Source organism: Phyllobates terribilis, unplaced genomic scaffold (genome assembly GCF_046119375.1).
Source record: "Phyllobates terribilis strain yellow unplaced genomic scaffold, ASM4611937v1 Scaffold_12__6_contigs__length_324123572, whole genome shotgun sequence".
Lineage (NCBI taxonomy): Eukaryota > Metazoa > Chordata > Amphibia > Anura > Dendrobatidae > Phyllobates > Phyllobates terribilis.
In genome coordinates, this window is record NW_027362772.1 from 176,888,381 (window position 1) to 177,032,559 (window position 144,179).

Here is a 144,179-nt window from a genome sequence, read left to right on the forward strand (position 1 = left end):
GGACATTTCCTGTTATTTGAGGGGAGTCCCTTGCTTGATTCTCATCTATTTGCCAAAGAAAACAGCACCTACAAAACATCTCTAGAAGACGCAATACAATCTGTTTAATACAAATGCAGTCCATTGATGTCAATAGGTGAAAATCTTTAAATGTTCCTTGTGATGACTCTGCAGTAGTGAGGAGCGAGCATGCTCATTTAACGCTTTCGCCGAGTACTCTTGGGTGCTTTCGTGTATCTTTGGCATGCTCGTTTATTAAGTTGCCTGCATGATTTATGACTGATAGTCAGCCTCAACAAGTGAGGATTCCCTAACAAACAGGCAATCTCTGCATGTGGTGAAGCTGACTAACAGCCATAAATCATGCAGACGCCCGGAACTTGAACTTAATATACGAGCTTCAAAGAAAAAACCTGAAGGTGTGAACTGGAACATAAATTGATGTGCATGCAAAATGTAAATGCATGTTCACACAAGGCCATTAAACAGAGAAAAACCAAAGACAAGAAAAATACCCAAATAATTAAAAGTAAATATATAAAAATCGCACAGTGCAAAAATAATAATAATAAATAATAAAGGGTATTTAGTTAACATAATTTTGATCAAAATAATGTAAAAGCTGTCCCGCCACTTCACGGCATCCCTTGTGGGACAGTCCTAACTCTAATATTAAAAACCTTACCATTTGTCAAGTGACATACATATGGACAAGGGCAGAGAGACTGGATCCCTGGTGCAAGCATAAAACCGAGGCAGGATCAGAGTCCCAGCCCAGACAAAGGGCGGCCACACCCTTTTATATGCACTAAAGCATACTAACTGCAAAGAAAAAACCTGAAGGTGTGAACTGGAACATAAATTGATGTGCATGCAAAATGTAAATGCATGTTCACACAAGGCCATTAAACAGAGAAAAACCAAAGACAAGAAAAATACCCAAATAATTAAAAGTAAATATATAAAAATCGCACAGTGCAAAAATAATAATAATAAATAATAAAGGGTATTTAGTTAACATAATTTTGATCAAAATAATGTAAAAGCTGATTAATGGCCTTGTGTGAACATGCATTTACATTTTGAATGCACATCAATTTATGTTCCAGTTCACACCTTCAGGTTTTTTCTTTGCAGTTAGTATGCTTTAGTGCATATAAAAGGGTGTGGCCGCCCTTTGTCTGGGCTGGGACGCTGATCCTGCCTCGGTTTTATGCTTGCACCAGGGATCCAGTCTCTCTGCCCTTGTCCATATGAATGTCACTTGACAAATGGTAAGGTTTTTAATATTGGAGTTAGGACTGTCCCACAAGGGATGCCGTGAAATGGCGGGACAGCTTTTACATTATTTTGATCAAAATTATGTTAACTAAATACCCTTTATTATTTATTATTATTATTTTTGCACTGTGTGATTTTTATATATTTACTTTTAATTATTTGGGTATTTTTCTTGTCTTTGGTTTTTCTTAATATACGAGCTTGCCGAAGATACTAGGTAAGCACCCGAGCGAGCTCGGCGAAAGGGTTAAACGAGCACGCTCACTCATCACTACCCTGCAGTTAAAGTTAAAGGGGTTGCCCGCTACTGAATGAAAACATTTGTGTCAAAATGTGGTGAAACTTTGATGTCAGTATCACATGTGCATTTCAGACTTGTTATACTATGTTCCTCTGCTCTTTTAGCTTTTGTTTATTAAGTATATTTATAGTCTATTGATGCCTGAGGTAGAAAAATCTGAAATTAGACATACTGGTAATTGGGTTTCTAGGAATCTTCCACGACAGCACCTTAGGAGGTTCACTCTCTGCCCTAATAGGGACAGAGAACTTATAGAGATGAAATAGTCCCTCCCATTTTCCTATCCACAGTATTTTTCCGATGCCAAAGCAACAACTAACATATGCACAAAGAAACTATTTGATGTTCGCAGAAATCTTTTGTGAAAGCACAAATTCAGGACATTTAAGATTTGCCTCAAGGACCCCAGGAATACTGCCAAAGTGCCAACGATAAGAATTGGTTTTGCTAAGCCCCATCACTTTTCGTTTTCGATTTGATATTGCCACCAATAGAGTGGAACCCCAACTGATCAGTAACAGAAGTGAAGCTGTACAATTTCTTGAAAGAAAATGCTAATGTCAGAAATGGGATTCGAACCCACGCCTACAGGAGAGACTGTGAACTAAACGCAGCGCTTTGGACCGCACAACCATCCTGAATTCTTCTGCCTTTAGTAATTTAACTCTTTCTAAGCTAAGCAGTAGAAAGTTGAGCATTACTTGTGATGAAAGGAAATATACCATGATTTCTTTTATTTTAATATTGATTTGTAACCTATTAGTTACAGCTAATTTTGAGCTTCATGACCAAGCACCGTTTTTTAAACCTGACATGTATCACTTTATGTGGCAATAACACTGGAATGCTTAACATATCCCCATGATTCTGATAGTTTTATTTTGTAACACATTGTACTTTATATTAATGGTAAATTTAGGTCAATATATATTTAGTTTTTCTTGTGAAAATATCTAAAGTTGCACAATTTCATTGAAATGCGGTGATGCCCCATAAGTCTTCAGAAACTACTGTTTGGTCACACAGCAGGGCTTTGAAAGTAAGAGCGCTATTTGGGTTTTGGGAATGCAGATTTTGCAAGAATATTTTGAGGGTGACATGTGCTTAGTTCCAAAAGTACCAAAACAGCAGAAACCCCTCCAAAGTGATCCCATTTTATAAATTACTCCTCACAATGAATTCATCAACACCGGCAATTACTATTTTTGTCCAACAGGTGTTTTCACTGTGCAACATCCAGAATTGCAAATAAGCCAGTTTAGTGCCCAGCTTGCGCTTATGGAGACAAGCACCCCATACATTTTAAGTGGGCTCTCCTCGCTAGAGAAAAGCCAAATCTGTGGATTCTTTGACTTACCATTAACGTGGAAACCCCTATTTTTAGAATGAAAGATGACGGTCTTGAGTTGGGGCTTGTGTTTTTTGCCTTCCTGGCTTTTTCCCCAGACAGCTTTGTTCCTGGCATATTTTTGAAGCATATTTGTCTCAGTAATGCCACAGCGATTCATAGTCAAACATAAATGGCTGAAATCATTCAGCTAGTGTCTGATACATGCTGCCCGTATTAGCAATCAGGTTTCCTTTAAATCCTCACACAGCTAAGTCAAACTAAAATAAAACAAAGTGATGATGTCCAGAATGAAGGAAAAATTACAAAAAATATTATTTTCCTCAAAAGTTAAAAGTGTTCAGTTCTCAAGTTTCTATCATTTTATTTCCTGTAGATAGTTATAATGATCAAGACTTTTACATTCTCTGTAAACAGTCAGTCCATATGCTTTGTTTATTTTCTGCTTAAAATTTAATGGGTGAAGAAAAAAACTTTTGCTGAAGCCCAGGATTGACCCAGGGACCTTTAGATCTTCAGTCTAACGTTCTCCCAACAGAGCTATTTCGGCAGGACACATTTAGATTTAGGAATGTTCAACACACTGTAGATGTCACAACTGGATGCATTTATTTTTACTTTGACTTGTTTTTGCAAGATTATCTATATTTGAAAGTACCGCTATTTTGCGCACATATTTAAGAACTTACATTAATTCTTTGTGAATGAATAGAAAAAAACAGCAATTCTGCATTTTTTTTACATTTTCAAATTTACTCAATTTGCCAGGGTAATTCTGACTGTGTCTCTGTAGGACAGGTTATGATTGAGTATAAAACACAATTTGTAAGCATAATGTTGCATCAAGCTTTATTTTTTCTTAGGTGCAAACAATTGGAGTGAGGAAAGGAGATGCAAATTTAGAGAAAATATTCTACTGATTGTTAATGTTGAAAGTGAAAACATTTGTCCCAAAATGTGGTGAAACTTTGATGTCAGTATCACATCCGCATTTCAGACTTGTTAAACTATGTTCATCTGCTCTTTTAGCTTTTGTTTATTAAGTATATTTATAGTCTATTGATGAATGAGGTAGAAAAATCTGAATTCAGACTTACTGGTAATTCGGTTTCTAGGAATCTTCGACGACAGCACCTTAGGAGGTTCACTCTCTGCCCTAATAGGGACAGAGAACGCATAGAGATGAAATAGTCCCTCCCATTTTCCTATCCACAGTATTTTTCCGATGCCAAAGCAACAATTAACATATGCACAAAGAAACTATTTGATGTTCCCAGAAGTCTTTTGTGAAAGCACAAATTCAGGACATTAAAGATTTGTCTCAAGGACCCCCAGGAATACTGCCAAAGAGCCAACATTGTGAATTGGTTTTGCTAAACCCCCCATCACTTTTAGTTTTCGATTTGAGATTGCCACCAATAGAGCGGAACCCCAAATGATCAGTAACAGGAGTGAAGCTGAACAATTTCTTGAAAGAAAATGCTAATGTCAGAAGTTGGATTCAAACCCACTCCTCCAGAAGAGGTTGTGACCTGAACGCAGCGCCTTAGACAGCTCAGTCATCCTGACTTCTCCTGGCTTTTGTAATTTAACTCTTTCTAAGCTAAGCAGTAGAAAGATGAGCATTACTTGTGATGAAAGGAAATATACCATGATTTCATTTATTTTAATATTGATTTGTAACCTATTAGTTACAGCCAATTTTGAGCTTCATGACCACTCACTGTTTTTTAATTCTGACATGTATCACTTTATGTGGTAATAGCACTGGAATGCTTAACATATCCCCGTGATTCTGATAGTGTTATTTTGTAACACATTGTACTTTATATTAATGGTAAGTTTAGGTCAATATATATTTAGTTTTTCTTGTGAAAATATCTAAAGTTGCACAATTTCATTGAAATGCGGTGATGCCCCATATGTCTTCAGAAACTACTGTTTGGTCAAACAGCAGGGCTTTGAAAGTAAGAGCGCTATTTGGGTTTTGGGAATGCAGATTTCGCAAGAATATTTTGAGGGTGACATTTGCGGAGTTCCAAAAGTAACAAAACAGCAGAAACCGCTCCAAAGTGATCCCATTTTATAAATTACTCCTCACAATGAATTCATCAACACCGGCAATTACTATTTTTGTCCAACAGGTGTTTTCACTCTGCAACATCCAGAATTGCAAATAAGCCAGTTTAGTGCCCAGCTTGCGCGTATGGAGACAAGCACCCCATACATTTTAAGTGGGCTCTCCTCGCTAGAGAAATGACAAATCTGTGGATTCTTTGTCTTATCATTAACGTGGAAACCCCTTTTTTTAGAATGAAAGATGATGGTCCTGGGTTGGGGCTTGTGTTTTTTTGCCTTCCTGGCTTTTTCCCCAAACAGCTTTGTTCCTGGCATATTTTTGAAACATATTTGTCTCAGTAATGCCACAGCGATTCATAATCACACATAAATGGCTGAAATCATTCAGCTAGTGTCTGATACTTGCCGCCCGTATTAGCTATCAGGTTTCCTTTAAATCCTCATACAGCTAAGTCAAACTAAAATAAAACAAAGTGGTGACATCCAGAATGAAGGAAAAATTACAAAAAATATTATTTTCCTCAAAAGTTAAAAGTGTTCAGTTCTCAAGTTTCTATCATTTTATTTCCTGAAGAAAGTTATAATGATTAGCACTTTTACATTCTCTGTAAACAGTCAGTCCATAAGCTTTGTTTATTTTCTGCTTAAAATTTAATGGGTGAAGAAAAAAAACTTTTGCCGAAACGCGGGATCTTTAGATCTTCAGTCTAACGCTCTCCCAACTGAGCTATTTTGGCACGACACATTTAGATTCAGGAATGTTCAACACACTGTAGATGTCACAACTGGATGTATTTATTTTTACTTTGACTTGTTTTTGCAAGATTATCTATATTTGAAAGTCCCGCTATTTTGCGTACATATTTAAGAACTTACATTAATTCTTTGTTAATGAATAGAAAAAAACAGCAATTCTGCATTTTTTTTACATTTTGGAATTTACTCAATTCGCCAGGGTAATTCTGACTGTGTTTCTGTAGGACAGGTGATGATTGAGCATAAAACACAATTTGTAAGCATAATGTTGCATCAAGCTTTATTTTCTTCTTAGGTGCAAACAATTGGAGTGAAGAAAGGAGATGCAAATTTAGAGAAAATATTCTACTGATTGTTAATGTTGAAAGTGAAAACATTTGTCCCAAAATGTGGTGAAACTTTGATGTCAGTATCACATGCGCATTTCAGACTTGTTAAACTATGTTCATCTGCTCTTTTAGCTTTTGTTTATTAAGTATATTTATAGTCTATTGATGCCTGAGGTAAAAAAATCTGAAATTAGACTTACTGGTAATTCGGTTTCTAGGAATCTTCCACAACAGCACCTTAGGAGGTTCACTCTCGGCCCTAATAGGGACAGAGAACACATAGAGATGAAATATTCCCTCCCATTTTCCTATCCACAGTATTTTTCCGATGCCAAAGCAACAACTAACATATGCACAAAGAAACTATTTGATGTTCCCAGAAGTCTTCTGTGAAAGCACAAATTCAGGACATTTAAGATTTGCCTCAAGGACCCCCAGGAATACGTTGAGAATTGGTTTTGCTAAGCCCCATCATTTTTAGTTTTCGATTTGAGATTGCCACCAATAGAGCGGACCCCCAACTAATCAGTAACAGGAGTGAAGCTGTACAATTTCTTGAAAGAAAATGTTAATGTCAGAAGTGGGACTCGAACCCACGCCTCCAGGAGAAAATGCAACCTGAACACCGGTAGACCACTCAGCCATCCTGACTTCTTCTGGCTTTTGTAATTTAACTCTTTCTAAGCTAAGCAGTAGAAAGATGAGCATTACTTGTGATGAAAGGAAATATACCATGATTTCTTTTATTTCAATATTGATTTGTAACCGATTAGTTACAGCCAATTTTGAGCTTCATGACCAAGCACCGTTTTTTAAATCTGATATGCATCACTTTATGTGACAATAACACTGGAATGCTTAACATATCCCCGTGATTCTGATAGGGTTATTTTGTAACACATTGTACTTTATATTAATGGTAAATTTAGGTCAATATATTTAGTTTTTCTTGTGAAAATATCTAAAGTTGCACAATTTCATTGAATTGTGGTGATGCCCTATATGTCTTCAGAAACTACTGTTTGGTCACACAGCAGGGCTTTGAAAGTAAGAGCGCTATTTGGGTTTTGGGAATGCAGATTTTGCAAGAATATTTTGAGGGTGACATTTGCGGAGTTCCAAAAGTACCAAAACAGCAGAAACCTCTCCAAAGTGATCCCATTTTATAAATTACTCCTCAGAATGAATTCATCAACACTGGCAATTATTATTTTTGTCCAACAGGTGTTTTCACTCTGCAACATCCAGAATTGCAAATAAGACAGTTTAGTGCCCAGCTTGCGCTTATGGAGACAAGCACCCCATACATTTTAAGTGGGCTCTCTTTGCTAGAGAAATGCCAAATCTGTGGATTCTTTGACTTACCATTAACGTGGAAACGCCTATTTTTAGAATGAAAGATGACGGTCTTGAGTTGGGGCTTGTGTTTTTTGATTTCCTGGCTTTTTCCCCAAACAGCTTTGTTCCTGGCATATTTTTGAAGCATATTTGTCTCAGTAATGCCACAGCGATTCATAGTCAAACATAAATGGCTGAAATCATACAGCTAGTCTCTGATACATGCTGCCCGTATTAGCTATCAGGTTTCCTTTAAATCCTCATACAGCTAAGTCAAACTAAAATAAAACAAAGTGATGATGTCCAGAATGAAGGAAAAATTACAAAAAATATTATTTTCCTCAAAAGTTAAAAGTGTTCAGTTCTCAAGTTTCTATCATTTAATTTCTTGTAGATAGTTATAATGATTAGGACTTTTACATTCTCTGTAAACAGTCAGTCCATATGCTTTGTTTATTTTCTGCTTAAAATTTAATGGGTGCAGAAAAAAACTTTTGCCGAAACCCGGGACCTTTAGATCTTCAGTCTAACGCTCTCCCAACTGAGCTATTTTGGCAGGACATGTTTAGATTCAGGAATGTTCAACACACTGTAAATGTCACAAGTGGATGCATTTATATTTACTTTGACTTGTTTTTGCAAGATTATCTATATTTGAAAGTACCGCTATTTTGCGCACATATTTAAGAACTTACATTAATTCTTTGTGAATGAATAGAAAAAACAGCAATTCTGCATTTTTTTTACATTTTCAAATTTACTCAATTCGCCAGGGTAATTCTGACTGTGTCTTTGTAGGACAGGTGATGATTGAGCATAAAACAAAATTTGTAAGCATAAAGTTGCATCAAGCTTTATTTTTTCTTAGGTGCAAACAATTGGAGTGAAGAAAGGAGATGCAAATTTAGAGGAAATATTCTACTGATTGTTAATGTTGAAATTGAAAACATTTGTCCCAAAATGTGGTGAAACTTTGATGTCAGTATTACATCCGCATTTCAGACTTGTTAAACTATGTTCAACTGCTCTTTTAGCTTTTGTTTATTAAGTATATTTATAGTCTATTGATGCCTGAGGTAGAAAAATCTGAAATCAGACTTACTGGTAATTCGGTTTCTAGGAATCTTCGATGACAGCACCTTAGGAGGTTCACTCTCTGCCCTAATAAAGACAGAGAACGCATAGAGATGAAATAGTCCCTCCCATTTTCCTATCCACAGTATTTTTCCAATGCCAAAGCAACAACTAACATATGCACAAAGAAACTATTTGATGTTCCCAGAAGTCTTTTGTGAAAGAAAAAATTCAGGACATTTAAGATTTACCTCAAGGACCCACAGGAATACTGCCAAAGTGCGAACTTTGTGAATTGGATTTGCTAAGCCCCCCATCACTTTTAGTTTTCGATTTGAGATTGCCACCAATAGAGCGGAACCCCAACTGATCAGTAACAGGAGTGAAGCTGTACAATTTCTTGAAAGAAAATACTAATGTCAGAAGTGGGATTTGAACCCACATCTTAAGGAGAAACTGTGAATTGAACGCAGCGCCCTAGACCGCTCGGCCATCCTGACTTCTTCTGGCTTTTGTAATTTAACTCTTTCTAAGCTAAGCAGTAGAAAGATGAGCATTACTTGTGATGAAAGGAAATATACCATGATCTATTTTATTTTAATATTGATTTGTAACCTATTAGTTACAGCCAATTTTGAGCTTCATGACCAAGCACCGTTTTTTAAATCTGACATGTATCACTTTATGTGGCAATAACACTGGAATGCTTAACATATCCCCGTGATTCTGATAGTGTTATTTTGTAACACATTGTACTTTATATTAATGGTAAATTCAGGTCAATATATATTTAGTTTTTCTTGTGAAAATATCTAAAGTTGCACAATTTCATTGAAATGCGGTGATGCCCCATATGTCTTCAGAAACTACTGTTTGGTCACACAGCAGGGCTTTGAAAGTAAGAGCGCTATTTGGGTTTTGGGAATGCAGATTTTGCAAGAATATTTTGAGGGTGACATTTGCGTAGTTCCAAAAGTACCAAAACAGCAGAAACCCCTCCAAAGTGATCCCATTTTATAAATTACTCCTCACAATGAATTCATCAACACCGGCAATTACTATTTTTGTCCAACAGGTGTTTTCACTCTGCAACATCCAGAATTCCAAATAAGCCAGTTTAGTGCCCAGCTTGCGCTTATGGAGACTAGCACCCCATACATTTTAAGTGGGCTCTCCTCGCTAGAGAAATGCCAAATATGTGGATACATTGTCTTACCATTAACGTGGAAACCCCTATTTTTAGAATGAAAGATGACGGTCCTGAGTTGGGGCTTGTGTTTTTTGCCTTCCTGGCTTTTTCCCCAAACAGCTTTGTTCCTGGCATATTTTTGAAGCATATTTGTCTCAGTAATGCCACAGTGATTCATAGTCAAACATAAATGGCTGAAATCATTCAGCTAGTGTCTGATACATGCTGCCCGTATTAGCTATCAGGTTTCCTTTAAATCCTCATACAGCTAAGTCAAACTAAAATAAAACAAAGTGATGACATCCAAAATGAAGGAAAAATTACAAAAAATATTATTTTCCTCAAAAGTTAAAAGTGTTCAGTTCTCAAGTTTCTATCATTTTATTTCCTGTAGATAGATATAATGATTAGGACTTTTACAATCTCTGTAAACAGTCAGTCCATATGCTTTGTTTATTTTCTGCTTAAAATTTAATGGGTGAAGAAAAAAACTTTTGCCAAAACCCGGGATTGAACCAGGGACCTTTAGATCTTCAGTCTAACTCTCTCGAAAACTGAGCTATTTCGGCAGGACACATTAAGATTCAGGTATGTTCAACACACTGTAGATGTCACAACTGGATATATTTATTTTTACTTTGACTTATTTTTGCAAGATTATCTATATTTGAAAGTCCCGCTATTTTGCGTACATATTTAAGAACTTACATTAATTCTTTGTGAATGAATAGAAAAAAACAGCAATTCTGCATTTTCTTTACATTTTCAAATTTACTCAATTCGCCAGGGTAATTCTGACTGTGTCTCTGTAGGACAGATGATGATTGAGCATAAAACACAATTTGTAAGCATAATGTTGCATCAAGCTTTATTTTTTCTTAGGTGCAAACAATTGGAGTGATGAAAGAAGATGCAAATTTAGAGAAAATATTCTACTGATTGTTAATGTTGAAAGTGAAAACATTTGTCCCAAAATGTGGTGAAATTTTGATGTCAGTATCACATGCGCATTTCAGACTTGATAAACTATGTTCATCTGCTCTTTTAGCTTTTGTTTATTAAGTATATTTATAGTCTATTGATGCCTGAGATAGAAACATCTGAAATTAGACTTACTGGTAATTCGGTTTCTAGGAATCTTCCACGACAGCACCTTAGGAGTAGTGTTGAGCCACCCCCGTAGTGTTCGAGTTCGGTTCGGTTCGTCGAACACCCGTGTGTTCGCCGAACTGTTCATCGAACTGTTCGTCGAACACCTTCGAACACCGTTAAAACCAATGGCAGGCAAACAAAAACACATAGAAACACATAGAAAACACGTTCAAAGGTGTTCAAAAACTGACAAACTGCTCAGAAGACACAACTAACACATGGAAAAGTGACAAGTACATATAGTCATGCGAAAAGAAAAGAGGTGGAGGAGTAAAAGGAGGGGGAGACACAGATATAGGCATGTCATGCCCTTCTAAAATCCAAAAAGTGAGAAGCCGACACGTTCAGTCCGCTCCTGCCCGTGCCACCTCCGTGTCGCCGGGTTTGTGCCAGAGCCGCGGTGAACCCTGACGGCCAGCCCCCCTCTCCCAATGCTGGTGCCTGTCCGCTGGTGGGTCGATCGAGCCCCCCTGTGGTGGAGGCAGCTCTAAGCTTTTTAATTTAAATTGTCTCTCTAATTTGAATGAATACACTTTAAATCCATTTACAAGGATCTATTGGAGGGCAAGTCTCATGCCAGCAGCCCCGTAATTCCAGCTCCAGTAGCGTCCACTAAAGCTGCTGCAGTTAAAAAGCTTTTGTAAGGATCGAGCTCGGCTGTCCACCGCAAGGCATCCTACTGCCAGTCCCAGCCCCTATGCCTTGGGGTGCCTCCTGATGCTCTTCACTGAGTATCCCGTGGTCCCGAAGCATTTCCTTTGAAAAAATTAAGTGTTCAAACTACAGGTGGTGTAGCTTCCTTAACAGCCGGGATAATCCGCTGACTAGCAGACACTGCTACTAGGCAAAAAGTATTTCCTGGGCTAGATGCAGTTAAAAATTTGTAATTAGATACTCTCGTTGGATGCTGAGAAAGCATTCCATATAGTCTTCTGGCACGCCATATATGATTCTCTTAAAAAGCTTGAGGTAGGGGTCTAGGGGACCCTTTTATAGCCAAAATCACGGCCCTGTATCACAATACGTCACCTAGGCTGAAGATAAATGGAACTGTAGCACCCTGAGGGCTCGGTTGCTACAGAGGTATTGCACCTCACCAGAGGTGTGATATCTCACTCTCAGGTAAGGATGGAGTTTGGATCAGGACCCGACACCTGCATGCATTACACCACATTGCCGTGGGGCAGGGCGACCAATATGCCTCTGAGATGGGCTCGACAGTCCCTGTCCCTGGCTGGAGTGGGGGGAGGGAACACTGAGGAAGGGGAACCCTGTAGTGCAGGAGCAGCAAGGAAGCAGTTCCTGGGTGCATTGAGAAGGGAGTATAAAAGGTGGGCACCATCTTAGTTCAGTGCAGAGAAGTCTGAGCAGAAGTGGCAGGGAGCAGGGGCTCTGCATGAGCTCTGCTCCGGAGGCGGGCCTAGTAACAGAGGCCCAGGCCTGGAAGAGGGAGAAGGAAGGAAGAGGAGCGGAGAAGGCTCCAGGAACGAGGAACGAAGGGATCCCAGGGGTGCGGACGGGCGAGTCGCCACCGCACGCCCGAATCCACCTGCGTGGAGGGGTCAGGCCAAAGGGGGAGACCGGTCCCCGAAACTAGTGGAGGCAGGAAATGACCCTCAGCTAGAAACAGGAGGCTGTGACATTTTATGTGGCGCAGCCCCTCGCTACTCCCGCTAGGAAGGCACCACATAGGGTCAGGGAAACTGGCGCCAAGTTTACCAAGAGGAGGCCCGAGGCAGCCGGACAGAAGGGTTGGTAAGAAAGGCCAGACAAAGGACACACAAAGGGGGTCCTGTGAAGCGCTTTAAAGTTATCTGGGAGTTGTCTGAGCCCCTCACCTGGTGAGCACAGTACGAAGTGGGCAGCCGTTACCTGCAGACGTGGACTGGATAATAAGAACTGTGAGTAAAGGCCCTGGACTGCATCACTGACTCCGTGTCGTTACTGCTGCTGCCCTGCACCATCACCCCCATCCTCCGCATACACTGCCCTAAGGCTATAGTCCTCCTGTGGGGAGTTATGCTACGCTCTGCTGCACCCACAACACCAGCCTCAGCGGTCTGCCCTGCAGCGGCGGTTCACTCTGACCGCAATCCACGGGAGGCGTAGTCGGACATTTAAACATCAAAACCACATAAATAGTTCCGCCACTGGTTTGACCACATGTACACTGTGTTCCAAATTATTATGCAAAAAGTGTTTAGGAGTGATAAGGGAAGAATTTGTTTGTTTGTCAGTTAAACTCATTGATGGTGATGTGTGTCAGGGCTCTTTATATCACTGTAAGCAATTGCAGACACCTGTGCTAATTAGTTTGGCAGGTGTGTCCAATGAAAGGCAAGACTACTTAAGAAGGCTCTCTCACATTATTAAGCAGCCTACATTTTCTGCCAAAATGGGAAAGAAAAAGGATGTGTTGGCTGCTGAGAAGCAACAAATTGTGGAGTGTTTAGGTCAAGGCATGACTACAATCAACATTGTGCGATGATCAGGATGAAGTGTCTTGGCAATCAAGAAGTATGTAGCTGATTCACAGTACACACGTGTGCGTGCTGATAAGGGCAAATTGAGGACTCTTTCCTACAGGCAATTACGTCAGGTTAAAAGAGCAGCGGCAAAAAAGCCTTGTCATAGCAGTAGACAAGTTTTTGAAGCTGCTGGTGCCTCCAACGTCCCCCGAACAACAAGATGCAGGGTCCTTCAGAGGTTTGCAGCTGTGCATACGCCATCCTGTCGACCTCCTCTATCCACTTCACACAAGCAGAAACGGCTCCAGTGGGCCAAACATTACATGAAGACTGATTTCAAAACTGTTTTGTTCACGGATGAGTGCCGTGCAGCGCTCGATGGTCCAGATGGATGGAGTGGAGGATGGCTGGTTGATGGACACCCCACGCAAACACGGCTACAGCGCCAACAAGGAGGAGGTGGAGTAATGTTTTGGGCTGGAATCATGGGGAGAGAGATTGTCGGCCCCTTTAGGATCCCTGAAGGCGCTAAAGATGAACTCCATAATGTATGTGGATTTTCTCAAACAGCACTTCCTGCCATGGTTCAAGAAGAAGAACCGTGTATTTCACAGCAAGATCATTTTTTTGCATGATAATGCACCATCTCATGCTGCACATAAAACATCTGCATCTCTGGCTGATATGGGCATAAAAGGGGACAAACTTATGGTGTGACCCCCATGCTCCCCTGACCTCTACCCCATTCAGAACCTCTGGAGCATCATCAAAAGGAGTGAATATGGTGGCGGGAGGCAGTTCACATCTAAGCAACAGCTCTGGGAGGGTATTCTGTCCTCATGCAAAACAATTGAAGCAGAAACCATCCAAAACCTGACAAATTCAATGGACGAGAGAGTTCAGAAGCTCCTTTCGAACAAGGGGTCCTATGTGAAAATGTAACATCACCTAGAATAAAGTTTTGAGTTGAAAACTGTTTGATTTCAGTTTCTAATAACCTGCTAATGCTTATAATTTCAAAAATGACCATTTTTTTGGTCTTTATTAAAATGAAAAGGTTGATCGAAAAGTTTGGGGGATCTAAAAGTGTGGCATCCCAGTAGTCATGATTACTTCGAATTCTGACAATATGAGGGTCATGTTGCAGGTAGTGCAGCAAGAAGGCACATATGTGTCTTGCGCATCTCGGAGCCCCAAAATTATTTTCCGGGCTAGATGCAGCTAAAAATTATTATTAATTTTAAATCTGGTGGAGCTTAGTATAGATGGCCTAATAGAATCAGTGCTGCACACTGCTACAAAGCCCAAATTATTTTCCAGCCATGATACAGATAAACATGATTAGTAATTTGAAAGCTTAAAACGGTTGGTAGGGTGATTTTAACCAATCATCAAGCTTTTACTCTCCCCAGGATGACACAGGGGTAGAAAAGTCGTTTCGGATCCATGATTTGTTCATCTTTATGAACGTGTGTCTGTCTACATTATCAGTGGAGAGCCGCGTGCGCTTATCTGTCAGCACACCACCAGCAGCGCTGAACACACGTTCAGACAGAACGCTGGCTGCGGGGCATGACAAGATCTCCAAGGCGTAAGTGGCTAGCTCCGGCCATTTATCCAGATTGGAAGCCCAAAAAGAGCAAGGGTCCAGTGACACAGTCATGGCTTCAATGTTTTCTTGGAGATACTCCTGTACCATCATCTCTAGGCGTTGACTATGTGTCAGACTTCTTGTCTGCTGTGGCGTTGCAAAGGATGGGCTAAAAAAGTGGTGAAATGATTCCGCAAAATTGATGTTACCAGCAGATACTGTGGCTCTGTTACGGTTTGAGTGCTGAACACTTGACTGTCCCACGGTTGGCAAGTTGGAACTGTGAGATTCACTACGTGCACCACTGGTGTTTTGTGGAAAAGCACATGTAAGATTCTGCAACAGTCTCTGCTGATACTCCTGCATGCGTGCATCCCTTTCTATGGCAGGAATAATTTCTGCAAATTTACTTTTGTACCGGGGATCTAACAGTGTGGCAACCCAGTAGTCAGGATTATTTCTAATTCTCACAATTTGAGGGTCATGTTGCAGGTAGTGCAGCAAGAAGGCACTCATGTGTGTTGCGCATCCAGGAGCACCAAGTCCCTGTTGTGTTGGTGGCGAGGTAACAATCATGCTTCCTTCCTCTGTCCTCTCCCCCCAACCTCGCACAACAGAAATGTGATCAAGGTCTCCCTCATCTGATGAGTCTTCCATCAGTTCGTCCTCCACTTCTTCCTGGGCTCCTGCACCTTCCTCACTAGTTTGGCTGCTACCATGCTCCCTGGTAAAACCATCTCCCCCACCCTCACATGCCTGCCGCCTTGGTGCTGCCGACCTACTGGACCTTGCAGATGTTAGCCCTTCCGCATACAACTCCTCCTCCTCTACTTCCTCCACCTCCTCTTGTGCCACCACCTGACTCCGAATTCTGTTTAACATGTGCTCCAGCATGTAAATCACCGGAATAGTCATGCTGATAATGGCATCGTCAGCACTAAACATCTTCGTCGCCATTTCAAAACTGTGCAGAAGGGTGCATAGGTCCCTGATCTGAGACCACTCCTCCAGCGTGATTTGCCCCACCTCTGGATCTCCTTGGCCCAGGCTATACGTCAGAACGTATTGCACCAGGGCTTGTCGGTGCTGCCACAGTCGCTGCAACATGTACAGAATTGAATTCCACCGGGTAGGCACATCGCATTTTAGCCGGTGAAGTGGCAGGCCCAACGACTTCTGTAGAGATGTAAGTCGCTGAGCTGTGGGATGCGAACGGCGGAAGTGAGCACACAGCGACCGTGCCCTCTGCAGAAGGCCATCTAGTCCGGGATAGTGGGCTACAAATTGCTGGACAACCAGGTTCAACACGTGAGCCATACAAGGCACGTGTGTGACATTGCCCCGGCGAAGGGCCGCACCCAGGTTTGCAGCATTGTCGCACACGGCCTTCCCTGGTTTCAGGTCCAGTGGAGACAACCATTCATGAAATTGGTTCTCCAGAGCTGACCACAACTCCTCAGCTGTGTGACTCACATTTCCCAGACATTTCAAAGTAAAAACCGCCTGATGACGTTGAGCCCTACTGCCAGCATAGTAAGGAGGTGTGCAGGATCCCTTCTGCGCAGTTAGAAAGCTTGTGGCATGACCAGACAGGCTTTGGGTGCAGGTGGAAGACCGAGAGGAGGTTGAGGAGGCAGAAGCAGTGGAGGAACTTTGACATAAAGAGGATTGACGCACAACTCGTGGGGACGGCAAGACTTGGACAGCAGCCCCTTGTCCTGCTGTCACCATAGTTACCCAGTGCCCAGTCAGCGACATGTAACGCCCCTGTCCATGCCTACTCGTCCAAGTGTCTGTGGTGAAATGCACCCTGTCACACACAGAGTTTCTCAAAGAAGCGGTGATGTTGTGTGCGACATGATGGTGGAGCGCAGGCACACCTTTCTTTGAGAAGTAGTGCCGACTGGGCATCTGGTACTGGGGCACTGCGACGGACATAAGGTCTCGAAAATCCTCTGTGTCCACCAGGCGGAAAGGCAGCATTTCTGTAGCCAAGAGCTTGCAGATGGTGAAATTCAACCTCTTAGCTTTCTCATGGCTAGGAGGAAATGGTCTTTTACTTGTCCACATCTGAGGGACCGAGGGCTGGCTATTGTGCTTAGACGGGGTTGATAAGGGTGTCCCCGGCAAACTGCCGGTCTGTGAGGAAGATGCAGGCGGACATGTTAGGTTGCCTTGATCCAAAGGTGGTGCTATCGATGTCGGACAGCGCTCAACACCAGCTGGTGTTACCACCTCCAAAGAAAATGATGACCTGCCAATCACGCTGGCTGTTGCGGGTAAAGAGGTGGCAGGTCTGCGCCCCAAAACACGTGTGACTGCTGTCCCCCCAGTCACAGAGGATGAAGAGGCCACGGATGCACAAGATATGGCAGACGATGGTTGGCCCGGCCGGCTAGGCCGCATTGTAGCACACTGAGCTTCCCACTGCAACTTATGCTTCATGTCCATGTGCCGGTTCATGCATGAAGTACTCAAACTATGTATTTTTTGGCCTCTACTTAGCTTTTGCTGACAAATGGTACAGATAACACGAGTTGGGTCATCTTTATCGATCTGAAAAAATGCCCAGGCTATGCAAGGCTTAGCACCCATGCGACCTGAAGAGCCACCACGACTTGTGGTGAGAGGCAGAGTTGTGTTTGAGGATGCAGTTGTTGACGTGCTTCCAGTACTATGTCTCTGTCCAGGAAGGCGCAACCTGACCTCGTCGTCACTAGCATCTTCCTCCACCTCCTCTGCTGACCTCATCTCTTGGCTGACTGTGGGTTGACAGTAAGTGGGATCTCCAACCTCATCATCATCACCCTGTGCGTTATCACACCCGTCGTCCTCAGAGCCAACCTGGTCCTGCCCTGACAAAAAACTAAAGTTGTCGCTCCAATCAGGTATTTGAGTCTCATCATTGTCTTCCTCATTGTCTCCACCAACAGGAGTTACAGTTTGGGAATGAGGGTCTACATTATGGTCAGAACCTTCTGCGTCTGGTCCTGGATCCGACTCATAAAGATTCTGAGCATCAGTGCAGATCATTTCCTCGTCTGGATTCACAGAAGCGCTGGAGTCAACCTCTGATTCCCAGGCTATAGTATGAGTAAACAGCTCTGCAGACTCAACCATCTGTTCTACCTCATATTCAGACGGGCAGCTGGAGATTTGGGAGCTGTGAGGAAGCAAGTGCGATTGGGGTGACACCTTTGAGGACTGGAGTATTTGTGATGTTGAAGTTGATGTGGAGGAGAGCCCACTTAAAGGAGCACTTGATATCCGTTGAAGCACCTGCTGTTTTTGTGCCTAATCTGGAATTTGTAGCGATTGGCGTGGCCGTAAGAAAGGGATCTTATCACATTGTCCGCTAAAAGAAGTAGACATTTTAGTTTGGCTGGAAGATGGTCTTTCTTCTGCAGATGTTACTGTTGCTTTAACACCTACCCCACGGACACAACCTTTTTTCCCCTTCCCAACACGCCTATTCCCCTTTCCACCAGCAGCAGGCCTTTTTCCACTCATTTTGGTGGTTAACTAATTCACAACTCTGGAGTTGTTTGCACAAAAAAACAATGGATGGGAACCGAGCAGAGCTGAGTGGCCAAACTGTGGTATTAGGCCAAAACTATTGGCTGGGTTAGATGCAGAAAAAAATTATATTCAATTTGCAACCTGATGGAGGTCAGTATAGATGGACTAATAGAACAAGTCCCACACACACCTAGAAGCCCAAATATTTTTTCAGAGGTAGATGCCGAAAAAAATTGTATTGAGTTTGCAACCTGATGGAGGTCAGTATAGATGGACTAATAGAACAAGTCCTACACACAGCTAGAAGCCCAAATATTTTTTCAGAGGTAGATGCAGAAAATAATTATATTCAGTTTGCAACCTGATGGAGGTCAGTATAGATGGACTAATAGAGAAAGTCCCACACACTGCTAGAAGGCCAAATATTTTTTCAGAGCTAGATGCAGACGAAAAATTATTTTGAATTTGCAACCTGATGGAGGTCAGTATAGATGGACTAATAGAGAAAGTCCCACACACTGCTAGAAGGCCAAATATTTTTTCAGAGCTAGATGCAGACAAAAAATTATTTTTAATTTGCAACCGGATGGAGGTCAGTATAGATGGACTAATAGAGAAAGTCCCACACACTGCTAGAAGGCCAAATATTTTTTCAGAGCTAGATGCAGATATAAATTATTTTTAATTTGCAACCTGATGGAGGTCAGTATAGATGGACTAATAGAGAAAGTCCCACACACTGCTAGAAGGCCAAATATTTTTTCAGAGCTAGATGCAGAAAAAAATTATATTCAGTTTGCAACCTGATGGAGGTCAGTATAGATGGACTAATAGAACAAGTCCCACACACAGCTAGAAGGCCAAATATTTTTTCAGAGGTAGATGCAGATAAAAATTATTTTTAATTTGCAGCCTGATGGAGGTCAGTATAGATGGACTAATAGAGAAAGTCCCACACACTGCTAGAAGGCCAAATATTTTTTCAGAGCTAGATGCAGACAAAAAATTATTTTGAATTTGCAACCTGATGGAGGTCAGTATAGATGGACTAATAGAGAAAGTCCCACACACTGCTAGAAGGCCAAATATTTTTTCAGAGCTAGATGCAGACAAAAAATTATTTTTAATTTGCAACCTGATGGAGGTCAGTATAGATGGACTAATAGAGAAAGTCCCACACACTGCTAGAAGGCCAAATATTTTTTCAGAGCTAGATGCAGAAAAAAATTATATTCAATTTGCAACTTGATGGAGGTCAGTATAGATTGACTAATAGAACAAGTCCCACACACAGCTAGAAGGCCAAATATTTTTTCAGAGGTAGATGCAGATAAAAATTATTTTTAATTTGCAGCCTGATGGAGGTCAGTATAGATGGACTAATAGAGAAAGTCCCACACACTGCTAGAAGGCCAAATATTTTTTCAGAGCTAGATGCAGACAAAAAATTATTTTGAATTTACAACCTGATGGAGGTCAGTATAGATGGACTAATAGAGAAAGTCCCACACACTGCTAGAAGGCCAAATATTTTTTCAGAGCTAGATGCAGACAAAAAATTATTTTTAATTTGCAACCTGATGGAGGTCAGTATAGATGGACTAATAGAGAAAGTCCCACACACTGCTAGAAGGCCAAATATTTTTTCAGAGCTAGATGCAGATATAAATTATTTTTAATTTGCAACCTGATGGAGGTCAGTATAGATGGACTAATAGAGAAAGTCCCACACACTGCTAGAAGGCCAAATATTTTTTCAGAGCTAGATGCAGAAAAAAATTATATTCAGTTTGCAACCTGATGGAGGTCAGTATAGATGGACTAATAGAACAAGTCCCACACACAGCTAGAAGGCCAAATATTTTTTCAGAGGTAGATGCAGATAAAAATTATTTTTAATTTGCAGCCTGATGGAGGTCAGTATAGATGGACTAATAGAGAAAGTCCCACACACTGCTAGAAGGCCAAATATTTTTTCAGAGCTAGAAGCAGACAAAAAATTATTTTTAATTTGCAACCTGATGGAGGTCAGTATAGATGGACTAATAGAGAAAGTCCCACACACTGCTAGAAGGCCAAATATTTTTTCAGAGCTAGATGCAGAAAAAAATTATATTCAGTTTGCAACCTGATGGAGGTCAGTATAGATGGACTAATAGAACACGTCCCACACACAGCTAGAAGCCCAAATATTTTTTCAGAGGTAGATGCAGATAAAAATTATTTTTAATTTGCAACCTGATGGAGGTCAGTATAGATGGACTAATAGAGAAAGTCCCACACACTGCTAGTAGGCCAAATATTTTTTCAGAGCTAGATGCAGAAAAAAATTATATTCAGTTTGCAACCTGATGGAGGTCAGTATAGATGGACTAATAGAACACGTCCCACACACAGCTAGAAGCCCAAATATTTTTTCAGAGGTAGATGCAGATAAAAATTATTTTTAATTTGCAACCTGATGGAGGTCAGTATAGATGGACTAATAGAACACGTCCCACACACAGCTAGAAGCCCAAATATTTTTTCAGAGGTAGATGCAGACAAAAAATTATTTTTAATTTGCAGCGTGATGGAGGTCAGTATAGATGGACTAATAGAACAAGTCCCACACACTGCTAGAAGGCCAAATATTTTTTCAGAGCTAGATGCAGAAAAAAATGATATTCAGTTTGCAACCTGATGGAGGTCAGTATAGATGGACTAATAGAACAAGTCCCACACACAGCTAGAAGCCCAAATATTTTTTCAGAGCTTGATGCAGAAAAAAATTATATTCAATTTGCAACCTGATGGAGGTCAGTATAGATGGACTAATACAATGATGCTATGCCGAAAAGATTTTACTTCACTAGGTGCAGTAAAAAAATGGTATTCTATACACAGGTGGTATATCTTGCAACACAGATAGGCTACTCCACTGACTAACACACTCTGCAATAGGCCAAAAAGGATTAGCTTTGCTAGATTCAGCCATATGCTGTGAAAAAATCTTGCACAGCACTGGCACAGACCTGCCTGGCAAAAACTGATAGGAACTGATATATCCTAGTCCTGAAAAGAACTGCAATTACAATTAGTCTTTACTCCCACAATCTATCTATTTAAGAGCACAGACCTGCCTGATAAAAGTCGTAGGAAATGCTGTAACCTAGTCCTTAAAAGGACTGCAATCACAACTATTCCCTACTCCCAAGCTATCTGTAGATTTGTGCGAAAATTGGCTTGAAATTAACAAGGTATAGCGCACACAGCAACAGCGGTGCCGTCTAACACGCAGCTGCAGCAGTGAGAAAATGGTGGCGACAGGGAAAATGGCTTGGTCTTATAGGGCAAGGACATGTGACATACACTGCCAATGACACATGCCCTTGCTTGTGTGAAAAAAAGCACTTCGCTCCTTGTGTGCGCTGCTGATAGGATGACAGATTGCACCTCCCCACTGTAAATGCGGGAAGAGAAAAAAAAATGGAGATCTTCATTATTCCTGCAGAGATCTATCCCCTGCCCCTTCCCCCACCCCGCTGTACACTCAAACTGCGTATTAACATTAATTTTCATCATTAATGAGAAAAAATCCAGTTATGATTTTGGTGCACGAACAGTTATCGAACATAACCTCGAACAGCCGAATTTTTCTCAAATCGTTCGTGTTCGCCGAACGGCTCGAACACCGCCCAAAACAGCTCGAATTTGAGATTGGCGAACAGTTCGAGTCGAACAACACTCATCTCTACTTAGGAGGTTCACTCTCTGCCCTATTAGGGACAGAGAACACATAGAGATGAAATAGTCCCTCCCATTTTCCTATCCACAGTATTTTTCTGATGCCAAAGCAACAACTAACATATGCACAAAGAAACTATTTGATGTTCCCAAAAGTTTTTTGTGAAAGCACAAATTCAGGACATTTAAGATTTGCCTCAAGGACCCCCAGGAACACTGCCAACGTTGAGAATTGGTTTTGCTAAGTCCCATCGCTTTAAGTTTTCGATTTGAGATTGCCACCAATTGAGCGGAACCCCAACTGATCAGTAACAGGAGTGAAGCTGTACAATTTCTTGAAAGAAAATGCTAATGTCAGAAGTGAGATTCGAACTCACACCTCCAGGAGAGACTGCGAACTTAACACAGCGCCTTAGACCGCTCGGCCATCCTGACTTTTTCTGGCTTTTGTAATTTAACTCTTTCTAAGCAAAGCAGTAGAAAGATGAGCATTACTTGTGATGAAAGGAAATATACCATGATTTATTTTATTTTAATATTGATTTGTAACCTATTAGTTACAGCCAATTTTGAGCTTCATGACCAAGCACCGTTTTCTAAATCTGACATGTATCACTTTATGTGGCAATAACACTGGAATGCTTAACATATCCCCATGATTCTGATAGTGTTATTTTGTAACACATTGTACTTTATATTAATGGTAAATTCAGGTCAATATATATTTAGTTTTTCTTGTGAAAATATCTAAAGTTGCACAATTTCATTGAAATGCGGTGATGCCCCATATGTCTTCAGAAACTACTGTTTGGTCACACAGCAGGGCTTTGAAAGTAAGAGCGCTATTTGGGTTTTGGGAATGCAGATTTTGCAAGAATATTTTGAGGGTGACATTTGCGGAGTTCCAAAAGTACCAAAACAGCAGAAACCCCTCCAAAGTGATCCCATTTTATAAATTACTCCTCACAATGAATTCATCAACACCGGCAATTACTAATTTTGTCCAACAGGTGTTTTCACTCTGCAACATCCAGAATTGCAAATAAGCCAGTTTAGTGCCCAGCTTGAGCTTATATAGACTAGCACCCCATACATTTTAAGTGGGCTCTCCTCGCTAGAGAAATGCCAAATATGTGGATACATTGTCTTACCATTAACGTGGCATCCCCTATTTTTAGAATGAAAGATGACGGTCCTGAGTTGGGGCTTGTGTTTTTTGCCTTCCTGGCTTTTTCCCCAAACAGCTTTGTTGCTGGCATATTTTTGAAGCATATTTGTCTCAGTAATGCCACAGCGATTCGTAGTCAAACATAAATGGCTGAAATCATTCAGCTAGTGTCTGATACATGCTGCCCGTATTAGCTATCAGGTTTCCTTTAAATCCTCATACAGCTAAGTCAAACTAAAATAAAACAAAGTGATGACGTCCAGAATGAAGGAAAAATTACAAAAAATATTATTTTCCTCAAAAGTTAAAAGTGTTCAGTTCTCAAGTTTCTATCATTTTATTTCCTGTAGATAGTTATAATGATTAGGACTTTCACATTTTCTGTAAAAAGTCAGTCCATATGCTTTGTTTATTTTCTGCTTAAAATTTAATGGGTGAAGAAAAAAACCTTTTGCCGAAACACGGGAACTTTAGATCTTCAGTCTAGCGCTCTCCCAACTGAGCTATTTCGACTGGACATGTTTAGATTCAGGAATGTTCAACACACTGTAGATGTCACAACTGGATGTATTTATTTTTACTTTGACTTGTTTTGCAAGATTATCTATATTTGAAAGTCCCGCTATTTTGCGTACATATTTAAGAACTTACATTAATTCTTTGTGAATGAATAGAAAAACACAGCAATTCTGCATTTTTTTTACATTTTCAAATTTACTCAATTTGCAAGGGTCATTCTGACTGTGTCTCTGTAGGACAGGTGATGATTGAGCATAAAACACAATTTGTAAGCATAATGCTGCATCAAGCTTTGTTTTTTCTTAAGTGCAAACAATTCGAGTGAAGAAAGGAGATGCAAATTTAGAGAAAATATTCTACTGATTGTTAATGTTGAAAGTGAAAACATTTGTCCAAAAATGTGGTGAAACTTTGATGTTAGTATCACATGCGCATGTCAGACTTGTTAAACTATGTTCATCTGCTCTTTTAGCTTTTGTTTATTAAGTATATTTATAGTCTATTGATGCCTGAGGTAGAAAAATCTGAAATTAGACTTACTGGTAATTCGGTTTCTAGGAATCTTCCACGACAGCACCTTAGGAGGTTCACTCTCTGCCCTAATAGGGACAGAGAACACATAGAGATGAAATAGTCCCTCTCATTTTCCAAAGCAACAACTATCATATGCACAAAGAAACTATTTGATGTTCCCAGAAGTCTTTTGTGAAAGCACAAATTCAGGACTAGAGATGAGCGTTGTTCTACTCGAACTGTTCGCCAATCTCAAATTTGGGCGGTGTTCGAGCCGTTCAGCGAACACGAACAATTTGAGAAAAATTCGGCTGTTCGAGGTTATGTTCGATAACTGTTCGTGCACCAAAATCATAACTGGATTTTTTCTCAGTAATGATGAAAATTAATGTTAATACACAGTTTGAGTGTACAGCGGGGTGGGGGGAGGGGCAGGGGATGGATCTCTGCAGGAACAATGAAGATCTCCATTTTGTTTTCTCTTTCCCGCATTTACAGTGGGGAGGTGGAATCTGTCAGCCTATCAGCAGCGCACACACGGAGCGAAGTGCTTTTTTTCACACAAGCAAGGGCATGTGTCATTGGCAGTGTATGTCACATGTCCTTGCCCTATAAGTCCAAGCCATTTTCCCAGTCGCCACCATTTTCTCACTGCTGCAGCTGCGTGTTAGACGGCACCGCTGTTGCTGTGTGCGCTATACCTTGTTAATTTCAAGCCAATTTTCACACAAATATACAGATAGCTTGGGAGTAGGGAATAGTTGTGATTGCAGTCCTTTTAAGGACTAGGTTACAGCATTTCCTACGACTTTTATCAGGGAGGTCTGTGCTCTTAAATAGATAGGTTGTGGGAGTAAAGACTAATTGTAATTGGAGTCCTTTTCAGGACTAGGTTACATGAGTTCCTATCAGTTTTTGCCAGGCAGGTCTGTGCCAGTGCTGTGCAAGTTTTTTTCACGGCATTTGGCTGAATCTAGCAAAGCTAATCCTTTTTGGCCTATTGCAGAGTGTGTTAGTCAGTGGAGTAGCCTATCTGTGTTGCAAGATATACCACCTGTGTATAGAATACCAATTTTTTTACTGCACCGAGTGAAGTAAAATCTTTTGGGCATAGCATCATTCTATTAGTCCATCTATACTGACCTCCATCAGGTTGCAAATTAAAACTAATTTTTATCTGCATCTACAGTACCTCTGAAAAAATATTTGGGCTTCTAGCAGTGTGTGGGACTTGTTCTATTAGTCCATCTATACTGACCTCCATCAGGTTGCAAACTGAATATATTTTTTTCTGCATCTACCTCTGAAAAAATATTGGGCTTCTAGCTGTGTGTGGGTCTTCTTCTATTAATCCATCTATACTGACCTCCATCAGGTTGCAAACTGAATATAATTTTTTTCTGCATCTAGCTCTGAAAAAATATTTGGCCTTCTAGTAGTGTGTCGGACTTTCTCTATTAGTCCATCTATACTGACCTCCATCAGGTTGCAAATTAAAACTAATTTTTATCTGCATCTACAGTACCTCTGAAAAAATATTTGGGCTTCTAGCTGTGTGTGGGACTTGTTGTATTAGTCCATCTATACTGACCTCCATCAGGTTGCAAACTGAATATATTTTTTTCTGCATCTACCTCTGAAAAAATATTTGGCCTTCTAGTAGTGTGTCGGACTTTCTCTATTAGTCCATCTATACTGACCTCCATCAGGTTGCAAATTAAAAATAATTTTTATCTGCATCTACAGTACCTCTGAAAAAATATTTGGGCTTCTAGCTGTGTGCGGGACTTGTTGTATTAGTCGATCTATACTGACCTCCATCAGGTTGCAAACTGAATATATTTTTTTCTGCATCTACCTCTGAAAAAATATTTGGCCTTCTAGTAGTGTGTCGGACTTTCTCTATTAGTCCATCTATACTGACCTCCATCAGGTTGCAAATTAAAACTAATTTTTATCTGCATCTACAGTACCTCTGAAAAAATATTTGGGCTTCTAGCAGTGTGTGGGACTTGTTCTATTAGTTCATCTATACTGACCTCCATCAGGTTGCAAACTGAATATATTTTTTTCTGCATCTACCTCTGAAAAAATATTTGGCCTTCTAGTAGTGTGTCGGACTTTCTCTATTAGTCCATCTATACTGACCTCCATCAGGTTGCAAATTAAAACTAATTTTTATCTTCATCTACAGTACCTCTGAAAAAATATTTGGGCTTCTAGCAGTGTGTGGGACTTGTTCTATTAGTCCATCTATACTGACCTCCATCAGGTTGCAAACTGAATATATTTTTTTCTGCATCTACCTCTGAAAAAATATTGGGCTTCTAGCTGTGTGTGGGTCTTGTTCTATTAATCCATCTATACTGACCTCCTTCAGGTTGCAAACTGAATATATTTTTTTCTGCATCTACCTCTGAAAAAATATTTTGCCTTCTAGTAGTGTGTCGGACTTTCTCTATTAGTCCATCTATACTGACCTCCATCAGGTTGCAAATTAAAACTAATTTTTATCTGCATCTACAGTACCTCTGAAAAAATATTTGGGCTTCTAGCAGTGTGTGGGACTTGTTCTATTAGTCCATCTATACTGACCTCCATCAGGTTGCAAACTGAATATAGTTTTTTCTGCATCTACCTCTGAAAAAATATTGGGCTTCTAGCTGTGTATGGGTCTTGTTCTATTAATCCATCTATACTGACCTCCATCAGGTTGCAAACTGAATATATTTTTTTCTGCATCTACCTCTGAAAAAATATTTGGCCTTCTAGTAGTGTGTCGGACTTTCTCTATTAGTCCATCTACACTGACCTCCATCAGGTTGCAAATTAAAACTAATTTTTAGCTGCATCTACAGTACCTCTGAAAAAATATTTGGGCTTCTAGCAGTGTGTGGGACTTGTTCTATTAGTCCATCTATACTGACCTCCATCAGGTTGCAAACTGAATATAGTTTTTTCTGCATCTACCTCTGAAAAAATATTGGGCTTCTAGCTGTGTGTGGGTCTTGTTCTATTAATCCATCTATACTGACCTCCATCAGGTTGCAAACTGAATATATTTTTTTCTGCATCTACCTCTGAAAAAATATTTGGCCTTCTAGTAGTGTGTTGGACTTTCTCTATTAGTCCATCTATACTGACCTCCATCAGGTTGCAAATTGAATATAATTTTTTTCTGCATCTAGCTCTGAAAAAATATTTGGCCTTCTAGTAGTGTGTCGGACTTTCTCTATTAGTCCATCTATACTGACCTCCATCAGGTTGCAAATTAAAACTAATTTTTATCTGCATCTACAGTACCTCTGAAAAAATATTTGGGCTTCTAGCAGTGTGTGGGACTTGTTCTATTAGTCCATCTATACTGACCTCCATCAGGTTGCAAACTGAATATAGTTTTTTCTGCATCTACCTCTGAAAAAATATTGGGCTTCTAGCTGTGTGTGGGTCTTGTTCTATTAATCCATCTATACTGACCTCCATCAGGTTGCAAACTGAATATATTTTTTTCTGCATCTACCTCTTAAAAAATATTTGGCCTTCTAGTAGTGTGTCGGACTTTCTCTATTAGTCCATCTATACTGACCTCCATCAGGTTGCAAACTGAATATAATTTTTTTCTGCATCTAGCTCTGAAAAAATATTTGGCCTTCTAGTATTGTGTCGGACTTTCTCTATTAGTCCATCTATACTGACCTCCATCAGGTTGCAAATTAAAACTAATTTTTATCTGCATCTACAGTACCTCTGAAAAAATATTTGGGCTTCTAGCAGTGTGTGGGACTTGTTCTATTAGTCCATCTATACTGACCTCCATCAAGTTGCAAACTGAATATATTTTTTTCTGCATCTACCTCTGAAAAAATATTGGGCTTCTAGCTGTGTGTGGGTCTTGTTCTATTAATCCATCTATACTGACCTCCATCAGGTTGCAAACTGAATATAATTTTTTTCTGCATGTAGCTCTGAAAAAATATTTGGCCTTCTAGTAGTGTGTCGGACTTTCTCTATTAGTCCATCTAAACTGACCTCCATCAGGTTGCAAATTAAAACTAATTTTTATCTACATCTACAGTACCTCTGAAAAAATATTTGGGCTTCTAGCTGTGTGCGGGACTTGTTGTATTAGTCCATCTATACTGACCTCCATCAGGTTGCAAACTGAATATATTTTTTTCTGCATCTACCTCTGAAAAAATATTTGGCCTTCTAGTAGTGTGTCGGACTTTCTCTATTAGTCCATCTATACTGACCTCCATCAGGTTGCAAATTCAAAATAATTTTTTTCTGCATCTAACCCAGCCAATAGTTTTGGCCTAATAACACAGTTTGGCCACTCAGCTCTGCTCGGTTACCATCCATTGTTTTTTTGTGCAAACAACTCCAGAGTTGTGAATTAGTTAACCACCAAAATGAGTGGAAAAAGGCCTGCTGCTGGTGGAAAGGGGAATAGGCGTGTTGGGAAGGGGAAAAAAGGTTGTGTCCGTGGGGTAGGTGTTAAAGCAACAGTAACATCTGCAGAAGAAAGACCATCTTCCAGCCAAACTAAAATGTCTACTTCTTTTAGCGGACAATGTGATAAGATCCCTTTCTTACGGCCACGCCAATCGCTACAAATTCCAGATGAGGCACAAAAACAGCAGGTGCTTCAACGGATATCAAGTGCTCCTTTAAGTGGGCTCTCCTCCACATCAACTTCAACATCACAAATACTCCAGTCCTCAAAAGTGTCACCCAAATCGCACTTGCTTCCTCACAGCTCCCAAATCTCCAGCTGCCCGTCTGAGTATGAGGTAGAACAGATGGTTGAGTCTGCAGAGCTGTTTACTCATATTATAGCCTGGGAATCAGAGGTCGACTCCAGCGCTTCTGTCAATCCAGACGAGGAAATGATCTGCACTGATGCCCAGAATCTTTATGAGTCGGATCCAGGACCAGACGCAGAAGGTTCTGACCATAATGTAGACCCTCATTCCCAAACTGTAACTCCTGTTGGTGGAGACAATGAGGAAGACGATGATAAGACTCAAATACCTGATTGGAGCGACAACTTTAGTTTTTTGTCAGGGCAGGAACAGGTTGGCTCTGAGGACGACGGGTGTGATAACGCACAGGGTGATGATGATGAGGTCGGAGATCCCACTTACTGTCAACCCACAGTCAGCCAAAAGATGAGGTCAGCAGAGGAGGTGGAGGAAGATGCTAGTGACGACGAGGTCAGGTTGCGCCTTCCTGGACAGAGACGTAGTACTGGAAGCACGTCAACAACTGCATCCTCAAACACAACTCTGCCTCTCACCACAAGTCGTGGTGGCTCTTCAGGTCGCATGGGTGCTAAGCCTTGCATAGCCTGGGCATTTTTTCAGATCGATAAAGATGACCCAACTCGTGTTATCTGTAACATTTGTCAGCAAAAGCTAAGTAGAGGCCAAAAAATACATAGTTTGAGTACTTCATGCATGAACCGGCACATGGACATGAAGCATAAGTTGCAGTGGGAAGCTCAGTGTGCTACAATGCGGCCTAGCCGGCCGGGCCAACCACCGTCTGCCATATCTTGTGCATCCGCGGCCTCTTCATCCTCTCTGACTGGGGGGACAGCAGTCACACCTGTTTTGGGGTGCAGACCTGCCACCTCTTTACCCGCAACAGCCAGCGTGATTGGCAGGTCATCATTTTCTTTGGAGGTGGTAACACCAGCTGGTGTTGAGCGCTGTCCGACATCGATAGCACCACCTTTGGATCAAGGCAACCTAACATGTCCGCCTGCATCTTCCTCACAGACCGGCAGTTTGCCGGGGACACCCTTATCAATCCCGTCTAAGCACAATAGCCAGCCCTCGGTCCCTCAGATGTGGACAAGTAAAAGACCATTTCCTCCTAGCCATGAGAAAGCTAAGAGGTTGAATTTCACCATCTGCAAGCTCTTGGCTACAGAAATGCTGCCTTTCCGCCTGGTGGACACAGAGGATTTTCGAGACCTTATGTCCGTCGCAGTGCCCCAGTACCAGATGCCCAGTCGGCACTACTTCTCAAAGAAAGGTGTGCCTGCGCTCCACCAGCATGTCGCACACAACATCACCGCTTCTTTGAGAAACTCTGTGTGTGACAGGGTGCATTTCACCACAGACACTTGGACGAGTAGGCATGGACAGGGGCGTTACATGTCGCTGACTGGGCACTGGGTAACTATGGTGACAGCAGGACAAGGGGCTGCTGTCCAAGTCTTGCCGTCCCCACGAGTTGTGCGTCAATCCTCTTTATGTCAAAGTTCCTCCACTGCTTCTGCCTCCTCAACCTCCTCTCGGTCTTCCACCTGCACCCAAAGCCTGTCTGGTCATGCCACAAGCTTTCTAACTGCGCAGAAGGGATCCTGCACACCTCCTTACTATGCTGGCAGTAGGGCTCAACGTTATCAGGCGGTTTTTACATTGAAATGTCTGGGAAATGTGAGTCACACAGCTGAGGAGTTGTGGTCAGCTCTGGAGAACCAATTTCATGAATGGTTGTCTCCACTGGACCTGAAAGCAGGGAAGGCCGTGTGCAACAATGCTGCAAACCTGGGTGCGGCCCTTCGCCGGGGCAATGTCACACACGTGCCTTGTATGGCTCACGTGTTGAACCTGGTTGTCCAGCAATTTTTAGCCCACTATCCCAGACTAGATGGCCTTCTGCAGAGGGCACGGTCACTGTGTGCTCACTTCCGCCGTTCGCATCCCGCAGCTCAGCGACTTACATCTCTACAGAAGTCGTTGGGCCTGCCACTTCACCGGCTAAAATGCGATGTGCCTACCCGGTGGAATTCAACTCTGCACATGTTGCAGCGACTGTGGCAGCACCGACAAGCCCTGGTGCAATACGTTCTGACGTATAGCCTGGGCCAACGAGATTCAGAGGTGGGGCAAATCACGCTGGAGGAGTGGTCTCAGATCAGGGACCTATGCACCCTTCTGCACAGTTTTGAAATGGCGACGAAGATGTTTAGTGCTGACGATGCCATTATCAGCATGACTATTCCGGTGATTTACATGTTGGATCACATGTTAAACAGAATTCGGAGTCAGGTGGTGGCACAAGAGGAGGTGGAGGAAGTAGAGGAGGAGGAGTTGTATGCGGAAGGGCTAACATCTGCAAGGTCCAGAAGGTCGGCAGCACCAAGGCGGCAGGCATGTGAGGGTGGGGGAGATGGTTTTACCAGGGCGCATGGTAGCAGCCAAACTAGTGAGGAAGGTGCAGGAGCCCAGGAAGAAGTGGAGGACGAACTGATGGAAGACTCATCAGATGAGGGAGACCTTGATCACATTTCTGTTGTGCGAGGTTGGGGGAAGAGGACAGAGGAAGGAAGCATGATTGTTACCTCGCCACCAACACAACAGGGACTTGGTGCTCCTGGATGCGCAACACACATGAGTGCCTTCTTGCTGCACTACCTGCAACATGACCCTCGAATTGTGAGAATTAGAAATAATCCTGACTACTGGGTTGCCACACTGTTAGATCCCCGGTACAAAAGTAAATTTGCAGAAATTATTCCTGCCATAGAAAGGGATGCACGCATGCAGGAGTATCAGCAGAGACTGTTGCAGAATCTTACATGTGCTTTTCCACAAAATACCAGTGGTGCACGTAGTGAATCTCACAGTTCCAACTTGCCAACCGTGGGACCGTCAAGTGTTCAGCACTCAAACCGTAACAGAACCACAGTATCTGCTGATAACATCAATTTTGCGGAATCATTTCACCACTTTTTTAGCCCATCCTTTGCAAGGCCACAGGAGACAAGAAGTCTGACACATAGTCAACGCCTAGAGACGATGGTACAGGAGTATCTCCAAGTAAACATTGAAGCCACGACTGTGTCACTGGACCCTTGCTCTTTTTGGGCTTCCAATCTGGATAAATGGCCGGAGCTAGCCACTTACGCCTTGGAGATCTTGTCATGCCCCGCAGCCAGCGTTCTGTCTGAACGTGTGTTCAGCGCTGCTGGTGGTGTGCTGACAGATAAGCGCACGCGGCTCTCCACTGATAATGTAGACAGACTCACGTTCATAAAGATGAACAAATCATGGATCCGAAATGACTTTTCTACCCCTGTGTCATCCTGGGGAGAGTAAAAGCTTGATGATTGGTTAAAATCACCCTACCAAACGTTTTAAGCTTTCAAATTACTAATCATGTTTATCTGTATCTTGACTGGAAAATAATTTGGGCTTTGTAGCAGTGTGCAGCACTGATCCTATTAGGCCATCTATAATAAGCTCCACCAGATTTAAAATTAAAAATAATTTTTAGCTGCATCTAGCCCGGAAAATAATTTTGGGGCTCCGAGATGCGCAAGACACATAAGTGCCTTCTTGCTGCACTACCTGCAGCATGACCCTCATATTGTCAGAATTCGAAGTAATCATGACTACTGGGTTGCCACACTCTTAGATCCCCCAAACTTTTCGATCAACCTTTTCATTTTAATAAAGACCAAAAAAATGGTCATTTTTGAAATTATAAGCATTAGCAGGTTGTTAGAAACTGAAATCAAACAGTTTTCAACTCAAAACTTTATTCTAGGTGATGTTACATTTTCACATAGGACCCCTTGTTCGAAAGGAGCTTCTGAACTCTCTCGTCCATTGAATTTGTCAGGTTTTGGATGGTTTCTGCTTCAATTGTTTTGCATGAGGACAGAATACCCTCCCAGAGCTGTTGCTTAGATGTGAACTGCCTCCCGCCATCATAGACACTCCTTTTAATGATGCTCCAAAGGTTCTGAATGGGGTAGAGGTCAGGGGAGCATGGGGGTCACACCATAAGTTTGTCCCCTTTTATGTCCATATCAGCCAGAGATGCAGATGTTTTATGTGCAGCATGAGATGGTGCATTATCATGCAGAAAAATGATCTTGCTGTGAAATACACGGTTCTTCTTCTTGAACCATGGCAGGAAGTGCTGTTTGAGAAAATCCACATACATTATGGAGTTCATCTTTAGCGCCTTCAGGGATCCTAAAGGGGCCGACAATCTCTCTCCCCATGATTCCAGCCCAAAACATTACTCCACCTCCTCCTTGTTGGCGCTGTAGCCGTGTTTGCGTGGGGTGTCCATCAACCAGCCATCCTCCACTCCATCCATCTGGACCATCGAGCGCTGCACGGCACTCATCCGTGAACAAAACAGTTTTGCAATCAGTCTTCATGTAATGTTTGGCCCACTGGAGCCGTTTCTGCTTGTGTGAAGTGGATAGAGGAGGTCGACAGGATGGCGTATGCACAGCTGCAAACCTCTGAAGGACCCTGCATCTTGTTGTTCGGGGGACGTTGGAGGCACAAGCAGCTTCAAAAACTTGTCTGCTGCTATGACAAGGCTTTTTTGCCGCTGCTCTTTCAACCTGACGTAATTGCCTGTAGGAAAGAGTCCTCAATTTGCCCTTATCAGCACGCACACGTGTGTACTGTGAATCAGCTACATACTTCTTGATTGCCAAGACACTTCATCCTGATCATCGCACAATGTTGATTGTAGTCATGCCTTGACCTAAACACTCCACAATTTGTTGCTTCTCAGCAGCCGACACATCCTTTTTCTTTCCCATTTTGGCAGAAAATGTAGGCTGCTTAATAATGTGAGAGAGCCTTCTTAAGTAGTCTTGCCTTTCATTGGACACACCTGCCAAACTAATTAGCACAGGTGTCTGCAATTGCTTACAGTGATATAAAGAGCCCTGACACACATCACCATCAATGAGTTTAACTGACAAACAAACAAATTCTTCCCTTATCACTCCTAAACACTTTTTGCATAATAATTTGGAACGCGGTGTACATGTGCTTTTCCACAAAACACCAGCGGTTCACGTAGTGAATCTTACAGTTCTAACTTGCCAACCGTGGTCTGTATGGAATTGTTCAATAAAGGGCCCAAAATTAAGATAACATAGATGGGAGAGGTCTCTATGAATAGGAATTCCTAAGTATTTGATACCCTGTGAGGGCCAGGCAAAGTGAAAGTTGGACTGGATGGAATCCTATATGGATTTGGGGAGGGAGACATCGAGGGCCTCAGACTTCGCTGCATTGATTTTAAAATTTTACCATGTAACAAAGTGATCTATTTCAGCCATAACAGCATGGATGGATATATGTGATTGAGTGATATATACTAGGACATCATCAGCAAATAGAGAGCACTTGTACTCGGTGCCTCCCACCTCAATCCACCTAATATTGGGGTTATGGCGAATTGATGAGATCAGGTGCTCCGTCACTAGGATGTATAAGAGAGGGGACAGAGGACATCCCTGCCTTGTCCCATTGGTGATTGTGAAAGGTGATGAAAATGTTCTGACGCACCCCCTGGGCCTTGGGACACCCGGAGCCGGACCCTTTTTGGTGGATTCTGGTGGTTGTAGTCTTCGTGGCGGCGACCCGGTTCTGTGGCTCAGGGCGGTCAAACCAGTGGCGGAACTATTTATGTGGTCTTGATGTTTAAATGTCCGACTACGCCACCCGTGGATTGCGGTCAGAGTGAACCGCCGCTACAGGGCAGACCGCTGAGGCTGGTGTTGTGGGTGCAGCAGAGCGTAGCATAACTCCCCACGGGAGGAGTATAGCCTCAGGGCAGTGTATGCGGAGGATGGGGGTGATGGTGCAGGGCAGCAGCAGTAACGACACGGAGTCAGTGATGCAGTCCAGGGCCTTTACTCACAGTTCTTATTATCCAGACCACGTCTGCAGGTAACGGCTGCCCACGTCGTACTGTGCTCACCAGGTGAGGGGCTCAGACAACTCCCAGATAACTTTGGAGCACTTCACAGGACCCCCTTTGTGTGTCCTTTGTCTGGCCTTTCTTACCAACACTTCTGTCCGGCTGCCTCGGGCCTCCTCTTGGTAAACTTGGCGCCAGTTTCCCTGACCCTATGTGGTGCCTTCCTAGCGGGTGTAGCGAGGGGCTGCGCCACATAAAATGTCAGAGCCTCCGGCTTCTAGCTGAGGGTCGTTTCCTGCCTCCACTTGTTCGGGGACCGGTCTCCCCCTTTGGCCAGACCCCTCCACGCAGGTGGATTCGGGCGTGCGGTGGCGACTCGCCCGTCCGCACCCCTGGGATCCCTTCCTCGTTCCTGGAGCCCTCTCCGCTCCTCTTCCTTCCTTCTCCCTCTTCCAGGCCTGGGCCTCTGTTACTAGGCCCGCCTCCGGAGCAGAGCTCATGCAGAGCCCCTGCTCCCTGCCACTTCTGCTCAGACTTCTCTGCACTGAACTAAGATGGTGCCCACCTTTTATACTCCCTTCTCAATGCACCCAGGAACTGCTTCCTCCCTGCTCCTGCACTACAGGGTTCCCCTTCCTCAGTGTTCCCTCCCCCCACTCCAGCCAGGGACAGGGACTGTCGTGCCCATCTCAGGGACATATTGGTCGCCCTGCCCCACGGCAATGTGGTGTAATGCATGCAGGTGTCGGGTCCTGATCCACACTCCATCCTTACCTGAGAGTGAGATATCACACCTCTGGGTGAGGTGCAATACGTCGGTAGCAACCGAGCCCTCAGGGTGCTACAGTTCCATTTATCTTCAGCCTAGGTGACGTATTGAGATACAGGGCCGTGATTTTGGCTATAAAAGGGTCCCCTAGACCCCTACCCCAAGCTTTTTAAGAGAATCATATATGGCGTGCCAGGAGACTCTATGGAATGCTTTCTCAGCATCCAACGAGAGTATCTAATTACAAATTTTTAACTGCATCTAGCCCAGGAAATACTTTGTGCCTAGTAGCAGTGTCTGCTAGTCAGCGGATTATCCCGGCTGTTAAGCAAGCTACACCACCTGTAGTTTAGACACTTAATTTTTTCAAAGGAAATGCTTCGGGACCATGGGATACTCAGTGAAGAGCATCAGGAGGCACCCCAAGGCATAGGGGCTGGGACTGGCAGTAGGATGCCTTGCGGTGGACAGCCGAGCTCGATCCTTATAAAAGCTTTTTAACTGCAGCAGCTTTAGTGGACGCTACTGGAGCTGGAATTACGCGGCTGCTGGCATGAGACTTGCCCTCCAATAGATCCTTGTAAATGGATTTAAAGTGTATTCATTCAAATTAGAGAGACAATTTAAATTAAAAAGCTTAGAGCTGCCTCCACCACAGGGGGGCTCGCTCGACCCACCAGCGGACAGGCACCAGTATTGGGAGAGGGGGGCTGGCCATCAGGGTTCACCGTGGCTCTGGCACAAACCCGGCGACACGGAGGTGGCACGGGCAGGAGCGGACTGGCCGTGTCGGCTTCTCACTTTTTGGATTTTAGAAGGGCATGACATGCCTATATCTGTGTCTCCCCCTCCTTTTACTCCTCCACCTCTTTTATTTTCGCATGACTATATGTACTTGTCACTTTTCCATGTGTTAGTTGTGTCTTCTGAGCAGCTTGTCAGCTTTTGGACACCTTTGAAGGTGTTTTCTATGTGTTTCTATTTGCCTGCCATTGGCTTTAACGGTGTTCGACGAACCGAACCGAACTCAAACACTACGGGGGTGGCTCAACACTATTCAGGACATTTAAGATTTGCCTCAAGGACCCCCAGGAACACTGCCAAAGTGCCAACGTTGAGAATTGGTTTGGAAAGCCCCATCACTTTTAGTTTTCAATTTGATATTGCCACCAATAGAGCAGAACCCCAACAGATCAGTAACAGGAGAGAAGGTGTACAATTTCTTGAAAGAAAATGCTAATGTCAGAAGTGGGATTCAAACCCACGCCTCCAGGAGAGACTGCTAACTGAACGTAGCGCCTTAGACCGCTCAGCCATCCTGAATTCTTCTGGATTTTGTAATTTAACTCTTTCTAAGCTAAGCAGTAGACAGATGAGCATTACTTGTGATGAAAGGAAATATGCCATGATTTCTTTTATTTTAATATTGATTTTTAACCTATTAGTTACAGCCAATTTTGAGCTTCATGACCAAGCACCGTTTTTTAAATCTGACATGTATCACTTTATGTGGCAATAACACTGGAATGCTTAACATATCCCCGTGATTCTGATAGTGTTATTTTGTAACACATTGTACTTTATATTAATGGTAAATTTAGGTCAATATATATTTAGTTTTTCTTGTGAAAATATCTAAAGTTGCACAATTTCATTGAAATATGGTGATGCCCCATATGTCTTCAGAAACTACTGTTTGTCACACAGCAGGGCTTTGAAAGTAAGAGCGCTATTTGGGTTTTGGGAATGGAGATTTTGCAAGAATATTTTGAGGGTGACATTTGCGGAGTTCAAAAAGTACCAAAACAGCAAAAACCCCTCCAAAGTGATCCCATTTTATAAATTACTCCTCACAATGAATTCATCAACACCGGCAATTACTATTTTTGTCCAACAGGAGTTTTCACTCTGCAACATCCAGAATTGCAAATAAGCCAGTTTATTGCCCAGCTTGCGCTTATGGAGACAAGCACCCCATACATTTTAAGTGGGCTCTCCTCGCTAGAGAAATGCCAAATCTGTGGATTCTTTGTCTTACCATTAACGTGGAAACCCCTTTTTTTAGAATGAAAGATGACGGTCCTGAGTTGGGGCTTGTGTTTTTTGCCTTCCTGACTTTTTCCCCAAACAGCTTTGTTACTGGCATATTTTTGAAGCATATTTGTCTCAGTAATGCCACAGTGATTCATAGTCAAACATAAATGGCTGAAATCATTCAGCTAGTGTCTGATACATGCTGCCCGTATTAGCTATCAGGTTTCCTTTAAATCCTCATACAGCTAAGTCAAACTAAAATAAAACAAGGTGATGTTGTCCAGAATGAAGGAAAAATTACAAAAAATATTATTTTCCTCAAAAGTTAAAAGTGTTCAGTTCTCAAGTTTCTATCATTTTATTTCCTGTAGATAGTTATAATGATTAGGACTTTTACATTCTCTGTAAACAGTCAGTCCATATGCTTTGTTTATTTTCTGCTTAAAATTTAATGGGTGAAGAAAAACACTTTTGCCGATACCCATGATTGAACCAGGGACCTTTACATCTTCAGTCTAACGCTCTCCCAACTGAGTTATTTCGGCAGGACACATTTAGATTCAGGAATGTTCAACACACTGTAGATGTCACAACTGGATGTATTTATTTTTACTTTGGCTTGTTTTTGCAAGATTATCTATATTTGAAAGTCCCGCTTCTTTGTGTACATATTTAAGAACTTACATTAATTCTTTGTGAATGAATAGAAAAAAACAGCAATTCTGCATTTTTTTTTCATTTTCAAATTTACTCAATTCACCAGGGTAATTCTGACTGTGTCTCTGTAGGACAGGTGATGATTGAGCATAAAACACAATTTGTAAGCATAATGTTGCATCAAGCTTTATTTTTTCTTAGGTGGAAACAATTGGAGTGAAGAAAGGAGATGCAAATTTAGAGAAAATATTCTACTGATTGTTAATGTTGAAAGTGAAAACATTTGTCCCAAAATGTGGTGAAACTTTGATGTCAGTATCACATGTGCATTTCAGACTTGTTAAACTATGTTCATCTGCTCTTTTAGCTTTTGTTTATTAAGTATATTTATAGTCCATTGATTCCTGAGGTAGAAAAATCTGAAATTAGACTTACTGGTAATTCGGTTTCTAGGAATCTTCCTCGACAACACCTTAGGAGGTTCAATCTCTGCCCTAATAGGGACAGAGAACACATAGAGATGAAATAGTCCTTCTCATTTTCCTATCCACAGTATTTTTCCGATGCCAAAGCAACAACTAACATATGCACAAAGAAACTATTTGATGTTCCCAGAAGTCTTTTGTGAAAGCACAAATTCAGGACATTTAAGATTTGCCTCAAGGACCCCCAGGAACACTGCCAAAGTGCCAACGTTGAGAATTGGTTTTGCTAAGCCCCATCACTTTTAGTTTTCAATTGGAGCAGAACCCCAACAGATCAGTAACAGGAGTGAAGGTGTACAATTTCTTGAAAGAAAATGTTAATTTCAGAAGTGGGATTCAAACCCACACCTCAATCAGAGACTACGACCTGAATGAATCACCTTAGACCTCTGGGCCATCCTGACTTCTTCTTCCATTTGTAACTTAACTCTTTCTAAGCTAAACAGTAGAAAGATGAGCATTACTTGTGATGAAAGGAAATATACCATGATCTATTTTATTTTAATATTGATTTGTAACCTATTAGTTACAGCCAATTTTGAGCTTCATGACCAAGCACCGTTTTTTAAATCTGACATGTATCACTTTATGTGGCAATAACACTGGAATGCTTATCATATCCCCGTGATTCAGATAGTGTTATTTTGTAACACATTGTACTTTATATTAATGGTAAATTTAGGTCAATTTATATTTAGTTTTTCTTGTGAAAATATCTAGAGTTGCACAATTTCATTGAAATGCAGTGATGCCCCATATGCCTTCAGAAACTACTGTTTGGTCACACAGCAGGGCTTTGAAAGTAAGAGCGCTATTTGGGTTTTGGGAATGAAGATTTTGCAAGAATATTTTGAGGGTGACATTTGCTGAGTTCCAAAAGTACCAAAACAGCAGAAACCCCTCGAAAGTGATCCTATTTTATAAATTACTCCTCACAATGAATTCATCAACACCGGCAATTACTATTTTTGTCCAACAGGTGTTTTCACTCTGCAACATCCAGAATTGCAAATAAGCCAGTTTAGTGCCCAGCTTGCGCTTATGGAAACAAGCACCCCATACATTTTAAGTGGGCTCTCCTCGCTAGAGAAATGCCAAATCTGTAGATTCTTTGTCTTACCATTAACGTGGAACCTGCTATTTTTAGAATGAAAGATGACGGTCCTGAATTGGGGCTTTTGTTTTTTGCGTTCCTGGCTTTTTCCCCAAACAGCTTTGTTCCTGCCATATTTTTGAAGCTTATTTGTCTCAGTAATGCCACAGCAATTCATAGTCAAACGTAAATGGCTGAAATCATTCAGCTAGTGTCTGATACATGCTGCCCGTATTAGCTATCAGGTTTCCTTTAATTCCTCATACAGCTAAGTCAAAACTAAAATTAAACAAAGTAATGACATCCAGAATGAAGGAAAAATTACAAAAAATATTATTTTCCTCAAAAGTTAAAAATGTTCATTCCTCAAGTTTCTATAATATTATTTCCTGTAGATAGTTAAAATGATTAGGACTTTTACATTCTCTGTAAACAGTCAGTCCATATGCTTTGTTTATTTTCTGCTTAAAATTTAATGGGTGAAGAAAAAAACTTTTGCTGAAAACCAGGATTGAACCAGAGACCTTTAGATCTTCAGTCTAACGCTCTCCCAACTGAGCTATTTTGGCAAGACACATTTAGATTCAAGAATGTTCAACACACTGTAGAGGTCACAACTGGATGTATTTATTTTTACTTTGACTTGTTTTTGCAAGATTATCTATATTTGAAAGTCCTGCTATTTTGCGTAAATATTTAAGAACATACATTAATTCTTTTTGAATGAATAGAAAAAAACAGCAATTCTGCATTTTTTTTACATTTTCAAATTTACTCAATTCGCCAGGGTAATTCTGACTGTGTCTCTGTAGGACAGGTGATGATTGAGCATAAAACACAATTTGTAAGCATAATGTTGCATCAAGCTTTATTTTCTTCTTAGGTGCAAACAATTGGAATGAAGAAAGGAGATGCAAATTTAGAGAAAATATTCTACTGATTGTTAATGTTGAAAGTGAAAACATTTGTCCCAAAATGTGGTAAAACTTTGATGTCAGTATCACATGCGCATTTCAGACTTGTTAAACTATGTTCATCTGCTCTTTTAGCTTTTGTTTATTAAGTATATTTATAGTCTATGGATGCCTGAGGTAAAAAAATCTGAAATTAGACTTACTGGTAATTCGGTTTCTAGGAATCTTCCACGACAGCACCTTAGGAGGTTCACTCTCTGCCCTAATAGGGACAGAGAACACATAGAGATGAAATATTCCCTCCCATTTTCCTATCCACAGTATTTATCCGATGCCAAAGCAACAACTAACATATGCACAAAGAAACTATTTGATGTTCCCAGAAGTCTTTTGTGAAAGCACAAATTCAGGACATTTAAGATTTGCCTCAAGGACCCCCAGGAATACTGCCAAAGTGCCAACATTGATAACTGGTTTTGCTAAGCCCCATAACTTTTAGTTTTAGATTTGAGATTGACACCAATAGAGCGGAACCCCAACTGATCAGTAACAGGAGTGAAGCTGTACAATTTCTTGAAAGAAAATACTAATGTCAGAAGTGGGATTCGAACCCACACCTCCAGGAGAAACTTTGAAATGAACGCAGCGTCTTAGACCGCTCGGCCATCGTGACTTCTTCTGGCTTTTGTAATTTAACTCTTTCTAAGCTAAGCAGTAGAAAGATGAGCATTACTTGTGATGAAAGGAAATATACCATGATTTCTTTTATTTTAATATTGATTTGTAACCTATTAGTTACAGCCAATTTTGAGCTTCATGATCAAGCACCGTTTTTTAAATCTGACATGTATCACATTATGTGGCAATAATACTGGAATGCTTAACATATCCCCGTTATTCTGATAGTGTTATTTTGTAACACATTGTACTTTATATTAATGGTAAATTTAGGTCAATATATGTTTAGTTTTTCTTGTGAAAATATCTAAAGTTGCACAATTTCATTGAAATGCGGTGATACCCCATATGTCTTCAGAAACTACTGTTTTGTCACACAGCAGGACTTTGAAAGTAAGAGCGCTACTTGGGTTTTGGAAATGCAGATTTTGCAAGAATATTTTGAAGGTGACATTTGCAGAGTTCCAAAAGTACCAAAACAGCAGAGACCCCTCCAAAGTGATCCCATTTTATAAATTACTCCTCACAATGAATTCATCAACAACGGCAATTACTATTATTTTCCAACAGGTGTTTTTACTCTGCAACATCCAGAATTGCAAATAAGCCAGTTTAGTGCCCAGCTTGCGCTTATGGAGACAAGCACCCCATACATTTTAAGTGGGCTCTCCTCGCTAGAGAAATGCCAAATCTGTGGATTCTTTGTCTTACCATTAACGTGGAAACCCCTATTTTTAGAATGAAAGATGACTTTCCTGAGTTGGGGCTTGTGTTTTTTGCCTTCCTGGCTTTTTCCCCAAACAGCTTTGTTCCTGCCATATTTTTGAAGCATATTTGTCTCAGTAATGCCACAGCGATTCATAGTCAAACATAAATGGCTGAAATCATTCAGCTAGTGTCTGATACATGCTGCCCGTATTAGCTATCAGGTTTCCTTTAAATCCTCATACAGCTAAGTCAAACTAAAATAAAACAAAGTGATGACGTCCAGAATGAAGGAAAAATTACAAAAAATATTATTTTCCTCAAAAGTTAAAAGTGCTCAGTTCTCAAGTTTCTATCATTTTATTTCCTGTAGATAGTTATAATGATTAGGATTTTTACATTCTCTGCAAACAGCCAGTCCATATGCTTTGTTTATTTTCTGCTTAAAATTTAATGGGGGAAGAAAAAAACTTTTGCCGAAACCCGGGACTTTTAGATCTTCAGTCTAACGCTCTCCCAACGGAGCTATTTCAGCAGGACACATTTAGATTCAGGAATGTTCAACACACTGTAGATGTCACAACTGGATGTATTTATTTTTACTTTGACTTGTTTTTGCAAGGTTATCTATATTTGAAAGTCCCGCTACTTTGTGTACATATTTAAGAACTTACATTAATTCTTTGTGAATGAATAGAAAAAAACAGCAATTCTGCATTTTTTTTACATTTTCAAATTTACTCATTTCGCCAGGGTAATTCTGACTGTGTCTCTGTAGGACAGGTGATGATTGAGCATAAAACACAATTTGTAAGCATAATGTTGCATCAAGCTTTATTTTCTTCTTAGGTGCAAACAATTGGAGTGAAGAAAGGAGATGCAAATTTAGAGAAAATATTCTACTGATTGTTAATGTTGAAAGTGAAAACATTTGTCCCAAATTGTGGTGAAACTTTGATGTCAGTATCACATGCGCATTTCAGACTTGTTAAACTATGTTCATCTTCTCTTTTAGCTTTTGTTTATTAAGTATATTTATAGTCTATTGATGCCTAAGGTAAAAAAATCTGAAATTAAACTTACTGGTAGTTCGGTTTCTAGGAATCTTCCACGACAGCACCTTAGGAGGTTAACTCTCTGCCCTAATAGGGACAGAGAACACATAGAGATGAAATAGTCCCTCCCATTTTCCTATCCACAGTATTTTACCGATGCCAAAGCAACAACTAACATATGCACAAAGAAACTATTTGATGTTCCCAGAAGTCTTTTTTGAAAGCACAAATTCAGGACATTTAAGATTTGCCTCAAGGATCCCCAGGAATACTGCCAAAATGCCAACGTTGAGAATTGGTTTTGTTAAGCCCAATCACTTTTAGTTTTCGATTTGAGATTGCCACCAATAGAGCCGACCCCCAACTAGTCAGTAACAAGAGTGAAGCTGTACAATTTCTTGAAAGAAAATGCTAATGTCAGAAGTGGGATTCGAACCCACGCCTCCAGGAGAGACTGCGACCTGAACGCAGCGCCCTGAACGAAGCGCCTTAGACCGCTCGGCCATCCTGACTTCTTTTGGCTTTTGTTATTTAACTATTTCTAAGCTAAGCATTAGAAAGATGAGCATTACTTGTGATGAAAGGAAATATACCATGATTTCTTTTATTTTAATATTGATTTGTAACCTATTAGTTACAGCCAATTTTGAGCTTCATGACCAAGCACCGTTTTTTAAATCTGACATGTATCAATTTATGTGGCAATAACACTGGAATGCTTAACAAATCCCCGTGATTCTGATAGTGTTATTTTGTAACACATTGTACTTTATATTAATTTTAAATTTAGGTCAATATATATTTAGTTTTTCTTGTGAAAATATCTAAAGTTGCACAATTTCATTGAAATGCGGTGATGCCCCATATGTCTTCAGAAACTACTGTTTTGTCAGACAGCAGGACTTTGAAAGTATGAGCGCTATTTGGGTTTTGGGAATGCAGATTTTGCAAGAATATTTTGAGGGTGACATTTGCGGAGTTCCAAAAGTACCAAAACAGCAGAGACCCCTCCAAAGTGATCCCATTTTATAAATTACTCCTCACAATGAATTCATCAACACCGGCAATTACTATTATTTTCCAACAGGTGTTTTCACTCTGCAACATCCAGAATTGCAAATAAGCCAGTTTAGTGCCCAGCTTGCGCTTATGGAGACAAGCACCCCATACATTTTAAGTGGGCTCTCCTCGCTAGAGAAATGCCAAATCTGTGGATTCTTTGTCTTACCATTAACGTGGAAACCCCTATTTTTAGAATGAAAGATGACTTTCCTGAGTTGGGGCTTGTGTTTTTTGCCTTCCTGGCTTTTTCCCCAAACAGCTTTGTTCCTGCCATATTTTTGAAGCATATTTGTCTCAGTAATGCCACAGCGATTCATAGTCAAACATAAATGGCTGAAATCATTCAGCTAGTGTCTGATACATGCTGCCCGTATTAGCTATCAGGTTTCCTTTAAATCCTCATACAGCTAAGTCAAACTAAAATAAAACAAAGTGATGACGTCCAGAATGAAGGAAAAATTACAAAAAATATTATTTTCCTCAAAAGTTAAAAGTGCTCAGTTCTCAAGTTTCTATCATTTTATTTCCTGTAGATAGTTATAATGATTAGGATTTTTACATTCTCTGCAAACAGCCAGTCCATATGCTTTGTTTATTTTCTGCTTAAAATTTAATGGGTGAAGAAAAAAACTTTTGCCGAAACCCGGGACTTTTAGATCTTCAGTCTAACGCTCTCCCAACGGAGCTATTTCAGCAGGACACATTTAGATTCAGGAATGTTCAACACACTGTAGATGTCACAACTGGATGTATTTATTTTTACTTTGACTTGTTTTTGCAAGGTTATCTATATTTGAAAGTCCCGCTACTTTGTGTACATATTTAAGAACTTACATTAATTCTTTGTGAATGAATAGAAAAAAACAGCAATTCTGCATTTTTTTTACATTTTCAAATTTACTCATTTCGCCAGGGTAATTCTGACTGTGTCTCTGTAGGACAGGTGATGATTGAGCATAAAACACAATTTGTAAGCATAATGTTGCATCAAGCTTTATTTTCTTCTTAGGTGCAAACAATTGGAGTGAAGAAAGGAGATGCAAATTTAGAGAAAATATTCTACTGATTGTTAATGTTGAAAGTGAAAACATTTGTCCCAAATTGTGGTGAAACTTTGATGTCAGTATCACATGCGCATTTCAGACTTGTTAAACTATGTTCATCTTCTCTTTTAGCTTTTGTTTATTAAGTATATTTATAGTCTATTGATGCCTAAGGTAAAAAAATCTGAAATTAAACTTACTGGTAGTTCGGTTTCTAGGAATCTTCCACGACAGCACCTTAGGAGGTTAACTCTCTGCCCTAATAGGGACAGAGAACACATAGAGATGAAATAGTCCCTCCCATTTTCCTATCCACAGTATTTTACCGATGCCAAAGCAACAACTAACATATGCACAAAGAAACTATTTGATGTTCCCAGAAGTCTTTTTTGAAAGCACAAATTCAGGACATTTAAGATTTGCCTCAAGGATCCCCAGGAATACTGCCAAAATGCCAACGTTGAGAATTGGTTTTGTTAAGCCCAATCACTTTTAGTTTTCGATTTGAGATTGCCACCAATAGAGCCGACCCCCAACTAGTCAGTAACAGGAGTGAAGCTGTACAATTTCTTGAAAGAAAATGCTAATGTCAGAAGTGGGATTCGAACCCACGCCTCCAGGAGAGACTGCGACCTGAACGCAGCGCCCTGAACGAAGCGCCTTAGACCGCTCGGCCATCCTGACTTCTTTTGGCTTTTGTTATTTAACTATTTCTAAGCTAAGCATTAGAAAGATGAGCATTACTTGTGATGAAAGGAAATATACCATGATTTCTTTTATTTTAATATTGATTTGTAACCTATTAGTTACAGCCAATTTTGAGCTTCATGACCAAGCACCGTTTTTAAATCTGACATGTATCAATTTATGTGGCAATAACACTGGAATGCTTAACAAATCCCCGTGATTCTGATAGTGTTATTTTGTAACACATTGTACTTTATATTAATTTTAAATTTAGGTCAATATATATTTAGTTTTTCTTGTGAAAATATCTAAAGTTGCACAATTTCATTGAAATGCGGTGATGCCCCATATGTCTTCAGAAACTACTGTTTTGTCAGACAGCAGGACTTTGAAAGTATGAGCGCTATTTGGGTTTTGGGAATGCAGATTTTGCAAGAATATTTTGAGGGTGACATTTGCGGAGTTCCAAAAGTACCAAAACAGCAGAGACCCCTCCAAAGTGATCCCATTTTATAAATTACTCCTCACAATGAATTCATCAACACCGGCAATTACTATTATTTTCCAACAGGTGTTTTCACTCTGCAACATCCAGAATTGCAAATAAGCCAGTTTAGTGCCCAGCTTGCGCTTATGGAGACAAGCACCCCATACATTTTAAGTGGGCTCTCCTCACTAGAGAAATGCCAAATCTGTGGATTCTTTGTCTTACCATTAATGTAGAAACCCCTATTTTTAGAATGAAAGATCACTTTCCTGAGTTGGGGCTTGTGTTTTTTGCCTTCCTGGCTTTTTCCCCAAACAGCTTTGTTCCTGCCATATTTTTGAAGCATATTTGTCTTAGTAATGCCACAGCGATTCATAGTCAAACATAAATGGCTGAAATCATTCAGCTAGTGTCTGATACATGCTGCCCGTATTAGCTATCAGGTTTCCTTTAAATCCTCATACAGCTAAGTCAAACTAAAATAAAACAAAGTGATGACGTCCAGAATGAAGGAAAAATTACAAAAAATATTATTTTCCTCAAAAGTTAAAAGTGCTCAGTTCTCAAGTTTCTATCATTTTATTTCCTGTAGATAGTTATAATGATTAGGATTTTTACATTCTCTGCAAACAGCCAGTCCATATGCTTTGTTTATTTTCTGCTTAAAATTTAATGGGTGAAGAAAAAAACTTTTGCCGAAACCCGGGACTTTTAGATCTTCAGTCTAACGCTCTCCCAACGGAGCTATTTCAGCAGGACACATTTAGATTCAGGAATGTTCAACACACTGTAGATGTCACAACTGGATGTATTTATTTTTACTTTGACTTGTTTTTGCAAGGTTATCTATATTTGAAAGTCCCGCTACTTTGTGTACATATTTAAGAACTTACATTAATTCTTTGTGAATGAATAGAAAAAAACAGCAATTCTGCATTTTTTTTACATTTTCAAATTTACTCATTTCGCCAGGGTAATTCTGACTGTGTCTCTGTAGGACAGGTGATGATTGAGCATAAAACACAATTTGTAAGCATAATGTTGCATCAAGCTTTATTTTCTTCTTAGGTGCAAACAATTGGAGTGAAGAAAGGAGATGCAAATTTAGAGAAAATATTCTACTGATTGTTAATGTTGAAAGTGAAAACATTTGTCCCAAATTGTGGTGAAACTTTGATGTCAGTATCACATGCGCATTTCAGACTTGTTAAACTATGTTCATCTTCTCTTTTAGCTTTTGTTTATTAAGTATATTTATAGTCTATTGATGCCTAAGGTAAAAAAATCTGAAATTAAACTTACTGGTAGTTCGGTTTCTAGGAATCTTCCACGACAGCACCTTAGGAGGTTAACTCTCTGCCCTAATAGGGACAGAGAACACATAGAGATGAAATAGTCCCTCCCATTTTCCTATCCACAGTATTTTACCGATGCCAAAGCAACAACTAACATATGCACAAAGAAACTATTTGATGTTCCCAGAAGTCTTTTTTGAAAACACAAATTCAGGACATTTAAGATTTGCCTCAAGGATCCCCAGGAATACTGCCAAAATGCCAACGTTGAGAATTGGTTTTGTTAAGCCCAATCACTTTTAGTTTTCGATTTGAGATTGCCACCAATAGAGCCGACCCCCAACTAGTCAGTAACAGGAGTGAAGCTGTACAATTTCTTGAAAGAAAATGCTAATGTCAGAAGTGGGATTCGAACCCACGCCTCCAGGAGAGACTGCGACCTGAACGCAGCGCCCTGAACGAAGCGCCTTAGACCGCTCGGCCATCCTGACTTCTTTTGGCTTTTGTTATTTAACTATTTCTAAGCTAAGCATTAGAAAGATGAGCATTACTTGTGATGAAAGGAAATATACCATGATTTCTTTTATTTTAATATTGATTTGTAACCTATTAGTTACAGCCAATTTTGAGCTTCATGACCAAGCACCGTTTTTTAAATCTGACATGTATCAATTTATGTGGCAATAACACTGGAATGCTTAACAAATCCCCGTGATTCTGATAGTGTTATTTTGTAACACATTGTACTTTATATTAATTTTAAATTTAGGTCAATATATATTTAGTTTTTCTTGTGAAAATATCTAAAGTTGCACAATTTCATTGAAATGCGGTGATGCCCCATATGTCTTCAGAAACTACTGTTTTGTCAGACAGCAGGACTTTGAAAGTATGAGCGCTATTTGGGTTTTGGGAATGCAGATTTTGCAAGAATATTTTGAGGGTGACATTTGCGGAGTTCCAAAAGTACCAAAACAGCAGAGACCCCTCCAAAGTGATCCCATTTTATAAATTACTCCTCACAATGAATTCATCAACACCGGCAATTACTATTTTTTTCCAACAGGTGTTTTCACTCTGCAACATCCAGAATTGCAAATAAGCCAGTTTAGTGCCCAGCTTGCGCTTATGGAGACAAGCACCCCATACATTTTAAGTGGGCTCTCCTCACTAGAGAAATGCCAAATCTGTGGATTCTTTGTCTTACCATTAATGTAGAAACCCCTATTTTTAGAATGAAAGATCACTTTCCTGAGTTGGGGCTTGTGTTTTTTGCCTTCCTGGCTTTTTCCCCAAACAGCTTTGTTCCTGCCATATTTTTGAAGCATATTTGTCTTAGTAATGCCACAGCGATTCATAGTCAAACATAAATGGCTGAAATCATTCAGCTAGTGTCTGATACATGCTGCCCGTATTAGCTATCAGGTTTCCTTTAAATCCTCATACAGCTAAGTCAAACTAAAATAAAACAAAGTGAAGATGTCCAGAATGAAGGAAAAATTACAAAAAATATTATTTTCCTCAAAAGTTAAAAGTGCTCAGTTCTCAAGTTTCTATCATTTTATTTCCTGTAGATAGTTATAATGATTAGGATTTTTACATTCTCTGTAAACAGCCAGTCCATATGCTTTGTTTATTTTCTGCTTAAAATTTAATGGGTGAAGAAGAAAACTTTTGCCGAAACCCGGGACTTTTAGATCTTCAGTCTAACGCTCTCCCAACTGAGCTATTTCGGCAGGACACATTTAGATTCAGGAATGTTCAACACACTGTAGATGTCACAACTGGATGTATTTATTTTTACTTTGACTTGTTTTTGCAAGGTTATCTATATTTGAAAGTCCCGCTACTTTTTGTACATATTTAAGAACTTACATTAATTCTTTGTGAATGAATAGAAAAAAACAGCAATTCTGCATTTTTTTTACATTTTCAAATTTACTCAATTCGCCAGGGTAATTCTGACTGTGTCTCTGTAGGACAGGTGATGATTGAGCATAAAACACAATTTGTAAGCATAATGTTGCATCAAGCTTTATTTTCTTCTTAGGTGCAAACAATTGGAATGAAGAAAGGAGATGCAAATTTAGAGAAAATATTCTACTGATTGTTAATGTTGAAAGTGAAAACATTTGTCCCAAAATGTGGTGAAACTTTGATGTCAGTATCACATGCGCATTTCAGACTTGTTAAACTATGTTCATCTGCTCTTTTAGCTTTTGTTTATTAAGTATATTTATAGTCTATTGATGCCTGAGGTAAAAAAATCTGAAATTAGACTTACTGGTAATTCGGTTTCTAGGAATCTTCCACGACAGCACCTTAGGAGGTTAACTCTCTGCCCTAATAGGGACAGAGAACACATAGAGATGAAATATTCCCTCCCATTTTCCTATCCACAGTATTTATCCGATGCCAAAGCAACAACTAACATATGCACAAAGAAACTATTTGATGTTCCCAGAAGTCTTTTGTGAAAGCACAAATTCAGGACATTTAAGATTTGCCTCAAGGACCCCCAGGAATACTGCCAAAGTGCCAACATTGATAACTGGTTTTGCTAAGCCCCATAACTTTTAGTTTTAGATTTGAGATTGCCACCAATAGAGCGGAACCCCAACTGATCAGTAACAGGAGTGAAGCTGTACAATTTCTTGAAAGAAAATGTTAATGTCAGAAATGGGATTTGAACCCACACCTCCAGGAGAAAATGTGAAATGAACGCAGCGCCTTAGACCACTCGACCATCATGACTTCCTCTGGCTTTTGTAATTTAACTCTTTCTAAGCTAAGCAGTAGAAAGATGAGCATTACTTGTGATGAAAGGAAATATACCATGATTTCTTTTATTTTAATATTGATTTGTAACCTATTAGTTACAGCCAATTTTGAGCTTCATGATCAAGCACCGTTTTTTAAATCTGACATGTATCACTTTATGTGGCAATAATACTGGAATGCTTAACATATCCCCGTGATTCTGATAGTGTTATTTTGTAACACATTGTACTTTATATTCATTTTAAATTTAGATCAATATATATTTAGTTTTTCTTGTGAAAATATCTAAAGTTGCACAATTTCATTGAAATGCGGTGATGCCCCATATGTCTTCAGAAACTACTGTTTGGTCACACAGCAGCGCTTTGAAAGTAAGAGCGCTATTTGGGTTTTGCGATTGCAGATTTTGCAAGAATATTTTGAGGGAGACATTTGAGGAGTTCCAAAAGTACCAAAACAGCAGAAACCCCTCCAAAGTGATCCCATTTTATAAATTACTCCTCACAATGAATTCATCAACAACGGCAATTACTATTATTGTCCAACAGGTGTTTTCACTCTGCAACATCCAGAATTGCAAATAAGCCAGTTTAGTGCCCAGCTTGCGCTTATGGAGACAAGCACCCCATACATTTTAAGTGGGCTCTCCTCGCTAGAGAAATGCCAAATCTGTGGATTCTTTGTCTTACCATTAACTTAGAAACCCCTACTTTTAGAATGAAAGATGACGGTCCTGAGTTGGGGCTTGTGTTTTTTGCCTTCCTGGCTTTTTCCCCAAACAGCTTTGTTCCTGGCATATTTTGGAAGCATATTTCTCTCAGTAATGCCACCGCGATTCATAGTCAAACATAAATGGCTTAAATCATTCAGCTAGTGTCTGATACATGCTGCCCGTATCAGCTATCAGGTTTCCTTTAAATCCTCATACAGCTAAGTCAAACTAAAATAAAACAAAGTGATGACGTCCAGAATGAAGGAAAAATTACAAAAAATATTATTTTCCTCAAAAGTTAAAAGTGCTCAGTTCTCAAGTTTCTATCATTTTATTTCCTGTAGATAGTTATAATGATTAGGATTTTTACATTCTCTGTAAACAGTCAGTCCATATGCTTTGTTTATTTTCTGCTTAAAATTTAATGGGTGAAGAAAAAAACTTTTTCCGAAACCCGGGACTTTTAGATCTTCAGTCTAACGCTCTCCCAACGGAGCTATTTCAGCAGGACACATTTAGATTCAGGAATGTTCAACACACTGTAGATGTCACAACTGGATGTATTTATTTTTACTTTGACTTGTTTTTGCAAGGTTATCTATATTTGAAAGTCCCGCTACTTTGTGTACATATTTAAGATCTTACATTAATTCTTTGTGAATGAATAGAAAAAAACAGCAATTCTGCATTTTTTTTACATTTTCAAATTTACTCAATTCGCCAGGGTAATTCTGACTGTGTCTCTGTAGGACAGGTGATGATTGAGCATAAAACACAATTTGTAAGCATAATGTTGCATCAAGCTTTATTTTCTTCTTAGGTGCAAACAATTGGAGTGAAGAAAGGAGATGCAAATTTAGAGAAAATATTCTACTGATTGTTAATGTTGAAAGTGAAAACATTTGTCCCAAAATGTGGTGAAACTTTGATGTCAGTATCACATGCGCATTTCAGACTTGTTAAACTATGTTCATCTTCTCTTTTAGCTTTTGTTTATTAAGTATATTTATAGTCTATTGATGCCTAAGGTAAAAAAATCTGAAATTAGACTTACTGGTAGTTCGGTTTCTAGGAATCTTCCACGACAGCACCTTAGGAGGTTCACTCTCTGCCCTAATAGGGACAGAGAACACATAGAGATGAAATAGTCCCTCCCATTTTCCTATCCACAGTATTTTACCGATGCCAAAGCAACAACTAACATATGCACAAAGAAACTATTTGATGTTCCCAGAAGTCTTTTTTGAAAGCACAAATTCAGGACATTTAAGATTTGCCTCAAGGACCCCCAGGAATACTGCCAAAATGCCAACGTTGAGAATTGGTTTTGTTAAGCCCCATCACTTTTAGTTTTCGATTTGAGATTGCCACCAATAGAGCGGACCCCCAACTAATCAGTAACAGAAGTGAAGCTGTACAATTTCTTGAAAGAAAATGCTAATGTCAGAAGTCGGATTCGAACCCACGCCTCCAGGAGAGACTGCGACCTGAACGAAGCGCCTTAGACCGCTCGGCCATCCTGACTTCTTCTGTCTTTTGTAATTTAACTTTTTCTAAGCTAAGCAGTAGAAAGATGAGCATTACTTGTGTTGAAAGGAAATATACCATGATTTATTTTATTTTAATATTGATTTGTAACCAATTAGTTACAGCCAATTTTGAGCTTCATGACCAAGCACCGTTTTTTAAATCTGACATGTATCACTTTATGTGGCAATAATACTGGAATGCTTAACATATCCCCGTGATTCTGATAGTGTTATTTTGTAACACATTGTACTTTATATTAATTTTAAATTTAGATCAATATATATTTAGTTTTTCTTGTGAAAATATCTAAAGTTGCACAATTTCATTGAAATGCGGTGATGCCCCATATGTCTTCAGAAACTACTGTTTGGTCACACAGCAGCGCTTTGAAAGTAAGAGCGCTATTTGGGTTTTGGGATTGCAGATTTTGCAAGAATATTTTGAGGGTGACATTTGAGGAGTTCCAAAAGTACCAAAACAGCAGAAACCCCTCCAAAGTGATCCCATTTTATAAATTACTCCTCACAATGAATTCATCAACAACGGCAATTACTATTATTGTCCAACAGGTGTTTTCACTCTGCAACATCCAGAATTGCAAATAAGCCAGTTTAGTGCATAGCTTGCGCTTATGGAGACAAGCACCCCATACATTTTAAGCGGGCTCTCCTCGCTAGAGAAATGCCAAATCTGTGGATTCTTTGTCTTACCATTAACGTAGAAACCCCTACTTTTAGAATGAAAGATGACGGTCCTGAGTTGGGGCTTGTGTTTTTTGCCTTCCTGGCTTTTTCCCCAAACAGCTTTGTTCCTGGCATATTTTTGAAGCATATTTGTCTCAGTAATGCCACAGCGATTCATAGTCAAACATAAATGGCTGATATCATTCAGCTAGTGTCTGATACATGCTGCCCGTATTAGCTATCAGGTTTCCTTTAAATCCTCATACAGCTAAGTCAAACTAAAATGAAACAAAGTGATGATGTCCAGAATGAAGGAAAAATTACAAAAAATATTATTTTCCTCAAAAGTTAAAAGTGCTCAGTTCTCAAGTTTCTATCATTTTATTTCCTGTAGATAGTTATAATGATTAGGATTTTTACATTCTCTGTAAACAGCCAGTCCATATGCTTTGTTTATTTTCTGCTTAAAATTTAATGGGTGAAGAAAAAAACTTTTGCCGAAACCCGGGACTTTTAGATCTTCAGTCTAACGTACTCCCAACTGAGCTATTTCGGCTGGACACATTTAATTTCAGGAATGTTCAACACACTGTAGATGTCACAACTGGATGTATTTATTTTTACTTTGACTTGTTTTTGCAAGGTTATCTATATTTGAAAGTCCCGCTACTTTGTGTACATATTTAAGAACTTACATTAATTCTTTGTGAATGAATAGAAAAAAACAGCAATTCTGCATTTTTTTTACATTTTCAAATTTACTCAATTCGCCAGGGTAATTCTGACTGTGTCTCTGTAGGACAGGTGATGATTGAGCATAAAACACAATTTGTAAGCGTAATGTTGCATCAAGCTTTATTTTCTTCTTAGGTGCAAACAATTGGAGTGAAGAAAGGAGATGCAAATTTAGAGAAAATATTCTACTGATTGTTAATGTTGAAAGTGAAAACATTTGTCCCAAAATGTGGTGAAACTTTGATGTCAGTATCACATGCGCATTTCAGACTTGTTAAACTATGTTCATCTGCTCTTTTAGCTTTTGTTTATTAAGTATATTTATAGTCTATTGATGCCTGAGGTAAAAAAATCTGAAATTAGACTTACTGGTAATTCGGTTTCTAGGAACCTTCCACGACAGCACCTTAGGAGGTTCACTCTCTGCCCTAATAGGGACAGAGAACACATAGAGATGAAATATTCCCTCCCATTTTCCTATCCATAGTATTTTTCCGATGCCAAAGCAACAACTAACATATGCACAAAGAAACTATTTGATGTTCCCAGAAGTCTTTTGTGAAAGCACAAATTCAGGACATTTAAGATTTGCCTCAAGGACCCCCAGGAATACTGCCAAAGTGCCAACGTTGAGAACTGGTTTTGCTAAGCCCCATCACTTTTAGTTTTCGATTTGAGATTGCCACCAATGGAGCGGAAACCCAACTGATCAGTAACAGGAGTGAAGCTGTACAATTTCTTGAAAGAAAATGCTAATGACAGAAGTGGGATTCGAACCCACGACTCCAAGAGAAGCTGCAAACTGAACGCAGCACCTTAGACCGCTCGGCCATCCTGACTTCTTCTGTCTTTTGTAATTTAACTTTTCCTAAGCTAAGCAGTAGAAAGATGAGCATTACTTGTGTTGAAAGGAAATATACCATGATTTATTTTATTTTAATATTGATTTGTAACCTATTAGTTACAGCCAATATTGAGCTTCATGACCAAGCACCGTTTTTTAAATCTGACATGTATCACTTTATGTGGCAATAACACTTGAATGCTTAACATATCCCCGTGATTCTGATAGTGTTATTTTGTAGCACATTGTACTTTATATTAATGGTAAATTTAGGTCAATATATATTTAGTTTTTCTTGTGAAAATATCTAAAGTTGCACAATTTCATTGAAATGCGGTGATGCCCCATATGTCTTCAGAAACTACTGTTTGGTCACACAGCAGGGCTTTGAAAGTAAGAGCACTATTTGGGTTTTGGGAATGCAGATTTTGCAAGAATATTTTGAGGGTGACATTTGCGGAGTTCCAAAAGTACCAAAACAGCAGAAACCCCTCCAAAGTGATCCCATTTTATAAATTACTCCTCACAATGAATTCATCAACACCGGCAATTACTATTATTGTCCCAAAGGTGTTTTCACTCTGCAACATCCAGAATTGCAAATAAGCCAGTTTAGTGCCCAGCTTGCGCTTATGGAGAAAAGCACCCCATACATTTTAAGTGGGCTCTCCTCGCTAGAGAAATGTCAAATCTGTGGATTCTTTGTCTTAGCATTAACGCGGAAACCCCTATTTTTAGAATGAAAGATGACGGTCCTGAGTTGGGGCTTGTGTTTTTTGCCGTCCTGGCTTTTTCCCCAAACAGCTTTATTCCTGGCATATTTTTGAAGCATATTTGTCTCAGTAATGCCACAGCGATTCATAGATTCATAGTCACACATAAATGGCTGAAATCATTCAGCTAGTGTCTGATACATGCTGCCCGTATTAGCTATCAGGTTTCCTTTAAATCCTTATACAGCTAAGTCAAACTAAAATAAAACAAAGTGATGACGTCCAGAATGAAGGAAAAATTACAAAAAATATTATTTTCCTCAAAAGTTAAAAGTGTTCGGTTCTCAAGTTTCTATCATTTCATTTCCTGTAGATAGTTATAATGATTAGGATTTTTACATTCCTTGTAAACAGCCAGTCCATATGCTTTGTTTATTTTCTGCTTAAAATTTAATGGGTGAAGAAAAAAACTTTTTCCGAAACCCGGGACTTTTAGATCTTCAGTCTAACGCTCTCCCAACGGAGCTATTTCAGCAGGACACATTTAGATTCAGGAATGTTCAACACACTGTAGATGTCACAACTGGATGTATTTATTTTTACTTTGACTTGTTTTTGCAAGGTTATCTATATTTGAAAGTCCCGCTACTTTGTGTACATATTTAAGAACTTACATTAATTCTTTGTGAATGAATAGAAAAAAACAGCAATTCTGCATTTTTTTTACATTTTCAAATTTACTCAATTCGCCAGGGTAATTCTGACTGTGTCTCTGTAGGACAGGTGATGATTGAGCATAAAACACAATTTGTAAGCATAATGTTGCATCAAGCTTTATTTTCTTCTTAGGTGCAAACAATTGGAGTGAAGAAAGGAGATGCAAATTTAGAGAAAATATTCTACTGATTGTTAATGTTGAAAGTGAAAACATTTGTCCCAAAATGTGGTGAAACTTTGATGTCAGTATCACATGCGCATTTCAGACTTGTTAAACTATGTTCATCTTCTCTTTTAGCTTTTGTTTATTAAGTATATTTATAGTTTATTGATGCCTAAGGTAAAAAAATCTGAAATTAGACTTACTGGTAATTCGGTTTCTATGAATCTTCCACGACAGCACCTTAGGAGGTTCACTCTCTGCCCTAATAAGGACAGAGAACACATAGAGATGAAATAGTCCCTCCCATTTTCCTATCCACAGTATTTTTCCGATGCCAAAGCAACAACTAACATATGCACAAAGAAACTATTTGATGTTCCCAGAAGTCTTTTGTGAAAGCACAAATTCAGGACATTTAAGATTTGCCTCAAGGACCCCCAGTAATACTGCCAAAGTGCCGACGTTGAGAATTGGTTTTGCTAAGCCCCATCACTTTTAGTTTTCAATTTGAGATTGCCACCAATAGAGCGGACCCCCAAATAATCAGTAACAGGAGTGAAGCTGTACAATTTCTTGAAAGAAAATGCTATTGTCAGAAGTGGGATTCGAACCCACACCTCCAGGAGAGACTGCGACCTGAACGCAGCGCCTTAGACCGCTCGCCCATCCTGACTTCTTTTGGCTTTTGTAATTTAACTCTTTCTAAGCTAAGCAGTAGAAAGATGAGCATTACTTGTGATGAAAGGAAATATACCATGATTTCTTTTATTTTAATATTGATTTGTAACCTATTAGTTACAGCCAATTTTGAGCTTCATGACCAAGCACCGTTTTTTAAATCTGACATGTATCAATTTATTTGGCAATAACACTGGAATGCTTAACATATCCCTGTGATTCTGATAGTGTTATTTTGTAACACATTGTACTTTATATTAATGGTAAATTTAGGTCAATATATATTTAGTTTTTCTTGTGAAAATATCTAAAGTTGCACAATTTCATTGAAATGCGGTGATGACCCATATGTCTTCAGAAACTACTGTTTGGTCATTACAGCAGGGCTTTGAAAGTAAGAGCGCTATTTGGGTTTTGGGAATGCAGATTTTGCAAGAATATTTTGAGGGTGACATTTCCGGAGTTCCAAAAGTACCAAAACAGCAGAAACCCCTCCAAAGTGATCCCATTTTATAAATTACTCCTCACAATGAATTCATCAACACCAGCAATTACTATTATTGTCCAACATGTGTTTTCACTCTGCAACATCCAGAATTGCAAATAAGCCAGTTTAGTGCCCAGCTTGCGCTTATGGAGACAAGCACCCCATACATTTTAAGTGGGCTCTCCTTGCTAAAGAAATGCCAAATCTGTGGATTCTTTGTCTTACCATTAACGTAGAAACCCCTATTTTTAGAATGAAAGATGACGGTCCTGAGTTGGGGCTTGTGTTTTTTGCCTTCCTGGCTTTTTCCCCAAACAGCTTTGTTCCTGGCATATTTTTGAAGCATATTTGTCTCAGTAATGCCACAGCGATTCATAGTAAAACATAAATGGCTGAAAACATTCAGCTAGTGTCTGATACATGCTGCCCGTATTAGCTATCAGGTTTCCTTTAAATCCTCATACAGCTAAGTCAAACTAAAATAAAACAAAGTGATGACGTCCAGAATGAAGGAAAAATTACAAAAAATATTATTTTCCTCAAAAGTTAAAATTGTTCAGTTCTCAAGTTTCTATCATTTTATTTCCTGTAGATAGTTATAATGATTAGGATTTTTACATTCTCTGTAAACAGTCAGTCCATATGCTTTGTTTATTTTCTGCTTAAAATTCAATGGGTGAAGAAAAAAACTTTTGCCAAAACCCAGGATTGAACCAGGGACCTTTAGATCTTCAGTCTAACGCTCTCCCAACTGAGATATTTCGGCAGGACACATTTACATTCAGGAATGTTCAACACACTGTAGTTGTCACAACTGGATGTATTTATTTTTACATTGACTTGTTTTTGCAAGATTATCTATATTTGAAAGTCCCGCTATTTTGCGTACATATTTAAGAACTTACATTAATTCTTTGTGAATGAATAGAAAAAACAGCAATTCTGCATTATTTTTACATTTTCAAATTTACTCAATTCGCCAGGGTAATTCTGACTGTCTCTGTAGGACAGGTGATGATTGAGCATAAAACACAATTTGTAAGCATAATATTGCATCAAGCTTTATTTTTTTCTTAGGTGCAAACAATTGGAGTGAAGAAAGGAGATGCAAATTTATAGAAAATATTCTACTGATTGTTAATGCTGAAAGTGAAAACATTTGTCCTAAAATGTGGTGAAACTTTGATGTCAGTATCACATGCGCATTTCAGACTTGTTAAACTATGTTCATCTGCGCTTTTAGATATTGTTTATTAAGTATATTTATAGTCTATTGATGTCTGAGTTAAAAAAATCTGAAATTAGACTTACTGGTAATTTGTTTTCTAGGAATCTTCCACGACAGCACCTTAGGAGGTTCACTCTCTGCCCTAATAGGGACAGAGAAAACATAGAGATGAAATAGTCCCTCCCATTTTCCTATCCACAGTATTTTTCCGATGACAAAGCAACAACTAACATATGCTCAAAGAAACTATTTGATGTTCTCAGAAGTCTTTTGTGAAAGCACAAATTCAGGACATTTAAGATTTGCCTCAAGGACCCCAAGGAATACTGCCAAAGTGCCAACGTTGAGAATTCGTTTTGCTAAGCACCATCACTTTTAGTTTTCGATTTGAGATTGGCACCAATAGAGCGGACCCCCAACTAATCAGTAACTGGAGTGAAGCTGTACAATTTCTTGAAAGAAAATGCTAATGTCAGAAGTGGGATTTGAACCCTCACCTCCAGGAGATACTGCGACCTGAACGTAGCGCCTTAGACCGCTCGGCCATCCTGACTTCTTCTGGCTTTTGTAATTTAACTCTTTCTAAGCTAAGCAGTAGAAAGATGAGCATTACTTGTGATGAAAGGAAATATGCCATGATTTCTTTTATTTTAATATTGATTTGTAACCTATTAGTTACAGCCAATTTTGAGCTTCATGACCAAGCACCGTTTTTTAAATCTGACATGTATCAATTTATGTGGCAATAACACTGGAATACTTAACATATCCCCGTAATTCTGATAGTGTTATTTTGTAGCACATTGTACTTTATATTAATGGTAAATTTAGGTCAATATATATTTAGTTTTTCTTGTGAAAATATCTAAAGTTGCACAATTTCATTGAAATGCGGTGATGCCCCATATGTCTTCAGAAACTACTGTTTGGTCACACAGCAGGGCTTTGAAAGTAAGAGCGCTATTTGGGTTTTGGGAATGCAGATTTTGCAAGAATATTTTGAGGGTGACATTTGCAGAGTTCCAAAAGTACCAAAACAGCAGAAACCCCTCCAAAGTGATCCCATTTTATAAATTACTCCTCACAATGAATTCATCAACACCAGCAATTACTATTATTGTCCAACAGGTGTTTTCACTCTGCAACATCCAGAATTGCAAATAAGCCAGTTTAGTGCCCAGCTTGCGCTAATGGAGACAAGCACCCCATACATTTTAATTGGGCTCTCCTCGCTAGAGAAATGCCAAATCTGTGGATTCTTTGTCTTACAATTAACGTGGAAACCCCTATTTTTAGAATGAAAGATGACGGTCCTGAGTTGGGGCTTGTGTTTTTTGCCTTCCTGGCTTTTTCCCCAAACAGCTTTGTTCCTGGCATATTATTTAAGCATATTTGTCTCAGTAATGCCACAGCGATTGATAGTCAAACATAAATGGCTGACATCATTCAGCTAGTGTCTGATACATGCTGCCCGTATTAGCTTTCAGGTTTCCTTTAAATCCTCATACAGCTAAGTCAAACTAAAATAAAACAAAGTGATGACGTCCAGAATGAAGGAAAAATTACAAAAAATATTATTTTCCTCAAAAGTTAAAAGTGTTCAGTTCTCAAGTTTCTATCATTTTATTTCCTGTAGATAGTTATAATGATTAGGATTTTTACATTCTCTGTAAACAGTCAGTCCATATGCTTTGTTTATTTTCTGCTTAAAATTCAATGGGTGAAGAAAAAAACTTTTGCCAAAACCCGGGATTGAACCAGGGACCTTTAGATCTTCAATCTAACGCTCTCCCAACTGAGCTATTTCGGCAGGACACATTTAGATTCAGGAATGTTCAACACACTGTAGTTGTCACAACTGGATGTATTTATTTTTACATTGACTTGTTTTTGCAAGATTATCTATATTTGAAAGTCCCGCTATTTTGCGTACATATTTAAGAACTTACATTAATTCTTTGTGAATGAATAGAAAAAACAGCAATTCTGCATTATTTTTACATTTTCAAATTTACTCAATTCGCCAGGGTAATTCTGACTGTGTCTCTGTAGGACAGGTGATGATTGAGCATAAAACACAATTTGTAAGCATAATATTGCATCAAGCTTTATTTTTTTCTTAGGTGCAAACAATTGGAGTGAAGAAAGGAGATGCAAATTTAGAGAAAATATTCTACTGATTGTTAATGTTGAAAGAGAAAACATTTGTCCTAAAATGTGGTGAAACTTTGATGTCAGTATCACATGCGCATTTCAGACTTGTTAAACTATGTTCATCTGCTCTTTTAGCTTTTGTTTATTAAGTATATTTATCGTCTATTGATGCCTGAGGTAAAAAAATCTGAAATTAGACTTACTGGTAATTTGGTTTCTAGGAATCTTCCACGACAGCACCTTAGGAGGTTCACTCTCTGCCCTAATAGGGACAGAGAACACATAGAGATGAAATAGTCCTTCCAATTTTCCTATCCACAGTATTTTTCCGATGCCAAAGCAACAACTAACATATGCACAAAGAAACTATTTGATGTTCCCAGAGGTCTTTTGTGAAAGCACAAATTCAGGACATTTAAGATTTGCCTCAAGGACCCCAAGGAATACTGCCAAAGTGCCAACGTTGAGAATTGGATTTGCTAAGCCCCATCACTTTTAGTTTTCGATTTGAGATTGCCACCAATAGTGCGGACCCCCAACTAATCAGTATCAGGAGTGAAGCTGTAAAATTTCTTGAAAGAAAATTCTAATGTCAGAAGTGGGATTCGAACCCACGCCTCCAGAAGAGACTGCGACCTGAACGCAGCGCCTTAGACCGCTCGGCCATCCTAACTACTTCAGGATTTTGTAATTTAACTGTTTCTAAGCTAAGCAGTAGAAAGATGAGCATTACTTGTGATGAAAGGAAATATACCATGATTTCTTTTATTTTAATATTGATTTGTAACCTCTTAGTTACAGCCAATTTTGAGCTTCATGACCAAGCACCGTTTTTTAAATCTGACATGTATCAATTTATGTGGCAATAACACTGGAATGCTTAACATATCCCCGTGATTCTGAAAGTGTTATTTTGTAACACATTGTACTTTATATTAATGGTAAATTTAGGTCAATATATATTTAGTTTTTCTTGTGAAAATATCTAAAGTTGCACAATTTCATTGAAATGCAGTGATGCCCCATATGTCTTCAGAAACTACTGTTTGGTCACACAGCAGGGCTTTGAAAGTAAGAGCGCTATTTGGGTTTTGGGAATGCAGATTTTGCAAGAATATTTTGACGGTGACATTTGCGGAGTTCCAAAGGTACCAAAACAGCAGAAACCCCTCCAAAGTGATCCCATTTTATAAATTACTCCTCACAATGAATTCATCAACGCCAGCAATTACTATTATTGTCCAACATGTGTTTTCACTCTGCAACATCCAGAATTGCAAATAAGCCAGTTTAGTGCCCAGCTTGCGCTTATGGAGACAAGCACCCCATACATTTTAAGTGGGCTCTCCTCGCTAGAGAAATGCCAAATCTGTGGATTCTTTGTCTTACCATTAACGTGGAAACCCCTATTTTTAGAATGAAAGATGACGGTCCTGAGTTGGGGCTTGTGTTTTTTGCCTTCCTGGCTTTTTCCCCAAACAGCTTTGTTCCTGGCATATTTTTGAAGGATATTTGTCTCAGTAATGCCACAGCGATTCATAGTCAAACATAAATGGCTGAAATCATTCAGCTAGTGTCTGATACATACTGCCCGTATTAGCTATCAGGTTTCCTTTAAATCCTCATACAGCTAAGTCAAACTAAAATAAAACAAAGTGATGACGTCCAGAATGAAGGAAAAATTACAAAAAATATTATTTTCCTCAAAAGTTAAAAGTCTTCAGTTCTCAAGTTTCTATCATTTTATTTCCTGTAGATAGTTATAATGATTAGGATTTTTACATTCTCTGTAAACAGTCAGTCCATATGCTTTGTTTATTTTCTGCTTAAAATTTAATGGGTGAAGAAAAAAACTTTTGCTGAAACCCAGGATTGAACCAGGGACCTTTAGATCTTCAGTCTAACACTCTCCCAACTGAGCTATTTCAGCAGGACACATTTAGATTCAGGAATGTTCAACACACTGTAGATGTCACAACTGTATGTATTTATTTTTACTTTGACTTGTTTTTGCAAGATTATCTATATTTGAAAGTCCCGCTATTTTGCGCACATATTTAAGAACTAACATTAATTCTTTGTGAATGAATAGAAAAAACAGCAATTCTGCATTTTTTTTACATTTTCAAATTTACTCAATTCGCCAGTGTAATTCTGACTGTGTCTCTGTAGGACAGGTGATGATTGAGCATTAAACACAATTTGTAGGCATAATGTTGCATCAAGCTTTATTTTTTAATTAGGTGCAAACAATTGGAGTGAAGAAAGGAGATGCAAATTTAGAGAAAATATTCTACTGATTGTTAATGTTGAAAGTGAAAACATTTGTCCCAAAATGTGGTGAAACTTTGATGTCAGTATCACATGCGCATTTCAGACTTGTTAAACTATGTTCATCTGCTCTTTTAGCTTTTGTTTATTAAGTATATATATAGTCTATTGATGCCTTGAGGTAAAAAAATCTGAAATTAGACTTACTGGTAATTCGGTTTCTAGGAATCTTCCACGACAGCACCTTAGGAGGTTCACTCTCTGCCCTAATAGGGACAGAGAACACATAGAGATGAAATAGTCCCTCCCATTTTCCTATCCACAGTATTTTTCCGATGCCAAAGCAACAACTAACATATGCACAAAGAAACTATTTGATGTTCCCAGAAGTCTTTTGTGAAAGCACAAATTCAGGACATTTAAGATTTGCCTCAAGGACCCCAAGGAACACTGCCAAAGTGCCAACGTTGAGAATTGGTTTTGCTAAACCCCATCACTTTTAGTTTTCGATTTGAGATTGCCACCAATAGAGCGGACCCCCAACTAATCAGTAACAGGAGTGAAGCTGTAAAATTTCTTGAAAGAAAATTCTAATGTCAGAAGTGGGATTCGAACCCACGCCTCCAGAAGAAACTGCGACCTGAACGCAGCGCCTTAGACCGCTCGGCCATCCTGACTTTTTTTGGATTTTGTAATTTAACTGTTTCTAAGCTAAGCAGTAGAAAGATGAGCATTACTTGTGATGAAAGGAAATATGCCATGATTTCTTTTATTTTAATATTGATTTGTAACCTATTAGTTACAGCCAATTTTGAGCTTCATGACCAAGCACCGTTTTTTAAATCTGACATGTATCAATTTATGTGGCAATAACACTGGAATGCTTAACATATCCCCGTGATTCTGATAGTGTTATTTTGTAACACATTGAACTTTATATTAATGGTAAATTTAGGTCAATATATATTTAGTTTTTCTTGTGAAAATATCTAAGTTGCACAATTTCATTGAAATGCGGTGATGCCCCATATGTCTTCAGAAACTACTGTTTGGTCACACAGCAGGGCTTTGAAAATAAGAGCGATATTTGTGTTTTGGGAATGCAGATTTTGCAAGAATATTTTGAGGGTGACATTTGCGGAGTTCCAAAAGTACCAAAACAGCAGAAACCCCTCCAAAGTGATCCCATTTTATAAATTACTCCTCACAATGAATTCATCAACGCCAGCAATTACTATTATTATCCAACAGGTGTTTTCACTCTGCAACATCCAGAATTGCAAATAAGCCAGTTTTGTGCCCAACTTGCGCTTATCGAGACAAGCACCCCATACATTTTAAGTGGGCTCTCCTCGCTAGAGAAATGCCAAATCTGTGGATTCTTTGTCTTACCATTAACGTGGAAACCCCTATTTTTAGAATGAAAGATGACGGTCCTGAGTTGGGGCTTGTGTTTTTTGCCTTCCTGGCTTTTTCCCCAAACAGCTTTGTTCCTTGCATATTTTTTAAGCATATTTGTCTCAGTAATGCCACAACGATTCATAGTCAAACATAAATGGCTGAATCATTCAGCTAGTGTCTGATACATGCTGCCCGTATTAACTATCAGGTTTCCTTTAAATCCTCATACAGCTAAGTCAAACTAAAATAAAACAAAGTGATGACGTCCAGAATGAAGGAAAAATTACAAAAAATATTATTTTCCTCAAAAGTTAAAAGTGTTCAGTTCTCAAGTTTCTATCATTTTATTTCCTGTGGATAGTTATAATGATTAGGATTTTTACATTCTCTGTAAACAGTCAGTCCATATGCTTTGTTTATTTTCTGCTTAAAATTTAATGGGTGAAGAAAAAAACTTTTGCTGAAACCCAGGATTGAACCAGGGACCTTTAGATCTTCAGTCTAACACTCTCCCAACTGAGCTATTTCAGCAGGACACATTTAGATTCAGGAATGTTCAACACACTGTAGATGTCACAACTGGATGTATTTATTTTAACTTTGACCTGTTTTTGCAAGATTATCTATATTTGAAAGTCCCGCTATTTTGCGCACATATTTAAGAACTTACATTAATTCTTTGTGAATGAATAGAAAAAAACAGCAATTCTGCATTTTTTTTACATTTTCAAATTTACTCAATTCGCCAGGGTAATTCTGACTGTGTCTCTGTAGGACAGGTGATGATTGAGCCTTAAACACAATTTGTAAGCATAATGTTGCATCAAGCTTTATTTTTTCTTAGGTGCAAACAATTGGAGTGAAGAAAGGAGATGCAAATTTAGAGAAAATATTTTACTGATTGTTAATGTTGAAAGTGAAAACATTTGTCCCAAAATGTGGTGAAACTTTGATGTCAGTATCACATGCGCATTTCAGACTTGTTAAACTATGTTAATCTGCTCTTTTATCTGTTGTTTATTAAGTATATTTATAGTCTATTGATGCCTGAGGTAGAAAAATCTGAAATTAGACTTACTGGTAATTCTGTTTCTAGGAATCTTCCACTACAGCACCTTAAGAGTTTCACTCTCTGCCCTAATAGGGACAGAGAACTCATAGAGATGAAATAGTCCCTCCCATTTTAATATCCACAGTATTTTTCTTTTGTGAAAGCACAAATTCAGGACATTTAACATTTGCCTCAAGGACCCCAAGGAATACTGCCAAAGTGCCAACGTTGAGAATTGGTTTTGCTAAGCCCCGTCACTTTTAGTTTTCGGTTTGAGATTGCCGCCAATAAAGCAGACCCCCAACTAATCAGTAACAGGAGTCAAGCTGTACAATTTCTTGAAAGAAAATGCTAATGTCAGAAGTGTTATTCGAACCCACGCCTCCAGTAGAGACTGTGACCTGAACGCAGCGCTTTAGACCGCTCAGCAACCTGACTTTTTTTGGCATTTTGTGATTTAACTCTTTCTAAGCTAAGCAGTAGAAAGATGAGCATTACTTGTGATGAAAGGAAATATACCATGATTTCATTATTTTAATATTGATTCGTAACCTATTAGTTACAGCTAGTGTTGATCGAGCACTAAAATGTTTGGGTGCTCGAAGCTTGGGCCGAGCTCACCGTGATACTCGGGTGCTCGTCCCGAGCAACGAGCCCAATGTTAGTCTAAGGGAGACCCGAGCATTTTTGGCGTCACACCCCCGGCAGTCTTTTAAAAGCCTAACAAGTGCCCAAAACAATAGTGACAGTGCTCAAGTGACATGGGGACAGCATGGGGATCGCCCCAGGAAGCATTTCTGATGCCCAGGTCACTGCTCTCAACAACGTGGTCAGAGGTAGTAAGCCACTTTTAAGGGCTCACAATAAAACGATCAAAAACTAAACTGAAACTGCTTTCCTGTAAAATATGTTAAGGAACTTCCTTTCCAGGGTAAAAACTTGTGTATAAGGTAAAATAAATAACCCCCCCCAAAAAAATACTCCTCCACACCTTGGGCTATGTTCACAAGTATCATTTTTTATGCGTTTTTGCACTTTTGTATTGCTTTCAACCGTGACAAATGCATTCACCGGGAAATGTAATTTTAACATTTTACATCCTGTGTGCTGTGCTGTGCTGTGTGACACATGCATACAGTGCTGAAAAGACATGGGAACAGCATGGGGAAGACCCCTGTAACTATCTCTTACACCCAGGTCACTGCCTAAAAGTGTGCCCATCAGAAGTCATCCTTGCCGCGTCAGAAGATGCAGACTTGCAACTATCCCCGGGTGTCCACACACGATCCCCAGCCGCCTGGGGGCAGCCGGGTGTCCATAAATGGTCCCCAGCCGCCCTTATTTCTCCTTGGAACATCCCCCCACACACTTTTCTTAGCCCGGCCTGCTTTAGGGCGGCATTGGACAAGCCCACCAGAGAACCAGACTACTCCGGTGGGCCCTGGCTTCTCCATCAGGGCAGTTGAGAGTGCCAAGGTGAGGACTATGATGATGATGATACAAGTTAGCATCTGCTTTGTTTTCTTGGAATGCAAGCACATGTATGTAGTAGCGGCTAGGCCTGAGGTGGTCAGCGTTTTGGTGCATATCCTACCTCCTCTGAGGATTGCTGGATGTTTTCCTGCTACTATTCCAGTTCTATGACTCCCTTTAAAACAAAGCTTCAGGTGATAAATGATGGATGAGGTAGTGGCAAAGGAGAAAGAGGAGGAGAAACAGGGACCATTCATATCAATATCAGGCCAGTCAACCACATATGTCTTGTAGGATATGTTTCAGTAACAAAAGGAGCAGTTCGGCTACACAGTTATAGGGCATACAGTGAGTGCAATGCCTACCAAAAATTTTGAGGCACTCCAATGCCCCTTGGAAATGACATGGAGGTCACAGGACCCTAACTAAACCGTTTTTTCCATTTATAGCAACTGGATGTCCTGTACACTGTTGGCCTAAGCAGTGAATGGAAGGCTTTCAAAAAATTATGAGGAACTGCAATGCCCCATGAAACAGACGTGGATTACAGTTTACTAAAAACCTTCTACCCATTATTGGGGAGTGGGTCTCCCTTAGTTTTCGCCTTTGCATTGAAAAGCAAAAACTGACTAAAATTTGGAGGAAATGCAATGCCCGTTGGAAGAGTCGTGGACGTTAGAGGTAATTAAAAACAACATTTCAATGGCCCTTGGAAGACCTGTGGAGTTCAGAGTGGCTTAATAAGATGATTTTAATGCCCCTTTGAAGAGACGTGGAGGTCACAGTAGCTTAACAAGACGGTTTTAATGCCCCTCGGAAAAGACGTGGAGGTCCCAGTATCTTAACAAGACGGTTTGAATGCCCCTTGGAAGAGACGTGGAGGTCACAGAAGCTTAACAAGACGGTTTTAATGCCCCTCGGAAAAGTGGTGGAGGTCGCAGTAGCTTAACAAGAGGGTTTTAATGCCGCTCGGAAAAGACGTGGAGGTCACAGTAGCTTAACAAGATGGTTTGAATGCCCCTTGGAATAGACGTGGAGGTCACAGTAGCTTAACAAGACACTTATAATGCCCCTTACAAGAGCCATACAGTACAGCATCTTAAAAATATTATTCCCATTATTGGGGAGTGGGTCTCCCACAGTATTTGCTCATGCCTTCCAAGCAAAAGCTTCCAAAAATTAGGACGGAGCAACTTGAAATGCCCCTTACAAGAGCCATGCAGTAGAGCATATTACAAACATAAGTCCCATTATTGGGGAGTGGGTCTCCCATAGTATTTGCTTATGCCTTCCAAGCAAAAGATTCCAAAAATTAAGATGGAGCAACTTGCAATGCCCCTTGCAAGAGCCATGCAGTACAGCATATTACAAACATTATTCCCATTATTTGGGAGCGGGTCTCCCATAGTATTTGCTTATGCCTTCCAAGCAAAAGCTACCAAAAATTAGGATGGAGCAACTTGCAATGCACCTTACAAGAGCCATGTAGTACAGCATATTACAAACATTATTCCCATTATTGGGGAGTGTGTCTCCCATAGTTTTTGCTTATGCCTTCCAAGCAAAAGCTTCCAAAAATTAGGATGGAGCAACTTGCAATGCCCCTTACAAGAGCCATGCAGTACAGCATATTACAAACATAAGTCCCATTATTTGGGAGTGGGTCTCCCATAGTATTTGCTTATGCCTTCCAAGCAAAAGATTCCAAAAATTAAGATGGAGCAACTTGCAATGCCCCTTACAAAAGCCATGCAGTACAGCATATTACAAACATAAGTCCCATTATTCTGGAGTTGGTCTCCCATAGTATTTGCTTATGCCTTCCAAGCAAAAGCTTCAAAAAATTAAGACGGAGCAACTTGCAATGCCCCTTACAAGAGCCATGCAGTACAGCATATTAAAAACATAAGTCCCATTATTGGTGAGTGGGTCTCCCATAGTATTTGCTTATGCCTTCTAAGCAAAAGCTTCAAAAAATTAGGAGGAAATGCAATGCCCGTTCGAAGACTCGTGGAGGTCCCAGTAGCTTAACAAGACGGTTTAAATGCCCCTTACAAAAGACGTGGAGGTCAGAGTGGTATAACAAGACGCTTTTAATGCCCCTCAGAAGAGATGTGGAGGTCAGAGTGGTATAACAAGACGCTTTTAATTCCCCTCAGAAGAGACGTGGGGGTCAGAGTGGTATATCATGACACTTTTAATGCCCCTTACAAGAGACGTGGAGGTCAGAGTGGTATAACAAGACACTTTTATTGCCCATTACAAGAGACGTGGAGGTCAGAGTGGTATAACATGAAGCTTTTAATGCCCCTTACAAGAGACGTGGAGGTCAGAGTGGTATAACAAGACGCTTTTAATGCCCATTACAAGAGACGTGGAGGTCAGAGTGGTATAACAAGATGCTTTTAATGCCCCTCAGAAGAGACGTGGAGGTCAGAGTGGTATAACAAGACGCTTTTAATGCCCCTCAGAAGAGACGTGGTGGTCAGAGTGGTATAACAAGACGCTTTTAATGCCCCTCAGAAGAGACGTGGCGGTCAGAGTGGTATAACAAGACAGTTTTAATGCTGCTTACAAGAGACGTGGAGGTCAGAGTGGTATAACAAGATGCTTTTAATGCCCCTTACAAGAGACGTGGAGGTCAGAGTGGTATAGCAAGACGCTTTTAATGCCCCTTACAAGAGATGAGGAGGTCAGAGTGGTATAACAAGATACTTTTAATGCCCCTTACAACAGACGTGGAGTTCAGAGTGGTATAACAAGATGCTTTTAATGCCCCTTACAAGAGACGTGGAGGTCAGAGTGGTATAACAAGATGCTTTTAATGCCCATTAATAGAGACGTGGAGGTCAGAGTAGTATAACAAGATGCTTTTAATGCCCCTCAGAAGAGACGTGGAGGTCAGAGTGGTATAACAAGACGGTTTTAATGCCCCTCAGAAGAGACATGGAGGTCAGAGTGGTATAACAAGACGCTTTTAATGCCCCTCAGAAGAGACGTGGCGGTCAGAGTGGTATAACAAGACAGTTTTAATGCTGCTTACAAGAGACGTGGAGGTCAGAGTGGTATAACAAGATGCTTTTAATGCCCCTTACAAGAGACGTGGAGGTCAGAGTGGTATAGAAAGACGCTTTTAATGCCCCTTACAAGAGATGAGGAGGTCAGAGTGGTATAACAAGATACTTTTAATGCCCCTTACAACAGACGTGGAGTTCAGAGTGGTATAACAAGATGCTTTTAATGCCCCTTACAAGAGACGTGGAGGTCAGAGTGGTATAACAAGATGCTTTTAATGCCCATTAATAGAGACTTGGAGGTCAGAGTAGTATAACAAGATGCTTTTAATACCCCTCAGAAGAGACGTGGAGGTCAGAGTGGTATAATAAGACGGTTTTAATGCCCCTCAGAAGAGACGTGGAGGTCAGAGTGGTTTAACAAGACGCTTTTAATGCCCTTTACAAGGGACGTGGAGGTCAGAGTGGTATAACAAGACGGTTTTAATGCCCCTCAGAAGAGACGTGGAGGTCAGAGGCGTATAACAAGACGGTTTTAATGCCCCTTACAAGAGCCACACAGTACAGCATCTTAAAAATATTATTCCCATTATTGGGGAATGGGTCTCCCACAGTCTTTGCTTATGCCTTCCAAGCAAAAGCTGACAAAAATAAGGACGGAGGAACTTTCAATAATGGCAACATGGACCACGGTCACCCTGGTGGTATAGTGGTGGTGGAGGCTGAGGATAAGGAGAAGAACATAAAACAGCCGAAATGAGGAAGCCTATACCCATGTGTGGGTGTGAAGCGGTGCATATGAATACACCTCCCGAAATAACAGAGTGGATTTGACTTTATGTTACTCTGTTGTCATTTGGTGGTGATGAGAAGTCTGGCCCAATCCAGCCCTTGTTCATTTTGATAAGGGTCAGCTTGTCAGCATTGTCATTTGACAGGTGAGTGCGCTTATCAGTTATAATTCCCCCAGCGGCACTAAAAACACGCTCCGATAACACGCTAGCAGCAGGGCAGGCCAGGACCTCCAAGGCGTACAGAGCGAGTTCATTCCAAGTGTCCAGCTTGGATTCCCAATAATTAAAAGGCACAGAGGAATCACGGAGGATGCTGGTAAGGTCGGCAAGGTACTCCCTAACCATCTTTTGAAACTTTCCACTCTATGTGAGAGTACCCAGCGCCTCAGGGTCTGTCCGAAGGGAGGGTCTGAGAAAACTGTCCCAGAACATTGACAGTGTTCCACTGCCTCTGCTGGATTGGAGTTGCCTCTCTCTCGCTTGTACGCTTTGGTTGGTCAACGAACTGTGACCTGTGCCGCTAGCGTGTTCAGATGGGAATTTTTTTAACAGTTCTGCAGCAAGGCCCTTCTGGTACTGGCCCATTTTTGTAGACCTCTCCACCTCAGGAATAAGAGAGTGAAAGTTCTCCTTGTAGCGGGGGTCTACAAGTGTCACCAACCAGTAATAAATGTCACCCAACATTTTGACGACGCGAGGGTCACGGTTAAGGCAGCGTAACATAAAGTCAGCTATGCATGCCAAACTGGTAACGGGCAAGATTTCCGTGTCCTCACCAAGATGACGACTGACCATGCTCTCCTCCTCCTCCTCCTCCTCCCCCCTGTCCTCAGGCCACCCACGCTGAACCGACAGTATGATACTTGTACAGGTACTACCGTCTACTGCACATGATAACTGCTCCTGTTCTCTCTCCTCCTCTCCGTCATTGTCCCCCAATGCACATTGGGATGAGAAGAGGCTGGGCTGTGTGTAATCGCCCATTATGGCTTCTTGATCCATCTCATCATACTCTGGCTGCAATGCCTCCTCTTTAATTCTCTGCAGAGAGCGTTGCAAAAGACAGACAAGTGGGATGCTGACACTAATGATGGCGTCATCGCCACTCACCATCTTGGTGGCCTCCTCAAAGTTTGTCAGGATGGTACATATGTCAGACATCCAGGTCCACTCATGAGTAGAGATGAGCGTTGTTCTACTCGAACTGTTCGCCAATCTCAAATTCGAGCTGTTTTGGGCGGTGTTCGAGCCGTTCGGCGAACACGAACAATTTGAGAAAAATTCGGCTGTTCGAGGTTATGTTCGATAACTGTTCGTGCACCAAAATCATAACTGGATTTTTTCTCAGTAATGATGAAAATTAATGTTAATACGCAGTTTGAGTGTACAGCGGGGTGGGGGGAGGGGCAGGGGATGGATCTCTGCAGGAACAATGAAGATCTCCATTTTTTTTTTCTCTTTCCCGCATTTACAGTGGGGAGGTGCAATCTGTCAGCCTATCAGCAGCGCACACACGGAGCGAAGTGCTTTTTTTCACACAAGCAAGGGCATGTGTCATTGGCAGTGTATGTCACATGTCCTTGCCCTATAAGACCAAGCCATTTTCCCCGTCGCCACCATTTTCTCACTGCTGCAGCTGCGTGTTAGACGGCACCGCTGTTGCTGTGTGCGCTATACCTTGTTAATTTCAAGCCAATTTTCGCACAAATCTACAGATAGCTTGGGAGTAGGGAATAGTTGTGATTGCAGTCCTTTTAAAGACTAGGTTACAGCATTTCCTTAGACTTTTATCAGGCAGGTCTGTGCTCTTAAATAGATAGGTTGTGGGAGTAAAGACTAATTGTAATTGGAGTCCTTTTCAGGACTAGGTTACATCAGTTCCTATCAGTTTTTGCCAGGCAGGTCTGTGCCAGTGCTGTGCAAGTTTTTTTCACAGCATTTGGCTGAATCTAGCAAAGCTAATCCTTTTTGGCCTGTTGCAGAGTGTGTTAGTCAGTGGAGTAGCCTATCTGTGTTGCAAGATATACCACCTGTGTATAGAATACCAATTTTTTTACTGCACCTAGTGAAGTAAAACCTTTTGGGCATAGCATCATTCTATTAGTCCATCTATACTGACCTCCATCAGGTTGCAAATTGAATATAATTTTTTTCTGCATCTAGCTCTGAAAAAATATTGGGCTTCTAGCTGTGTGTGGGACTTGTTGTATTAGTCCATCTATACTGACCTCCATCAGGTTGCAAACTGCATATATTTTTTTCTTCATCTACCTCTGAAAAAATATTGGGCTTCTAGCTGTGTGTGGGACTTGTTCTATTAATCCATCTATACAGACCTCCATCAGGTTGCAAACTGAATATATTTTTTTCTGCATCTACCTCTGAAAAAATATTGGGCTTCTAGCTGTGTGTGGGACTTGTTCTATTAATCCATCTATACAGACCTCCATCAGGTTGCAAACTGAATATATTTTTTTCTGCATCTACCTCTGAAAAAATATTGGGCTTCTAGCTGTGTGTGGGGCTTGATGTATTAGTCCATCTATACTGACCTCCATCAGGTTGCAAACTGAATATATTTTTTTCTACATCTACCTCTGAAAAAATATTGGGCTTCTAGCTGTGTGTGGGACTTGTTCTATTAATCCATCTATACAGACCTCCATCAGGTTGCAAACTGAATATATTTTTTTCTGCATCTAGCTCTGAAAAAATATTTGGCCTTCTAGCAGTGTGTGGGACTTTCTCTATTAGTCCATCTATACTGACCTCCATCAGGTTGCAAATTGAATATAATTTTTTTCTGCATCTAACCCAGCCAATAGTTTTGGCCTAATACCACAGTTTGGCCACTCAGCTCTGCTCGGTTCCCATCCATTGTTTTTTTGTGCAAACAACTCCAGAGTTGTTAATTAGTTAACCACCAAAATGAGTGGAAAAAGGCCTGCTGCTGGTGGAAAGGGGAATAGGCGTGTTGTGAAGGGGAAAAAAGGTTGTGTCCGTGGGGTAGGTGTTAAAGCAACAGTAACATCTGCAGAAGAAAGACCATCTTCCAGCCAAACTAAAATGTCTACTTCTTTTAGCGGACAATGTGATAAGATCCCTTTCTTACGGCCACGCCAATCGCTACAAATTCCAGATGAGGCACAAAAACAGCAGGTGCTTCAACGGATATCAAGTGCTCCTTTAAGTGGGCTCTCCTCCACATCAACTTCAACATCACAAATACTCCAGTCCTCAAAGGTGTCACCCCAATCGCACTTGCTTCCTCACAGCTCCCAAATCTCCAGCTGCCCGTCTGAGTATGAGGTAGAACAGATGGTTGGGTCTGCAGAGCTGTTTACTCATACTATAGCCTGGGAATCAGAGGTCGACTCCAGCGCTTCTGTGAATCCAGACGAGGAAATGATCTGCACTGATGCCCAGAATCTTTATGAGTCGGATCCAGGACCAGACGCAGAAGGTTCTGACCATAATGTAGACCCTCATTCCCAAACTGTAACTCCTGTTGGTGGAGACAATGAGGAAGACGATGATAAGACTCAAATACCTGATTGGAGCGACAACTTTAGTTTTTTGTCAGGGCAGGAACAGGTTGGCTCTGAGGACGACGGGTGTGATAACGCACAGGGTGATGATGATGAGGTTGGAGATCCCACTTACTGTCAACCCACAGTCAGCCAAGAGATGAGGTCAGCAGAGGAGGTGGAGGAAGATGCTAGTGACGACGAGGTCAGGTTGCGCCTTCCTGGACAGAGACGTAGTACTGGAAGCACGTCAACAACTGCATCCTCAAACACAACTCTGCCTCTCACCACAAGTCGTGGTGGCTCTTCAGGTCGCATGGGTGCTAAGCCTTGCATAGCCTGGGCATTTTTTCAGATCGATAAAGATGACCCAACTCGTGTTATCTGTAACATTTGTCAGCAAAAGCTAAGTAGAGGCCAAAAAATACATAGTTTGAGTACTTCATGCATGAACCGGCACATGGACATGAAGCATAAGTTGCAGTGGGAAGCTCAGTGTGCTACAATGCGGCCTAGCCGGCCGGGCCAACCACCGTCTGCCATATCTTGTGCATCCGCGGCCTCTTCATCCTCTGTGACTGGGGGGACAGCAGTCACACCTGTTTTGGGGCGCAGACCTGCCACCTCTTTACCCGCAACAACCAGCGTGATTGGCAGGTCATCATTTTCTTTGGAGGTGGTAACACCAGCTGGTGTTGAGCGCTGTCCGACATCGATAGCACCACCTTTGGATCAAGGCAACCTAACATGTCCGCCTGCATCTTCCTCACAGACCGGCAGTTTGCCGGGGACACCCTTATCAACCCCGTCTAAGCACAATAGCCAGCCCTCGGTCCCTCAGATGTGGACAAGTAAAAGACCATTTCCTCCTAGCCATGAGAAAGCTAAGAGGTTGAATTTCACCATCTGCAAGTTCTTGGCTACAGAAATGCTGCCTTTCCGCCTGGTGGACACAGAGGATTTTCGAGACCTTATGTCCGTCGCAGTGCCCCAGTACCAGATGCCCAGTCGGCACTACTTCTCAAAGAAAGGTGTGCCTGCGCTCCACCAGCATGTCGCACACAACATCACCGCTTCTTTGAGAAACTCTGTGTGTGACAGGGTGCATTTCACCACAGACACTTGGACGAGTAGGCATGGACAGGGGCGTTACATGTCGCTGACAGGGCACTGGGTAGCTATGGTGACAGCAGGACAAGGGGCTGCTGTCCAAGTCTTGCCGTCCCCACGAGTTGTGCGTCAATCCTCTTTATGTCAAAGTTCCTCCACTGCTTCTGCCTCCTCAACCTCCTCTCGTTCTTCCACCTGCACCCAAAGCCTGTCTGGTCATGCCACAAGCTTTCTAACTGCGCAGAAGGGATCCTGCACACCTCCTTACTATGCTGGCAGTAGGGCTCAACGTCATCAGGCGGTTTTTACATTGAAATGTCTGGGAAATGTGAGTCACACAGCTGAGGAGTTGTGGTCAGCTCTGGAGAACCAATTTCATGAATGGTTGTCTCCACTGGACCTGAAACCAGGGAAGGCCGTGTGCGACAATGCTGCAAACCTGGGTGCGGCCCTTCGCCGGGGCAATGTCACACACGTGCCTTGTATGGCTCACGTGTTGAACCTGGTTGTCCAGCAATTTTTAGCCCACTATCCCAGACTAGATGGCCTTCTGCAGAGGGCTCGGTCACTGTGTGCTCACTTTCGCCGTTCGCATCCCGCAGCTCAGCGACTTACATCTCTACAGAAGTCGTTGGGCCTGCCACTTCACCGGCTAAAATGCGATGTGCCTACCCGGTGGAATTCAACTCTGCACATGTTGCAGCGACTGTGGCAGCACCGACAAGCCCTGGTGCAATACGTTCTGACGTATAGCCTGGGCCAACGAGATCCAGAGGTGGGGCAAATCACGCTGGAGGAGTGGTCTCAGATCAGGGACCTATGCAGCCTTCTGCACAGTTTTGAAATGGCGACGAAGATGTTTAGTGCTGACGATGCCATTATCAGCATGACTATTCCGGTGATTTACATGCTGGAGCACATGTTAAACAGAATTCGGAGTCAGGTGGTGGCACAAGAGGAGGTGGAGGAAGTAGAGGAGGAGGAGTTGTATGCGGAAGGGCTAACATCTGCAAGGTCCAGACGGTCGGCAGCACCAAGGAGGCAGGCATGTGAGGGTGGGGGAGATGGTTTTACCAGGGCGCATGGTAGCAGCCAAACTAGTGAGGAAGGTGCAGGAGCCCAGGAAGAAGTGGAGGACGAACTGATGGAAGACTCATCAGATGAGGGAGACCTTGATCACATTTCTGTTGTGCGAGGTTGGGGGGAGAGGACAGAGGAAGGAAGCATGATTGTTACCTCACCACCAACACAACAGGGACTTGGTGCTCCTGGATGCGCAACTCACATGAGTGCCTTCTTGCTGCACTACCTGCAACATGACCCTCGAATTGTGAGAATTAGAAATAATCCTGACTACTGGGTTGCCACACTGTTAGATCCCCGGTACAAAAGTACATTTGCAGAAATTATTCCTTCCATAGAAAGGGATGCACGCATGCAGGAGTATCAGCAGAGACTGTTGCAGAATCTTACATGTGCTTTTCCACAAAATACCAGTGGTGCACGTAGTGAATCTCACAGTTCCAACTTGCCAACCGTGGGACCGTCAAGTGTTCTGCACTCAAACCGTAACAGAACCACAGTATCTGCTGGTAACATCAATTTTGCGGAATCATTTCACCACTTTTTTAGCCCATCCTTTGCAAGGCCACAGGAGACAAGAAGTCTGACACATAGTCAACGCCTAGAGACGATGGTACAGGAGTATCTCCAAGTAAACATTGAAGCCACGACTGTGTCACTGGACCCTTGCTCTTTTTGGGCTTCCAATCTGGATAAATGGCCGGAGCTAGCCACTTACGCCTTGGAGATCTTGTCATGCCCCGCAGCCAGCGTTCTGTCTGAACGTGTGTTCAGCGCTGCTGGTGGTATGCTGACAGATAAGCGCACGCGGCTCTCCACTGATAATGTAGACAGACTCACGTTCATAAAGATGAACAAATCATGGATCCGAAACGACTTTTCTACCCCTGTGTCATCCTGGGGAGAGTAAAAGCTTGATGATTGGTTAAAATCACCCTACCAACCATTTTAAGCTTTCAAATTACTAATCATGTTTATCTGTATCTTGGCTGGAAAATAATTTGGGCTTTTTAGCAGTGTGCAGCACTGATTCTATTAGGCCATCTATAATAAGCTCCACCAGATTTAAAATTACTCATCATGTTTATCTGTATCTTGACTGGAAAATAATTTGGGCTTTGTAGCAGTGTGCAGCACTGATCCTATTAGGCCATCTATACTAAAGCTTCACCAGATTTAAAATTAATAATAATTTTTAGCTGCATCTAGCCCGGAAAATAATTTTGGGGCTCCGAGATGCGCAAGACACATAAGTGCCTTCTTGCTGCACTACCTGCAGCATGACCCTCATATTGTCAGAATTCGAAGTAATCATGACTACTGGGTTGCCACACTCTTAGATCCCCCAAACTTTTCGATCAACCTTTTCATTTTAATAAAGACCAAAAAAATGGTCATTTTTGAAATTATAAGCATTAGCAGGTTGTTAGAAACTGAAATCAAACAGTTTTCAACTCAAAACTTTATTCTAGGTGATGTTACAATTTCACATAGGACACATTGTTCGAAAGGAGCTTCTGAACTCTCTCGTCCATTGAATTTGTCAGGTTTTGGATGGTTTCTGCTTCAATTGTTTTGCATGATGACAGAATACCCTCCCAGAGCTGTTGCTTAGATGTGAACTGCCTCCCGCCATCATAGACACTCCTTTTAATGATGCTCCAAAGGTTCTGAATGGGGTAGAGGTCAGGGGAGCATGGGGGTCACACCATAAGTTTGTCCCCTTTTATGCCCATATCAGCCAGAGATGCAGATGTTTTATGTGCAGCATGAGATGGTGCATTATCATGCAGAAAAATGATCTTGCTGTGAAATACACGGTTCTTCTTCTTGAACCATGGCAGGAAGTGCTGTTTGAGAAAGTCCACATACATTATGGAGTTCATCTTTAGCGCCTTCAGGGATCCTAAAGGGGCCGACAATCTCTCTCCCCATGATTCCAGCCCAAAACATTACTCCACCTCCTCCTTGTTGGCGCTGTAGCCGTGTTTGCGTGGGGTGTCCATCAACCAGCCATCCTCCACTCCATCCATCTGGACCATCGAGCGCTGCACGGCACTCATCCGTGAACAAAACAGTTTTGAAATCAGTCTTCATGTAATGTTTGGCCCACTGGAGCCGTTTCTGCTTGTGTGAAGTGGATAGAGGAGGTCGACAGGATGGCGTATGCACAGCTGCAAACCTCTGAAGGACCCTGCATCTTGTTGTTCGGGGGACGTTGGAGGCACAAGCAGCTTCAAAAACTTGTCTGCTGCTATGACAAGGCTTTTTTGCCGCTGCTCTTTCAACCTGACGTAATTGCCTGTAGGAAAGAGTCCTCAATTTGCCCTTATCAGCACGCACACATGTGTACTGTGAATCAGCTACATACTTCTTGATTGCCAAGACACTTCATCCTGATCATCGCACAATGTTGATTGTAGTCATGCCTTGACCTAAACACTCCACAATTTGTTGCTTCTCAGCAGCCGACACATCCTTTTTCTTTCCCATTTTGGCAGAAAATGTAGGCTGCTTAATAATGTGAGACAGCCTTCTTAAGTAGTCTTGCCTTTCATTGGACACACCTGCCAAACTAATTAGCACAGGTGTCTGCAATTGCTTACAGTGATATAAAGAGCCCTGACACACATCACCATCAATGAGTTTAACTGACAAACAAACAAATTCTTCCCTTATCACTCCTAAACACTTTTTGCATAATAATTTGGAAAACAGTGTACATGTGCTTTTCCACAAAACACCAGTGGTTCACGTAGTGAATCTTACAGTTCTAACTTGCCAACTGTGGTCTGTATGGAGTTGTTCAATAAAGGGCCCAAAATTAAGATAACATAGATGGGAGAGGTCTCTATGAATAGGAATTCCTAAGTATTTGATACCCTGTGAGGGCCAGGCAAAGGGAAAGTTGGACTGGATGGAATCCTATATGGATTTGGGGAGGGAGACATCGAGGGCCTCAGACTTCGCTGCATTGATTTTAAAATTTGACCATGTAACAAAGTGATCTATTTCAGCCATAACAGCATGGATGGATATATGTGATTGAGTGATATATACTAGGACATCATCAGCAATTAGAAAGCACTTGTACTCGGTGCCTCCCACCTCAATCCACCTAATATTGGGGTTATGGCGAATTAATGAGAGCAGGTGCTCCGTCACTAGGATGTATAAGAGAGGGGACAGAGAACATCCCTGCCTTGTCCCATTGGTGACTGTGAAAGGTGATGAAAATGTTCTGACGCGCCCCCTGGGCCTTGGGACACCCGGAGCCGGACCCTTTTTGGTGGATGCTGGTGGTTGTAGTCTCCGTGGGGCAACCCGGTTCCGTGGCTCAGGGCGGTCAAACCAGTGGCGGAACTATTTATGTGGTTTTGATGTTTAAATGTCCGACTACGCCACCCGTGGATTGCGGTCAGAGTGAACCGCCGCTCCAGGGCAGACCGCTGAGGCTGGTGTTGTGGGTGCAGCAGAGCGTAGCATAACTCCCCACGGGAGGAGTATAGCCTCAGGGCAGTGTATGCGGAGGATGGGGGTGATGGTGCAGGGCAGCAGCAGTAATGACACGGAGTCAGTGATGCAGTCCAGGGCCTTGTCACACTGTCTCTGTATACTGGAGGTAGGGGCCTAAGCTGACCCTAAGCTGGGGCCCTGACTAATCCCTCAACCTGGAGGTACTGTTAAAGGTACAGAGGTCCAGGCCGCCAGCGTAACCCCTACCTCCTGAGGATCCCTGCACCTAAGTAATCTAGTCCTGAGAAGGACCCCGATCACAACAAAAGAGGACAAGTAATAATATGCCCACACACAGTACTTAGACGAACGAGACAGTACAAGGGAAAAACCAAAACCACCTTGCATACAAAGACTACACTACTACAACAGAGGGAACACGATCGGGAAAGGAGATAAATGATAAAGCGAGGAAGGGAAAATACACTCCAAATACACTTATCTCAGAAACTCCAAATACCACGATCCGCTCTGTAAGTCTGTATGAAAAGCTTTCACCGACACTTCCCAAACAGACCAGCAGGCATTTGAAGGAGACTCACTACAGCAGCAATGATTGCAGCTGGGCGAGGCTGGACCTCGTCTAGCACAGAGAGAAAGAGAATTAACTCCCTCACTGCCGAAAACACAAAGCACCAAAAAGTCAGCTGCGAGAAGTCAGGCTGTGTAATCGTGACGATCTTCGTGGCGACACACCCGTGACAGTACCCCCCCTTCTACGAGGGGCCTCCGGACCCTCAGGGCCAGGTTTATCCGGGTGAGTCGTGTGGAAGGCCCGAACTAATCGGTCTGCGTTAATATCCGACGCAGGAACCCACATCCTCTCCTCAGGACCATACCCTTTCCAATGAACCAGGTACTGAAGGGACCGGCGATTAAAACGTGAATCGATGACCCTTGATACCTGGAACTCCAAGTTACCATTGACCACCACTGGAGGGGGAGGTAAAGGTGACGGTACCACCGGCGCCACATACCTCTTAAGCAACGATCTGAGGAACACGTTGTGAATTTTAAACGTAGGGGGGAGGTCAAGACGGAATGCCACCGGATTAATAATAGAACTGATTCTGTACGGCCCGATGAACCTGGGACCCAGTTTCCAGGAGGGAACCTTAAGTTTAATATTCCTGGTAGACAACCATACCCGATCGTTCACACTTAGGTCCGGACCAGACACTCTCCTCCTATCAGCCATACGTTTGTATCGGTTCCCCATAGTATTCAGATTCTTCAGCACCCCTCTCCATACTGAAGCGAGTGATGAGGAAAATCGTTCCTCCTCAGGAACCCCCGAAGAGCCCCCCCTACTGAAAGTACAAAACTGGGGGTGAAAACCATATGCCCCAAAAAACGGGGACTTACCAGTGGACTCGCTCCGCCTATTATTGAGAGCAAACTCTGCCAGAGGTAAGAAAGAAGCCCAGTCCTCCTGGTTCTCTGACACAAAACACCGGAGATATGTCTCCAAGCTCTGGTTCATACGTTCCATCTGACCGTTGGTCTGAGGGTGAAAAGCCAAAGAGAATGACAAATGCATCCCCCGCCGTGCACAAAACGCCTTCCAGAACTTGGACACAAACTGAGACCCCCGATCAGACACCACATCGGAGGGTACCCCGTGAAGCCTCACAATCTCCCCAATGAACACCTGCGCAAGAGTTTTAGCATTAGGGAGAGCCGGAAGAGCGATAAAATGTGCCATCTTGCTGAACCTGTCCACTACAACGAGTATGACCGTTTTACCCGAAGACGGAGGGAGGTCCGTAATAAAGTCCATAGACAGATGAGTCCAAGGACGCTCCGGGATCTTCAAAGGTAAGAGGGCCCCAGACGGACGGGTATGTGAGGTCTTAGAGCGCGCACAAACCCCACAGGACGCGACAAAAGTTACCACCTCCTTATGTAAGTTAGGCCACCAAAACCGACGCGAGAGAAGATCCACAGTTGCTTTACTCCCCGGGTGTCCTGCCAAAACTGAGTTATGGTGTGCCTCGATCACCTTTTGTCGCAACTGATCTGGAACAAACAGTCTCCCCGGAGGTCCAACAGGGGCGTCCCCCTGAGCCTCCAATACCTCCTCCTCCAGCTCAGAGCATACTGCCGAAACCACCACCCCCTCCTGAAGGATAGGAATCGGGTCGTCCGTATTCCCGGCCCCAGGGAAACTACGAGATAAGGCATCCGCCTTTACATTTTTTGACCCAGGACGATATGTAACGACAAAATTAAACCTGGTAAAAAACAATGACCACCTAGCTTGTCTGGGATTCAGACGTTTCGCGGACTCCAGATATAGCAGGTTCTTGTGATCGGTGATGACGGTGACCGGATGGACTGCCCCCTCCAAAAAATGGCGCCACTCCTCAAAAGCTAACTTAATGGCTAAGAGTTCCCTATTGCCGACATCGTAATTCCTCTCAGCGGACGACAATTTTTTAGAGAAAAAGGCGCACGGATGCCACTTACCAGGGGACGAACCTTGTGACAATACTGCTCCCACCCCTACCTCGGAAGCGTCTACCTCTACAATGAATGGCTGTGACGCATCAGGTTGAATGAGTATGGGTGCCGAGGCAAAACATTTTTTCAAGCATGAGAATGCTTGACAAGCCTTGTCAGACCACCTAGAAAAATCCGTCCCCTTTTTAGTCATGTCTGTGAGAGGCTTAACCATGGACGAGAAATTACGAATGAACTTCCGGTAATAATTAGCAAACCCCAGGAAACGTTGTAGTGCCTTAAGATTCTCTGGCCGATCCCACTCAAGAACTGCCCGCACTTTCCCAGGGTCCATACGAAAACCGGACGCTGAAACCAGGAAGCCTAAAAACTGGAGTTCCTGTACGGCGAACACACACTTTTCCCATTTGGCATACAGTTTATTATCCCGCAAGATCTGTAACACCTGCCTAACGTGCTCCTGATGAGACACCAGATCCGGCGAGTAAATTAAGATATCATCCAGATATATGACAACAAACTGTCCCACCAGGCGGCGAAAAATGTCATTAACAAAGTGTTGGAACACCGCCGGGGCATTAGTCAGACCGAATGGCATGACAAGGTTCTCATAATGCCCCTCCGGAGTGTTAAACGCCGTCTTCCACTCATCCCCCTCCTTCATCCTAATCAGATTGTACGCCCCCCTGAGATCCAACTTAGAGAACCATTTGGCGCCCACGATCTGATTAAAGAGATCGGGAATAAGTGGGAGTGGATACGGATCTCGGACCGTAATCCGATTAAGTTCACGGAAATCCAGGCAAGGGCGTAGGCCTCCATCTTTCTTCTTAACAAAGAAGAACCCCGCAGCCACCGGTGAAGATGAAGGTCTAATATGCCCCTTAGCAAGACTTTCTGAAATATAATCCTTCATGGCCTGCCTCTCAGGACCAGAAAGGTTATACAACCTAGCTTTAGGTAACTTGGCCTCAGGGAGCAGTTTTACAGAACAGTCATACTCGCGATGAGGAGGTAGTTCCTGACACCCTTTCTCCGAGAATACATCCTCAAAGTCCGCCAGAAATGGAGGTAAGACCCAAGGAGTAACCGCACCGATGACCGTGTTCATGCAGTTTTTATTACAGAATTTACTCCATTGGCTTATCTCTCTGGTTTGCCAATTAATAACCGGGTTATGCTTAGTTAACCAAGGAAGGCCCAACACTATAGGAGTGGGAAGACCCTCCAACACGTAGCAAGACAACAGTTCTTTATGTATCGCCCCCACTTGAAGTTTTACGTCATGCACAGCTTGCAAAAAACTTCCCTGACCGAGAGGCCTGGCATCGATCGAGAATATGGGGATGGGTTTAGCCAACTCACTCAATCGCATACCTTGAACCCGGGCAAACCGAGCATCAACCAGATTAGCCCCGGCCCCACTATCCAGAAGAACAGATATCCTCTCAGTTCTCGTACCCACCACCACCTCCGCCGGTACGAGAAACTGAGACGAACCTAGGGACGAAATACCTACTCCCAGATTGCCGTCCACCACACAACCTGGGATCAACAGTTTTCCGACGACTCTTCACTCTGCAAGGGACGGGATGGACACCCCCCAATAAAATGTCCCTTTCTCCCGCAGAAGAAACACCTTCCTGTCTTATGGCGCACCACCGGTCCCCTCCCCCGAAATGATGTCCCTCCTAATTGCATAGGATCCTCTGGACTGACCAGGGGAACCACCATATGAGGGGACCTTGTAGGAGGTGGAGTCATCACAGGGGGTCGAGTTATTCCGCACCTCTCCCGAAGCCGTCTGTCAACGCGAATAGCCAGGGCCATAGCGGCTTCCAGTGACGCGGGAGAGTCATACTGTGCCAACACATCCTGTAATTTGTCGGATAAACCTTGACAAAACTGGCTCCTAAGAGCCGGGTCATTCCACTGGGTGTCCGTGGCCCACCTACGGAACTCCGAACAGAATTCCTCCGCCGGACGATCTCCCTGCTGGATCCTACGTAACTTAGACTCAGCAAGGGAGATCCGATCTGGGTCATCATATACGAGTCCCAGAGCAGCGAAAAACCTATCCACTGACTGGAGAGCCGGGGAGCCCGGGGGAAGAGAGAACGCCCAAGATTGTGGGTCCCCTTGTAGGAGCGAGATGACAATTCCCACCCTTTGTTCTTCACTCCCCGATGACCGAGGCCGCAGCCGAAAGTACAATTTGCATGCCTCCCGGAAAACAAAAAACTTGTCCCGCCCCCCAGTGAACCTGTCAGGGAGAGCTACTTTAGGTTCTGGTCCGGCTTGCTCCAGAGGATGCAAAACCTTGGACCTAACGTCCGCCAGCTCCATGGACAAACTCTGCAACTGCCGAGCTAGACCGGCTACTGGATCCATGGTAGCTGGAGAAAAACTAAGTGGGTCGGTGAAAATGTCACACTGTCTCTGTATACTGGAGGTAGGGGCCTAAGCTGACCCTAAGCTGGGGCCCTGACTAATCCCTCAACCTGGAGGTACTGTTAAAGGTACAGAGGTCCAGGCCGCCAGCGTAACCCCTACCTCCTGAGGATCCCTGCACCTAAGTAATCTAGTCCTGAGAAGGACCCCGATCACAACAAAAGAGGACAAGTAATAATATGCCCACACACAGTACTTAGACGAACGAGACAGTACAAGGGAAAAACCAAAACCACCTTGCATACAAAGACTACACTACTACAACAGAGGGAACACGATCGGGAAAGGAGATAAATGATAAAGCGAGGAAGGGAAAATACACTCCAAATACACTTATCTCAGAAACTCCAAATACCACGATCCGCTCTGTAAGTCTGTATGAAAAGCTTTCACCGACACTTCCCAAACAGACCAGCAGGCATTTGAAGGAGACTCACTACAGCAGCAATGATTGCAGCTGGGCGAGGCTGGACCTCGTCTAGCACAGAGAGAAAGAGAATTAACTCCCTCACTGCCGAAAACACAAAGCACCAAAAAGTCAGCTGCGAGAAGTCAGGCTGTGTAATCGTGACGATCTTCGTGGCGACACACCCGTGACAGGCCTTTACTCACAGTTCTTATTATCCAGACCACGTCTGCAGGTAACGGCTGCCCACGTCGTACTGTGCTCACCAGGTGAGGGGCTCAGACAACTCCCAGATAACTTTGGAGTGCTTCACAGGACCCCCTTTGTGTGTCCTTTGTCTGGCCTTTCTTACCAACCCTTCTGTCCGGTTGCCTCGGGCCTCCTCTTGATAAACTTGGCGCCAGTTTCCCTGACCCTATGTGGTGCCTTCCTAGCGGGTGTAGCGAGGGGCTGCGCCACATAAAATGTCACAGCCTCCTGTTTCTAGCTGAGGGTCGTTTCCTGCCTCCACTAGTTTCGGGGTCCGGTCTCCCCCTTTGTCCTGACCCCTCCACGCAGGTGGATTCGGGCGTGCGGTGTAGACTCGCCCGTCCGCACCCCTGAGATCCCTTCGTTCCTCGTTCCTGGAGCCTTCTCCGCTCCTCTTCCTTCCTTCTCCCTCTTCCAGGCCTGGGCCTCTGTTACTAGGCCCGCCTCCGGAGCAGAGCTCATGCAGAGCCCCTGCTCCCTGCCACTTCTGCTCAGACTTCTCTGCACTGAACTAAGATGGTGCCCACCTTTTATACTCCCTTCTCAATGCACAGAGGAACTGCTTCCTCCCTGCTCCTGCACTACAGGGTTCCCCTTCCTCAGTGTTCCCTCCCCCCACTCCAGCCAGGGACAGGGACTGTCGTGCCCATCTCAGGGGCATATTGGTTGCCCTGCCCCACGGCAATGTGGTGTAATGCATGCAGGTGTCGGGTCCTGATCCACACTACATCCTTACCAGAGAGTGAGATATCACACCTCTGGGTGAGGTGCAATACCTCTGTAGCAACCGAGCCATCAGGGTGCTACAGTTCCATTTATCTTCAGCCTAGGTGACGTATTGCGATACAGGGCCGTGATTTTGGCTATAAAAGGGTCCCCTAGACCCCTACCCCAAGCTTTTTAAGAGAATCATATATGGCGTGCCAGGAGACTCTATGGAATGCTTTCTCAGCATCCAACGAGAGTATCTAATTACAAATTTTTAACTGCATCTAGCCCAGGAAATACTTTGTGCCTAGTAGCAGGGTCTGCTAGTCAGCGGATTATCCTGGCTGTTAAGCAAGCTACACCACCTGTAGTTTGGACACTTCATTTTTTCAAAGGAAATGCTTCGGGACCACAGGATACTCAGTGAAGAGCATCAGGAGGCACCCCAAGGCATAGGGGCTTGGACTGGCAGTAGGATGCCTTGCGGTGGACAGCCGAGCTCGATCCTTATAAAAGCTTTTTAACTGCAGCAGCTTTAGTGGATGCTACTGGAGCTGGAATTACGTGGCTGCTGGCATGAGACTTGCCCTCCAATAGATCCTTGTAAATGGATTTAAAGTGTATTTATTCAAATTAGAGAGACAATTTAAATTAAAAAGCTTAGAGCTGCCTCCACCACAGGGGGGCTCGCTCGACCCACCAGTGGACAGGCACCAGTATTGGGAGAGGGGGGCTGGCCGTCAGGGTTCACCGCGGCTCTGGCACAAACCCGGCGACACGGAGGTGGCACGGGCAGGAGCGGACTGAACCTGTCGGCTTCTCACTTTTTGGATTTTAGAAGGGCATGACATGCCTATATCTGTGTCTCCCCCTCCTTTTACTCCTCCACCTCTTTTCTTTTCGCATGACTATATGTACTTGTCACTTTTCCATGTGTTAGTTGTGTCTTCTGAGCAGTTTGTCAGCTTTTGGACACCTTTGAAAGTGTTTTCTATGTGTTTCTATGTGTTTTTGTTTGCCTGCCATTGGTTTTAACGGTGTTCGAAGGTGTTCGACGAACAGTTCGACGAACAGTTCGGCGAACACACGGGTGTTCGACGAACCGAACCGAGCTCGAACACTATGGGGGTGGCTCAACACTACTCATGAGGTCTTATGTGTGGAGTCTGAGCTGAATATCGACGGCCTTGTTGCAGCTGGTACTCCACAACTGCTCTCTTCTGCTCACAAATCCTTTGCAACATGTGGAGGGTAGAGTTCCAATGTGTGGGGACATCACACACCAGTCGGTGTGCCGGAAGCTGAAAACTCTGCTGCAACACAGCAAGGGCGGCGGAAGCTGTAGCCGATTTGCGAAAATGAGCTGACAGGCGGCGTACTTTGAAGAGCAGATCTGGCAACTCAGGGTACGATTTAAGAAACCACTGAACGAGGAGGTTAAGCACATGAGCCAGGTATGGTACGTGTGTGATCTCGCCTCGCCTCAGAGCCGCCACCTGGTTACGGCCATTGTCACACACGACCATGCCTGGATGTAGGTTCAGCGGTCTCAGCCACAGATCTGCCTGCTCTTTCACAGCTGTCCACAACTCACAAGAAGAGATGAGCGGTGTTCGAATCGAACTGTTTGCCAATCTCAAATTCGAGTTGTTTTGGGCGGTGTTCGAGCCGTTCGACGAACCCGAACGATTTGAAAAAAATCAGGCTGTTCGAGGTTATGTTCGATAACTGTTAGTGCACCAAAATCATAACTGGATTTTTTCACAGTAATGCTGATAATAAATGTTAATACACAGTTTGAGCGTACAGCGGTGTGGAGGGAGGGGCATGGGATGGATCTCTGCAGAAATAATGAAGATCTTCATTTTTTTTCTCTTTCCTGCATTTACAGTGGGGAGCTGCAGTCTGTCAGCCTATCAGTGCTTTTTTTCGCACAAGCAAGGGCATGTGTCATTGGCTGTGTATGTCACATGTCCTTGCCCTATAAGACCCAGCCATTTTCCCCATCACCACCATTTTCTCACTGCTGCAGCTGAGTGTTAGACGGCACCGCTGCTGCTGTGGGTGCTATATTTTGTAACTGTGTGAATTGCAAGCGAATTTGCTCTTAAATAGACAGATAGGTTTAGGGAGTAGGAACTAGTTCTAATTGCAGTCCTTTGAGGGCTAGGTTCTAGCATTTCCTACGACTTTTAGCAGGCAGGTCTGTGCTCTTAAATAGACAGATAGGTTGGGAGTAGTGACTAGTTGTAATTGCAGCCCTTTTGAGGGCTAGGTTACATCAGTTCCTATCACTTTTTTGCCAGGCAGGTCTGTTTAAGTGCTGTGCAAGTGTTTTTCACAGCATTTGGCTAAATCTAGCTAAGCAAATCCTTCTGGGCCTCTTGCAGTGTGTGTTAGTCAGTGGAGTAGCCTATCTGTGTTGCAAGCTACACCACCTGTGTATGTAATACAAATTTTTTACTGCACTTAGCCAAGTAAAACCTTTTGGGCATATTAGCAGTGTGTGGTACTCATTCAATTAGGCCATCTATACTAAGCTCCACCAGCTTTGAAATTAATAATAATTTTTAGCTGCATCTTGCCTGTAAAATAATTTTGGGCATAGTAGCAGTGTGTGGTACTCATTGTATAAGGCCATCTATACTAAGCTCCACCAGCTTTCAAACCACTAATAATTTTTAGCTGCATCTAGCCCGGAAAATAATTTTGGGCTTAGTAGCAGTGTGTGGTACTCATTGTATTAGGCCATCTATACCAAGCTCCACCAGCTTTGAAATTAATAATAATTTTTAGCTGCATGTAGCCCGGAAAATAATTTTGGTCATAGTAGCAGTGTGTGGTACTCATTGTTTTAGGCCATCTATACCAAGCTCCACCAGCTTTGAAAATAATAATAATTTTTAGCTGCATCTTGCCTGTAAAATAATTTTGGGCATATGAGCAGTGTGTGGTAGTCATTCTATTAGACCATCTATGCTAAGCTCCACCAGCTTTCAAATTACTAATAATTTTTAGCTGCACCTTGACTGGAAAATAATTTTGGGCATAAAAGCAGTGTGTGGTAGTCATTCTATTAGGCCATCTATACTAAGCTCCACCAGCTTTCAAATTACTAATAATTTTTAGCTTCATCTAGCCCGGAAAATAATTTTGGGCATATTAGCAGTGTGTGGTACTCATTCTATTAGGCCATCTATACCAAGCTCCACCAGCTTTCAAATTACTAATAATTTTTAGCTGCATCTAGCCCGGAAAATAATTTTGGGCATAGTAGCAGTGTGTGGTATTCATTGTATTAGGCCATCTATACCAAGCTCCACCAGCTTTGAAATTAATAATAATTTTTAGCTGCATCTTACCTGGAAAATAATTTTGGGCATAGTAGCAGTGTGTGGCACTCATTCTATTAGGCCATCTATACTAAGCTCCACCAGCTTTCAAATTACTAATAATTTTTAGCTGCATCTTGCCTGGAAAATAATTTTGGGCATATTAGCAGTGTGTGGTACTCATTCTATTAGGCCATCTATACTAAGCTCCACCAGCTTTCAAATTACTAATAATTTTTAGCTGCACATGTTAAACAGAATTCGGAGTCAGGTGGTGGGACAAGAGGAGGTGGAGGAAGTAGAGGAGAAGGAGTTGTATGCGGAAGGGCTAACATCTGCAAGGTCCAGACGGTCGGCAGCACCAAGGCAGCAGGCATGGTATGGTGGGGGAGAGGGATTAACCAGGGCGCAAGGTAGCAGCCAATCTAGTGAGGAAGGTGCAGGAACCCAGGAAGAAGTGGAGGACGAACTGGAAATGGGCATGGAAGACTCATCAGATGAGGGAGACCTTGATCACATTTCTGTTGTGCGAGGTTGGGGGGAGAGGGCAGAGGAAGGAAGCATGATTCTTACCCCGCCACCAACACAACAGGGACTTGGTGCTCCTGGATGCGCAAGACACATGAGTGCCTTCTTGCTGCACTACCTGCAACATGACCCTCGAATTGTCAGAATTCGAAATAATCCTGACTACTGGGTTGCCACACTCTTAGATCCCCGGTACAAAAGTAAATTTGCCAAAATAATTCCTGCCATAGAAAGGGATTCACGCATGCAGGAGTATCAGCAGAGACTGTTGCAGAATCTTACATGTGCTTTTCCACAAAATACCAGTGGTGCACGTACTGAATCTCACAGTTCTAACTTGCCAACCTTGAGACTGTCGAGTCTTCAGCACTCAAACCGTAACAGAAACACAGTATCTGCTGGTAACAGCAATTTTGCGGAATCCTTTCACCACTTTTTTAGCCCATCCTTTGCAAGGCCACAGGAGACAAGAAGTCAGACACATAGTCAACGCCTATAGACAATGGTACAGGAGTATCTCCAAGTGAACATCGAAGCCTTGACTGTGTCACTGGACCCTTGCTCTTTTTGGGCTTCCAATCTGGATAAATGTCCGGAGCTCGCCACTCACGCCTTTGAGATCTTGTCATGACCCGCAGCCAGCGTTCTCTCTGAATGTGTGTTCAGCGCTGCTGGTGGTTTGCTAACAAATATGCGCACGCGGCATTCCACTGACAATGTAGACAGACTCACTTTCATAAAGATGAACAAATCATGGATACGCAAGGACTTTTCTACGCCTGTGTCATCCTGGGGAGAGTAAAAGCTTGAGGGTTTGTTAAAATCACCTCACCAACCATTTTAAGCTTTGAAATTAATAATAAGTTTTAGCTGCATCTAACCTGGAAAATAATTTTGGGCCTGTATCAGTGTGTGGTACTCATTCTGTAATGCCATTGATACTAAGCTCCACCAGCTTTCAAATTACTAATAATTTTTAGCTGCATCTTGCCTGGAAAATAATTTTGGGCATAGTAGCAGTGTGTGGTACTCATTCTATTAGGCCATCTATACTAAGCTCCACCAGCTTTCAAATTAATAATAATTTTTGTTCTCTCTGAACGTGTGTTCAGCGCTGCTGGTGGTGTGCTGACAGATAAGCGCACGCGGCTGTCCACTGACAATGTAGACATACTCACGTTGATAAAGATGAACAAATCAAGGATCCGCAAGGACTTTTCTACCCTTGTGTCATCCTGGGGAGACTAAAAGCTTGAGGATTTGGTAAAATCACCTCACCAACCATTTTAAGCAACTCTGGGACAATTGATGCCACTTAAGTGGTGTCTGTGCCACAATTTTGGGAAAAAATGGAGACTCTTTTTGGAGTCCCCTTGCTGAGTTTTACGTGATGTTGGCATCGACAATTACAGGTGGGTTGGTTCCCCCCCCCCCCTTTTTAACCGTAAGAAACTACATACACTATGGCTTGGGGTAACACAGATGGTTGAGTCTGAAGAGCTGTTTACTCAGAGGTCTGCTCCAAAGCTTCAGTGTCTGCTAGTCAGCATAGTAACCCAGCTGCGAAGCAAGCTGCACCGCCTGTGTATCTAATAATGATTTTTAACTGCATCTAGCCTAGGCAGACTGTGGTGACCCCCAACCAAACCCAGACGCTCAGCCCCCTATCGCCCCCCTTTCATTGACAATACAATCAAGTAACTCTTACAACTGGATAGGTGAGGATCGGTCACAGCTTTATTAACTGTTTATACTCATTACATTAGAAAGACATTTTATTTCTAAAATTTTTCAGCTTGTTGCAGCATGCCCTGTGTCTCCAGCCTCCACAACGGCAAGTTGGCCAACAAGTGTAACTCTCCAACATGTCCTTTCTATTTCCAGGCCACGGAGGATCCTGCATACTCGTATGCAGGACTCTGACCCCCATCCATCACTCTTAACGCTTGTTCCACTCCGTCCTGGAGTCCTGACAGGAATATGTCCAGTCCAATATCCATTAAGTGAACACAGTCGGCCAGTATGAGGCCTGCTTTATCTCCTTCCAGTTGTCCGCCTCTGTCTCTTATAAATTTTGGCATCCAAATATTTATTAGCCGCCTTGTCCGTTCGATGGCCGTGATGTCTCGGGCACCTTGCCATACCGCGCTCGGCACAATCTCTGACTATTTTTGTGAAAAATTCTCTGAAGCGCTTAGTGTCTAGTTTCATTATTGCCATTAGATATGCGCTCTTGTGATGACCTAGGTCGTTTCCCCCGGCCTGTATAACTAAGATGACCGGACCTCTTGCCTTTCTCCCTACCTTTATTACCTCCATTAGTACATGTGGCCATTGCAGGCCTCTAATACCTCTCCTGTTCAAATATGTGTTATGAAACTCAAATTTCCTCCCTCCTGGGCAGATTTTCGCCCTTTTTTCTGCACAATATATATATGAGTGGCCTATCACCCACACTGGTGGCTTAGCGTCACTTGTAAATGAAACAAACAACGTTAAGATAACAAGTCCGGTGTTATGTATCTCGCCAAACACGTGGATCGCCATCTCCCTATCCTCTGAACTTCCGGTTCTGACAGTCCTGCTCTTGCTGCTTCCGTGGCCGCGCCTATGTGGAATGAGTGTGTCCCATAATCTTTGGGGTGGTTCCCTGCCGATGTTATGCATTTATTAAATATAGCTTGGAACTGTTATCTTGATAATGGCGTTCCATCAATGTGTGATAGGAAGAAATTACTTTTGTGATCTGATGGTTATATATGTTTTTACTATTGTTACCAGATTCAGCGTACCATTTGTGGTTTGTAGAAGTACCCAAGTGCCCCTGCCCGCTGGAACCGTTTTCAATTGGCGTATGCGTAGACGTATTGCATTATTGGCTATGACTACATCCTGGTGTAATAAGCCTCCACTGGTGTTAATTTTGGATTGAGGGACTAATTCGCTTATGCATAGCGCCCCAAAGAAGGCGATCGCAAATACAGTAGACAGTAGTGTTGCTTCGAAGTGTGAGTATCATGTTAATGGTGTTAGGGATATGATGTGAGAAATCAGTTTTAGTGACACGGGATGGGACGTCTACACTCCTGACTTGGCTGACCCTTTTTCCACCCTTTTATGGATTGTCTGATGATGAATCTCTTTGTCACATATCCCCAATTCAGTAGTTGGAAGTGAAATGCTACTCTGGTCAGCCACCGCTGCGCTGACGCCCCTGATATGCCCCTCATCATTAGCTGGTGGAGAAATTCTATGGTGACTTGTAATCTGGCTTGTTCAAATTGGTCAACCCGTCTGCCTGCTACTAATCGTGTCCACTGTTCCCATGCCTTACTGTATGCTTGCCACATTGACGGGGCAACTGACGCTCTGATTAATGGCATCAACTATTCTCCACTAGATCCCATAGGGAGGCTGGGCAACTGTTGCCCGATGGGTTGGTGTTGGGGACGAGCTCTGTGAAAATCTGCCAATTGAATTTTGATAAAGCGTTAGCAGCAGCGTTAGACCCCTCAGCATCGTGGCTAGCGCAGACCCATACATTGTGTTTTAGGCACAGGAATGCTAGCGGGCGTAGTAGGCCTAGCACTGGGAGATATGATGATGCCATATTATTAATGCAGTGCGCTAGGCTGGTGTTTTTTGTTATGAAGAGTATATTTTTGTTAGCCAGACGCGCACCCAATATTTCTATTGCTACCACTATAGGAAATAGTTGCAGGACTGTCTGATTTTTTGTCAGCACTTGTTCTGCCCAATACGGAGGCCATAAGCTTGTGCACCATTGGTTACTTAGTATCGCTGCATATCCGCCTGATTCTGCCGCCCCGGTGAATAATCTTAGTTGAATGTTAGACTGTTCTGCTGACATAAATAACGTGTGACCGTTGAATGATTATAAGAAGGTTTTCCACACCTCTAAGTCCGCCCGTAGTTGCCTGCTGATTCTGATTGTATGACTCGGTTTAGATGCCCCTTTTGTTGCGGGCGATAAATGAAGAGAAAAAAGCCTTCCGACTGGCATCACCCAGTTCGCAAACACGAGGAGACCTAGTAATACTTGCATCTGCTGTAGTGTTACTTTCCATACTGCGCAAAAAACCTAGATCAGGTGTAATGTTTTGGTATTTTTTCCCATGGGAGGCGGAACAACCTTGCTGTGGTGTCGATTTCGATGCCTAAGAACGATTTTTTTTAGTTGTGGGGCCTATGTTTTTGGTTGGCATAATGGGACTCCAAACCGACAGGAGATGTTTGTGAATTCGTTGAGTAAGGGGCAGCGAAAGTGGATGACCAATCGCCACATGGTAGAAAAGAAAGGAAAAAATCAGCTCACCCACCTAGAAGATCAACAGCACGGAGCCAGGAGTGCTACAAGACGAACATGAGGAACTAGGAAGATCCAGCTGAACAAATCTTCTAAAATCCACTTTTTATTGGGTCATACAAAAAATATTTTAAAAGTCCACCTTGGAGAAGAACAGCAAACGCGTTTCGAACTAAAGGTTCTTAATCATTGCATTGCAAAAAAACAGCAAGGAAGTGGTATTTATATGTCATGTCCTGCTATGCACCTGTTCAAGGCTGAGTTAATCAGAAATGTAAACACACATACCATGTTAAAATCGTATAGCATAGAAACAATGCATATAAATGTAAATAATCCAAAAGAAAAAGAAAAGAAGAAAAAAGGAACATATATAATAATAATAATCTATAAATGATCATTCATAATGATACTTCAAATCATGTCTGATGTTTAAACCCGCTGGTACACATGTATTTAAAGTATAAATCCACCAACTTTCTCTATTAAGGAGCTTTCTCCTCTAATCATCCACCAAACCTCCACCAATCGCCACGGCCCATGGAGGGGCCACCACAGTCAGTGAATCCTTCCTTATTTAGTATAGAGTCTACCAATACTTTGGGCATATTAGCCCAGCTGCGAAGCAAGCTGCACCGCCTGTGTATTTAATAATAATTTTTAGCTGCATCTAGCCTAGGCAGACTGTGAGGACCCCCAACCAACCCAGACGCTCTGCATCTAACCCAGCCAATCATTTGATAGTATTGCTAGTAGCAGAGTCGCATGGGCTCTAAACCTTGCATAGCCTGTGCATTTTTTCAGATCGATAAGGATGACCCAACTCGTCTTATCTGTAACATTTGTCACCAAAAGCTAAGTAGAGGCCAAAAAATCCATAGTTTGAGTACTTCATGCATGAACCGTCACATGGATATGAAGCATAAGTTGCAGTGCGAAGCTCACTGTGCTACAATGCGGCCTAGCGGGCTGGGACAACCACCATCTGCCCCACCTGTGTCATTCTGGGGAGACTAAAAGCTTGAGGATTTTGGAAAATGACCTCACCAACCATTTTAAGCAACTCTGGGACAATTGATGCCACTTAAGTGGTGTCTGTGCCACAATTTTGGGAAAAAATGGAAACTCTTTTTGGAGTCCCCTTGCTGTGTTTTACATGACGTTGCCATCGTCAATTCCAGGTGGGTCGGGTCTCCCCCCCCCTTTTAACCGCAAGAAACTACATACACTATGGCTTGGGGTAACACAGATGGTTGAGTCTGAAGAGCTGTTTACTCATACTATAGCCTGGGAATCAGAGGTCTGCTCCAAAGCTTCAGTGTCTGCTAGTCAGCGGAGTAGCCACCGCCTGTAGATCTAATTACAATTTTTTTTTCAAATTAAATTTTTTTTTTATTTTTGTGTTGAAAAAGTACAAGAAAATACAATATACATAGTAAAATGGGTAGTATAACTATAAATCTATGCATAACGACAGTACATTGGGGGGTACAGGGAGGGTTTTCCATCAATATCCAGATCAATCATGTATTTTTCCATATGAAAGATAGAGAGAGAGGGAGTGGACCACGGCAGACCACCAATCAATAGAGTGTGATTATGATCATTGTTGTGCCGACATCATGGATAACTTTAGTTGGGGGCTAGATGGTAGGCGTCAGAGTTTTGCAAATCAATCCAATCCCTCCAAATCACACAGTATCTATCAACATCAGCCCACAGTGGGTGGGTCTCTGCTTTTCCAGTGTCGTGGAATGACATTCTTAGCCGCCTGTATTAGGTAGCATATTGATGACCTTTTATAACTACATTTACTTATTGGTGACTAGTGTTGAGCCACCCCGTAGTGTTCGAGTTCGGTTCGGTTCGTCGAACACCCGTGTGTTCGCCGAACTGTTCGTCGAACTGTTCGTCGAACACCTTCGAACACCGTTAAAACCAATGGCAGGCAAACAAAAACACATAGAAACACATAGAAAACACCTTCAAAGGTGTCCAAAAGCTGACAAACTGCTCAGAAGACACAACTAACACATGGAAAAGTGACAAGTACATATAGTCATGCGAAAAGAAAAGAGGTGGAGGAGTAAAAGGAGGGGGAGACACAGATATAGGCATGTCATGCCCTTCTAAAATCCAAAAAGTGAGAAGCCGAGATGGCCAGTCCGCTCCTGCCCGTGCCACCTCCGTGTCGCCGGGTTTGTGCCAGAGCCGCGGTGAACCCTGACGGCCAGCCCCCCTCTCCCAATACTGGTGCCTGTCCGCTGGTGGGTCGAGAGAGCCCCCCTGTGGTGGAGGCAGCTCTAAGCTTTTTAATTTAAATTGTCCCTCTAATTTGAATGAATACACTTTAAATCCATTTACAAGGATCTATTGGAGGGCAAGTCTCATGCCAGCAGCCGCGTAATTCCAGCTCCAGTAGCGTCCACTAAAGCTGCTGCAGTTAAAAAGCTTTTATAAGGATCGAGCTCGGCTGTCCACCGCAAGGCATCCTAGTGCCAGTCCCAGCCCCTATGCCTTGGGGTGCCTCCTGATGCTCTTCACTAAGTATCCCGTGGTCCCGAAGCATTTCCTTTGAAAAAATTAAGTGTCCAAACTACAGGTGGTGTAGCTTGCTTAACAGCCGGGATAATCCGCTGACTAGCAGACACTGCTACTAGGCACAAAGTATTTCCTGGGCTAGATGCAGTTAAAAATTTGTAAGTAGATACTCTCGTTGGATGCTGAGAAAGCATTCCATAGAGTCTCCTGGCACGCCATATATGATTCTCTTAAAAAGCTTGGGGTAGGGGTCTAGGGGACCCTTTTATAGCCAAAATCACGGCCCTGTATCACAATACGTCACCTAGGCTGAAGACAAAATGGAACTGTAGCACCGAGGGCTCGGTTGCTACAGACGTATTGCACCTCACCCAGAGGTGTGATATCTCACTCTCAGATAAGGATGGAGTGTGGATCAGGACCCGACACCTGCATGCATTACACCACATTGCCGTGGGGCAGGGCGACCAATATGCCCCTGAGATGGGCACGACAGTCCCTGTTCCTGGCTGGAGTGGGGGGAGGGAACACTGAGGAAGGGGAACCCTGCAGTGCAGGAGCAGGGAGGAAGCAGTTCCTGGGTGCATTGAGAAGGGAGTATAAAAGGTGGGCACCATCTTAGTTCAGTGCAGAGAAGTCTGAGCAGAAGTGGCAGGGAGCAGGGGCTCTGCATGAGCTCTGCTCCGGAGGCGGGCCTAGTAACAGAGGCCCAGGCCTGCAAGAGGGAGAAGGAAGGAAGAGGAGCGGAGAAGGCTCCAGGAACGAGGAATGAAGGGATCCCAGGGGTGCGGACGGGCGAGTCGCCACCGCACGCCCGAATCCACCTGCGTGGAGGGGTCAGGCCAAAGGGGGAGACCGGTCCCCGAACTAGTGGAGGCAGGAAACGACCCTCAGCTAGAAACCGGAGGCTCTGACATTTTATGTGGCGCAGCCCCTTGCTCCACCCGCTAGGAAGGCACCACATAGGGTCAGGGAAACTGGCGCCAAGTTTACCAAGAGGAGGCCCGAGGCAGCCGGACAGAAGTGTTGGTAAGAAAGGCCAGACAAAGGACACACAAAGGGGGTCCTGTGAAGCGCTCCAAAGTTATCTGGGAGTTGTCTGAGCCCCTCACCTGGTGAGCACAGTACGACGTGGGCAGCCGTTACCTGCAGACGTGGTCTGGATAATAAGAACTGTGAGTAAAGGCCCTGAACTGCATCACTGACTCCGTGTCGTTACTGCTGCTGCCCTGCACCATCACCCCCATCCTCCGCATACACTGCCCTGAGGCTATACTCCTCCCGTGGGGAGTTATGCTACGCTCTGCTGCACCCACAACACCAGCCTTAGCGGTCTGCCCTGTAGCGGCGGTTCACTCTGACCGCAATCCACGGGTGGCGTAGTCGGACATTTAAACATCAAAACCACATAAATAGTTCCGCCACTGGTTTGACCGCCCTGAGCCATGGAACCGGATCGCCGCCACGAAGACTACAACCACCAGCATCCACCAAAAAGGGTCCGGCTCCGGGTGTCCCAAGGCCCAGGGGGTGCGTCAGAACATTTTCATCACCTTTCACAATCACCAATGGGACAAGGCAGGGATGTCCTCTGTCCCCTCTCTTATACATCCTAGTGACGGAGCACCTGCTCTCATCAATTCACCATAACCCCAATATTAGGTGGATTGAGGTGGGAGGCACCGAGTACAAGTGCTCTCTATTTGCTGATGATGTCCTAGTATTTATCACTCAATCACATATATCCATCCCTGCTGTTATGGCTGAAATAGATCACTTTGTTACATGGTAAAATTTTAAAATCAATGCAGCGAAGTCTGAGGCCCTCGATGTCTCCCTCCCTAAATCCATATAGGATTCCATCCAGTCCAACTTTCCCTTTGCCTGGCCCTCACAGGGTAACAAATACTTAGGAATTCCTATTCATAGAGACCTCTCCCATCTATGTTATCTTAATTTTGGGCCCTTTATTGAACAATTCCATACAGACCACGGTTGGCAAGTTAGAACTGTAAGATTCACTATGTGAACCACTGGTGTTTTGTGGAAAAGCACATGTACACCGCGTTCCAAATTATTATGCAAAAAGTGTTTAGGAGTGATAAGGGAAGAATTTGTTTGTTTGTCAGTTAAACTCATTGATGGTGATGTGTGTCAGGGCTCTTTATATCACTGTAAGCAATTGCAGACACCTGTGCTAATTAGTTTGGCAGGTGTGTCCAATGAAAGGCAAGACTACTTAAGAAGGCTCTCTCACATTATTAAGCAGCCTACATTTTCTGCCAAAATGGGAAAGAAAAAGGATGTGTCGGCTGCTGAGAAGCAACAAATTGTGGAGTGTTTAGGTCAAGGCATGACTACAATCAACATTGTGCGATGATCAGGATGAAGTGTCTTGGCAATCAAGAAGTATGTAGCTGATTCACAGTACACACGTGTGCGTGCTGATAAGGGCAAATTGAGGACTCTTTCCTACAGGCAATTACGTCAGGTTCAAACAGCAGCGGCAAAAAAGCCTTGTCATAGCAGCAGACAAGTTTTTGAAGCTGCTTGTGCCTCCAACGTCCCCCGAACAACAAGATGCAGGGTCCTTCAGAGGTTTGCAGCTGTGCATATGCCATCCTGTCGACCTCCTCTATCCACTTCACACAAGCAGAAACGGCTCCAGTGGGCCAAACATTACATGAAGACTGATTTCAAAACTGTTTTGTTCACGGATGAGTGCCGTGCAGCGCTCGATGGTCCAGATGAATGGAGTGGAGGATGGCTGGTTGATGGACACCCCACGCAAACACGGCTACAGCGCCAACAAGGAGGAGGTGGAGTAATGTTTTGGGCTGGAATCATGGGGAGAGAGATTGTCGGCCCCTTTAGGATCCCTGAAGGCGCTAAAGATGAACTCCATAATGTATGTGGATTTTCTCAAACAGCACTTCCTGCCATGGTTCAAGAAGAAGAACCGTGTATTTCACAGCAAGATCATTTTTCTGCATGATAATGCACCATCTCATGCTGCACATAAAACATCTGCATCTCTGGCTGATATGGGCATAAAAGGGGACAAACTTATGGTGTGACCCCCATGCTCCCCTGACCTCTACCCCATTCAGAACCTTTGGAGCATCATTAAAAGGAGTGTCTATGATGGAGGGAGGCAGTTCACATCTAAGCAACAGCTCTGGGAGGGTATTCTGTCCTCATGCAAAACAATTGAAGCAGAAACCATCCAAAACCTGACAAATTCAATGGACGAGAGAGTTCAGAAGCTCCTTTCGAACAAGGGGTCCTATGTGAAAATGTAACATCACCTAGAATAAAGTTTTGAGTTGAAAACTGTTTGATTTCAGTTTCTAACAACCTGCTAATGCTTATAATTTCAAAAATGACCATTTTTTTGGTCTTTATTAAAATGAAAAGGTTGATCGAAAAGTTTGGGGGATCTAAGAGTGTGGCAACCCAGTAGTCATGATTACTTCGAATTCTGACAATATGAGGGTCATGCTGCAGGTAGTGCAGCAAGAAGGCACTTATGTGTCTTGCGCATCTCGGAGCCCCAAAATTATTTTCCGGGCTAGATGCAGATAAAAATTATTTTTAATTTTAAATCTGGTGAAGCTTATTATAGATGGCCTAATAGGATCAGTGCTGCACACTGCTACAAAGCCCAAATTATTTTCCAGTCAAGATACAGATAAACATGATTAGTAATTTGAAAGCTTAAAACGGTTGGTAGGGTGATTTTAACCAATCATCAAGCTTTTATTCTCCCCAGGATGACACAGGGGTAGAAAAGTCGTTTCGGATCCATGATTTGTTCATCTTTATGAACGTGAGTCTGTCTACATTATCAGTGGAGAGCCACGTGCGCTTATCTGTCAGCACACCACCAGCAGCGCTGAACACACGTTCAGACAGAACGCTGGCTGCGGGGCATGACAAGATCTCCAAGGCGTAAGTGGCTAGCTCCGGCCATTTATCCAGATTGGAAGCCCAAAGAGAGCAAGGGTCCAGTGACACAGTCGTGGCTTCAATGTTTACTTGGAGATACTCCTGTACCATCGTCTCTAGGCGTTGACTATGTGTCAGACTTCTTGTCTCCTGTGGCCTTGCAAAGGATGGGCTAAAAAAGTGGTGAAATGATTCCGCAAAATTGATGTTACCAGCAGATACTGTGGTTCTGTTACGGTTTGAGTGCTGAACACTTGACGGTCCCACGGTTGGCAAGTTGGAACTGTGAGATTCACTACGTGCACCACTGGTATTTTGTGGAAAAGCACATGTAAGATTCTGCAACAGTCTCTGCTGATACTCCTGCATGCGTGCATCCCTTTCTATGGCAGGAATAATTTCTGCAAATTTACTTTTGTACCGGGGATCTAACAGTGTGGCAACCCAGTAGTCAGGATTATTTCTAATTCTCACAATTCGAGGGTCATGTTGCAGGTAGTGCAGCAAGAAGGCACTCATGTGTGTTGCGCATCCAGGAGCACCAAGTCCCTGTTGTGTTGGTGGCGAGGTAGCAATCATGCTTCCTTCCTCTGTCCTCTCCCAGTAACCTCGCACAACAGAAATGTGATCAAGGTCTCCCTCATCTGATGAGTCTTCCATCAGTTCGTCCTCCACTTCTTCCTGGGCTCCTGCACCTTCCTCACTAGTTTGGCTGCTACCATGCGCCCTGGTAAAATCATCTCCCCCACCCTCACATGCCTGCCGCCTTGGTGCTGCCGACCGTCTGGACCTTGCAGATGTTAGCCCTTCCGCATACAACTCCTCCTCCTCTACTTCCTCCACCTCCTCTTGTGCCACCACCTGACTCCGAATTCTGTTTAACATGTGCTCCAGCATGTAAATCACCGGAATAGTCATGCTGATAATGGCATCGTCAGCACTAAACATCTTCGTCGCCATTTCAAAACTGTGCAGAAGGGTGCATAGGTCCCTGAGCTGAGACCACTCCTCCAGCGTGATTTGCCCCACCTCTGAATCTCGTTGGCCCAGGCTATACGTCAGAACGTATTGCACCAGGGCTTGTCGGTGCTGCCACAGTCGCTGCAACATGTGCAGAGTTGAATTCCACCGGGTAGGCACATCGCATTTTAGCCGGTGAAGTGGCAGGCCCAACGACTTCTGTAGAGATGTAAGTCGCTGAGCTGCGGGATGCGAACGGCGGAAGTGAGCACACAGCGACCGTGCCCTCTGCAGAAGGCCATCTAGTCTGGGATAGTGGGCTAAAAATTGCTGGACAACCAGGTTCAACACGTGAGCCATACATGGCACGTGTGTGACATTGCCCCGGCGAAGGGCCGCACCCAGGTTTGCAGCATTGTCGCACACGGCCTTCCCTGGTTTCAGGTCCAGTGGAGACAACCATTCATGAAATTGGTTCTCCAGAGCTGACCACAACTCCTCAGCTGTGTGACTCACATTTCCCAGACATTTCAATGTAAAAACCGCCTGATGACGTTGAGCCCTACTGCCAGCATAGTAAGGAGGTGTGCAGGATCCCTTCTGCGCAGTTAGAAAGCTTGTGGCATGACCAGACAGGCTTTGGGTGCAGGTGGAAGACCGAGAGGAGGTTGAGGAGGCAGAAGCAGTGGAGGAAAAATGACATAAAGAGGATTGACGCACAACTCGTGGGGACGGCAAGACTTGGACAGCAGCCCCTTGTCCTGCTGTCACCATAGTTACCCAGTGCCCAGTCAGCGACATGTAACGCCCCTGTCCATGCCTACTCGTCCAAGTGTCTTTGGTGAAATGCACCCTGTCACAAACAGAGTTTCTCAAAGAAGCGGTGATGTTGTGTGCGACATGCTGGTGGAGCGCAGGCACACCTTTCTTTGAGAAGTAGTGCCGACTGGGCATCTGGTACTGGGGCACTGCGACGGACATAAGGTCTCGAAAATCCTCTGTGTCCACCAGGCGGAAAGGCAGCATTTCTGTAGCCAAGAGCTTGTAGATGGTGAAATTCAACCTCTTAGCTTTCTCATGGCTAGGAGGAAATGGTCTTTTACTTGTCCACATCTGAGGGACCGAGGGCTGGCTATTGTGCTTAGACGGGGTTGATAAGGGTGTCCCCGGCAAACTGCCGGTCTGTGAGGAAGATGCAGGCGGACATGTTAGGTTGCCTTGATCCAAAGGTGGTGCTATCGATGTCGGACAGCGCTCAAGACCAGCTGGTGTTACCACCTCCAAAGAAAATGATGACCTGCCAATCACGCTGGCTGTTGCGGGTAAAGAGGTGGCAGGTCTGCGCCCCAAAACAGGTGTGACTGCTGTCCCCCCAGTCACAGAGGATGAAGAGGCCGTGGATGCACAAGATATGGCAGACGGTGGTTGGCCCGGCCGGCTAGACCGCATTGTAGCACACTGAGCTTCCCACTGCAACTTATGCTTCATGTCCATGTGCCGGTTCATGCATGAAGTACTCAAACTATGTATTTTTTGGCCTCTACTTAGCTTTTGCTGACAAATGTTACAGATAACACGAGTTGGGTCATCTTTATCGATCTGAAAAAATGCCCAGGCTATGCAAGGCTTAGCACCCATGCGACCTGAAGAGCCACCACGACTTGTGGTGAGAGGCAGAGTTGTGTTTGAGGATGCAGTTGTTGACGTGCTTCCAGTACTACGTCTCTGTCCAGGAAGGCGCAACCTGACCTCGTCGTCACTAGCATCTTCCTCCACCTCCTCTGCTGACCTCATCTCTTGGCTGACTGTGGGTTGACAGTAAGTGGGATCTCCGACCTCATCATCATCACCCTGTGCGTTATCACACCCGTCGTCCTCAGAGCCAACCTGTTCCTGCCCTGACAAAAAACTAAAGTTGTCGCTCCAATCAGGTATTTGAGTCTTATCATCGTCTTCCTCATTGTCTCCACCAACAGGAGTTACAGTTTGGGAATGAGGGTCTACATTATGGTCAGAACCTTCTGCGTCTGGTCCTGGATCCGACTCATAAAGATTCTGGGCATCAGTGCAGATCATTTCCTCGTCTGGATTCACAGAAGCGCTGGAGTCGACCTCTGATTCCCAGGCTATAGTATGAGTAAACAGCTCTGCAGACTCAACCATCTGTTCTACCTCATACTCAGACGGGCAGCTGGAGATTTGGGAGCTGTGAGGAAGCAAGTGCGATTTGGGTGACACCTTTGAGGACTGGAGTATTTGTGATGTTGAAGTTGATGTGGAGGAGAGCCCACTTAAAGGAGCACTTGATATCCGTTGAAGCACCTGCTGTTTTTGTGCCTCATCTGGAATTTGTAGCGATTGGCGTGGCCGTAAGAAAGGGATCTTATCACATTGTCCGCTAAAAGAAGTAGACATTTTAGTTTGGCTGGAAGATGGTCTTTCTTCTGCACCTACCCCACGGACACAACCTTTTTTCCCCTTCCCAACACGCCTATTCACCTTTCCACCAGCAGCAGGCCTTTTTCCACTCATTTTGGTGGTTAACTAATTCACAACTCTGGAGTTGTTTGCACAAAAAAACAATGGAGGGTAACCGAGCAGAGCTGAGTGGCCAAACTGTGGTATTAGGCCAAAACTATTTGCTGGGTTAGATGCAGAAAAAAATTATTTTTAATTTGCAACCTGATGGAGGTCAGTATAGATGGACTAATAGACCAAGTCCCACACACCGCTAGAAGCCCAAATATTTTTTCAGAGCTAGATGCAGAAAATTTTTTTATTCAATTTGCAACCTGATGGAGGTCAGTATAGATGGACTAATAGACCAAGTCCCACACACTGCTAGAAGCCCAAATATTTTTTCAGAGCTAGATGCAGAAAAAAATTATTTTTAATTTGCAACCTGATGGAGGTCAGTATAGATGGACTAATAGACCAAGTCCCACACACCGCTAGAAGCCCAAATATTTTTTCAGAGCTAGATGCAGAAAATTTTTTTATTCAATTTGCAACCTGATGGAGGTCAGTATAGATGGACTAATAGACCAAGTCCCACACACTGCTAGAAGCCCAAATATTTTTTCAGAGCTAGATGCAGAAAAAAATTATTTTTAATTTGCAACCTGATGGAGGTCAGTATAGATGGACTAATAGACCAAGTCCCACACACTGCTAGAAGCCCAAATATTTTTTCAGAGCTAGATGCAGAAAAAAATTATTTTTAATTTGCAACCTGATGGAGGTCAGTATAGATGGACTAATAGACCAAGTCCCACACACCGCTAGAAGCCCAAATATTTTTTCAGAGCTAGATGCAGAAAAAAATTATATTCAATTTGCAACCTGCTGGACATCAGTATAGAAGGACTAATAGAACAAGTCCCACACACTGCTAGAAGCCCAAATATTTTTTCAGAGCTAAATGAAGAAAAAAATTATTTTTAATTTGCAACCTGATGGAGGTCAGTATAGATGGACTAATAGACCAAGTCCCACACACTGCTAGAAGCCCAAATATTTTTTCAGAGCTAGATGCAGAAAAAAATTATTTTTAATTTGCAACCTGATGGAGGTCAGTATAGATGGACTAATAGACCAAGTCCCACACACTGCTAGAAGCCCAAATATTTTTTCAGAGCTAGATGCAGAAATTTTTTTTATTCAATTTGCAACCTGATGGAGGTCAGTATAGATGGACTAATAGACCAAGTCCCACACACTGCTAGAAGCCCAAATATTTTTTCAGAGCTAGATGCAGAAAAAAAATATTTTTAATTTGCAACCTGATGGAGGTCAGTATAGATGTACTAATAGACCAAGTCCCACACACTGCTAGAAGCCCAAATATTTTTTCAGAGCTAGATGCAGAAAAAAATTATTTTTAATTTGCAACCTGATGGAGGTCAGTATAGATGGACTAATAGAACAAGTCCCACACGCTGCTAGAAGCCCAAATATTTTTTCAGAGATAAATGAAGAAAAAAATTATTTTTAATTTGCAACCTGATGGAGGTCAGTATAGATGGACTAATAGACCAAGTCCCACACACTGCTAGAAGCCCAAATATTTTTTCAGAGCTAGATGCAGAAAAAAATTATTTTTAATTTGCAACCTGATGGAGGTCAGTATAGATGGACTAATAGACCAAGTCCCACACACCGCTAGAAGCCCAAATATTTTTTCAGAGCTAGATGCAGAAAAAAATTATATTCAATTTGCAACCTGCTGGAGGTCAGTATAGAAGGACGAATAGACCAAGTCCCACACACTGCTAGAAGCCCAAATGTTTTTTCAGAGCTAGATGCAGAAAAAAATTATATTCAATTTGCAACCTGCTGGAGGTCAGTATAGAAGGACTAATAGAACAAGTCCCACACACTGCTAGCAGCCCAAATATTTTTTCAGAGCTAAATGAAGAAAAAAATTATTTTTAATTTGCAACCTGATGGAGGTCAGTATAGATGGACTAATAGACCAAGTCCCACACACTGCTAGAAGCCCAAATATTTTTTCAGAGCTAGATGCAGAAAAAAATTATATTCAGTTTGCAACCTGATGGAGGTCAGTATAGATGGACTAATAGAATGATGCTATGCCCAAAAGATTTTACTTCACTAGGTGCAGTAAAAAAATTGGTATTCTATACACAGGTGGTATATCTTGCAACACAGATAGGCTACTCCACTGACTAACACACTCTGCAATAGGCCAAAAAGGATTAGCTTTGCTAGATTCAGCCAAATGCTGTGAAAAAAACTTGCACAGCACTGGCACAGACCTGCCTGGCAAAAACTGATAGGAACTGATGTAACCTAGTCCTGAAAAGGACTCCAATTACAATTAGTCTTTACTCCCACAATCTATCTATTTAAGAGCACAGACCTGCCTGATAAAAGTCGTAGGAAATGCTGTAACCTAGTCCTTAAAAGGACTGCAATCACTATTCCCTACACCCAAGCTATCTGTATATTTGTGCGAAAATTGGCTTGAAATTAACAAGGTATAGCGCACACAGCAACAGCGGTGCCGTCTAACACGCAGCTGCAGCAGTGAGAAAATGGTGGCGACGGGGAAAATGGCTTGGTCTTATAGGCCAAGGACATGTGACATACACTGCCAATCACACATGCCCTTGCTTGTGTGAAAAAAAGCACTTCGCTCCGTGTGTGCGCTGCTGATAGGCTGACAGATTGCACCTCCCCACTGCAAATGCGGGAAAGAGAAAAAAAAATGGAGATCTTCATTGTTCCTGCAGAGATCCATCCCCTGCCCCTCCCCCCGCCCCGCTGTACACTCAAACTGCGTATTAACATTAATTTTCATCATTACTGAGAAAAAATCCAGTTATGATTTTGGTGCACGAACAGTTATCGAACATAACCTCGAACAGCCGAATTTTTCTCAAATTGTTCGTGTTCGCCGACCGGCTCGAACACCGCCCAAAACAGCTCGAATTTGAGATTGGCGAACAATTCGAGTAGAACAACGCTCATCTCTATTGGTGACATTGAGAAAAGGAGGACTTCTGGCATATTAGGGATAGTCAAACCAGTTATTTTCTCAATCATGGGAGCCACCTTTGCCCAAAATGCATTTATTATAGGGCATGCCCACCATATGTGTGACATTGTCCCTTCCCCCTCCCCACATCTCCAACATCTATCTGAGACCAATGGATACCATCTATGAAGGACTGCTGGTACCCGGTACCATCTAGAGATAATTTTGAAGGAGGTTTCCTGAGCTTTAGACCCTTTTGAGATTTTATGTTTTAGGAATAAACATTTATCCCATTGTGAGTCAGAGAAGGACTTCCCCAGTTCCCTTTCCCATGCACCGCAGTCCTGGCCTATTGTCAGTTACCTGGGCAATGAGGAGATTATACAGTAGGGAGATGGAGTGTGTAGGGGGTGACAATGATAGGCTCAATTTTTCAAAGTTTGTGAGATCTCTATGAAGATGTGTGTGCTTCTTCACAGTTGAATAGAAGTGTTGCAACTGGCTATATTCAAAATTAGCCTTCGGGGAAGTGGCTCTTTCCTGTAACAAGTCATTGAGGGGGAGCAGCGAAGTATTGGAGATGACATGAGAAAATAATATCGGATGGGATTTATTGGAACCGAGAAATCTATTTGCAGATAGTCCTGGTGGGAAATCTGGATTATCTGAAATCGGGAGCAAGGGGCCCTGGGGGTCGATTGAGGATTTTTTTTTGGGATCTCAAAGCCAAAGCAGTGGCATAAGTAATATATGACATGAGACCAAGAGAGGGGACAATTAAATGGGCGCACCATGGGAGAGTGGTAAGAGCTTTAGGACAAATGGATTAAGCTATTTTGAAGCACAATTTCCCCTCCGAATGATGGAAGAAGTCCAGGATTCTACTTCTTACTTACTGCTGCCATGTAATATCTTCTACAATCTGGAAGGCTAAGGCCCCCCTTTTGTTTGTGTCTGATCAGAACGTCCCCCCGAATGCGTGGACGCCCACTTGCCCAGATAAATCTGCAAAAGCTACTGCGTAATCTTTTCCAAAAATTTGAGGGAATTGCCACGGGAATGGTTTGGAAGAGCTATAAGAGTTTAGGTAGGACGTTCATTTTTAGTATATTTATTCTGCCGAACGAGGAAAAATCCTTCAACGTTCAAGAAGTAAGATCTCTATGGAGTTGTTCAATAAAGGGCCCAAAATTAAGATAAAATAGACGGGAGAGGTCTCTATGAATACGAATCCCTAAGTATTTGATACCCTGTGAGGGCCAGGCAAAGGGAAAGTTGGATTGGATGGAATCCTGTATAGATTTGGGGAGGGAGACATTGAGGGCCTCAGACTTCGCTGCATTGATTTTAAAATTTGACCATGTACCAAAGTGATCTATTTCAGCCATAACAGCAGTGATGGATATATGTGGTTGAGTGATATATACTAGGACATCATCAGCAAATGCAGAGCACTTGTACTTGATGCTTCCCACCTCAATCCCCCTAATATTGGGGTTATCGTGAATTGATGAGAGCAGGTGCTCCATCACTAGGATGTATAAGAGAGGGGACAGAGGACATCCCTGCCTTGTCCCATTGGTGATTACGAAAGGTGATGAAAATGTTCCATTTATCTTCAGCCTAGCTGACGGATTGCGATACAGGGCCATGATTTTGGCTATAACAGGGTCCCCTACCCCAAGCTTTTTAAGAGAATAATATATGGCGTGCCAGGAGACTCTATGGAATGCTTTCTCAGCATCCAACGAGAGTATCTAATTACAAATTTTTAACTGCATGTAGCCCAAGCAATACTTTGTGCCTAGTAGCAGTGTCTGCTAGTCAGCGGATTAACCCAGCTGTTAAGCAAGCTACACCACCTGTAGCTTGGACACTTAATTTTTTCAAAGGAAATGGTTCTGGCCCCCGGGACACTCAGTGAAGAGCATCGGGGAGGCACCCCAAGGCACAGGGGCTGGGACTGGCGGTAGGACACCTTGCGGTGGTCCGCCAAGCTCGATCCTTATAAAAGCTTTTTAACTGCAGCAGCTTTAGTGGACGCTACTGGAGCTGGAATTGCCACGGCTGCTGGCATGAGACTTGCCCTCGAATAGATCCTTGTAAAAGGATTTAAAGTGTACTCATTCAAATAAGAGAGACAATTTAAATTAAAAAGATTAGACCTGCCTCCACCGCAGGGGGGCTCGCTCGACCCACCAGCGGACAGGCACCAGTATTGGGAGAGGGGGGCTGGCCGTCAGGGTCCACCGCAGCTCTGGCACAAACCCGGCGACACGGAGGTGGCACGGGCAGGAACGGACTGGCCGTGTCGGCTTCGCACTTTTTTGGTTTTAGAATGGCATGACATGCCTATATCTGTGTCTCCCCCTCCTTTTACTCCTCCACCTCTTTTCTTTTCGCATGACTATATGTACTTGTCACTTTTCCATTTGTTAGTTGTGTCTTCTGAGCAGTTTGTCGGCTTTTGGACACCTTTGAAGTGTTTTCTATGTGTTTTCTATGTGTTTCTATGTGTTTTTGTTTGCCTGCCATTGGTTTTAACGGTGTTCGAAGGTGTTCGATGAACAGTTCGATGAACAGTTCGACGAACAGTTCAGCGAACATACTGGTGTTCGACGAACCGAACCGAACTCGAACACTACCGGGGTGGCTCAAAACTACTCACAAGCAGTGTGAGGTTTATCACCTAAGCTTTTGAGTTTCAGCACAGCCTGTTGCCGCTTGGCGGAGGCAGTACTGCAGTGCTTCCAGCTTGTAACTGATGTTGTGATATCTGAGATGGAGGCTGAACATGAGGAGGAGGATGATGCGCTGGATCTGTACACTGTGGGGGCAACTCTGACTGACATAGGGCCCGCAATCCTCGGTGTGGGGAGGATGTGTTCCGTCCCAAGGTCCGACTGGGTCCTGGCTTCCACTATGTTTACCCAGTGTGCCGTCAGGGAGATGTACCGTCCCTGGCCACAAGCACTTGTCCACGTGTCTGTTGTCAGGTGGACTCTCCCAGTAACTGCGTTGTTGAGGGCAACGCAGATGTTTTGTGACACATGCTTGTGTAGTGCGGGGATGGCACACCGGGCCAAATAGTGTCGGCTGGGGACCGAGTACCGAGGGACGGCCACCGCCATAAGGTTGCGGAAGGATTCCGTCTCCACCAGCCTAAAAGGCAGCATTTCCAATTCAAGCAGTCTTGAAATGTGCGAATTTAGGACTGTGGCCTGTGTGGCATTAGCTGCAAATTTCCGCTTTCGTTCAAAGGTCTGGGATATGGACAATTGAATGCTGCGGTGGGACATGGACGTGGACGTTAATGCTTTTTCTTGAGAAACTGCCATAACAAGTGAAGACTGAGAGGAGGGGGCATCTTTACATGCAGTGTGGACAGGGGATTGCCTTGCACACACAACAGGGGGTTTTATTGCATGCACAACAGCGGAAGAAGCAGTGGTGACACCCGCTGACACTGGTCGTGGTGCTTTGCTGCCATGTGCCTGATAATGCTGGTGGTGGTCAGGCGGGTAGTTTTGTCACCCCTGCTGATGCTGGCATGGCAGGTGGTACAAATGGCCTTTTTGGGGTTATCAGCAGAGTCTTTAAAAAAATTCCTGACTCTGGAAGACCTACCGCTTGTACTGGCAACATCCCTCGTGTTGGTGTTATAGGGAACGGTTGCCCGCCTTCTGTCTGCGGCCACCACACTGCTTCTTCCTGCCTGTTGGGGTACTCTGCCTCCCTCCCCCTGTGTGCTGCTGGCCTCACTCTGCATGTCCTCCTGCCACATTGGGTCAGTTACTAGATCATCCATCACCTCCTCCACTTCCTCTTGCTCACCACGATGCTCCTCCTCACTTCCTGGCAATTGTGTCTCGTCATCGTCCACCTCTTGTGTCAAATTGCCAGCGTCAACTTCCTGTGGCCGTGGCTGTTCAAATATTTGGGCATCACTACATGGGATCTCCTCTTCCACCACTTCAAGCGTAGCAGGCGAGGGGCACAAATATGGAAATGGACCAGTGTACAGCTCTTCAGAGTGTCCAAGTGTGGGATCAATTGCTGGCTGACGACACTCGGCATGATGGGAGGAAGGAGCATCAAGGTGAGGAGGAGTATGTGGTCGAGACTCACAGCTACTAAGAGTTGACCGTGTGGAAGACAGACCGGAGGTGGTGGTGCCCAGGTAACTGGAAGTATTATCTGCTATCCAATTAATAACCTGTTCACACTGATCAGTTCGCAATACTGGTGTTGTTCTGTGCTTACCTAGTAATTCGGTCAAGAAGTGGGAGCGAGAAGATGTGGCTGTTGGTTGTGGCACATTTTCACCTTAGCCACGGCCCCGTCCTCTGCACGCACCATCACCAGAATGTCCAGTTCCACGAACCTTGCCACGCGCCTTGCCCATTGTAAAGGAAATAAAATAGCTTACACTTGCACTATCAATGGAAAAAGGGTAATAAAAAGTAGATTAGAACCGTGGAAGAGGAAAACCACAGTTCTATTTCTCTGGCCTACACCCGACGCTTTTAAATAATCAGAACAATCAGGGAGAAACTATTACTGTTTTTCCTTACGGAAAAAAAATCAAAACCTGAATAATAGAGATTTTTTACCGTGGAATGGCAAAACCACAGTTATTGTTTACCAGACTTTTTATATAGATTTGCGGCTGAACAGTGAGTGACACACTCAAACTGTTTTTTTTTTTAGATACCAAAGGCCCAAAACAGAGATTTTACCCGTGGAACTGCAAAACCACACTGGGATTTGTCAGGCGTTCACCAGACTATTTTTGTAAAGGACATATTGATACTCAAGCTAGAGAAACTCCATTTTGTCTACTCGCTTTAAAATCATGTTATTATCACTTCTTGCATAACATACATTCTTTCTTTCTCTTCGCATAGAACTTATCTCACACTAACTTTTTCTCAAGAGAACATTTTGTCAGACACTGTTATCTAACTTGTTTAGGCCAGGTTTGACCTTGTAAAATTTCCATAGTGCTTCAAACTAACAATGATAATATGACCATATATGTGTTTCAGTAATAATTGTACTCACATCAGTTAGCCTATAGTATTGCAGTATGGCTGTAGAGTTGATTGGCTATTTGATATACTCAAAACAATATAAAATGCTTAGCAAAATAAACGGGATCAGAGATTCTTTGAAACCTCCCAATACAGAACATTGTTTCCATTTGGTTTTCTGTGGATTGCAATCAACATAATAATTTAATAATTTGACACTCACTTGGTCAACCGTGAAGGGTTATTGCCCTCCCTTAACAGTTGGTGCCGTGACTCGGATCCCTAACCAGGGACACCCCTCCACCTCTGGACGTCCACAAAGAGAGACCTGCCTTCAGCCTCCCCCACTGGAATTGGGACTGATCATCCCCCACAAAAAGCCATGGTAAGTGCACAAGTTCTTTACTAGTGACACTGACCGTTTGGCGTGGTTTCCACGTGGTGTGTGGTTGTTTGCAGTATCTCCGGATGTCCTCTTTGGATGTAGTCAAAGGTGAGACTATAAGGGGTGAAGTCCCATTAGGAGTCTGATATTATTTAACTTCAAAGCAGTATCACCTCGGATTGACAAGTGAATATTGTGTGAATCTTTCTCAGCTTCTGACAAAAATCCTTAGGAGAGACTGAACATTGTTAGCTTCAGTTGCGGCAGGTGATCGAAGATTGGGTAGGACATGCAAGTAGATATATGTATATCGAGTGTCCGGAGTGCTGCTAAGTTGCTAAGAGCTGCAAAGCTGATGCAAAAGGCGCTCCTCCTTTCATTGTGCTGTGAAAGAATTCCCCCAATGGGAGGGGTGAGTTGTTAATAGTGGAACAGCTGAGAGCTCTGGCCAGACTTTGCTGTGCACAAATTAAGGATCTTTTTGTCAGTTGTAGTGAATAATCAATGTTTCTGTGGAGCAGAAAGAATTTGTCTCTCCAGGAGGAGAGAGAGAGACAGGAGGGAGAGAATGTGAAGAATATCATGATCAGTCGAGAAGGGAAAAGATCATTTAAGCACGCGCCAAAAGTGTTTAAAGTGTCACATTTTCCTGTGGAGGGGAGGCTTCAGCCTGTGTTGTGGGACGAAGGAATTCGCCACAATAGAGGAAAATTAGTTGACTGTGGATTGTTGGAAGATGCTGAAAACTTTAGGAAAGTGGCACATGAGATTTGTGATGAAGGATATGTTGAAAAAGTACAGGAGGAAGTAGGCCCCACCCCCTTCCCAAATTATGTGTCCACAATCCAAATCTAAAGCCCCTAAAGAAGCATCTCCCACAAATGTAGCAGTACCCCAGCCCCTGAATCCGGAAACTGAGCAATTTATACCTTATGAAATTAAATACCCTGCACTTCCCACTGAGAGTCAGCCACCATCATATAACCCAGATGGTTGGCTCTGTAATGTGTGTTGGGTCACTAATTCAGGATGGCGCAAGACGTGCTATAATTGTGGAGCATGTAAACCCGGTGTTATAGCACCAACCTGCCCAGTACTTAATGTAGACGGGGGGTATTATAAACCACCACCCCCACCTGCCCCTGCCATGGTCCATACTCCATTCAGAGAGACCCAGGGTCCTCTGAACTCTTCCCTATTCACCCTCTCCCACACTGGGGAAATAGAACATGGACACGAGTATCAGGAAGTGGCATCTGTTTTACTGAATAGTCCTTCAAATTTCTCCACTATACTGAGAATAGGCATGGGGAGTATACTACAACAGCAGGTTGGGATCATTGTAAATGCAGAAAATGCGAAACTGCAGCATGGGTGGGGGCTAGCTGCACAGATATGTCATATTGGGGGACCTACAATACAAGCTGCATCTAATGATTACATCCGTGACCATGGACCATTAAGAGAAGGAGAGGTGGTGGCTACAAGAGCCGGAAAGCTATCATGTCAGTTTGTTATACATGCGGTTGGACCAAAATATGATCCCCTGGATTTACCCAGGTCACAACACCTGCTTAAAGAAACAATCCAAAACACCCTGGTATACGCATCACAGCTTCATGCGGCCCCAACCCTAGCCCTGCCATTCATTTCCACTGGTATCTTTGGATGCCCAAAAGAGGTTGCGGCCAAAATAATAGTTGGAGCAATAAAGCAGTGTATTGCCATGCATCTAACTAAATTGAGAGAGATAAGACTCTTGGCCATCGACAGGGATCTTGTTGATTATGCTGCTCAATTAATCAAACCCACAATCAAACCCGAAATCTGGTCTCCTCCAGTATTCCCCTACCTCCAAGATCTCCCCACAATCAGTACAATGGTAATTTCTGCACCCGCAGTACCCATAGCACAGTATCCCCCCTTGCTCCCCCGGTATCCTCATCCTCCCTTACAGCCCCACTATTACCTCATGGTGGTACCTGATCAGCAAGTAATGTATCCCGAGAGAAGACCAATAGTGAATTCACGTCTTCAGTACTGGAGGTGTGGCCGAGCAGGACACTTCCAAAGAGACTGTCACACCCCTGCTGGTCAGTGCACCACGCAAGTCCCCGTATTCAGAAATAGGACACCCGGCCCACGGGACTTGCCATGAGAAAATGTTCCCCAGGACCGCCCGTTCTGAAAGGAAGGCCAACCAGAGTCTGCCATCGTGATGCTGCCCGTAATCACCCCCGAGCTCTGTTCATCTGTAGTTCTCCCAGTGGGAGGGAATGAGGGAATCCATCCGGTAAAGTTCATGGTAGACACTGGGGCGGCCAACTCCATTTTAAAATCAATCCACTGAACTGACCCAGTCCAATTTTCTAACGATAATCTAATATTGATCGGTGTAGATGGCAGATCTAACAAACACACTTTCACCAAACCTATTCCAATTGGCCTATTTCCAGAAGTAATGGCATATTCCCGATCTGCCAGGTAAATCTTTTATGAGCAGACCTCTTGTCTAAATTCCAATCCAGAATCCAATTCCAGGACAATGGACAGATGATCCTTACTTTAAAAGATCCAAACTCTGATGCACACATAGAGGAGGTCTGCATCTTAGGGGCACTACCCACGGTTATGAGTAACATATCAGATACCAATGGAATGTTGAAATATTGGAAAGTAGTGAATACATGTGAGGAAAGGTTGCACTGAGTTTGTTGACCGAAGGAAAAAGTATGTAGATATGTGGAGGAACTTAAATGGTTAACTGAAATATGCGCGCTGCCAGATAAGCGCCCAGTTACAGCTGCTAGCATAGCAGAATGGCCTTGGCTTCATACAGAGCAGAGAGGGAAAAAAGGTGAATGGAGGAAGAAAATACAGACAATAAGGGAAAGACGCTATGTTATGTGTATTACAAAGATACTGCTCTCCGATAATGGCAGAGTAATGAATTGGTGGAAATGTTCTAATTGTGGCCAGCAGAATCCATTGTCAGCAGATTATTGTGTTGCATGTCACGTGCCCCATCCAGGAGACACACCCCTTGCCACTACCCAAGTCACTCCTAGTTCTCCTATCCTCATCTGTTATACCTATGTCCGCCCAAAGTTCCAACCCTTCCTGTAGCGGCCATGTTGCTACACCCATTGCATCACCTCCAGCCTCTGACCACATGTCCCTTTGGCGGTGGCCATCTTGGTGCACCCTTCCTGTAGTATGCTTCCTTCTGGTGGTAGCCATCTTAGCACACCCGAAATACAGGCCGCAATACACACTACACCAAGAATCCCAGAATGTGTATGAGAAAGATCATCATGATCAGTGTGTGACAGAGCAATATATGTGTTTATGTAAATTAATTTTCTAGATGGTCATATATCCTTAAGCATCTAATAGATGCACGTACACGTTGTCTGTTTTTTTTTTTTGTTTGTTTTTTTATTAGCATTCCACTACACAAAGACTGTCAGTTTCTGTTTGCATTTACATATTACATTTACACGGAGCAAGTGTCCATCAGGGCCAGTGTTAGCCTCCTCAAGCATCTGGCAAATCTGAATTGTCAAGTCTCAGCCTCGAAGCTTCAGTTTTGCCTTTGTCAAGTGGTCTTCTTAGGCCATTGCCTTACTCAGGGTGCCAGACATCTCACAGAAGAAAGGAAGACGGCCATCTACCTGCTACCATTCCCAAAAGATTCCATAGAGCTGCAACAGTTTCTCGGACTATGTACACATTGAAGGCAATGGATCCCAGACGCCTCACGTCTGATGCAGCCCCTGTGTGATGCATTAAGAGAAGACAATCTGGCTGATGTAAACAACAAGGAGCACCAAGAACTGTTGCAACAATCCCAGCTGTCTACGAGCGGTTCACGCCACACAGCAACCACCTAAACATCTGTCTACACAGAGACACCTGTGGCTGCAATTTTCGTTGATTTTGCCAGAAAATGTGAAGTTACACCGGTGGTTCACCACCATCAACCCAGCCACCCTGCTACCAGCACCTGAAGGAGAGGGGAAAGAGGCTCCTCCGCATGATTGTCCGGAACAAATTACTGCGGAGTCAACTCCACTTGCTCTAGTGGGGGAAGTACCCTTGGATGACCCAGAACTTGCGTTGTATACGGATGGATGATCCAGATATGCTGACACCTCTGGCAGGTTTCATACTGGATATGCTGTCACAACTGAAGATACATTGGTAGAGGATGCAGTCTTACCTCCCAGTATGTCAGCACAGGAAGCAGAGCTCAAAGCTCTGACTGCAGGTTCTCCTGTGAAAAATGCTGAAAGCGTCAGACAATTGATGGAAGCGGTGAAACTACCAAGACAGTTGGCTGTCGCTCCACATGCTCTATGCTCTAAATAAGAATGCCAGTCGTGGAAGGAGGCGGGTGCTAAGTTGATAGATGGGCTATGGAAGAAGAAACAACTGTACTGTTTGCCTCGACTCCTGTATCCAGCCGTTGCAGCCTCCTGGCCCCATGGACTGCTTAGTGGTAGTGGATATGTTTTCCAGTTGGCCAGAAGCATTCGCCGTTCCAAACATGACTGCCAAGACTACCGCCAAGAAGCTGGTCTCTGAAGTTGTTTGCCGGTATGGAGTCCCAGAAGTTATCAAAAGTGATCAAGGACCAGCCTTTCCCTCATGCGTATATCAAGAAATATGCACCATGATCGGATCAACAGTGACGATACATACTCCTTACCATCCACAGTCAAGTGGCAAGGTGGAGAGATTGAATGGCACACTAAAAGGGCAGTGAACCAAAATGATGCAGGAGACTACGGCCCAGTGGTCTGAGCTCCTTCCCATTGCACTATATCACATATGCACCACACCCATAGGGAAACACAAACTGTCACCCTATGAGATACTGTTTGGGTCACAACCAGCCATAGCTAGATTTACCAGAAGAAACAGATTATGTTGTGCAATATGTGATTCAGCTTACCAAAGCCTTAACTAACACCCATGCGTTAGTATCATCTTCTATTCCAGATCCAGCTGATGCAGAAGGTTGTCTTACCTTCAGGCCTGGAGATTATGTGTATGTGAAGAGGCATGTTCGGAAACATGGACTAGAACCATTGTATGACGGACCATACCAAGTGCTCCTGACAATCCCAAAAGCTGAGATGTTTTATGATAATATGTATGGTTAAACTAGTCAATACCTGGAAAAGCCTACAACAGAGTACTGACCCCTTTAATAATAAGTTCATTACTCACCAATAGTGTTGAGCCACCCCCGTAGTGTTCGAGTTCGGTTCGGTTCGTCGAACACCCGTGTGTTCGCCGAACTGTTCGTCGAACTGTTCGTCGAACACCTTCGAACACCGTTAAAACCAATGGCAGGCAAACAAAAACACATAGAAACACATAGAAAACACCTTCAAAGGTGTCCAAAAGCTGACAAACTGCTCAGAAGACACAACTAACACATGGAAAAGTGACAAGTACATATAGTCATGCGAAAAGAAAAGAGGTGGAGGAGTAAAAGGAGGGGGAGACACAGATATAGGCATGTCATGCCCTTCTAAAATCCAAAAAGTGAGAAGCCGAGACGGCCAGTCCGCTCCTGCCCGTGCCACCTCCGTGTCGCCGGGTTTGTGCCAGAGCCACGGTGAACCCTGACGGCCAGCCCCCCTCTCCCAATACTGGTGCCTGTCCGCTGGTGGGTCGAGAGAGCCCCCCTGTGGTGGAGGCAGCTCTAAGCTTTTTAATTTAAATTGTCCCTCTAATTTGAATGAATACACTTTAAATCCATTTACAAGGATCTATTGGAGGGCAAGTCTCATGCCAGCAGCCGCGTAATTCCAGCTCCAGTAGCGTCCACTAAAGCTGCTGCAGTTAAAAAGCTTTTATAAGGATCGAGCTCGGCTGTCCACCGCAAGGCATCCTAGTGCCAGTCCCAGCCCCTATGCCTTGGGGTGCCTCCTGATGCTCTTCACTGAGTATCCCGTGGTCCCGAAGCATTTCCTTTGAAAAAATTAAGTGTCCAAACTACAGGTGGTGTAGCTTGCTTAACAGCCAGGATAATCCGCTGACTAGCAGACACTGCTACTAGGCACAAAGTATTTCCTGGGCTAGATGCAGTTAAAAATTTGTAAGTAGATACTCTCGTTGGATGCTGAGAAAGCATTCCATAGAGTCTCCTGGCACGCCATATATGATTCTCTTAAAAAGCTTGGGGTAGGGATCTAGGGGACCCTTTTATAGCCAAAATCGCGGCCCTGTATCACAATACGTCACCTAGGCTGAAGATAAATGGAACTGTAGCACCGAGGGCTCGGTTGCTACAGACGTATTGCACCTCACCCAGAGGTGTGATATCTCACTCTCAGATAAGGATGGAGTGTGGATCAGGACCCGACACCTGCATGCATTACACCACATTGCCGTGGGGCAGGGCGACCAATATGCCCCTGAGATGGGCACGACAGTCCCTGTCCCTGGCTGGAGTGGGGGGAGGGAACACTGAGGAAGGGGAACCCTGCAGTGCAGGAGCAGGGAGGAAGCAGTTCCTGGGTGCATTGAGAAGGGAGTATAAAAGGTGGGCACCATCTTAGTTCAGTGCAGAGAAGTCTGAGCAGAAGTGGCAGGGAGCAGGGGCTCTACATGAGCTCTGCTCCGGAGGCGGGCCTAGTAACAGAGGCCCAGGCCTGCAAGAGGGAGAAGGAAGGAAGAGGAGCGGAGAAGGCTCCAGGAACGAGGAATGAAGGGATCCCAGGGGTGCGGACGGGCGAGTCGCCACCGCACGCCCGAATCCACCTGCGTGGAGGGGTCAGGCCAAAGGGGGAGACCGGTCCCCGAACTAGTGGAGGCAGGAAACGACCCTCAGCTAGAAACCAGAGGCTCTGACATTTTATGTGGCGCAGCCCCTTGCTCCACCCGCTAGGAAGGCACCACATAGGGTCAGGGAAACTGGCGCCAAGTTTACCAAGAGGAGGCCCGAGGCAGCCGGACAGAAGTGTTGGTAAGAAAGGCCAGACAAAGGACACACAAAGGGGGTCCTGTGAAGCGCTCCAAAGTTATCTGGGAGTTGTCTGAGCCCCTCACCTGGTGAGCACAGTACGACGTGGGCAGCCGTTACCTGCAGACGTGGTCTGGATAATAAGAACTGTGAGTAAAGGCCCTGAACTGCATCACTGACTCCGTGTCGTTACTGCTGCTGCCCTGCACCATCACCCCCATCCTCCGCATACACTGCCCTGAGGCTATACTCCTCCCGTGGGGAGTTATGCTACGCTCTGCTGCACCCACAACACCAGCCTTAGCGGTCTGCCCTGTAGCGGCGGTTCACTCTGACCGCAATCCACGGGTGGCGTAGTCGGACATTTAAACATCAAAACCACATAAATAGTTCCGCCACTGGTTTGACCGCCCTGAGCCACGGAACCGGATCGCCGCCACGAAGACTACAACCACCAGCATCCACCAAAAAGGGTCCGGCTCCGGGTGTCCCAAGGCCCAGGGGGTGCGTCAGAACATTTTCATCACCTTTCACAATCACCAATGGGACAAGGCAGGGATGTCCTCTGTCCCCTCTCTTATACATCCTAGTGACGGAGCACCTGCTCTCATCAATTCGCCATAACCCCAATATTAGGTGGATTGAGGTGGGAGGCACCGAGTACAAGTGCTCTCTATTTGCTGATGATGTCCTAGTATATATCACTCAATCACATATATCCATCCCTGCTGTTATGGCTGAAATAGATCACTTTGTTACATGGTAAAATTTTAAAATCAATGCAGCGAAGTCTGAGGCCCTCGATGTCTCCCTCCCTAAATCCATATAGGATTCCATCCAGTCCAACTTTCCCTTTGCCTGGCCCTCACAGGGTATCAAATACTTAGGAATTCCTATTCATAGAGACCTCTCCCATCTATGTTATCTTAATTTTGGGCCCTTTATTGAACAATTCCATACAGACCACGGTTGGCAAGTTAGAACGGTAAGATTCACTACGTGAACCACTGGTGTTTTGTGGAAAAGCACATGTACACCGCGTTCCAAATTATTATGCAAAAAGTGTTTAGGAGTGATAAGGGAAGAATTTGTTTGTTTGTCAGTTAAACTCATTGATGGTGATGTGTGTCAGGGCTCTTTATATCACTGTAAGCAATTGCAGACACCTGTGCTAATTAGTTTGGCAGGTGTGTCCAATGAAAGGCAAGACTACTTAAGAAGGCTCTCTCACATTATTAAGCAGCCTACATTTTCTGCCAAAATGGGAAAGAAAAAGGATGTGTCGGCTGCTGAGAAGCAACAAATTGTGGAGTGTTTAGGTCAAGGCATGACTACAATCAACATTGTGCGATGATCAGGATGAAGTGTCTTGGCAATCAAGAAGTATGTAGCTGATTCACAGTACACACGTGTGCGTGCTGATAAGGGCAAATTTAGTACTCTTTCCTACAGGCAATTACGTCAGGTTGAAAGAGCAGCGGCAAAAAAGCCTTGTCATAGCAGCAGACAAGTTTTTGAAGCTGCTTGTGCCTCCAACGTCCCCCGAACAACAAGATGCAGGGTCCTTCAGAGGTTTGCAGCTGTGCATACGCCATCCTGTCGACCTCCTCTATCCACTTCACACAAGCAGAAACGGCTCCAGTGGGCCAAACATTACATGAAGACTGATTTCAAAACTGTTTTGTTCACGGATGAGTGCCGTGCAGCGCTCGATGGTCCAGATGAATGGAGTGGAGGATGGCTGGTTGATGGACACCCCACGCAAACACGGCTACAGCGCCAACAAGGAGGAGGTGGAGTAATGTTTTGGGCTGGAATCATGGGGAGAGAGATTGTCGGCCCCTTTAGGATCCCTGAAGGCGCTAAAGATGAACTCCATAATGTATGTGGATTTTCTCAAACAGCACTTCCTGCCATGGTTCAAGAAGAAGAACCGTGTATTTCACAGCAAGATCATTTTTCTGCATGATAATGCACCATCTCATGCTGCACATAAAACATCTGCATCTCTGGCTGATATGGGCATAAAAGGGGACAAACTTATGGTGTGACCCCCATGCTCCCCTGACCTCTACCCCATTCAGAACCTTTGGAGCATCATTAAAAGGAGTGTCTATGATGGCGGGAGGCAGTTCACATCTAAGCAACAGCTCTGGGAGGGTATTCTGTCCTCATGCAAAACAATTGAAGCAGAAATCATCCAAAACCTGACAAATTCAATGGACGAGAGAGTTCAGAAGCTCCTTTCGAACAAGGGGTCCTATGTGAAAATGTAACATCACCTAGAATAAAGTTTTGAGTTGAAAACTGTTTGATTTCAGTTTCTAACAACCTGCTAATGCTTATAATTTCAAAAATGACCATTTTTTGGTCTTTATTAAAATGAAAAGGTTGATCGAAAAGTTTGGGGGATCTAAGAGTGTGGCAACCCAGTAGTCATGATTACTTCGAATTCTGACAATATGAGGGTCATGCTGCAGGTAGTGCAGCAAGAAGGCACTTATGTGTCTTGCGCATATCGGAGCCCCAAAATTATTTTCCGGGCTAGATGCAGCTAAAAATTATTTTTAATTTTAAATCTGGTGAAGCTTATTATAGATGGCCTAATAGGATCAGTGCTGCACACTGCTACAAAGCCCAAATTATTTTCCAGTCAAGATACAGATAAACATGATTAGTAATTTGAAAGCTTAAAACGGTTGGTAGGGTGATTTTAACCAATCATCAAGCTTTTACTCTCCCCAGGATGACACAGGGGTAGAAAAGTCGTTTCGGATCCATGATTTGTTCATCTTTATGAACGTGAGTCTGTCTACATTATCAGTGGAGAGCCGCGTGCGCTTATCTGTCAGCACACCACCAGCAGCGCTGAACACACGTTCAGACAGAACGCTGGCTGCGGGGCATGACAAGATCTCCAAGGCGTAAGTGGCTAGCTCCGGCCATTTATCCAGATTGGAAGCCCAAAAAGAGCAAGGGTCCAGTGACACAGTCGTGGCTTCAATGTTTACTTGGAGATACTCCTGTACCATCGTCTCTAGGCGTTGACTATGTGTCAGACTTCTTGTCTCCTGTGGCCTTGCAAAGGATGGGCTAAAAAAGTGGTGAAATGATTCCGCAAAATTGATGTTACCAGCAGATACTGTGGTTCTGTTACGGTTTGAGTGCTGAACACTTGACGGTCCCACGGTTGGCAAGTTGGAACTGTGAGATTCACTACGTGCACCACTGGTATTTTGTGGAAAAGCACATGTAAGATTCTGCAACAGTCTCTGCTGATACTCCTGCATGCGTGCATCCCTTTCTATGGCAGGAATAATTTCTGCAAATTTACTTTTGTACCGGGGATCTAACAGTGTGGCAACCCAGTAGTCAGGATTATTTCTAATTCTCACAATTCGAGGGTCATGTTGCAGGTAGTGCAGCAAGAAGGCACTCATGTGTGTTGCGCATCCAGGAGCACCAAGTCCCTGTTGTGTTGGTGGCGAGGTAACAATCATGCTTCCTTCCTCTGTCCTCTCCCCCCAACCTCGCACAACAGAAATGTGATCAAGGTCTCCCTCATCTGATGAGTCTTCCATCACTTCGTCCTCCACTTCTTCCTGGGCTCCTGCACCTTCCTCACTAGTTTGGCTGCTACCATGCGCCCTGGTAAAATCATCTCCCCCACCCTCACATGCCTGCCGCCTTGGTGCTGCCGACCGTCTGGACCTTGCAGATGTTAGCCCTTCCGCATACAACTCCTCCTCCTCTACTTCCTCCACCTCCTCTTGTGCCACCACCTGACTCCGAATTCTGTTTAACATGTGCTCCAGCATGTAAATCACCGGAATAGTCATGCTGATAATGGCATCGTCAGCACTAAACATCTTCGTCGCCATTTCAAAACTGTGCAGAAGGGTGCATAGGTCCCTGATCTGAGACCACTCCTCCAGCGTGATTTGCCCCACCTCTGAATCTCGTTGGCCCAGGCTATACGTCAGAACGTATTGCACCAGGGCTTGTCGGTGCTGCCACAGTCGCTGCAACATGTGCAGAGTTGAATTCCACCGGGTAGGCACATCGCATTTTAGCCGGTGAAGTGGCAGGCCCAACGACTTCTGTAGAGATGTAAGTCGCTGAGCTGCGGGATGCGAACGGCGGAAGTGAGCACACAGCGACCGTGCCCTCTGCAGAAGGCCATCTAGTCTGGGATAGTGGGCTAAAAATTGCTGGACAACGAGGTTCAACACGTGAGCCATACAAGGCACGTGTGTGACATTGCCCCGGCGAAGGGCCGCACCCAGGTTTGCAGCATTGTCGCACACGGCCTTCCCTGGTTTCAGGTCCAGTGGAGACAACCATTCATGAAATTGGTTCTCCACAGCTGACCACAACTCCTCAGCTGTGTGACTCACATTTCCCAGACATTTCAATGTAAAAACCGCCTGATGACGTTGAGCCCTACTGCCAGCATAGTAAGGAGGTGTGCAGGATTGCTTCTGCGCAGTTAGAAAGCTTGTGGCATGACCAGACAGGCTTTGGGTGCAGGTGGAAGACCGAGAGGAGGTTGAGGAGGCAGAAGCAGTGGAGGAACTTTGACATAAAGAGGATTGACGCACAACTCGTGGGGACGGCAAGACTTGGACAGCAGCCCCTTGTCCTGCTGTCACCATAGTTACCCAGTGACCAGTCAGCGACATGTAACGCCCCTGTCCATGCCTACTCGTCCAAGTGTCTGTGGTGAAATGCACCCTGTCACACACAGAGTTTCTCAAAGAAGCGGTGATGTTGTGTGCGACATGCTGGTGGAGCGCAGGCACACCTTTCTTTGAGAAGTAGTGCCGACTGGGCATCTGGTACTGGGGCACTGCGACGGACATAAGGTCTCGAAAATCCTCTGTGTCCACCAGGCGGAAAGGCAGCATTTCTGTAGCCAAGAGCTTGCAGATGGTGAAATTCAACCTCTTAGCTTTCTCATGGCTAGGAGGAAATGGTCTTTTACTTGTCCACATCTGAGGGACCGAGGGCTGGCTATTGTGCTTAGACGGGGTTGATAAGGGTGTCCCCGGCAAACTGCCGGTCTGTGAGGAAGATGCAGGCGGACATGTTAGGTTGCCTTCATCCAAAGGTGGTGCTATCGATGTCGGACAGCGCTCAAGACCAGCTGGTGTTACCACCTCCAAAGAAAATGATGACCTGCCAATCACGCTGGCTGTTGCGGGTAAAGAGGTGGCAGGTCTGCGCCCCAAAACAGGTGTGACTGCTGTCCCCCCAGTCACAGAGGATGAAGAGGCCGCGGATGCACAAGATATGGCAGACGGTGGTTGGCCCGGCCTGCTAGGCCGCATTGTAGCACACTGAGCTTCCCACTGCAACTTATGCTTCATGTCCATGTGCCGGTTCATGCATGAAGTACTCAAACTATGTATTTTTTGGCCTCTACTTAGCTTTTGCTGACAAATGTTACAGATAACACGAGTTGGGTCATCTTTATCGATCTGAAAAAATGCCCAGGCTATGCAAGGCTTAGCACCCATGCGACCTGAAGAGCCACCACGACTTGTGGTGAGAGGCAGAGTTGTGTTTGAGGATGCAGTTGTTGACGTGCTTCCAGTACTACGTCTCTGTCCAGGAAGGCGCAACCTGACCTCGTCGTCACTAGCATCTTCCTCCACCTCCTCTGCTGACCTCATCTCTTGGCTGACTGTGGGTTGACAGTAAGTGGGATCTCCGACCTCATCATCATCACCCTGTGCGTTATCACACCCGTCGTCCTCAGAGCCAACCTGTTCCTGCCCTGACAAAAAACTAAAGTTGTCGCTCCAATCAGGTATTTGAGTCTTATCGTCGTCTTCCTCATTGTCTCCACCAACAGGAGTTACAGTTTGGGAATGAGGGTCTACATTATGGTCAGAACCTTCTGCGTCTGGTCCTGGATCCGACTCATAAAGATTCTGGGCATCAGTGCAGATCATTTCCTCGTCTGGATTCACAGAAGCGCTGGAGTTGACCTCTGATTCCCAGGCTATAGTATGAGTAAACAGCTCTGCAGACTCAACCATCTGTTCTACCTCATACTCAGACGGGCAGCTGGAGATTTGGGAGCTGTGAGGAAGCAAGTGCGATTTGGCTGACACCTTTGAGGACTGGAGTATTTGTGATGTTGAAGTTGATGTGGAGGAGAGCCCACTTAAAGGAGCACTTGATATCCGTTGAAGCACCTGCTGTTTTTGTGCCTCATCTGGAATTTGTAGCGATTGGCGTGGCCGTAAGAAAGGGATCTTATCACATTGTCCGCTAAAAGAAGTAGACATTTTAGTTTGGCTGGAAGATGGTCTTTCTTCTGCACCTACCCCACGGACACAACCTTTTTTCCCGTTCCCAACACGCCTATTCCCCTTTCCACCAGCAGCAGGCCTTTTTCCACTCATTTTGGTGGTTAACTAATTCACAACTCTGGAGTTGTTTGCACAAAAAAACAATGGATGGTAACCGAGCAGAGCTGAGTGGCCAAACTGTGGTATTAGGCCAAAACTATTGGCTGGGTTAGATGCAGAAAAAAATTATTTTTAATTTGCAACCTGATGGAGGTCAGTATAGATGGACTAATAGACCAAGTCCCACACACCGCTAGAAGCCCAAATATTTTTTCAGAGCTAGATGCAGAAAATTTTTTTATTCAATTTGCAACCTGATGGAGGTCAGCATAGATGGACTAATAGACCAAGTCCCACACACTGCTAGAAGCCCAAATATTTTTTCAGAGCTAGATGCAGAAAAAAATTATTTTTAATTTGCAACCTGATGGAGGTCAGTATAGATGGACTAATAGACCAAGTCCCACACACCGCTAGAAGCCCAAATATTTTTTCAGAGCTAGATGCAGAAAAAAATTATATTCAATTTGCAACCTGCTGGAGGTCAGTATAGAAGGACTAATAGAACAAGTCCCACACACTGCTAGAAGCCCAAATATTTTTTCAGAGCTCAATGAAGAAAAAAATTATTTTTAATTTGCAACCTGATGGAGGTCAGTATAGATGGACTAATAGACCAAGTCCCACACACTGCTAGAAGCCCAAATATTTTTTCAGAGCTAGATGCAGAAAAAAATTATTTTTAATTTGCAACCTGATGGAGGTCAGTATAGATGGACTAATAGAACAAGTCCCACACGCTGCTAGAAGCCCAAATATTTTTTCAGAGATAAATGAAGAAAAAAATTATTTTTAATTTGCAACCTGATGGAGGTCAGTATAGATGGACTAATAGACCAAGTCCCACACACTGCTAGAAGCCCAAATATTTTTTCAGAGCTAGATGCAGAAAAAAATTATTTTTAATTTGCAACCTGATGGAGGTCAGTATAGATGGACTAATAGACCAAGTCCCACACACCGCTAGAAGCCCAAATATTTTTTCAGAGCTAGATGCAGAAAATTTTTTTATTCAATTTGCAACCTGATGGAGGTCAGTATAGATGGACTAATAGACCAAGTCCCACACACTGCTAGAAGCCCAAATATTTTTTCAGAGCTAGATGCAGAAAAAAATTATTTTTAATTTGCAACCTGATGGAGGTCAGTATAGATGGACTAATAGACCAAGTCCCACACACTGCTAGAAGCCCAAATATTTTTTCAGAGCTAGATGCAGAAAATAATTATTTTTAATTTGCAACCTGATGGAGGTCAGTATAGATGGACTAATAGAACAAGTCCCACACGCTGCTAGAAGCCCAAATATTTTTACAGAGATAAATGAAGAAAAAAATTATTTTTAATTTGCAACCTGATGGAGGTCAGTATAGATGGACTAATAGACCAAGTCCCACACACTGCTAGAAGCCCAAATATTTTTTCAGAGCTAGATGCAGAAAAAAATTATTTTTAATTTGCAACCTGATGGAGGTCAGTATAGATGGACTAATAGACCAAGTCCCACACACCGCTAGAAGCCCAAATATTTTTTCAGAGCTAGATGCAGAAAAAAATTATATTCAATTTGCAACCTGCTGGAGGTCAGTATAGAAGGACTAATAGAACAAGTCCCACACACTGCTAGAAGCCCAAATATTTTTTCAAAGCTAAATGAAGAAAAAAATTATTTTTAATTTGCAACCTGATGGAGGTCAGTATAGATGGACTAATAGACCAAGTCCCACACACTGCTAGAAGCCCAAATATTTTTTCAGAGCTAGATGCAGAAAAAAATTATATTCAGTTTGCAACCTGATGGAGGTCAGTATAGATGGACTAATAGAATGATGCTATGCCCAAAAGATTTTACTTCACTAGGTGCAGTAAAAAAATTGGTATTCTATACACAGGTGGTATATCTTGCAACACAGATAGGCTACTCCACTGACTAACACACTCTGCAATAGGCCAAAAAGGATTAGCTTTGCTAGATTCAGCCAAATGCTGTGAAAAAAACTTGCACAGCACTGGCACAGACCTGCCTGGCAAAAACTGATAGGAACTGATGTAACCTAGTCCTGAAAAGGACTCCAATTACAATTAGTCTTTACTCCCACAATCTATCTATTTAAGAGCACAGACCTGCTTGATAAAAGTCGTAGGAAATGCTGTAACCTAGTCCTTAAAAGGACTGCAATCACAACTATTCCCTACTCCCAAGCTATCTGTATATTTGTGCGAAAATTGGCTTGAAATTAACAAGGTATAGCGCACACAGCAACAGCGGTGCCGTCTAACACGCAGCTGCAGCAGTGAGAAAATGGTGGCGACGGGGAAAATGGCTTGGTCTTATAGGGAAAGGACATGTGACATACACTGCCAATCACACATACCCTTGCTTGTGTGAAAAAAAGCACTTCGCTCCGTGTGTGCGCTGCTGATAGGCTGACAGATTGCACCTCCCCACTGCAAATGCGGGAAAGAGAAAAAAAAATGGAGATCTTCATTGTTCCTGCAGAGATCCATCCCCTGCCCCTCCCCCCGCCCCGCTGTACACTCAAACTGCGTATTAACATTAATTTTCATCATTACTTAGAAAAATTCCAGTTATGATTTTGGTGCACGAACAGTTATCGAACATAACCTCGAACAGCCGAATTTTTCTCAAATTGTTCGTGTTCGCCGACCGGCTCGAACACCGCCCAAAACAGCTCGAATTTGAGATTGGCGAACAGTTCGAGTAGAACAACGCTCATCTCTACTCACCATCAGATTTTGGTACAAGAATTAAGACAATTAGAAAACAACCAGATCAGTGACTGTTGGATATGTACTTACTCACCAGTTTCAGCCGCTAGTATGCCCTTTCCAGACTGTCATTATTGGAAAGATATATTCATAATCATTCATGGGTACATACAAATCTGTTTATAAAAGGCACCAATGACATGTTATAAAATATCTGGTAACGTCCCTTGTAATGAATTTTCTGAATATAAGCCTAGTAATCCAACATGTGGCAATCCAAATGTTGGATATTGATATTGTAACCCCCTGGGACAAATGCCTTCATGATGTATGTTTTCAAATAACACCATTTTTATCGATTTGGTACATAAATTAGTATTACAGCACTCTGCTTTATGGGATTTACCATCAGCCACATATTGGGTCTGTGGGAATAATGCGTATAAATGGCTCCCAGTCGGAGTAGGTGGGACTTGTACGTTGGCCCGGCTAACTTCAGCCACTTATCTTATTCCCCATAGTAAAGTAGAGTTGAGAACCATCCCTCTTCATACCATCTATAAACGTGCCAAAGACAACACCCCACGCCCATCAGGAAGACCTCATTTAGTACAAATGAGTATACGTATACCCAATAAGATAGCCAGTATTGTCTTCCTCTACCCTATGGTAATACAAATGTGAGACAAATTAGTGCAGGTCACTAATTACTTAGATGACCAGATTTAGAGTGTATTGGAAGTAATTAATACTACTGTTTCGGTGCAGAATCAGCTTATCAAAGTGGCTAATCAACATACTTTAGTGCTGGACTAAAGACCAAAGAGTGTTGCATATTGTTGCTTGTTTTTAATATGTTTTACTAAAACTAGTCTTTTATTGTATTCCATTTTACATGAGGAAAGCCTGCCAGTCATCAGAGAGCAAGGAGGACGCTGCCAACCAACATCCATGCTACTATGCACGGACTATACACGGACCTCCCAGATGTAACCAGCATTGAGGACATGGATGACAAGGGAATGATGAACTTTACCCGCTTGCCCCGACCAACCTCAGATCTGCGCTTATGATTATATCAACTAACAAGGGGGAATAGACATGCCGCGACAGCCTCAATTGGTAACAAGGGCACTAATTGAGTGAAGACCAATGTCCCTCAGGCTCAGAGCATGACCCTGGGATAGCACCTCTATTGTTGATAATAACATAATTTTTAGGGGGGAATGCAAAGGACATATTGATACTCATGCTAGAGAAACTCCATTTTGTCTACTCGCTTTAAAATCATGTTATTATCACTTCTTGCATAACATACATTCTTTCGTTCTCTTCCCATAGAACTGTGCTTCCCTAGAAATTCGGTCAAGAAGTGGGAGCGAGAAGATGTGGCTGTTGGTTGTGGCACATTTTCACCTTGGCCACGGCCCCGTCCTCTGCACGCATCATCACCAGAATGTCCAGTTCCATGTACCTTGCCACGTGCCTTGCCCATTATAAAGGAAATAAAATAGCTTACACTCGCACTATCAATGGAAAAAGAGTAATAGAAAGTAGATTAGAACCGTGGAAGAGGAAAACCACAGTTCTATTTCTCTGGCCTACACCCGACTCTTTTAAACAATCAGAACAATCAGGGAGAAACTATTACTGTTTTTCCTTATGGAAAAAATACCAAAGCCTGAATAAGAGAGATTTTTTACCGTGGAATGGCAAACCACACTGGGATTTGTCAGGCGTACACCAGACTATTTTCAACAGATATATTTTTGTGTCAGAACAGTCAGGAGACGCTACTGTTTTCTTTTACTGCAAAAAATGCGAAAAGCAGGATAATAGAGATTTTTTACTGTGTAATAGCAAAACCACAGTTATTGTTTACTGGTGTATACCACACTTTTTAAAATATATAGATTTGCGGCTGAACAGTGAGCGACACACTCAAACTGTTTTTTTTTTAGATACCAAAGGCCCAAAACTGGATACTACAGAGATTTTACCCGTAGAACTGCAAAACCACACTGGGATTTGTCAGGCGTACACCAGACTATTTTCAACAGATATATTTTTGAGTCAGAACACTCAGGAGACACTACTGTTATTTTTTACTGCAAAAAATGTGAAAAGCAGGATAATATAGATTTTTTACCGTGAAATGGCAAAACCACAGTTTTAATTTACTGGTGTATACCACACTTTTTAAAATATATAGATTTGCAGCTGAACAGTGAGTGACACACTCAAACTGTTTTTTTTAAGATACCAAAGTCCCAAAACTGGATACTACAGAGATTTTACCCGTAGAACTGCAAAACCACACTGGGATTTGTCAGGCGTACACCTGACTATTTTCAACAGATATATTTTTGTGTCAGAACACTCAGGAGACACTACTGTTTTTTTTTACTGCAAAAAATGCGAAAAGCAGGATAATAGAGATTTTTTACCGTGGAATGGCAAAACCACAGTTATTGTTTACTGGTGTATACCACACTTTTTAAAATATATAGATTTGTGGCTGAACAGTGAGCGACACACTCAAACTGTTTTTTTTAGATACCAAAGGCCCCAAACTGGATACTACAGAGATTTTACCCGTAGAACTGCAAAACCACACTGGGATTTGTCAGGCGTACACCAGACTATTTTCAACAGATATATTTTTGTGTCAGAACACTCAGGAGACACTACTGTTTTTTTTTACTGCAAAAAATGCGAAAAGAAGGATAATAGAGATTTTTTACCGTGGAACAGCAAAACCACAGTTTTAATTTACTGGTGTATACCACACTTTTTAAAATATATAGATTTGCGGCTGAACAATGTGCGACACACTCAAACTGTTTTTTTTTAGATACCAAAGGCCCAAAACTGGATACTACAGAGATTTTACCCGTAGAACTGCAAAACCACACTGGGATTTGTCAGGCGTACACCAGACTATTTTCAACAGATATATTTTTGTGTCAGAACAGTCAGGAGACACTACTGGTTTTTTTTACTGCAAAAAATGCGAAAAGCAGGATAATAGAGCTTTTTTAACGTGGAACAGCAAAACCACAGTATTAATTTACTGGTGTATACCACACTTTTTAAAATATATAGATTTGCGGCTGAACAGTGAGCGACACACTCAAACTGTTTTTTTTAGATACCAAAGGCCCAAAACTGGATACTACAGAGATTTTACCCGTAGAACTGCAAAACCACACTGGGATTTGTCAGGCGTGCACCAGACTATTTTCAACAGATATATTTTTGTGTCAGAACAGTCAGTAGACACTACTGGGTTTTTTTGCTGCAAAAAATGCGAAAAGCAGGATAATAGAGATTTTTTACTGTGGAATGGCAACACTACAGTCATTGTTTACTGGTGTATACCACACTTTTAAAATATATAGATTTGCGGCTGAACAGTGAGCGACACACTCAAACTGTTTTTTTTAGATACCAAAGGCCTAAAACTGGATACTACATAGATTTTACCCGTAGAACTGCAAAACCATACTGGGATTTGTCAGGCGTACACCAGACTATTTTCAACAGATATATTCTTGTCTCAGAACACTCAGGAGACACTACTGTTTTTTTTTAATGCAAAAAATGTGAAAAGCGGGATAATAGAGATTTTTTAACGTGGAACAGCAAAACCACAGTTTTAATTTACTGGTGTATACCACAGTTTTTAAAATATATAGATTTGAGGCAGAACAGTGAGCGACACACTCAACTTGTTTTTTTTTTAGATACCAAAGTCCCAAAACTGGATACTACAGAGATTTTACCCGTGGAACTGCAAAACCACACTTCTGTTTCAGTGGCCTATACCAGACTATTTTCAACAGATATATTTGTGTCTGAAAAATCAGAGGCACACTTTTTTTTGGGGGGGGGGAGGGGACACCAATAGGTTAATTAAACGGTGTTTGTGCAGTGTGTAGGAGGAAAAAAAAAAGAGGATTTAGATGAAAAAAAAGGATTTTTACTGGCCCCCAAGACCTGCAGCTAAGTCCAGCAATTTCAGAAAGTGGAGCACACAGGACTGTAATGCAGCATTTGCTGGTATTACCACTGCATCTCCTATACAGCTTGCCTGCCTGCCTGTCTGATATCTGGAATGGATATTAGTCCTTAGAAGGACTGTTTGTTTGTTCTGGCAGCCTTTACAGACCCTACACTAACTATTTCACAGGAAAAATCACTCCCTAGCTCAGCAGCACTGTCCCTACACTGTCTGATCTGGAGCGTCTGTGTCCAAGATGGCGGCGCCCGGTTTTAAATACTCGAGGTGACGCTGTGCAGCCAACCAATCACTGTAATGCCCACAAACAACAAGGCTGCGGCATTACAGTGACTGGCTGGCAATCCCTGCATGTTCATTGGCTCTGTAAAGAGAGCCAAACATGCAGGGCGGAGACCCGAGCTCCCGCCCGAGTAACCCAGAAATGCTCGGTGCTCGCCGAACATCCCGAGTAGCGTGATGCACGGGCGAGTACCGAGCAGTGTCGAGCATGCTCGCTCAACACTAGTTGCAGCCAATTTTGAGCTTGATGACCAAGCACCGTTTTTTAAATCTGACATGTAGCACTTTATGTGGCAATGCTTAACATATCCCCTTGATTCTGATAGTGTTATTTTGTAACACATTGTACTTTATATTAATGGTAAATTTAGGTCAATATATATTTAGTTTTTCTTGTGAAAATATCTAAAGTTGCACAATTTCATTGAAATGCGGTGATGCCCCATATGTCTTCAGAAACTATTGTTTGGTCACACAGCAGGCCTTTGAAAATAAGAGCGCTATTTGGGTTTTGGGAACGCAGATTTTGCAAGAATATTTTGCGGGTGACATTTGCGAAGTTCCAAAAGTACCAAAACAGCAGAAACCCCTCCAAAATGATCCCATTTTATAAATTACTCCTCACAATGAATTCATCAACACCGGCAATTACTATTTTTGTCGAACAGGTGTTTTCACTCTGCAACATCCAGAATTGCAAATAAGCCAGTTTAGTGCCCAGCTTGTGCTTATGGAGACAAGCACCCCATACATTTTAAGTGGGCTCTCCTCGCTAGAGAAATGCCAAATCTGTGGATTCTTTGTCTTACCATTAAAGTGGAAACCCCCTATTTTTAGAATGAAAGATGACGGTCCTGAGTTGGGGCTTGTGTTTTTTGCCTTCCTGACTTTTTCCCCAAACAGCTTTGTTCCTGGCATATTTTAGAAGCATATTTTTCTCACTAATGCCACAGCAATTCATAGTCAAACATACATGGCTGAAATCATTCAGCTAGTGTCCGATACATGCTGCCCGTATTAGCTATCAGGTTTCCTTTAAATCCTCATACAGCTAAGTCAAACTAAAATAAAACAAAATGATGACATCCAGAATGAAGGAAAAATTACAAAAAATATTATTTTTCTCAAAAAATAAAAGTGTTCAGTTCTTAAGTTTCTATCATTTTATTTCCTGTAGATAGTTATAATGATTAGGACTTTTACATTCTCTGTAAACAGTCAGTCCATATGCTTTGTTTATTTTCTGCTTAAAGTTTAATGGGTGAAGAAGAAGACTTTTGCCGAAACCCGGGACCTTTAGGCTATGTGCCCACGTTGCAGGAATGAAGCAGAAAATTTCTGCTTCATTTCTGCAAGTCCTCTCCCGGAAAAAAGCATGCGGAATTCCTCACGCATTTATCGCGCGTTTTTCATGCATTTATCGCGCGTTTTCCACATGCGGATTTGCCTTGCGTTTTTTAATGTATTGCACAAAGGCAATTCCGCTTGCGGAAATGCAAAATTAATTGACATGCTGCGGATTTTTGAACGCAGCATAAACGCTGCGGAAAAATCCGCAGCATGTGTATAGAATTTGCGGAATCCCCTTGGGGACCATGGGGTGTGGATTACCAAGAATTTTACAAGCGTTTCCGCTGCGAAAATTCCGCATCAAAAACGCTTGTAATCCGCAACGTGGGCACGCAGCCTTAGATCTTCAGTCTAACGCTCTCCCAAATGATCTATTTCGGTTGGACACATCTAATTTCAGGAATGTTCAACACACTGCAAATGTCACAACTGGTTGTATTTATTTTTACTTTGACTGGTTTTGGCAAAATAATCTATATTTGAATGTCCCGCTATTTTGCAGTACATATTTAAGAACTTTCATTAACTCTTTGTGAATGAATAGAAAAAAACAGCAATTCTGCATTCTTTTTACATTTTCAATTTTACTCCATTTACCAGGGTAATTCTGACTGTGTCTCTGTAGGACAGGTGATGATAGAGCATAAAACACAATTTGTAAGCATTATGTTGCATCAAGCTTTATTTTTTCTTAGCTGCAAACAATTGGAGTGAAGATAGGAGATGCAAATTTAGAGAAAATATTCTACTGATTGTTAATGTTGAAAGTGAAAACATTTGTCCCAAGATGTGGTGAAACTTTGATGTCAGTATCACATGCGCATTTCAGACTTGTTAAACTATTTTCATCTGCTCTTTTAGCTTTTGTTTATTAAGTATATTTATAGTCTATTGATGCCTGAGGTTGAAAAATCTGAAATTAGACTTACTGGTAATACGGTTTCTAGGAATCTTCCACGACAGCACCTTAGGAGGTTCACTCTCTGCCCTAATAGGGACAGAGAACACATAGAGATGAAATAGTCCCTCCCATTTTCCTATCCACAGTATTTTTCTGGTGCCAAAACAACAACTAACATATGCACAAAGAAACTATTTGATGTTCCCAGAAGTCTTTTGTGAAAGCACAAATTCAGGACATTTAAGATTTGCCTCAAGGACCCCCAGGAATACAGCCAAAGTGCCAACGTTGAGAATTGGTTTTGCTAAGCCTCATCACTCTTAGTTTTCTGTTTGAGATTGCCACCAATAGAGCGGACCCCCAACTAATCTGTAACAGGAGTGAAGCTGAACAATTTCTTGAAAGAAAATGCTAATGTCAGAAGTGGGATTCAAATCCATGCCTCCAGGAGAGACTACGAACTGAACGCAGTGCCTTAGAACGTTTGGCCATCCTGATTAGAGTTGAGCCACCCCCGTACTGTTCGAGTTCGGTCCCTTCGCCGAAATGTTCGTCGAACTGTTCGTCGAACACCGTCGAACACCGTTAAAACCAATGGCAGGAAAACAAAAACACATAGAAACACATAGAAAACACCTTCAAAGGTGTCCAAAAGCTGACAAACTGCTCAGAAGACACAACTAACACATGGAAAAGTGACAAGTACATATAGTCATGCGAAAAGAAAAGAGGTGGAGGAGTTAAAGAAGGGGGAGACACAGATATAGGCATGTCATGCCCTTCTAAAACCAAGCAAGTGCAAAGCTGACACGGCCTGTCCGTTCCTGCCCGTGCCACCTCCGTGTCGCCGGATTTGTGCCAGAGCCGCAGTGGATCCTGATGGCGAGCCCCCCTCTCAAAATACTGGTGCCTGTCCGCTGGTGGGTCGAGCGAACCCTCCTGGGGTGGAGACAGGTCTAAGCTTTTTCATTTAAATTGTCTCTGTAATTTGAATGAGTACACTTTAAATCCTTTTGCAAGGATCTATTGTAGGGCAAGTCTGATGCCAGCAGCTGCAGGAATTCCAGCTCCAGTAACGTCCACTAAAGTTGCTGCAGTTAAAAAGCTTTTAAAATCATCGTGCTTGGCGGGCTACCGCAAGGCATCCTACCTCCAGTCCCAGCCACTGTGACTTGGGGTGCCTCCCCGATGCTCTTCACTGAGTGTCCTGGGGGCCAGAACCATTTCCTTTGAAAAAATTAAGTGTCCAAACTACAGGTGGTGTAGCTTGCTTAACAGGTGGGATAATCCGTTGACTAGCAGACACTGCTACTAGGTCCAAAGTATTTCCTGGGCTAGATGCAGTTAAAAATTTGTAATTAGATACTCTCGTTGGATGCTGAGAAAGCATTCCATAGAGTCTCCTGGCACGCCATATATTATTCTCTTAAAAAGCTTGGTGTAGGGGTCTATTGGACCCTTTTATAGCCAAAATCATGGCCCTGTATCGCAATCCGTCAGCTAGGCTGAAGATAAATGGAACATTTTCATCACCTTTCATAATCACCAATGGCACAAGGCAGGGATGTCCTCTGTCCCCTCTCTTATACATCCTAGTGATGGAGCACCTGCTCTCATCAATTCGCGATAACCCCAATATTAGGTGGATTGAGGTGGGAGGCACCGAGTTCAAGTGCTCTGCATTTGCTGATGATGTCCTAGTATATATCACTCAATCACATATATCCATCCCTGTTGTTATCGCTGAAATAGATCTCTTTGTTACATGGTCAAATTTTAAAATCAATGCAGAGAAACTTGAGGCCCTCGATGTCTCCCTCCCCAAATCCATACAGGATTCCATCCAGTCCAACTTTCCCTTTGCCTGGCTCTCACAGAGTATCAAATACTTAGGAATTCGTATTCATAGAGACCTCTCCCGTCTATTTTATCTTAATTTTGGGCCCTTTATTGAACAACTCCATTAAGATCTTACTTCTTGGACGGTGAAGGATTTTTCCTGGTTCGGCAGAATAAGAATACTAAAAATGAACGTCCTACCTAAACTCTTATACCTCTTCCCAACCATTCCCGTGGTAAATCCCTCAAATTTTTGGAAAAGACTACGCAGTAGTTTTTAGTCTCCCCAGGATGACACAGGTGGGGCAGATGGTGGTTGTCCCGGCCCGCTAGGCCGCATTGTAGCACAGTGAGCTTTGCACTGCAACTTATGCATCATATCCATGTGACGGTTGATGCATGAAGTACTCAAACTATGTATTTTTTTACCTCTACTTAGCTTTTGGTGACAAATGTTACAGATAACACGAGTTGGGTCATCTTTAGGGATCTGAAAAAATGCACGGGCTATGCAAGGTTTAGAGTCCATGCGACTCTGCAACTAGCAATACTATCAAATGATTGGCTGGGTTAGATGCAGATCGTCTGTGTTTGGTTGGGGGTCCCCACAGTCTGCCTAGGCTAGATGCATTTAAAAATCATTATTAGATACACAGGCGGTGGAGCTTGCTTCGCAGCTGGGTTACTAAGCTGACTAGCAGACAATGAAGCTTTGGAGCAGACCTCTGAGTAAACAGCTCTTCAGACTCAACCATCTGTGTTACCCCAAGCCATAGTATATGCATTTTCTTACGGTTAAAAGGGGGGGGAAGACCCAACCCACCTCTAATTGATGATGGCAACGTCACGTAAAACAAAGCAAAGGAACTCCAAAAAGAGTCTCCATTTTTTCCACTTAAGTGGCATCAATTGCCCCAGAGTTGCTTAAAACAGTTGGTTAGAATGAGTACCACACACTGCTACTATGCCCAAAATTATTTTCCAGACAAGATGCAGCTAAAAATTATTAGTAATTTGAAAGCTGGTGTAGCTTAGTATAGATGGCATAATAGAATGAGTACCGCACACTGCTACAGGCCCAAAATTATTTTCCAGACAAGAGGCAGCTAAAAATTATTAGTAATTTGAAAGCTTAAAACGATTGGTGAGGTGATTTTTCGAAATCCTCAAGCTTTTACTCTCCCCAGGATGACACAGGGGTAGAAAAGTCCTAGCGGATCCATGATTTGTTCATCTTTATGAACGTGAGTCTGTCTACATTCTCACTGGACAGCCGCATGCGCTTATTTGTCAGCACACCACCAGCAGCGCTGAACACACGTTCAGAGAGAACGCTGGCTGCGGGGCATGACAAGGTCTCCAAGGCGTAAGTGGCGAGCTCCGGACATTTATCCAAATTGGAAGCCCAAAAAGAGCAAGGGACAAGTGACACAGTCATGGCTTCGATGTTTACTTGGAGAAACTCCTGTACCATCGTCTCTAGGAGTTGACTATGTGTCAGACTTCTTGTCTCCTGTGACCTTGCAAAGGATGGGCTAAAAAAGCTGTGAAATGATTCCGCAAAATTGCTGTTGCCAGCAGATACTGTGTTTCTGTTACGGTTTGAGGGCTGAACACTCGACAGTCCCACGGTTGGCAAGTAAGAATTGTGAGATTCACTACGTGCACCACTGGTGTTTTGTGGAAAAGCACATGTAAGATTCTGCAACAGTCTCTGCTGATACTCCTGCATGCGTGAATCCCTTTCAACGGCAGGAATTATTTCGGCAAATTTACTTTTGTACCGGGGATCTAAGAGTGTGGCAACCCAGTAGTTAGGATTATTTCGAATTCTGACAATTCGAGGGTCATGTTGCAGGTAGTGCAGCGAGAAGGCACTCATGTGTTTTGCGCATCCAGGAGCACCAAGTCCCTGTTGTGTTGGTGGCGAGGTAACAATCATGCTTCCTTCCTCTGCCCTCTCCCCCCAACCTCGCACAACAGAAATGTGATCAAGGTCTCCCTCATCTGATGAGTCTTCCATCAGTTCGTCCTCCACTTCTTCCTGGGCTCCTGCACCTTCCTCACTAGTTTGGCTGCTACCATGCGCCATGGTAAATACATCTCCCCCACCCTCACATGCCTGCCGCCTTGGTGCTGCCGACCATCTGGACCTTGCAGATGTTAGCCCTTCCGCATACAACTCCTCCTCCTCTACTTCCTCCACCTCCTCTTGTCGCACCACCTGACTCCGAATTCTGTTTAACATGTGCTCCAGCATGTAAATCACCGGAATAGTCATGCTGATAATGGCATCATCAGCACTAAACCTCTTCGTCGCCATTTCAAAACTGTGCAGATCCCGTTGGCCCCGGCTATACATTAGAACATATTGCACAAGGGCTTGTCGGTGATGCCACAGTCGCTGCAACATGTGCAGAGTTGAATTCCACCGGGAAGGCACATCGCATTTTAGCCAGTGAAGTGGCAGGCCCAACGACTTCTGTAGAGATGTAAGTCGCTGAACTGCGGGATGCGAATGGCGGAAGTGAGCACACCGCGACCCTGCCCTATGCAGAAGGCCATCTAGTCCGGGATGGTAGCCTAAAAATTGCTGGACAACTAGGTTCAACACGTGAGCCATACAAGGCACGTGTGTGACATTGCCCGGCGAAGGGCCGCATCGAGGTTTGCAGCATTGTCGCAAACGGCCTTCCCTGGTTTCAGGTCCAGTGGAGACAACCATTCATGAAACTGGTTCTCCAGAGCTGACCACAACTCCTCAGCTGTGTGACTCACATTTCCCAGACATTTCAAAGTAAAAACCGCCTGATGACGTTGAGCCCTGCTGCCAGCATAGTAAGGAGGTGTGCAGGATCCCTTCTGTGCAGTTAGAAAGTGTTTGGCATGACCAGACAGACTTTGGGTGCAGGTGGAGGACCGAGAGGAGGTTGAGGAGGCAGAAGCAGTGGAGGAACTTCGAGATAAAGAGGATTGATGCACAACTCGTGGGGACGGCAAGACTTGGACAGCAGCCCCTTGTCCTGCTGTCACCATAGTTACCCAGTGCCCAGGCAGCGACATATAATGCCCCTGTCCATTCCTACTCATCCAAGTGTCTGTGGTGAAATGCACCCTGTCACACACAGAGTTTCTCAAAGAAGCGATGATGTTGTGTGCGACATGCTGGTGGAGGCAGCATTTCTGTATCCAAGAGCTTGCAGATGGTGAAATTCAACCTCTTAGCTTTCTCATGGCTAGGAGGAAAAGGTCTTTTACTTCTCCACATCTGAGGGACCGAGGGCTGGCTGTTGTGCTTAGACGGGGTTGAGACGGGTGTCCCCGGCAAACTGCCGGTCTATGCAGGCGGACATGTTAGGTTGCCTTGATCCAAAGGTGGTGCTCTCGGAGTCGGAGGGCGCTCAATACCAGCTGGTGTTTCCACCTCCAAATAAAATGATGACCTGCCAATCACGCTGGCTGTTGCGGGTAAAGAGGTGGCAGGTCTGCGTCCCAACACAGGTGTGACTGCTGTCCCCCCAGTCACAGAGGATGAAGTGGCCGCGGATGCACCAGATGGGGCAGACGGTGGTTGGCCCGGCCCACTAGTGAGCTTTGCACTGCAACTTATGCTTCATATCCATGTGACGGTTCATGTATGAAGTACTCAAACTATGGATTTTTTGGCCTCTACTTAGCTTTTGATGACAAATGTTACAGATAACATGAGTTGGGTCATCCTTATCGATCTGAAAAATGCCCAGGCTATGCAAGGCTTAACGCTCATGCGACCTGAAGAGCCACCACGACTTGTGGTCAGAGGCAGAGTTGTGTTTGAGGATGCAGTTGTTGACTTGCTTCCAGTACTACGTCACTGTCCAGGAAGGTGCAAAAAACTTGCACAGCACTGGCACAGACCTGCCTGGCAAAAACTAATAGGAACTAATGTAACCTAGCCCTCAAAAGGACTGCAACTACATTTAGTCCCTACTCCCAACCTATCTATTTAAGAGCGAACAGTTATCAAACATAACCTCGAACAGCCAAATTTTTTTCAAATCGTTCGTATTCACCGAACGGCTCGAACACCGCCCAAAACAGCTCGAATTTGAGATTGGCGAATAGTTCGATTCGAACACCGCTCATTTCTACTGTTTACTCATACTATAGCCTTGGAATAAGAGGTCGGCTCCAGAGCTTCTGTGAATCCAGACGAGGAAATGATCTGCACTGATGCCCAGAATCTTTGAGTCAGATCCAGGACCAGACGCAGAAGGTTCTGACCATAATGAAGACCCTCGTTCCCAAACTGTAACTCCTGTTGGTGGAGACAATGAGGAAGACGATGATGAGACTCAAATACCTGATTGGAGCAACAACTTGAGTTTTTTGTCAGGGCAGGAAGAGGTTGGCTCTGAGGACGGCGGGTGTGATAACACACAGGGTGATGATGACGAGGTTGGAGATCCCACTTACTGTCAACCCACAGTCAGCCAGTCGATGAGGTCAGCAGAGGAGGTGGAGGAGGATGCTAGTGACGACGAGGTCAGTTTGCGCCTTCCTGGACAGAGACGTAGTACTGGAAGCACGTCAACAACTGCATCCTCAAACATAACTCTGCCTCTGACCACAAGTCATGGTGGCACTTCAGGTCGCATAGGTGCTAAGCCTTGCATGGCCTGGGCATTTTTTCAAAACGATAAGGATGACCCAACTCGTGTTATCTGTAACATTTGTCAGCAAAACTAAGTAGAGGCCAAAAAATACATAGTTTGAGTACTTCATGCATGAACCGGCACTTGGATATGAAGCATAAGTTGCAGTGGGAAGATCACTGTGCTACAATGCGGCCTAGCCGGCCAGACCAACCACCGTCTGCTACATCTTGTGCATCCAATGACTCTTCATCCTCTGTGACTGGGAGGACATCAGTCACAACTGTTTTGGGACGCAGACCTGCCACCGCTTTACCCGCAACAACCAGCGTGATTGGCAGGTCATCATTTTCTTTGGAGGTGGAAACACCAGCTGGTGTTCAGCACTGTCCGACATCGATAGCACCACCTTAGGATCAAGGCAACCTAACATGTCCGCCGGCATCTTCCTCACAGACCGGCAGTTTGCCGGGGACACCCTTCTCAACTCCGTCTAAGCACAACAGCCAGCCCTCGGTCCCTCAGATGTGGACAAGTAAAAGACCATTTCCTCCTAGCCATGAGAAAGCTAAGAGGTTGAATTTCACCATCTGCAAGCTCTTGGCTACAGAAATGCTGCCTTTCCGCCTGGTGGACACAGAGGATTTTCCAGACCTTATGGCCATCGCAGTGCCCCAGTACCAGATGCCCAGTTGGCACTAATTCTCAAAGAAAGGTGAGCCTGCGTTCCACCAGCATGTCGCACACAACATCACCGCTTCTTTGAGAAACTCTGTGTGTGACAGGGTGCATTTCACCACAGACACTTGGACGAATAAGCATGGAGAGGGGCGTTACATGTCACTGACTGGGCACTGGGTAACTATGGTGACAGCAGGACAAGGGGCTGCTGTCCAAGTCTTGCTGTCCCCACGAGTTGTGCGTCAATCCTTTTTATCTCGAAGTTCATCCAGTGCTTCTGCCTCCTCAACCTCCTCTCGGTCCTCAACCTGCACCCAAAGCCTGTCTGGTCATGCCACAAGCTTTCTAACTGCGCAGAAGGGATCCTGCACACCTCCTTACTATGCTGGAAGCAGGGCTCAATGTCATCAGGCGGTTTTTACTTTGAAATGTCTGGGAAATGTGAGTCACACAGCTGAGGAGTTGTGGTCAGCTCTGGAGAACCAGTTTCATGAATGGTTGTCTCCACTGGACCTGAAACCAGGGAAGGCCGTGTGCGACAATGCTGCAAACCTCGCTGCGGCCCTTCGCCGGGGCAATGTCACACACGTGCCTTGTATGGCTCACGTGTTGAACCCAGTTGTCCAGCAATTTTTAGCCCACTACCCCGGACTAGATGGCCTTCTGCAGAGGGCACGGTCGCTGTGTGTTCACTTCCGCCGTTCGCATCCCGCAGCTCAGCGACTTACATCTCTACAGAAATCGTTGGGCCTGTCACTTCACCAGCTAAAATGCGATGTGCCTACCCGGTGGAATTCAACTCTGAACATGTTGCAGCGACTGTGGCAGCACCGA

At 43.1% G+C, this 144,179-nt stretch overlaps 13 non-coding genes across 13 annotated transcripts; all 13 read right to left on the reverse strand.

Moving 5' to 3' along the window:
- Window positions 1-10,190: 10,190 nt before the first annotated feature.
- On the reverse strand, window positions 10,191-10,264 carry TRNAF-GAA (transfer RNA phenylalanine (anticodon GAA)). The gene has a single exon. It is a non-coding gene; the product is annotated as a tRNA-Phe (tRNA).
- Window positions 10,265-22,503: 12,239 nt separating this feature from the next.
- On the reverse strand, window positions 22,504-22,586 carry TRNAL-AAG (transfer RNA leucine (anticodon AAG)). The gene has a single exon. It is a non-coding gene; the product is annotated as a tRNA-Leu (tRNA).
- Window positions 22,587-40,583: 17,997 nt separating this feature from the next.
- On the reverse strand, window positions 40,584-40,656 carry TRNAF-GAA (transfer RNA phenylalanine (anticodon GAA)). The gene has a single exon. It is a non-coding gene; the product is annotated as a tRNA-Phe (tRNA).
- A 3,198-nt stretch (window positions 40,657-43,854) lies between these two features.
- On the reverse strand, window positions 43,855-43,951 carry TRNAL-CAG (transfer RNA leucine (anticodon CAG)). Its single transcript has one exon. It is a non-coding gene; the product is annotated as a tRNA-Leu (tRNA).
- Window positions 43,952-46,131: 2,180 nt separating this feature from the next.
- Window positions 46,132-46,228, reverse strand: TRNAL-CAG (transfer RNA leucine (anticodon CAG)). Its single transcript has one exon. It is a non-coding gene; the product is annotated as a tRNA-Leu (tRNA).
- A 2,179-nt stretch (window positions 46,229-48,407) lies between these two features.
- Window positions 48,408-48,504, reverse strand: TRNAL-CAG (transfer RNA leucine (anticodon CAG)). The gene has a single exon. It is a non-coding gene; the product is annotated as a tRNA-Leu (tRNA).
- An 8,977-nt stretch (window positions 48,505-57,481) lies between these two features.
- TRNAL-CAG (transfer RNA leucine (anticodon CAG)) lies at window positions 57,482-57,564 on the reverse strand. Its single transcript has one exon. It is a non-coding gene; the product is annotated as a tRNA-Leu (tRNA).
- A 1,185-nt stretch (window positions 57,565-58,749) lies between these two features.
- Window positions 58,750-58,822, reverse strand: TRNAF-GAA (transfer RNA phenylalanine (anticodon GAA)). Its single transcript has one exon. It is a non-coding gene; the product is annotated as a tRNA-Phe (tRNA).
- A 2,199-nt stretch (window positions 58,823-61,021) lies between these two features.
- On the reverse strand, window positions 61,022-61,094 carry TRNAF-GAA (transfer RNA phenylalanine (anticodon GAA)). Its single transcript has one exon. It is a non-coding gene; the product is annotated as a tRNA-Phe (tRNA).
- Window positions 61,095-62,028: 934 nt separating this feature from the next.
- Window positions 62,029-62,111, reverse strand: TRNAL-CAG (transfer RNA leucine (anticodon CAG)). Its single transcript has one exon. It is a non-coding gene; the product is annotated as a tRNA-Leu (tRNA).
- Window positions 62,112-63,295: 1,184 nt separating this feature from the next.
- On the reverse strand, window positions 63,296-63,368 carry TRNAF-GAA (transfer RNA phenylalanine (anticodon GAA)). The gene has a single exon. It is a non-coding gene; the product is annotated as a tRNA-Phe (tRNA).
- A 935-nt stretch (window positions 63,369-64,303) lies between these two features.
- TRNAL-CAG (transfer RNA leucine (anticodon CAG)) lies at window positions 64,304-64,386 on the reverse strand. The gene has a single exon. It is a non-coding gene; the product is annotated as a tRNA-Leu (tRNA).
- A 1,182-nt stretch (window positions 64,387-65,568) lies between these two features.
- Window positions 65,569-65,641, reverse strand: TRNAF-GAA (transfer RNA phenylalanine (anticodon GAA)). The gene has a single exon. It is a non-coding gene; the product is annotated as a tRNA-Phe (tRNA).
- Window positions 65,642-144,179: the final 78,538 nt, after the last annotated feature.